Genomic DNA, 144,179 nt, shown 5'->3' with positions numbered 1-144,179 from the left:
GAGGTTTAAAGTAAGGCTGCAGTGCAATTTGAGTGACTAGCTCCACCCCTCACTGCAAGAAGCCTCTTGTAGTTAAAGGGCCCTTATTTGATTTAGCAGCTTTTGGTTCCAACAGCATTGAGGGTGTGGGGCTATGACTCTGTTTTGGTTTCTGTATTTCAGCGCTTAGAGTCTGAGGATGATGATAAGAACAATGTCCTCAGGTTAAGGAGGTGGTGAGAAGATGGCTTCTTCATGTGTTGCTCTTCTCCTACTCCATCTCCTCTTTGGAATACATGGTCTTATTCCCCAAATGTGAGGATGTGATCCAGGGCTGTGAAAGAAAATTGATCAGTATCAATCTTCCCTTGCTGAGTACAGTTGCAGGACTTTGGGTGTACATGTAAACTATACTCTCAGTTTAAGCATGGCCATGTCAAGACCCAACAGACTTGACCACAACACCATATGAACTGAATATATGGTCTAGAACAGGCTTCCTCAACCTCTGCCCTCCAGATGTTTTTGGCCTACAACTCCCATGATCCCTAGCTAGCAGGACCAGTGGTCAGGGATGATGGGAATTGTAATCTCAAAACATCTGGAGGGCCATGGTTGAGGAAGCCTGGTTTAGAAGTTGTATCAAACCCTGAGTCACCAGTTGTGCTGTTGGACTAGAACTCCCATTTACCCCAAGCAACTTAGCCAGGGCTTTTTTTGCAGCTGGAACTCAGTTCCAGCACCTCTCAGGTGGGTGCCATTGCCATTCTAAGAGAACAAGGTTCATGGTGAGTTACACCACCTCTTTTCTAGAAAAAAACAGCACTGAGCTTAGCCAATTGTGAGATATGATGGGGACTCAACCTGGCCTACAGCATCCTCAGAATTTTCTGCCATGCAACAATATTTCATGCCAAATACGTTGGGTGGGTTGATGTGGACAATGTTCCTTGGAGGTACAAAATTTGAGAACATTGCCTTAAGGTTGGTGGTGGTTCAAGGCTTAAACAATCATAACAAGTGATGAAGCTGGCTTGTGAGGATCATTGCTCAAATGCTGCCTTTCTCAACTGGGTGCCAATTTCCATCAGACCCAGCCAATGCCGATGACACCAAACAGAGAACAGCTGCTGTCACGGCATCTTAACTAAGAGATAAGCTCCCCTCACTTTTTATTTTTATTTTTTTGCCATTACATATTGATGGTGGAAGTGACACAGAAGTGAAAACTTCGACAATTAAGAAACTTGCTCATCGAAGTAACATCTTGACTTCAGATAGTAAAATAAAAAGATACACATCGAGATCACTGATGTTTGACTGCATTGCAGTCTGCTTAGGTAGACGATCTAATCTCTGTGTTTTGTTGACCTCGTGATCTTTCACCCCAGCAGAATGTCTGTGCTCCATTTTGCAAATGTAAACATTATTAGTGCACATATGAAGACCACCTCAGCTGTACAATAGAAGATAAATAAATCCAGGAGATCTTATCAAGCTCCAGACCGAATGAGTTGCATATGGTGCGATCAACCAAATTGTGACGAAAGGAAAAGCAAATTCTTGTGGTGGAGGAAAGTGGAGAAAACAAAGAAAGGGGTGGATCACACCAGAGTAGGTTGAGAGATGGTTCTTCTAATTTAGTTTTAGTGAAATGTGAAGTACAATAAATTTTCAGGTGTCAAAATCTCTTCAACTTCTCTGTGAATAAAATGAATGCCCATTTGTTGTAACATGATTCTTTTTTTTTGGTATCAACCCTTCAATTTCCAATATTCAGCCTATGTCATTACTTATGAAGCCAATATGGACCAGATCACACATGCACAAGTGGGGTGCATCAGTAGGCTTTGGGAGAACCCTGAGGTTTGAAGTGTGCAAAAAACAGATTTAGGAGAAAGCCCTAAGCCCTCCCCCTAAAAAACCCTAGCCTAATGAGGTCTGAAAGTGCTCATGGAATGTTCACTGCCTATTGGGACCGGGCACCATCTTAGATTTCCTACAACACAATGCCTGATGTCTGGCTCTTGCACCTGATAAGTTTGTTAGTGCAGGTTGAATTGCTACAGACTGTCTAGCAAAGGCCCACTTGCCCTATCTCCCAGTCAGCAGTCCTGACACTCAGAGGTCATCAAGGACAACTGAGTGAAGGTTTCGGAACCCATGGTTGAGGGTAATTGTTTGTGGTTCATCCACAGATTGGTAACAATATGGAGGGAAATGAGGACACAAAACCTCTTCCTTCCATTGAAATGGGTGGGAAAACTAGTCATTTCCAGTTGTTATTGGGCTCACCAGGCCCTGATGGCATGGCCAATGGTCAACGATGGTGGGAGCTGTAGCCATGAACATATGGGGGCCACAGGTTCCCCACACTATGACTTCTGGATTTTTAGCATGCCCTTGAGAAGCACTTGAACACTACAGCTTGCTGCATGGATCTCCTTCGTTGTGCTTCTAACTGTTTTCCAAATCCTGAAACCAATAGCAGGTAGACCAGAGGGAGGAAAACTGTGGCCTTCCACTGTGGCCTTCTACCATTTCTATCACCCCCTGATCACTGGCCATGCTGTCTGGGGTAATTAGAGTTGGAGCCCAACAACATCCCAAGGGCCATAAGTCTCCAGAGGGAGATTTAGGGGAGTGCGAACGGTTTCTGTCACACTGGGTGCAGAGCCTCAGCGGGGCCACAGGGGACACCACCCCTATGATGTAGAATGGAAGGCAAGCGGTTGGTGAGTGCCAACTTTTAGCATCACACAAGGCACTGCTGAAATTTGAGACCCCAATATCTGCCACTGCTAGTGCCCCACCCCTGTCAGAGTTAAAAATCTGTACAGGAACAGGAAAAGAAAGAAAAATGCTATTCATTCTTCCCCACGTTGTGGAATAGACAGTTATAGTGTAACTTCAAAAGGATGCCAGCTAGGGAAGTGAATTCCAAAATTTTCATGTAGTCATATGTCATTAGATTTACTGCCAAATCTTCAACGTGAAGGATTCTTGTTCTTTCTTTCTTTCTTTCTTTCTTTCTTTCTTTCTTTCTTTCTTTCTTTCTTTCATTTCAACCCAACTTCCTTTTTTATAAAAAAAACCCAAAACACCCAAAAAACAACAGTCATTCAAAAAGTCTCAGTGAAAGCCTGAGCCAGGTTATGTGATGATGATTACATCCTGCATATTCAGGATGGTAGATTTGGGAACTCGGCCAGTTATGCCCACACTGTTAATTGAAAACTATTTCAAGAAGGAAACTACTCTCTTGTTTGGAAATGAGAGAGAGGGAATGTTTTCAGAAGTCATGTCTTAAATAAACTACTTACAAGAAAATGACTGTACCATTCCACGAGTTTTTAGCGATAGGAGGGGTATGTTTAAGATACACTGACATAAAAAATAAATCAGCTTTGACTTCAGTTATTAAGTGCTAAAAGTAGCATTCACTGATAGGGGGGGAGAAGAAGGCTGGGTTTTCTGCTTTTAAATGATAAATATGTATGAAAAAGAAGTGTCACCATGGAAACCAAAGTCTTGCCAGAGTTTTTCAGGCAGGCAAGTGTTATAATGGAAACTTGCAACCATTGTAAAAACAAATAGCTGGAGACTAAAAGGGGAGCTGGCACTTTACTTTTGCCCTATTTCGTAGTTGCAAGCTCTCTTCATTGCTCTCATCTTCCAGTCAAAAGTGAAGAGTTTTAATTTTTAAAGGTTTTTTTTTTTTAAAAAAGAAGTTTTTCTGTTCTTTTCTTCGGAGCAAAGATTCTACCTGTAATCCTGTAACTGCTTCTGTGGAAGTAAGCACCCATGCATTCAGTGGCGCTGATTTCTGACTATACTTTTATAAGATTACACTGTTAAAAGTTTTTAAAGCGTCTTTAGCAAAAAAATCTGCCCCCCTCTGTGTTACGCCATTGGATGGAAGAGCTATGTATCTGCTCCTTGACCACAAGAAGATATTTGAACTAGGCCATGGTTTCTTCTCTTTCCAAGAAATAGCAGCAGCAGGAGGAGGAGGAGGACAAAGAAAAGAAAGATGTATGAGTCACTTGTGAATGTGGAAAACTAAGGCTTAGGCATTGCTTTGCTGTTAAACTGTTTGCCCTTTTTACTTTTCCTCCTCTGAAAACCTCCAGAAGCACAGATGTAACTTGTAAATAATTTTGGCTTGGTAAGCGCTCCTTCTTGCCAACAGTTTACATATTGTTTTGATTAGAGAGCCAAACATGGTACCAAATATGCAGACGCATTTCAGTTCCCGATGACAGCTTGCAGATGACTTGCAGGGTTGGCTGCTAAAGGCAATTGTTCTCGTTCAATATTCCTATGTATTTATGCCAAGATTTCTCTGTAAACAAAGCAATTGAGCTTATGTTATCATATCGCTACCGGGAAAGCCATTTGAGAAGCTCGGCGGGAACATAAACCTAGATGACTTTGGAAACCACGTAAATAGGCCAATATTATAAAACCAACGGTCATGAGATAAAATCAAGTAGAAACCAGGGGTCTTTCCAAACTGGCGTTTGGGCTGCTTTTGTCTGCTTAAGTCCCTGGTCCGAGATATTATATTTAAAGAAATGTGGTGAGATTGAAACTTGAAACCGGGGCAACTGTGGATGGGGAGTGAAGCGAGAGAAAACTCGATTGAATGGCACCTTCAGTTTTCCAGCTGCTCTCATATTTTCAAAGCCTTGTTCTTGGAACAGTTTCCCAGTTGCGAATTATTATTTATTAAAATCATTTTTATTATGGGATTTTACACCCCGTTTGTACGTTGAGATATATTTGTTTCAGTACAATTGGCTTTCTTGTTTGGTTGTTATCGACTGCCAGACATTGTGCAAAGGGGTGCTTATTACAGAGTGCATTGCCTTGGAGGACAAATCTGTGTTTCCAGTACTTTTCTGCCACAATGATAGCAGCCCATCCAGAGGCTAAATAACTGTGCCGGCTGCCAGCACTTTCACAGCTCCCCCCCCCTTTCCTTTTTGCAGCGTTGTTCTGTTCAACGAGGCTCTCGTGATGCAAATATTGTTCCTAAATATCTGCTGGCACATGTCACAAGACAATATTTCAATGTTAATAGGGAGCGGGGATGGGGACGGGGGGAAGCAGTAGCGCCTGGAGACTGTGCTTGGTGCCCCTCCTTCCCCCTCTCCATTCTGCACTCGCATCTGAGCCAGTTTCTCTTACTCAATTCAGTGTAATTGCTGCAACCCTAAACATCCGTATTGCACAGTAGCTCCCACCGAACTCAGAGGGACGACCTACTTAGGACTGATGGATTCCACCAGAACGCAGAAAAAGTAAAGGACCTGCTTCTTAATGTTGCAATAGAGTTTTAGAGGTGTCCTCTAGCATCCTAGAATGCTAGCCTCTCGTGAAATGGACATGCAAAAAGAAAAGAAAAGAAAAGAAAAACTCAGAAGGGCCATAGCTCAGTGGCAGAGCACATGCCCCAGATTCATTCTCTCGCATCTCCAGCTAAGGCTGGAGAGCCAATGGCAAGTCAGTGCGCACCATACTGAACAAGGTGGACCAATGGGGTGCTAGGGCCTAGCACTACAAAGATCAGCCCAATGCCTCTGTCTTAAAAGCAGCTTTGGATAGGCTTTGCTTGGAAAACCATCACATGCATATTTTTCAATATACATAAATAAATGAAAACAGTCATTCAGGCAGCCGACTTCACAAATCTTTCAACGGGTTTTTCTCCCCACAACAATATTCAAAACATCACATTTCTATTCCAGGTGAATGCCGTTGCATATTCCTTACCTCAGCTGACAATATGAACGTTCCGTTTGTTAACATGTGGGTTTCTGGTCCTTGTGGGTGTGAAGATGTGCTTGAAAATCCGACGGAAATCACAGAAGCCAGGGAGGGTGGCTGAATCAAAGTTTGAGGGTTTCAATCCCTTGAGCCGTTCTTTGCCACTTCCCCTATGACTAGGAAAATCAGAACAAAGTAGGCTGGATGCAAACACTACAGAACGATTGTGCAATACAAGAGAAAGTGCTCAGTTCTGCCCAACTTTTATAATGTAAATAGGTCACACCATAAACTTTTATTTTATTTTACCTGCAACAGAATTTGGGCATAACAGCTGAGCACTGGAGATCTGTGGCATAATTAAAGTAATAATTTATTTTTGAAATGCATAGGTTGAGTGGGCATTTTTGATTCACAAAACCTAGCAAACAAGCAGGCAACATCAACACCTCCGGGCCCTTCTCATGGTTTTAGTTGCTGTATATTCTTGTGCTCAGGAAAGAGCCACTTGAGGAAGCCTTATAGGACTACTTGGAGTCAAATTTAAATGAAACCCTTCAATATACTCTTTCCATTTCCTGTTCCCCCCCAAAAAGGGGGAGAAATAAAGGAAATCCTAATAATACACTAAACCTTTTCTTCCAAAAGAAGTCAGAAAGGGTTCATTCTTGCAATTATGGGATCTAAGTCTATGTTGGATCCTTGGTGTCTTCTGAGGAGTGTCACACTTCCTTATCTCCCAACAGCAAGGTATTTTTACTATATTGTTTTTGTCTGGTCAAAACGTTCACTCTTTGGAAAGCCAGGGTGAAAGCTCAAACTTCTGTGTCGAAGTCTACCCATTGTGTATTAAAATATCCAAGATGATTCATTCAGTCAACCCAACATCTACTCATCAGCAGGAGAACGGGCTAAGAAGGCATTATATCTTTCTCTAGCATAACAGCTAAGGTGAGGAATTCCAATCTAAAAGCTAAAATTGTTCCTTTGAGTAAAATAATTAAAGGAGCGTGGCCAAAAGAAAGCTGTTACGAGAGAGACCTCTAGTGGCAAAAGTTGTGTGTGACTAAAAGGGTGAAATTTCCCCCCCTCACTGTTGATCCTCCACTAGTACAGTTGAAACTTTTGTTATTAGAGGATGAGTGTGTTGTTCTCCTTGCCTTTTCAATGCGGACACTAAAGGAATGCAGGTATTAAACTTTGTAAATAGCCAAATCAATGATCAATGCTATAGTAAAAAATATTTCATTGCATTATCCCAATCCTACATTTATCAAGTATTCAGTAAGCTATGATTAAGTAGAAGAAGAGGGAATGTTGCGAGGAGTCTCTAAAAGAAAAGAAAATATGCATTCTGTCAAACTTACACAATTCTGAAAATTCAGCATTATACTTAAAGGCCAGAGATATGCAGTATTCCAATGTACCAAAGTATACAGAGTTAATTCAGTTTGGCTTTGGCAAGCTTACAGGATGTATGACAAGGTATTATTATTGTTAGTAGTAGTAGTACCCCACCCATCTAACTGGGTTGCCCCAGCCACTCTGGGAGGCTTCCAACAAATAAAAAAGCATAATAAAACATCAAACATTAAAAACTTCCCAATACAGGGCTGCCTTCAGTTGTCTTCTTAGAGTTATACAGTTCAGCTGCTTTATATCTGATGTTCCACAGGGTGGGTGCCACTACCAAGAAGGTCCCTCTGCCTGACAGATTAATCCTCCAACACATCTCTGTTACTTACCCACACCATTAACAGAATGTCCATACATCAATTGCATGTAGAAGTTGGCAGGTTCAAGCCCTGCCATCTTGAGGTAGGGCAGAGACTGGCCTATCTGAAAATCCGGAGAGCCACTGCCAGTTAGTGTAGGAAAACTGAACTAGGTAGATGAATTGTCTGACTCTATCTCAGGGCCAGCCCAAAGCATTCTGGCACCTGAGGCGAACCACAAAATGGTGACCCCCTCCCCACCAGGGAAGAAGGAGTGAGTGGAGAACTACATCAGGAGTAAAGGGGGAGGGGAATAATGATCTGCATCTGGATCTGCTGCTCCTGTGACTCTTGCTACCTGAGGCAGTCACCTCACCTTGCCTCATGGGTGGGCCGGCCCTGCTCTGTATAAGGCAGCTTGCTGTGTTCCTATCTGCCACCTGAAGCCACCATCTCATTCTGCCTATTGGTAGGGCTGGCTAGGGATGAAGCAGAAGTTCTATTCAATTCACATTTAAATAAAAATCTACCTAATTTGAATTTTGCACAGGCTGTGTACAAAAATGCATAGGGTGGAAATAATGGGAAGCAACAATAACTGGTCCTTTAAAAATAAATAAATTTCACCATCTAGATGGCACTGGATGCACATGGATCAAAGGACCAGAAGGAAAGGATAGGCTGGCTTTGAAAGAAAATATTCAGCTTAGAAGAAGGCTTGGGAAATGGATCTCTGAACACCTGTATCCACTTTAACCTGTCCATATACCGAGCTGCGCGCTACAAAACACACACATAAAATGAAGAATTCAAACTATATTGGGGTCATCAAAGTGATACCTTTTGGCCCCAGTATCCCCACCAATACTCCCTATGGATGTGCCTGGAGACAGACAGGTCGTACATTCATAGCAATGACTAGAGGAGGAATGACCACTGGGAGGAGCGTAGAGAGAAGAAACGCCATGATGCATCTGCAGTAGCACAACTGGGCGCCTTCATCTGCCCCAGCTACAACATGTCTCTCCCCTACCAGTCTCTGCATCCACAGCAGGTGCTGCAGCCTTCCAACAGTTTGGCTTGCCCCTCAAAGGCGCATTTCTCCATTGCTTCCCAAGACAGATAGATGCCAACAACTCCCTACGACACTCACTCAAGTTCTCAGTAAACATCCCCTCACAAATTTCATAATTCTTGAGAGAATTCCTGCTTAGTTCCTGTTTACACTGACTTCATCTCTTCTTTATTGAACTGTGCTCCTTAAACAAGCCCACATTTCATTGGATGCCAGGATTGGCCACCTATGCTGCCTTATAAGATTATGGCAGCAGCTTCTGTAGCTGACTTTTTTCATTAACACGTAAGCTGATACCAGGGTAACATGCCTGTTGGATAATATCTCTCTTTTTGTTCTTTTAGATGTTGAAGCCATTTTGTCTCATGCCACGACCACGCCACCAGCAGCCATTTTATGTCAGGCATTCACAGCACTTTATCAAAGTTCCAAATCTGCCCACTGGCCCAAAAGCTTTGGCCTCTGAACTGTGTTCTCATTAGCTGTGAGGATAACTTGGACATCATTTGTCCTCTAGAAGGCTCCAAGATACTGAGTTAGGACTACTAGCAGAAGCTTCTACCACCTCTGAGAGAGGAGGAGGGAAGGAACGTTGTAGCATTTGCCAAAGCTCTCCTATTATTTTCTTAACATTGAAGCCGCTGGTTTGGTTTTTCTCTGGAAGAAGGAGGAAGGCCTTTCTATTCACCAAGAACTTTGAGATAACTCATTGTACTCTGCTCCTCTCAGTTTTTAAATCTTAGTTGTAACTGTGTGTTTGAACCAGCCTGGGCCTGTGGTCTTCATCAGAGGCCTTTATCTGTGGCCCAAGGAAGGTATGGAGGGTGTCCACACAAGAACGGACTTTGTCAGTGGTGGTCCCCATCTGCAGAAGGCTCTTCCCATCTCTGTCAGCTTTTAGGTGTCAAGACCTTTGTTTAAGCACTGTTGTCTCCTATGGTGGTGCCCATCTTTTAGTGAGGTGGGAAGGACTTGGTCCTTATTAGCATGCTCCTGGATCATAGAATCATAGAATTGTAGTTGGATGACCAGGGGCCATCTTGCCCTACCCTCTGCAATGCAGGAATCTCAGCTAAAGCGTCCATGACAGATGGCCACCCAACCTCTGCTTAAAAACCTCCAAGGAATGAGAGTCCACCACCTCTTCTGGGAGTCTGTTCCACTGCCAAACAGCTCTTACTGTCAGAAAGTTTTTCCTGTTAGTCAGAATCTCATTTCTTGTAACTTGAAGCCATTTTATGTAGTTTGCATGGTTAATTGCTTTCTTTTTTATGGTTGTAAATTGCTTTATTTTGGGCAAGTTCCTTTGAGAATTTTGTTGTAAAAAATGACTGATAAATGAACTGAAATGAAATGCAGGGTCACAGTGAGTTTTTGTTTCCTTGTTTGATTTATTTAGATCTATACGTCATAAAATTTTATGTGTGAAGCAGAACCTGTGCAGGATCAGATTCTTCTGCTTAAGAAGTGAAAGGATCTGATCCTGCATGGTGCTAGTGGGTTCTCCTTCATGAGGAGCGTCACTCGTGTGCAGGGAAGCCACTCGAGAAGGAGGAGCAGCCAGTACTGCACAGGGTCAGATCCTGCCACTTGACAGCTCTTAAGTAGGAGGATCTAATCCTGTGCAGTGCTGAGCACCCCCAAACTTTCAAAGGGGTTTTAAAGGGTTGTTGAAGCCTTTTAAAAATACCTTTGTTCTGGCCCAAAATGTTTCAGGGATGAATTGCATAGGGTGAATTGCCACGATATGGGTGACCCACAGATCAAAGACCACAAGGCAGATTTGGGGGGGTGTCTGTGCACAGCCCAATAAATACCTCACAAGCAGATAAGTATGGATGATGGAGGAGCGCTCAGTAAAGGCTGGTCAGACAGCCCAACTTTAGGGGGCTGAGGTGTCTCCAATCCCCTCAATATTTGTTTGAATGGGGTCCAGACCCCTCAATATTGGGAGAAGGCTGCACCGGCCTGTGCGGGGATGGGAGATGTGTGTGACATCACACGGTGCATGTGTGACATCACACACACGCAATACACGCCAAGCCACCTCAATCTTGGGAGCAACCTGGTGCCTCGGAGGCTGGTTATAATCTAACTTTCATGTGAGCTTTGTACAAGCAAATAATTTGTTAAAAAACACTATTTTTAGGTACCACTCAAACATGCACGCTAATATTCCTTTGACTTTAGAGTGCAGGTTGGGTGGAGGGGGTAAAAGAAGAAATTGAGGATATTGTGGCATCCTGCTTTTGGAATACCTTTCCCAGGGAGGCTCACCTGGCACCAGGTTTGAGGTCTTTTCAGTACCAGGTGTTTCCTCAACCCAGTCATTTTAGAGCTTCTTGCTTTGAGTAAGACCTGCAACGAAATGTTGCAGCAGGAAGGGGTGTTTTTCAGGATTCCAGCCACTTCATGCCTTGCCCTCCCATTCCATTTTCTGTTTCCTTCCGTGGCCCTGAGCACATTTTGTCCTCATGGACCCACCTGGTGTCCGGTAAGGTTTGTACTTTTGTACATCTCGGAACTTCCCCCAGCTCCTTATGCATGGATGGCACCATTTTGGTTATAGAAGCGACAGCAGTCACACCCTGGACATTGGAAATTGAGGGAATAGTGTTGTTTCAGCTGCTGCCCTGCTGTGTTTTTACTGCGTTACTGTGTTGATTTTTTCCCCTTTAATGTTTGTTTTAACTTGTGAGCTGCTCTGGGAACCTCTTGAGCTGAAGAAGCAGGATATAAATCATAAAGAACAGGAAAAGAGATTTTCTGCATATGAAATCAGGTGTGTTTTATGGCAGGGGGAACTAAGAAACTGAGAAGCTGGATTCCGAAAAAGGAATCTTTCCTTTCCTGATATTTTTCTTTACTTCTAGTGGTTTTGGACTGTCATCGGTATGCGCCAAACCAACACCTCTGGATGCGTTTATATTGGAAAAAAGGGGGAAATGCCTAGAAAGTCAGACCAAGGTCACTTTGACACTGGAGCACTGTGGTGCTGATGAGGCACGGATGTTCTGCAATCAGAGGGAAGCACAATTAAAACAGTTGTTCCACACAACCCTGTTTTCCCAGATCTATACAACAAAATGTGTCCAGAGGAGAGGGCAAAATATGGTCTGAAGCTCAACATAAAAAAACCTAAGTTCATGGCCACTGGTCCCATCACCTCCTGGCAAATAGAAGGGGAAGAAATTGAGGCAGTGAGATATTTTACTTTCTTGGGCTGCATGATCACTGCAGACGGTGACAGCAGTCACAAAATTTAAAGATGCCTGCTTCTTGGGAGAAAAGCGATGACAAACCTAGACAGCATCTTAAAAAGTAGAGACATCACCTTGCCAACAAAGGTCCTTATAGTTAAAGCTATGGTTTTCCCAGCAGTGCTGTATGGAAGTGAGAGCTGGACCATAAAGAAGGCTGGTTGCCGAAGAATTGATGCTTTTGAATTATGGTGCTGGAGGAGACTCTTGAGAGTCCCATGGACTGCAAGAAGATCAAACGTATCCATTCTGAAGGAAATCAGCCCTGAGTGCTCACTGGAAAGACAGATCGTGAAGCTGAGGCTCCAATACTTTGGCCACCTCTTGAGAAGAGAAGACTCCCTGGAAAAGACCCTGATGTTGGGAAAGATGGAGGGCACAAGGAGAAGGGGATGACAGAGGACAAGATGGTTGGACAGTGTTCTCGAAGCTACCAACATGAGTTTGACCAAACTGCGGGAGGCAGTGGAAGACAGGAGTGCCTGGCGTGCTCTGGTCCATAGGGTCATGAAGAGTCGGACACGACTAAACGACTAGACAACAACAACTGTCAAGATCCTGAAATATGTTTATTCTGAAGTAGATCCTTCAGCAAAAAATATATTGCTTCTCCTGGCTGCCAGTCCTATCAGCTAGTTGGCTTCTCCTCTCTAGTTCAATATGGTTCAAGAGGCTCCTATTTCTTCCGATAGTGAAGTTGGCCGCCTAATTGAGCATTTTCTCATCTGGGCTTACCTTATGCTGTTGTCGTTGCTTAGGAAAAATCCATGCCAAACTTCTGAGCATCGGAATTTCCCCAGCGGACTCCTTAAAGATGAACTTACGCTCAGCCAAAACCCTTATTGAGCAAAGATTAGCGGACATTGAAAATCAACACAACCTCGCCAGGGGTGGGGGTGTCTGCTCCCCCAGGTATCACGGAATAACCCCACCACTTGGCCTTCCATCATACATGTCATCTCTTTCATCAGTACCACACCGACTTGCATTTATTCGGGCAAGGTTCAATGTCCTTCCATCGAACCAGCTGAGCCACAGATTTTCCAAGGGTTTGGTGTCTCCGCTATGCGTGTGTGACGGGGAAACTGTTGAATCTCTTTCACATATAATGTTCAACTGTCCCCTACATAGCATAGCCAGGACTAAATTCCTGGGTCCTGCTTTACTGCGCTTGGTTGGCAGGCCTGTTGAGTCACACGCCGCACTGCTTTTGCAGGATACAGATCCTTCTGTAACTCTGCAGGTGGCGAGATTCCTGAATGCGGTTATCTCACACTCAAAAACCACCAGAAAACAACAACAACATCAAAACTAATCGGACTGTTATGATGAGAGTGCATGTCGGATTTCGTCTTCAGTTTTCCTTTTTCTGTGATCCGTCCCTTGGAGCTCTCCTGGCCCCAAGCTGTCATTTGGCTCTGCTCAATGACCCACCCTTGCATCGTGGTGTTCACCTTCTGTTGTCGGATATATCGGTTTTTATGTCTCTGTGTTTTTATGTTTGTACATATTTTATGGGCTAATAGCCGTAAATAAATTAAAGTAATGTTGTCGTTGCAAACCCACAATATTGTATTTGCACACTTGCTGTGCTTCAGGAAAACAAAACAGAAGCACAACTTACCTGCTGCATTGTTCTGAACAGGGTCGCATATATCTACTGGAATGGCAATAAATTGCTTATTACACTTGCTGGTACTGATCCTTTAATTGTGGCTACATCCTGTCAGAAGTACTGGGATTCACATTAGCTGGGATAACTTGTTCTATTAGTTCTTGAGTGGGATTTAGGATGCATACTTACATGGGAGTAAGTCCTATTGAAGTCAGCTAACAGGTGAGTAAACATGAATGGGATTGCACTGTTAGACACAACTATAGTGATGACTCTTCTGCCACGACATAATTTTTTATTTTTTAAAGATGGATTCTTTCCCCTTTCTCGGGCCTGCCGATCTTTGTGACCACAGGCTCTGTCCAAAGACAACAGCCTTTTGGACTGCACCAATGGATGGCTAACCAGGCAAGGCGTGGAGCTTTTATTACTTAAGGCCAAGAGGAAATACACATCCTTCAGAAACAGTCCCAGGTGGAACTGAGCAAGAGAGAGCTGAGTAGAAATCCACACATGCTTTCAGAAATAATAATCTGTCTATTCAAAAGCAATAAACTACCAAACAGCATACAAAGAATGAAAAACATAAAAGGAACATCACAAAAGGCATAAATGAAAAAAGACTCATTCAAAAGGAAGTCACTGACTTAACCCTGCAAGAAAGGTATTATTTTTTCAAAAGATTTACCTGCCGATGTGGAAGTCAATCTTAACCTATTACGATGATGTAGCTGTTTATTGACCTCAGTCTGTCTAGCAACTTTCTTTAAAACTGGATGGGGGGGGGAGTTGCAGGGTTATGTAAAAGAAAGGTGGCTACATGAAAAATCCTTGAATACAAAATCTCAGTACATAAAAATAAAATTTCAGATGCTAAAAAAGGGAGATGGGAATTGCAGAGCATTACCATACAGGAACAGGCATTTTCAGTAGTGGCTTCTCTCTGTGGAATGTTGTCCCCAGGGAGACTTTTTGTAGTAAAAAATGACTAATAAATGAAATTAACAACAACTTTAGGGTCTCAGCAAGTTCGGTGTTCCTGTTTTATTATTTATTGAGTTTATATACTGCCCTATACCCGGAGGTCTCAGGGTGGTTCACAGAAAAGATCAACATAAAAACCACAATATATATAATCAAAATAAAAACAACAACCCAATAACACCCCCCCCCCAATTGTCACATTTAAAAGGGCATAGGATGTCAATCAGATCAACCAAAGGCCTGGTCAAAAAGGAACGTTTTTCCAGGCGCCTAAAGGTGTATAATGATTTTTTTTATATTAAAAAATGTGCTTATTTTGTTTTTATACTCATTTGTTGTAAACTGCCCAAAAAACCTCACGTTTCAGGCGACCGGTAAATGCCAAAACTAAATAAACCCTGTTTTTATTTTCAGTCAGAAATTTGCTGTTGGTTTGGGAGTGGATAGAAATGGCTCACTAAAATGCTTTAACTATTTCTCTTTTGTCCAATCCATTTTGTTACTGTTGTTTCTGCTAATTTGCGAATAGTTCACTAAGTCCATCCATGTGGGCCTGGTGCTTCTTTCAGCACTGCTGTCCCTGAGCCAGCTCTCTCTGCCTGCCGTCTGGGAAGCCTGAGACCACTGGGTGAGCGGCCATTTTGCGGCTCCATCAAGCACACTTCGCCCAGTGCCTCCTGATAATGCCAACATCTGTATTGGCTATATGCTGACATCTCTGAGAACAAAGTCAATTCGGAAAGAGGGCCTTTATTTCTGGAAAGGAAGTTTATAAAAATAAATAAATCTGAATGCTGTAAACAAAACAATAAAATGCTCATTTCATCCTGACGAGACCGAAGACTTGTGAAACAACTCTCATAAAATCATCCCAAAGGTGGAGGGAGGGGGGAAGTTGGTGGAACTGGGGTGGGTGGGTGAGGAAGTTCCAAAAAAATAGCAAGCATTTTTGCCTTGGCTAGTTCTTAATGACATTATATTTCAGTAACAGAAAAAGCTGCCAATTAAAACATGGGATGTATGTTTAGATGAGAAAAGAGAAACTGGAATGCTGAGGAAAACAAAGGTGTGATAAGTGTTGGCTGCAAAAGAAAAATCTCTCACCACAGCAGGTCCCGTGAATTCTATCAGCTAATGCTGTCATCTTAAAGGTTTATGAGGCAAGCTAATCCAGAATGAGTTTCTGAGGATGCTATTTTCTGACTTTTGGGGGTTATTAATAATCATTACATTTTAAGTGACAGAAAATTGAACATCCACAATTCGTTGTTAGTGCCTTTCACTTGAATTGACCTTCTCATATGTTTGGACAGTAAGTGGGAAATCTATTTATTACACAGTCAGGTTATTTTTAATTACTTTTTAGTTTTTAAAACTATAAGTAAAGCTCCTTAAAAACTGAAAGTTTGAGTATTTTTTAAAGCACATATTAACTTGTGCTATTCTCTTCAACATATCCAACAACTGGCCCATTTATTTGTGCATTTTCATTTCGCAAAAAATAATTGTATCCATTTCAACCACTTTTTCCAACAGAGGAACATTTTTCTCCATTATTGTATAGATCTTACAATTTACTGAAGCTATTTTGGCCTCGGTATATGCAGAGGCAGAGCAAAATTCGGCTCTGCAGATTTCTTATTTTAGAAAAAAAAGCTATTGGACCTGAGCAGTTTCAGACAGGTTCATACACATTGCAACCAACATTATGAAAGCCTTTTTATTTTATTATTCCAGCGCATCATTTTCACGCGATGTACTGTTCACATTCAGTAAAATGGCTCACCAAAATGGCTCTGCAGATTTTCACCTCCCAAAGACGAGGTGAATCTCCCAGATAAAAAACCCTGGTGATGGAATGGCGACAATAATCCAATCCATATGTTGAGTTGCTGCACACAATGAGCTTTAAAAAGTTGCCTCTTAAAAGAGGCAGTGGTTCAATCACTCTTGAAAAGCCAACCTTCGACTCCTTAGTTTGTGACAATGACTGCTCAGTCACAAATATTCTTCATCAGGAGATTCATTTTATATGATGTAAGAAGCAGGTCTTTGGTGTGGTGGCATTTCCTCCCATTATTTTATTTAGGCAGAGATGCTTACCCAAATCCATACCTGTATTGGAAATGGAATTTTATATATGTTATATTGTTAATCCTTTTAATGATATTTCATGGGAGTGGTTCAACAGTGAAATGACATGAATAAATATTTTCATTTTTAAAGGTTACAGCTGCTTTATGGAACAATTCAAAGAAGTCTACACAGCAAATGGCTCAACGTGGTAAGTCTACTAATTCCTGGTAAAAAATACAACCCATTTTTACCCCAACCTTCAACATGTTCCCACAGAAGCTTACAAAAAAATGAAAACATGTTAAAAATAAAAAACAATTGCCTGGTAAAACGGAGGGAGGCAGAACCTCCAAATGAACAAAGGCCAGATTGTCAGGACTGAAATATCTTCAAATGATGTCAAGAGATGGAGATGACTTTCTGGTAGCCAGTGAATGCCTGAACATGCCGATTATCTTGCTTGCTTAGGGGAAGTAGGAAAAAAATGGCAAAATTTATTATCATAAATCAAACTAAAATGGCTTTATGGCAGTGTTACAAAATGGAGAAGGTGTTCAGTTCACTACAAGGAACAGCGCAGGATGAAGTGGCTGTAGGTAAGGATGTTCTGAACAGGAGAAGGAAGTGGGAGACATAAGACACAATAATGTGATGAGGAAGGAGAAATTCCTTTAATAATTCCAGGGTGTGGTGATGACCTAAAGGTGCACAGTTGGACACAGAGGGTTTGGGGGGCTGTTTGTGAAGGCTAGTTGTTTCATGGGGTGATGGGGACTCCCTTACAATTAGATAGAGTTGGGACAATCTGTGAGAGGAATCTTTTGAGCCCTGAAAAATCTTGTTCCCTGGGTCCAGTGATGGCTGGTGCCCACTGGTACTGTTAGGGTTGAAGGCAGTCAGTGAATCGAGAGCCAGTGAAAGAACCAACTCCTTATTGGTTTTAAGTAAGGCGGCAGGCAGGCAGGGACTGACTGATGGCAGACTGAGGTTGGTGAGTGAGTTCCCCATTCATCCTCATGGACCATCCTCCACTCAAGTTTTCATTTAAGGTAAGCAAAGCTTTCACAGAGAGCTCCTGAGGCAGGACTGTTTCCCTTGAGTTTCTAGGTTCCCCCATAATAGAAATGAGTTGCTTTTTGGTAACGTTGGCTTGTGCTTCCTGCAAAAGTTATGACTAGTCTGGGAGTACGATAAATATAATTTAGAGACAGGGGAATTGGGGAAGGAAGCAAGGATGGGAGTCTAGCTAAAGTTGGAGGTGTCCAGCTCCCATGGAGATCAACAAGGTTGGACCATCTTCAAAAAGATGAGTGTAGAGCTGTCTAGTGAATGTCTGATCCACAGGACTAGACTGAAGTGTGGAACAGCCTAAGTGGGGAAGACTGTGGACTGAGAGATTCCCAATGAGAGGAAAGGGACTTCCAGATTGAAATCTTGACATGCAATGGAATTTCCTCTGCTCCTCCTCCCTCCCATGCAATTTCATCACCCCCACAATCTGCTATGGGGGTTTCCCCCAGTCATCCAGAGCAGATTTAGGAGGGCACATGCGGAAGCAGAGGGAGGCAAAGTTGTATTGTACGAACAGAAGTCGCTGTGCTCACACAATGGCTGTGGTGGATTCAATCCTAGGTGCACATTAGCAGACTGACTCCTCACAAGTACACAAGGCACTACTATTGGGCTACAGCTCTGCCCATATCACTTGTAAGAGGGCCAGTTTCTGTGGCCAGTTTTTGTGAAAAATAATACTAATCATCTAGCCCACATGAAGACAATAGTAGCACCTAAGAATACAAAAGCAGGTCATTTTTTTCTACAGAAAAAAACAAAACACAGCACTGGAAGATCTAAGTTGTGTTAAAGTCTGTACAGTGAGATAACACAACTATTTGTTGAGTAGAAATGTTTAGCAACGTTACTAGGAATTTTGCTCTAGGATATTGATCATGCTTGCACTATTGTACAAAAATACACCAGATCTTCCCCCATCGTCTCCCCACCACCACCACTAAAGAGGTTATTAAACATATTTAAGATACTCATGAACTGTTTTGGCAGATACTTATCGATGCATTTTAAACCTTTTGTTAGCTATAGTCTTCAGTCATTTTAGTACATTGAGAAGTAATCTTCAAGTCTGCCAGTCCCATTTTTGCATTACAAATCATTTGTAGTTTTATAACTGTCATTTCCAAGGACATCTGGAAAAGATGGATTTATGAAAGGTTACTGTGCATTCTAAGGAGGCCGGGAATTAGCATGACTTTGTAAAGGTTCTTGTAAATTGAGCAGCAGCTATAACTGGCAATAAGCTGTTTTCTGCTCTAGTCAAGTATCTTTATTTAAATATTAAGGGAGAGGTATGACCCCTGCCCTCAAAGATCACTGTGATACAGCAATAGCGCAATCTATTAACTGTCAATGAAGTACTATGGCCCCGGATCTCTCAAGATACCTATTTGTGGACACTGCTATAATAATCCTTCCATTAGGCATCCCCACGGCAAATAACCTTGGCTTTAACAGAGTCAGTTTAAAATTCCTTGGAGTAAAATTAAGCGAATATCTGGGTTTTGTCAGTTTAGGATGGACTGCCCGTATTAGCGTTGTTCTGTAAATTATAAGTAGCTGCCATTTTAACAGAAGCATTTCAGACATGCCCATAGGTAAATACGAAATGCAGAGGGGCTAAAAAGCCAACGCGTTGCTTTGTGTCATTTAAGCACATTTAATTATTTGCTTCCTTCTGTATATATTTCATTGCTTTTCTTGAAGGAAAACTTGGGGTCGCTAAGAATTAAACCTTGGAAATTAAAAAAAAAAGATAGAAAAGAATAATCCCCCATTGATACACAGATAATATTAAAAAAGCAGTTGTTTTTTTAAAAAGTTACCTAAATAGTTCACTCGCAATTAGATAGGCAGTGTTGAAAAGCAGAGGAGCATTCTAGTTTTGCTGCGTTTTGAGTAAATTCTTTTAAAAGCAGATATAGAGACAGAAAGAGATTTGGAACTGTATGATGTCTCCTCAGTGATATTAGTCAAGTTCTGTTCTGCTATTTTCCCAGTTTGCCGCAGTTTAGCTTTTAGAGTAAGGGCCCCTCTAGACTTTTTTTATTGTCCATTCATCATGATTTGTGCTAATGATGCAATCAGGTTATTTATACGTGACCTTTCAATACCATTTGTGCCTGCAATCATTTTGAGGCAGTTCTAGTGCTTCAACTGCAATTGGTTCATGTCCAGCAGTTTACTGCTAAAACATTGTAACTTTTCAATACTGCAAACATTCCCATTCTTTCCCTTCTCTTTTTCCTCCTCGTTTTAAGGCACTATTGTGGAAGAGCACCTTGGCAATGTGTTAAAATGCTTGCGGCATAGCTGCTCCCACATACTTCCTGTTGGTGCCAGATATTGGCATTCCTATGGGTTTTTGTATGTGGAAAACGAAACCCTGGGGAAGCAACTCAAAGCAACAGGTAAAGTGAAGTGACATGTGGATGATCCAGAATAAATCCACTTCAAATGCACTATTAATGCATTGATAATATGTCGCTGCACACACATGCAATGAGACAGTAGCCTGTAAATCAGGGTAAAGGTAAAGGTAAAGGGATCCCTGACTGTTGGGTCCAGTTGCGGACAACTCATCTCGCTTTATTGGCCGAGGGAGCCAGCGTACAGCTTCCGGGTCATGTGGCCAGCATGACTAAGCTTCATCTGGCAAACCAGAGATGTGCACGGAAACGCCTTTTACCTTCCCGCCAGAGCGGAACCTATTTATCTACTTGCACTTTTGATGTGCTTTTGAACTGCTAGGTTGGCAGAAGCAGGGACAGAGCAACAGGAGCTCACCCCGTTGCGGAGATTCTAACTGCTGACCTTCTGATCGGCAAGCCCTAGGCTCTGTGGTTTAGACCACAGAGCTACCCGCGTACCTGTAAATCAGGTTACAGTCCCGCAATGAGACCAAGCTAAAGGGACAACGCCCCCCCTCAGCTTCCAAAACTTACAGTATATCTGCTCTCTGTCAGGTTGCATTTCTTAGTGCGTAAAGTATTGATCTGATGTGAAGATATCTTTCCTGTTCTGGTTGATTCAGGAGGGTTCTGGAAGCTTCTCTGTGTGAAAGAAACAAGCAGGAGGTTCATGATATTTGGGTTATTTCTTCAGAGAAGCTGAGTACAGCTGGCTTAAACTGGTTCTGTTATCTCTTTCAGTCAAGGTCATGCTGACTATAAAAGCAGGGCCACTTTCTCTATCTCTTTTCCTTCTGGTGTGGTGTTCTGTACATAGTGTTATTATAAGTTATTGTAAGTTTAAGTTAAGTCTGCTGCAACTGGATTTCTTATGGACAGTGCCAATCCTGAATGTATTGGATTTGTGACCATTATGCTCATTTGCCTTCAGTAGCAGTAAAGCTCTGCTGGATGAAATACAATCACCTTTGGTCTATTTTTTGGAATCCTGCAACGTGTTTAAGTTTTTACTCTGCTAACTATACATTGGAATCTGCTCTGGATCAATATTGAGTAGAATTCAATGGCACTCACATGATCCTGCACCCAAGACCTGTCATATAAATGTATGCTACTTGCTAGTGAACAACAGCCGGGGATAGATTCCCAAAGCCATCCACTTGACCGCTTTTGGCCTGATCCAGCAAATCATTTTACTTGCTCAAATTAAATAACCCAAATTTCTGAAATATCATTTTTTCACTCAAATCCCCACTTTTCCAGTGTCTCCTCCTCATTCATCACTGAAGTTGGCTTGTTTCAAGCAAACCATAGTGCACATTAAGCACCGTTGGATACATTCAGATGACATGGCAAAAATGGAAGCATGTGCTTCTGATCTTCTCCAAATAGCCACACTGGAGGAAGATGGGGCAGCACATGAGCCCAACATAGCTTAGGGTTTCTTCCTAGTTGTGATAAGCCATGGTTTGTAATGCAGACCTGAATTGGCATTGCACAAATCACATCTAGACGGTGTTTCACATATGGAAGTCTGCTTCTACCAGCAGATCCCCAATGGTTTGTGCATGCCAACGATAAAGATTTTTAGGCAGAGATTGCTAATTTCCCTAAATATTATGTTTAATTTTTGTCTATTTTAAAAGGGAGCCTCATGTGCCTAAATCAAGGACACCATAGAGCACGAGGGATTTTTAGAGATCTCACCAGAAATCAGAGCTGCAGAGGGTGGTGCAGTCTTGGGTGCAGGCAGAAGGAAGTGATGCAGCGATGGTGCCATGGGGATAGGTGCTTCAGAGGTGGAGGCAGTGGTATGGGCAGTGCGGCAGAGCAGAGCAGGACCTTCTGTTCCTCGCCATCCCTGGGTGAGGCTTAACAATGGCTTTTCCTTAAAAATGATCGTCCGTTATCACTTTATGATACAATCCAGCATGGGATTTCAGTGGATTTCTGCTGTCCTACTGAATCATAATTTTGTGGTGCCATATTTAAAAAATAAATAAAAATGGCCCAGGGACTTAGCCGCTCTGCACATCACATTTTTAAAGTGAAGCAAATTATATAACTGCAGTTCTCTAGCAAACGTTTGTAATCATTGAGAGACTGTAGCTGTATATGTATTTACCTCAGATTAAGCCCCAGGCAGCAGAGTGGGGTTTACCTCTGAGGAAACATGCATGGGATTGAATGGTAGGTGTCAGTTAATAGGTATAATGGTGCTCAGTATGGCTGGCATCAAAATACAGTGGTGCCTTGGGTTACAAACAACCCGGGTTACAAACACTTTGGGTTACAGACTCCGCTAACCCAGAAGTAGTACCTCAGGTTAAGAACTTTACCTCAGGATGAGAACAGAAATCATGCGGCGGCAGTGGGAGGCCACATTAGCTCAAGTGGTACCTTAGGTTAAGAATGGTTTCAGGTTAAGAACAGACCTCCGGAATGAATTAAGTTCGTAACCAGAGGTACCACTGTACCTGGTATATATCCATGGCTGAACCATTTCGAATGCCAATTTATGGACATAGTATCTAGCAAGGGCATGAAGAGGATACCAAGCTCCTAACATTCTGATGCTGTAAGTGTTAAACTGGTATTCTTAGATTATATGAATATAGTAATATTGTATTTTAGAGCTTTGTTCTGATGGTCAGCAAAAGCCTTCCAAATGTGGAAATATATGTTCATGACAGATATATCGGCAAACAGGGGAGGGATGCTAAGTCTTCCAGGAACTTTTACGAATGGCATTTTTGAGACTATGATTCAGTAGACATTGTTCCATATGGCCCGTTTCAGTGCTGACACATTTAGGACCATGGCAAGAGACAAATAGACATATGAAGTTGCAAGAACACACGTTTCATTTTCTGAAAAACAAATGCCTGGAAATGCAGTGAATGTGTTTGCTCCATGTCCACCGATTTCACTTAGAATGAATGCCGAGGGGGTCACATGTGTCATCTCAAGTGTTAACAGCAGCTGTGGGGCAGGAGATTCCAACCAGGAGCAAAGGGTCTCAGAAGGCGTTCACCGTTTCCGCTCCTGCTCTGGTTCTGATGAAAAATATTCTCTTCTTCTGGTGGCTATTGCCTCCAGAGAGCAAAGACACTTATGGGAATGTGCCTTCCAGGACTGATAGCTCCCATGGGTCCATATGCATGTACAATTTTTGTTGGGACTATAGCGGTCCTTCCCATGTGCTGTGGTTCCAACATGCTGTGGACTCAGATGACACCCTCCACTGAAGTTATTAATACTGGGGGGATGACGACAATTATTGTATTTCAAGTAACTCATTTAGCATCACATCTACTTTGGTCCTAGGACTGTACGTACATTACAATGGTGTACAACGAGAATAATGGTGTGAGGAGATGCCAGGGCAGTGGCATACCAGACACACTTAAGAGCTTCTCATTCTGCTCCAAGAGAGAGTGAGATGTGCTTGAAAGTGTGGCAAGGCCACAGTCTGGAGAAAAGGGATGCACAGTCGCCAGTAAGATAGACATGCTAACAGCTACCATTTCTGAGACCAATTCCAGGGAGGAGGAGCTTAGAATAAAAGGAGCAGAGATGTGGAAGAGATGCCAGTGAGATAGAAGTTCTCAGGTGGGGAAGCATAAATATGGTGGATAGTGAAGACAAAAGAGGGAAGGGTTGGACAGGGGGACAAGGCCAAGGGGAATGAACAAGCACCTCCCCAAAGTAGCCGCAAAAGGTGAGAGAGGTGAAAGGAAGGACTGAGGGGTGAGAGAAACTACCTGAGCAGGAAAGCTGGTTTCACCGGGGACACAGCACACAGATCTATGTGCAGTGCTGGGTATTTACTGTAAAGCTGTGTCATAGAAGGGATCCCATGATGATAAGTGCTCTAATGTCAGTCTGAGTAAGAGGCCTACCAGGAGTCAATGAAGGTAAAGGACTTCTTGGTGTTCCAAGGATCCTTGGGATGTGGGGAGGAAGGTTTGGAGAAGTTCACAGAGGCTATATGTGAGATGGTGATCACAAGCTCTGCTTCCCTGTTCACACACTCAGACCAACTTGTGAAAGGACCTCCACACTCACAAATGGAGTGTGTATAGACTCTTTCTGAATGATCAGGGATGGCATTTTTTTGCACAAACCAAGCCTAAGCACCTACAGTGTGTACACATGTAACTCTTTCACCATGGGGTTCATGAACACAAGGGACACAACCTCAGTCCCTTGGCCACTTGTTGATTGCTCCACAGTGTCACGCATGCATATTCTTCTGTCTTCACCCTTGGAATGACTTCCCCCTAAGAAAATGTGTTTGTTTAGTTAAAAGCATGCCTATACCACTTAATATTTCAAAAATCTTACCAGCACAGACGCTAGATTAGCAATGATCTGAGGACCCTGAGAGAGGTCCCTGCTGAGGCATAAGTATTTATGTGTGTTGCAATGTAAAATTTATAGAATGGGTGACTGTGCTACCCTATATAGGGTCTGTCACCCTACTCTCACTGGGTCAAATTTCTTGGGTTTCTGGAGCTTCTAACCCCTGTCCCCAGGCTACATAAACTGAAAGGAGGGAAGCAGATGTTGCTATTATCCTGCCCCCCGGTCCTTGTTCTTTTTATCCCTTGTTCTGGACAGGTGTGCTGTATGTTTATAAAGGTTTGCAGTGGGTGCCAAGAATAACATCGCAGGACATTCTGCATTTGAATTAATAATGTCAGCTGAGTAAAATATTCCCCTTAAATTTCAGACATAAATTAATATCTTCATATTATCTTAATAATGACACACCAGTGTCACATATGACCTCAATAAGAACAATTGTCATTTTTAATGAAATCTGGAAGAAAAAGCTAGTTCTTGTACAATATGAGAAATGTTCCTATCTCCTACAGTATATGCCCTCCCCATGAATCTATAATGCTCACCATACAATTGTTTTTCAGCACTTTCTCTCACTCTAACCTAGCCTCTTATTCAATTATAATGCTCGAATGAGTCACATGCAATATTTCCAGTCCACTTTTCCTGGCTCATGAAACTTTTTAACGAAATGTTAGCATTTGCAGACACCAGATGTTTTGACATAAGGAGAAGCAATATGCAAATTTTAATCCATGCTAGGAACAATAGCCTGCAGGCACCATTTTTTTATTACATGAATCATATACTTAACCACAATGTGGTGGATTATATCAGAATCATTGCCATCCTGAGCATTCTACACTTGTCTTGTAGTTGCCAATTAATGAAAGTGATATATATTTAAGTTGATGGGTATCAGTGATTTAACCGAGACCACTTGGCACTTAACTACCAGAGCATCCCTGATTAAATTTGTGGTCCTGACACTGATTAGTATCAAAACTTCACAGGTGTGTCTCTAATCGGCATTGACTGTCAATACACAAGATGCTGACATCAAATTTGATTGTAAGCGCTTTTGTAATATCACTGTCTCTAATCAGGTAGGCAGCATGCAATGTTTTCTTAATTTGAATATTGCGATTCAATTTCTCCATGCTGTATATAACCCTTAACGGCTCCCTTCTACCAGGTGCTGAGCATTCTTTGGATTAAAATGCACTAAGCCCTTTGCAGATTCAGATCCCTAGTGTGTTACCACACACGAGAGTCACATTTCCTTTTCTAGTTCATCAAATTCAAAATTAACTGCAAGAGTGCTAATTAGCCTCCACTGTTTGCAACACAATAATTAAAAGAGTTATAATTAAACAATTCCAAAGCAAATAAATCTGATGTATGACTAATGGTCTCTAAAATAATAAAAAAACGCTGTGTTTTAAAATGTGCACCACCAAAACTACAAAACTTTGCTAAATTGTATTCATATTTAATCACAGTGCGCCATTCTATGATATATATACTTAAGCTAACACATGCATTCCAAGAATGGAAGTGCTCTTAGTACCAGGAGTTTTAAACGTTAACAAGCAAATCCTTACTAAAGTTCATTAAACATGGGTATCTTCCAAGTGCCAAAATGTTGTCTAATTATCGGCTTTCTGAAATGTTTTACATCCTAAAGTACCATATTGTTTATCCTAGATTGTCTGGGGAACATCTAGTATATTAAAAAGGGTTTCCAGTACTTCTTTGTGAATTAACTGATAGCATCTTGCCTGCTAGCAATTCCGCAACATTTTAAAAATGTTTCCCATAAATCAAAGCCTTAGCAGCAGGAATAAACAGAAGGGAGGAGATCGTATTAAATGTATAATGGGAAGCTACTGGATCATGATGCCTTATAATGGATGCAGTGTTTAGCTGTTGTTCGACTTTGTCTCTGCTGGGTACCCTCTCAGATGTGCTTAGCTGGTGTTATTATATTGTCTCGCTGGATGTGATGCTTATTGTCAGTCTGAACAAAACAACTTCATGTGGGCTCTACAAAGACCTATTTTACTTTTGCTTGAGAATTGTATACCTATAATAAATATAAATACCAGCCCATATTAAAAGTAGTTTTAATAAAGATTGCATAAAGGTACGAAATAAAGCACCTTCTGTCGCATACTTAGAAAACAAGAGATTTGTATTAACAGGAGAAAATAGCAATTACTATAAAAATGACTCTACAGTCTCATAATAGCAATGTAAATGTCTTAACTGATCTAAAAGACTTAACATAATTTTAAATTACAATAATTTTACATTCTCCGTTTTTATATACAACCCTATTACAGCCAAATGTATTATAATAACAATGTTCTTATTAAGATTAAGTGGCTGAATTATTCTCAGCCCTTTATAGTATAAAGCAACAGCATTTCTAGCTCTTAAAAAAAAGGTTTCACTTTTAGCATTTGATATCTACAATGTCGGCCATAAAACACTCTAGGGTTCGGGATTTTTGTTGTTGTTGTTCAATGAGGACCTGTGTCCATTTCACAAATTAGACAAGACAGCAATATTTCAGTTCCTCATTTTGCATAACGATGAGTTTACTGGTCCATGTATTCTGGAAGAACAAGATAATTCTCGAATGTCTGTTATTAGCTTGTGGGGTGGGGAGCTAACCAGCCCTTCTGCTCCAATGAATATTTCAGTTCCTAAGGCCTCCACCATATGAACAGTACATACCTATTACTAAGACTTGATTAAAGCTGTATTGGAAGCCTCTCGGACATATTTCTCATAAACTACACTTGTAGCATACACTCAAATATTAATCTGGTCTGCTTTCCTTTCCCATTCCGGGGAATGTTGCGTGAACTAAGACAGGAAGTTCCATCTCCTTTCTATAAAGAGCTCTATATGAGATCTCCCAGGGTTTGATCTTGCCAGGTGCTGAGTGTCAGTAAAATAACAAAGGCCTGTAGCCAAAGGCACTATGCAGATACTTAACACAATTTGCACAGCAATTATTTTTGAGATTGGTGCAAAACCTGAGTGTGACCAAGCATACTAGAGATTTCAACCTGCGCTGGGCTGCTGTCCATTCAAATGGCAGGCATATAATCCGACAGTTGGGAGATTTGTCTGCTCGTGTTATATAATGGAATTGCTTTTTAAAAAAAATAAATAAAAATTCAAAACGAACATTTGAAACACTTATGCATGGGTACTGCAATGTCTTTTTCAGAGAAGTAAGGAGATTCAGTATCTCCTAAAATCCAGAGTTCAAAGGAACGACCAAGCATGACCATAGAAGCTGAATGAGAAAACCATGTAGAACATTCATATTTAATTTCTTTATCTCCATTAAGGACTTGTCCACCGATGTCTTTAAAATAATGTGATTTCTATGAAAGGCCAATCTGAAATACTCTCTCACTTTCCACTTCTGAAACATCACTTAACTTTTCTAAGTGCAAAGTTGGGGGCGGATGAGTGCCAGCTTATTTCCTGATTATTAGTATTTGATATAGAATTATTCTATTTATTCAGTTCAACAACCCACACTATTCTTCATGATCCCTCTAGATATGAAAATGATGTGAGTAACCCATGCCCTCTTACTGCTAAACCTCTATTATTTCATTAATCTATATGTACCATTACAAGAATATTACCACCTTAACACATATAGTTACCCTAATAATCCGCTGCGATTCCAAGGTCACCTTTTGGATGGTAAATCTAGATTGATAAAATATCACCAGAAAGTTAAACCCCACATCCGTCTGTACTGTAGTTTTAGCATAAAACGTTGGCAAGGGGAACAAGCTATATCATAGTACAGCAAAGTAAACAAGCTACACTTCTTAAATATTACTTAGCTGTAATTATTATGGTTGAAAATAATATTATAATCTAATGATTACTGACTCCAATGAGTATAAAGTTGTGCACTAAGCTCGCTGTTTTTCGCATTGTTCACAGTTCAACCCTATTCATGTCTACTCAGAAGCAGGACAATGAATTCAGTAAGATTTCCCCCAGGTAACTGTTCATAGAACTTCAGTCTTAATTGTGTATGATATGTAACATCATAATTGCAGGAATTATGCATCTTTTCTAGTCTATTTGACCGACATACTTTATCGATTCCTTTCTCTGATCAATAATGTGAAAATACTTGAATTTTTCAGGTAACAGATTTCCATAAACTGCAAAACAATGTTTTAAGCATTGCTATTTCGTTTTTTTTAAAAAAATAAACAAATTCTTCAACATTCCTGCTGCATTAATGGACAAACAACATCTCAGATAGAGAGATAGAAAGTCTATCTAACTTGTATTAACTAACTCTCCAGTTGGATAATATTCCCATTCTCCAGAGTTTTAGAACCAGTATCAATATGTTTAAAAATCACCAAATATTAGGACTGAGCACATAAGGAGCTTTCCCTCAAATTGTGGGGATGGGGAAGATTTAGGGGCAAAAAAAAAGGAGGTGAAAGTGATTTTTCTTTTCTTTTCTTGCCACTACTTTCAGCTTCATGGCAGTGGGTCTTCCCAGGATGCTAGCGGCCAATTTACTCTCACAATGTTCCTGAAACAATGTTACCTTTTCACAAAGAATTGTTTTATGAGGAATTGGGGTTAAGAAATGCCTCCTTAAAAACCCCCAAACCACTTCATGCTATGTGATAACTGTGTCAGTTTGGGGGGCATTGTGAGGGGGACAGAATGGTGGCCGGAAAATAGGTGACTGCCAAGAAATCACAGTAAGTTTCATCCTCATCTCCCCAAAACAGTTGAAAAGTCCATCTCCCCGGCCTGTGAAATTGGCAACCATCTCAATTCAGCCCTGATAAACACATTATCTAAGGTGTCTCATTCACTGTGGGAAAGGTGAGTGATATTGGTTATTTAGCACAGGCCTAAGATGTAGGGCAGGGAGGATGTAGGGCAGGGACGTGGGTGGCGCTGTGGGTAAAAGCCTCAGCGCCTAGGGCTTGCCGATCAAAAGGTCAGCGGTTCGAATCCCCGCAGCGGGGTGCGCTCCCGTTGTTCGTTCCCAGCGCCTGCCAACCTAGCAGTTCGAAAGCACTCCCGGGTGCAAGTAGATAAATAGGGACCGCTTACTAGCGGGAAGGTAAACGGCGTTTCCGTGTGCAGCTCTGGCTCGCCAGAGCAGCGATGTCACGCTGGCCATGTGACCCGGAAGTGTCTGCGGACAGCGCTGGCCCCCGGCCTCTTGAGTGAGATGGGCACACAACCCTAGAGTCTGTCAAGACTGGCCCGTACGGGCAGAGGTACCTTTACCTTTTAGGATGTAGGGCAGTGACAGAGACTCCGGTGCTTAAACCACGTGCCTCTCAGTTTCAGGCCTAGCTTGGTTAGCTACTGTAGACCCAGAGTATTCTCAGCTCCTTTGGGAGAGCAGTGCTGGCCAGTTTATATGGTCTAGGAGCAGACTGGACTGAAAACTACCGCTCCAAGGTCGGCTCCTGAATGCCCGCCCCCAGGCCACCATGGATTGGCTGAAATTCAAACCAGGTCTGGCGGGGATCCGTGTTGCTCCACAGCAGCCAGGAATAGAGCTAATGGGAAGGTGGTGGTGCTCTGGTCGGTCCCAGAGTCATTGCAACAGGATCCAACCACCGTCCACCCTTGAACCGGGGAAGCAGCCATTCTCAGCTCCTTTGGGATGACAGATTCTGTTATAAACAGTAGTAGTCTAGCTTTTTGCCTTTGATTGGTCAACAGAACAGTACCGTCTGCTTGCTGAACTTCAGGTTGTGGCTTCACCATCTCTTACTTCAGGCTCCCAAATTGTTATACCCATCTCCAAATCTTGAGTCATGTATGGCTGCCTTTGGGCCCAACACAGCCCCGACAGCAGTCCACTGGTTTTTTGGGGATACAACCAGTGCTTTTTTTTCAGGGGGTATTCAAGGGTTTGCAAAACCAGCACCTCTTTTTGTCTTTGTTAAAAAGTGTGGCACTTACTGTAACAACTTCCTGGTGAATACCGGCACCTATTTGTCTAGAAAAAAACACTGGGTACAATATTGGTGTATAATTGCAAGGAAACACATCTGCAGCATTATTAGTAAATAAATATGAATCAGTGGATTGGATCCAGACTGGGTCACACTGAGAGCAGATCCATTGAAATCAATAAAACTGAAGTTAGTCTTGTCTTAATGGGGCCCTACAAATTTCAGTGGCATGACCAAGTCTAGATCTTATCCATTGCAAAATGTCAGCTTTGAAATATCAGTGTTACTGTGATCACTTCCAACCAAAGATATGCTTTTCACCATCACTTCTTTCCAGGGGGAACTCACAGGAACTCAGTTCTCGCACCTCTCAGGTGGGTTCTGGCATGTCTCAGGTGCCATTCTAAGAGAACAAGGGAGGTGACTTCCGGAACCTCTTTTTCTATAAAAATAGCACTGCTTTTCACTCTATTGCTCATCTGTGTTGTATGCACACACCTAAACTATATATTCCCAGGGAGGTTCTCTCAACAACAGCTGACTCCTTTCTTTTTCCAGTTGAGCTGAGCAACAACATAAATATGTTTCATAATTTTCTTAGCACCAACAAGTCAAAACAAAACAAAACAGCAGCACCCTAACTATGCAGTCTTTTCCGTGCTATACATCATCTCCATCATCTGAACTGAAGCTACTTCTTCTGCTGCTTCCTTTGGACACAGCAGGAGACACAGAGGATAACAGTGGATCTGTCCCAAATGGTGATATTGTATCGTCCAGCAATATGTCATCCAACCTCTGCTCTTTCAAAGCGGCACTAAAAGACAAATCTGTAAAGTGCGAGAGTGGATCCGAAAAGGCTGCAGAGGCATCACCAAGGTCAGAGTGTTGCTCGTGGACCACAGCAAGATGTTGAGAATAGTCTACTGAATTCTCTTCTTGATAGACCTGCTGTTTCATGACATGGGATGCTAAGTCCACCGTGCTGATTGTAGGCATGATTGGCAGGCCATGAGCTCGTGCTTGTATTTCTAGTTCCTGTGGTTTAAGACAATAATATTTAGAACATCACTGTAAAAGGTGAGTTGATTTTGTTTCCGTAAACCAGAAAGGGGAAACTGTGGCCTACCAGATGTCATTGGACTCAAACTCCCATCAGCCCCAGTCAACATGGCCAATGGTCAGGGATTATTAGAAGTGTACTCCAACAATATTTGGAATGTCACAGAGGTTTCCATCCCTGTTGTAGTCTGAGATGTGGTAATGAGGGAATTGAAAGCTACATCTGAAATAATTCTGAAATCTATTTTGACAGTATGTTTAAAATGTGCAATATTCATACTGCTGACAAACATTGTACAGCATGTTGTTTTTTAGTAGCATAACAGTGATGTTCACACATCATACTAAACCAGACTTCCACAACCTGATGCCCTACGGGTGTTTTGAACTAAACCCACCATCATCCTTGACCACTGGACATGTTTGCTGGGGCTGATAGAAGCTTGAGTCCTATATCATCTGGCAGCTACCAGGTAGGGCAAAATTGCACTAGAACACAGTAGGTTGTGAAGCTGGCTTGTTTAATGAGCCAGAGTTTGCTTAAAACCACAAACTCTGCTTCTTGCATAATGGCAATCCAGGATACTGTGGAAGTGAAACTACACACTGACAAAATCCTTCTTCTGCCCTTCTTTGAGGACAGGGGAACACACAAGGCTGTTCAGGCTTGTAAATGTTACACTGAACTATGGTTAGCATGATAGGGGCATGTGGACATTATGATTAACTATGGTTTGTCATGATGGTAATGAACCTGGGAGAACTAGAAGGAGGATATTGGAAAACCTTGGGTTTTTTTTGCTAAGCACTGTTTAGTGTTATGTCCAAATTTCAACAAACTGTGGTTAGTGTTAACTGTAGCTTACAGAAATTAGCCTACTACAAACCATGGCTTATTAGTTAATGCATTTCAATAAACCATATTTAGTTTAACTACAGTTCAGACATAAAGCTAACATATAATTAATTGGAAATGGAAGTAAAATGTTCTGATCTCCTCCTCATAGTCGTGGCAGAGGAGAAAAGGGAAACAGTGGGTGCAGAATCCTAAGACTCGTTCTCATTATGACAAGTCAGAGTTTATTGATATGTTTGAAAACTGGTAATATCATGGGCATTTTCAAAGCATAAAAGAGTATATTGAAGACTTCAGTGTTTAATTTTTATTTTCAAGGAACCAAGTTGTTGAAAGGAGTACCATGGCTACGAACAATGGACATCTATTTACATTGCGGCTCAATCCACCCAAAGTTAAGCATTTTTAAATTCCATTATTTCAGTGAGAAAATTACAATGTAATCATAGATATTTAACCATCTACTATGACCCGTTAAACTCAGCAGGGCTTACTAATATGTCTACTCAGAGGTAAGTCGCATAGAGTTCCGTGGGCTTACTCCAAGGTGTGAGTACAAGATTGTAACCTTTAATTTCTCATTTAAATCAATGGCTCCTAAGAATGACTAATTGTGACTGGATCAACGGTTGGATGCATGATCCAGCCAAACCTAAGCCCTTTGGAATCGCCTTGATTTTAATGGGAGAGTTAAGCATATGCTTAATCTCCCCCACTGAAATCAGCAGCTTAATTTTCGATGGATTGTGCCCTGCATTAAGTACTTAGAAGTGATGAGAAAATCCTGCCAGCGTTTCTACTTGCTAATTATCTACCAAAATTCAGGAATGCTATCTAGAAGCACACCAGATACCTTACCCAATTAAATATGTTATAAATCATGTGCGCTCTGCTACAGAAAGCTGCGGAAAGATGATGTGTGCCTTAATTTAACGTGGCACAACATACCCCAAGGTAACACAATGTCACGGGCATTTTTCAAAGTGCTATGCAATATCCTGGAGTCTTGAGTGTTCAAATACTATTTTCAACAAACAAATGAAATAAGGAGTGGTTTTTCCCCCTCCCCACCTTCAATACTGTGGATTTTACCTAGGTCCGATATACACGAAGGGCAGAATGTCCTTACAGTCTTCCCCTCTAAACCACAGCAATATACACCGTTGTGCGGCTAGCCCTACAAGTACTGCTGCACAAATTAAATACTGCAATCAGTAAGATTTTTCAGCATTGTTCTGTTAAAGCACTGTGGATGATTGGGAAGATACTGCAAGACACAATTTGATGATGGAGAAGCGGGGAGGGGGGAGAAAGGAAACTCGACCCCAACGGGTCCATCCCGCTACAAACCTGAATTCGAAGCAAAAGCCTCCTATTGGCCTGTTCTAATTTCTTCTGTCTATGCTCTAATTCTCTGCCTCTTTGTTGTTCTTTTTGTAACCACTTGATATACTCCACCGATGCTTTTAAAATAGTTCCTTTGTTCCAGCGCATATCACTGCAGAAAGTGGAGATAACCTTTTCACAATTGTGCATGTCAGCAAAATTCATAAGAACGTACAAAATCTTTTACATTAATATGAAATAATGATTTACATGACCATTATTCACTCTTAGATATTATTGCTTCTGAATGGAAATTTTAATAGAATAGTTAAGAAGCCCTTATATAGTAAAATTAATCCCAGAATGAAAATAAGTGTCAAAAGAAAGTAATAAAGTGACTTTTTGTGTGTGGAAGAGCTAAATGCAATATCATGATTCTACCATTACAGTTTTTATATTTTTAGTGAAAATTGCTTTTATTATTAACTCCAAGATTAAAATCTATGTGCAGTATTTCTACATTAATGAACTAGGAAACATACATTACTGAGAGTTTAAGCCTAAATTTTTAAAGATCATTTCAAATATACTTCTCTTTTTTCCTGACTTTCTAATGAGGATGCTTTTATGCTTATTGGAATAATAATAAAAAAGGCTCAGTTTTGATCCCTACTGCTGATGATACACAGAAACCATAGTTTAGCAACTATTATGTCATATTACAAAACCTGTGTGATTAATGCAAACTAAAACAAACTTCTCAATATACCGTATGAACACCTATTGCCTTGTATTGCATTGCACATTCATGCTGAAGCAGTTTAAGAGGAGTTACCAACAACTGCAATTGTACAACTGCAATCACACAGAGTTGCATGCATCAAGGTGTATATTTGAAGTGGTGACATAAGGAAAGACAGACACTTTGTAGAGTTGAGAGGGCACCTTGCCCAGATCATGTCTCATAGGGTGTCACAGAAGCTATGTTAGTTTCTGCCAGCTTATACACTTTCACAACTGTACAGATCTTTAGGACCAAGGTGCCAATATAATTGGTCCTGAGTAATGAGCTGCTTCTTCTTACAAGGAAGTTTGGCAAAACAATGCAAATAAACAGTGTGGTCATTCCCTCAAAACATCTGGGTTGAATCAACAAGTATAGGGATTTTCATATGAGGGCCAGTGAAGCCAAACTGGGTATACTGGCTTAAGCTGTGATCTATACCCTAGCGACCTGGAATTTCTGTCTTTCTGGAAGTTTCATGTTTTTATCAGTCCATCCCCTCCTCTCCCAATCTCAGTGATTCAAATAGAGCCAATGTCAAGTTTAGTTAGGTCTGGATTGCAACAAAGAGAAGCCAACCAGGTGATATCCAACTACCGTAAGTCATACATAGAATAAAACCACTAAGATAAAGGTGCTTAATTTATATAGGTCTGTAAATGATGTTGCATTTAGCTCTTCCACACACAAAAAGTCACTTTATTACTTTTTTTTTGACACTTATTTTCATTCTGGAATTAATTTTTACTATATAAGGGCTTCTTAACTATTCTATTAATAGTGGGTTTACTCTGCATATGACTTAGTTGGCTATCACCCATTGTAATTTACCGTATTTTTTGCTCTATAAGACTCACTTTTTCCCTCCTAAAAAGTAAGGGGAATAGTGTGTGCGTCTTATGGAGCGAATGCAGGCTGCACAGCTATCCCAGAAGCCAGAACAGCAAGAGGGATTGCTGCTTTCACTGCGCAGCGATCCCTCTTGCTGTTCTGGCTTCTGAGATTCAGAATATTTTTTTTCTTGTTTTCCTCCTCCAAAAACTAGGTGCGTCTTGTGGTCTGGTGCATCTTATAGAGTGAAAAATACGATATATGCTATGTTGTACACTATGCTGCATTACTATTCAGGGAATCTTTTCCGGGATTTATATGAACAGCGGTAGTTAACAGCGCTGTGGGGTTGCCTTACTTGCCTGTCCTCCCTCTGGCTGAGTAGCCGCTGCATACAAGGACAGAGAGAGGCAAGGTTGGTGCACCGTAATATATATATATATATATATATATATATATATATATATATATATATATATATATATGGCCTATGACTGCACTAAGTTTATCGCTGGTGAGTTCATTCAACGCAGCTTGTCACATCAACCATATACTTATGTTAGTCTCACATAGCTTTGTATTGTTATAAAAATCCTTAATTTAATCAAATATTTCTTAGCTCTTGGAAGGGGGAAATGTGTCAAAGAGATATTCCACCCCAACATCGTGTGGAGCTGTATGCGCAAGAAAATGAAAGGCATAATGTTTGTATAAATAAGCAGCTACATGATTGCATCACAATCATAATACCGCATACCATTTAGGCTTAGTGGAGTGGCATTAGAACTCCAAAGATGAAAGCATAGGCAGTAAATAATAAACTGAGCAGTTAATTCTAATGCCGCTTTAGGCTTTTAAAATCATGCTATTTACAGCGGTGTTTTGCCAAACCCCCTCTTGTAGGAAGCAGAGGTTTACAGCTCACTCGGTCCCAGTTGTGAAGTGCACAGGAAGGCATTTGCAATTGGGGGGGGCCTTCAATCAGGGTTCCCCTTATCTTTTTTTCTGAACTAAAAAGCCCCAGAGAATTTTGGTTGTACTTTTGGACACTTTTTCCAGTTCTACGATGTCCTTTTTCTGATATGACAACCAGAACTGCACTCAGTATTCTAAGTATGTGATTGCACTATGGACTTTTAAAAGGTGTTATGATATTGGCGTTTTTGAAAAATCAATCCTTTTCTAAATTTTCCCTAATGTAGAATGCTTCTTTATCATAGCTGCCACAAACTGGGCCAATGCTTTCATTGGATTATCCACCATGACCCCAAGATCTCCTTCCTTGTCAATCACCTTCACCATGCAAGGTTAAGGGGTGGCAGAAGGATGACACACAGCTCACTTTATAATTAACTTAAAATGAACTGCAGTTGGTATTTATTGCTGATTCATCCAGTTTGGAAAGTTCCTTTTGGAACTCTTTATATTCCCCTTTTGTTTTTACCACTCTGAATAATTTGGTGTCATCACCAAAACACGCACCTGATGGCTCACTCCAAATCATTTATGAATTACTAAACCATCACCCATCCCAATACAGATCACTGGGTAAAGGTAAAAGGGTAAAGGACCCCTGGATGGTTAAGTCCAGCCAAAGGCAACTATGGGGTTGCGGCGCTCATTTCACTTTCAGGCCGAGGGAGCCGCCGTTTGTCCACAGACAGCTTTTCAGGTCATGTGGACAGCATGACTAAACCGCTTCTGGCGCAACGGAACACTGTGACGGAAGCCAGAGTGCACAGGAACACCGTTTACCTTCCTGACACAGCGGTACCTATTTATCTACTTGCACTGGTGTGCTTTTGAACTGCTAGGTTGGCAGGAGCTGGGACAGAGCAACGGGAGCTCACCCCGTCACAGGGATTCGAACTGCTGACCTTCTGATCGGCAAGCCCAAGAGGCTCAGTGGTTTAGACCACAGCGCCACCCACGCCCCCAGTTCTTCCATTTGTCTGCTGTCTATTTATTCCTACTCTTCCTGTTTCTCCTTGTCTAGTTATTTTCATCATTTTAACTTCAACTCTTTCTGCCAACATGTTCAAATTCAAATAAAAGAAATGGGGCAACCATCCAATAAAGTCCCCCCCCCCAAGTTAAAAACAGGTCCTTTGGTAATCCTATTTACCACAATAATTTTAAGAAGATTTCTCAGCTTTTTGGGGGGAGGTGTGTGAAGCCCATGAAACCATAAAGCATTTTTGTTATTGCCAAGCAGAGAGGAGCAGCACAGGTTTTTCACTGCAATGCGCTCTATGTGGGGCTGCCTTTGAAAGTGACCCGGAAACTACAACTAATACAGAATACGGCAGCTAGACTGGTGACTGGGAGTGGCCGCCAAGACCACATAACACCAATCTTGAAAGACCTACATTGGCTCCCAGTACGTTTCCAAGCACAATTCAAAGTGTTGGTGCTGTCCTTTAAAGCCCTAAATGGCCTCGGCTCAGTATACCTGAAGGAGCATCTCCACCCCCATCTTTCAGCCCAGACACTGAGGTTCAGCTCCGAGGGCCTTCTGGCGGTTCCCTCACTGCGAGAAGTGAGGTTACAGGGGAACCAGGCAGAGGGCTTTCTCAGTAGTGGAACGCCCTCCCATCAGATGTCAAGGAAATAAACAACTACCTGACTTAAACTCTGTTTAGGGAAGTTTTTAATGTTTGCTCTTTTATTGTGTTTTTAATATTCTGTTGTAAGCCGCCCAGAGTGGCTGGGAAAACCCTGCCAGATGGGTGGGGTATAAATGAATTATTATTATTATTATTATTATTATTATTATTATTATTAATTTCACTTCAGCTAAACAGCAAATCTAGTTGGAGAACTGATTTAGTATGGGGAAGTGGCCAGCATATAAAAGGTTAAGTAGAACTCCTTCCCCAACCCCAACATTTCTTCCCTCAGTTGTGAGAATATGTGACTGTTTTACCTGTTTTTGGAGGAGCAGGTTTTGAATTGTTAAAAAAAAAAATTCTTCTATTTTTAATTGCATTGGAAGGAAGGCTGAGATAGAAATTTAGTAAATAAATAAAAATATTTGCAAAAGCAAATATTTGTTCCATTGTATTGCACATTCTTTTGACTTGTCAAGACAGTATCAGACATCATAGAGCCAGGGCTTTTTTTGAACTGGAGCTCACTTCCAGCACCTTTCAGGTGGACACCATTTCCATAATAAGAGAACAAGGGAGGCAGTCATGATGAGTTCTGGTTCTCTCTCTCTCTCTCTCTCTCTCTCTCTCTCTCTCTATTGTTGTTGTTTAGTCGTTTAGTCGTGTCCGACTCTTCGTGACCCCATGGACCAGAGAACGCCAGGCACCTCTGTCCTCCACTGCCTCCCGCAGTTTGGTCAAACTATATACAGCCCTGCATAGCATATATACATGTCTGATCCTGGGGATTCTGCCCAAAATGCTATGTATTGCATGTGAACCTGAAGAATTATGTAGGGAAAGGGGAGGTGGATCTGAATTAATCAAATATCAACAATTCCGCAGACGTCTGCTGGGAGAACAATGATGTGAAACCAAACTGTCCAAGTTAACCTTGACATCTAGCAAATCTATTTCATCTTCAGCCCCTTTCATTATATTTAAGCAGTAGAAACAATGACAGAAATGACAGCCGAACTCACGGATCATTAGACTTTGGGATAAGTGTACCAAGCTCCTTGATCCGGTAATTAATGTTGTACCGTCTTCTTCTTTCAACTATGAAAACAAGAGATTGTAATAATAGCAGCATGTAACAGAACGGATGTAATTCATCAGCAGGCAGTGAAATGCTGGGCCTCTTTCGAAATATCACAACGCCACCCTCTTTGTAACATCTGAAAATACTCAATCCGTGAGGTGCTAGTTCAACCACACTGGAGCCAGGAGGTTCAGTCAAGAGGTTACTGCTTGCTCTCAGACTACAATTGTGGCATCGAATGTCACCCATACACCCAGCCTCCACATCTGGGCACTCTCAGCCTAGGTAAAGGTAAAGGGACCCCTGACCATTAGGTCCAGTCGTGGCCGACTCTGGGGTTGCGGTGCTCATCTCACTTTACTGGCCGAGGCAGCCGGGTCATGTGGCCAGCATGACTAAGCCGCTTCTGGCGAATCAGAGCAGCGCATGGAAACGCTGTTTATCTTCCCGCCGGGGCGGTACCTATTTATCTATTTGCACTTTGACTTGCTTTCAAACTGCTAGGTTGGCAGGAGCAGGGACTGAGCAATGGGAGCTTACCCTGTTGTTGGGATTCAAACCGCCGACCTTCTGATCGGCAAGTCCTAGGCTCTGTGGTTTAACCCACAGCGCCACCCAGCCTAGATCGAATTACTAATTAAGACAGCAAGTTAGATATTTTGACTCCTCTTCCTAGACCACGCCCTCAAAAAGTGGGAGGCCTTGGCTTGGTTTCCCAAGCATCCATCTCTGGCAAGACAGGCCCAAAGGATTTCCCCTCCTGGCCTACCCAACTGCAGAAATTATTATTATTAACGCTATATATTCATCCCGCAAAGGTTCCCTCAGGTTGAGGGGCACTGTTCTCAGAAACTGAACCATTCCTGTTGAGTTATGACGAACTCAACCAAATCAATGAAAAGGAGATTGAAGTAACTCTCTGACCCAGACAGTTGCAAGGAAGGAAAGAATGACACAATAGGTGAAAAGCCAATGTGACCAGTGGCCAAGCACACATCTATATCTTATATCTATACTCAAGAACCACTGCCCTAGCCAGCTATAGTCTGCAGTTGCATCTGCCCTGGTTTTGCTAACTGAGAGTCAAATTACATGTGTCATTTGGGCATAAAAGTGGGGTAGAAATGAACAAACAATAATAATAATAATAATAATAATATGGCATTAGTCATATAGCTCTGCTTTTAAGTGCAAGGTTCTTTTGCTTTCTAACAAACAGCCAGGGCGGGAGAGAAAATCCAGGAATGGCAGATGGCGTTCCCTTCTGGCTTTGATCAAGATCAAAGCCAGTTAATCTGCAAGCCTGGCTTGGGCCAGCTTCATCAACATCCCTGGGCTCAAAAGGCCTCTCTCAGTCCTGCCAGTTGAGAACCTTGCAGCTGGAAATGCAAGTGATTGAACTTTGGACATTTTGCATGCAACACATAGCTACCACCACCCTTCAGTAGGCAAGGCTATGGTTTCTCCCATAGGTAAACATGCTATTTCAGTGCAGGCAAAACATTAAATATGTAAGACAACATTCTGGGTGTCAGGAATGAGGCTGATCTCCCTTTACGCACGTGCATTTTTGTACTGTGTCTGCTTTGCACATAAAGGAACCCAAGTACAGTGGTACCTCAGGTTGAGTACTTAATTCGTTCCGGAGGTCTGTACTTAACCTTAAACTGTTCTTAACCTGAAGCACCACTTTAGCTAATGGGGCCTCCTGCTGCTGCTGCGCCGCCGGAGCACGATTTCTGTTCTCATCCTGAAGCAAAGTTCTTAACTTGAGGTAATATTTCTGGGTTAGCAGAGTCTGTAACCTGAAGTGTATGTAACCTGAAGCGTATGTAACCCAAGGTACCACTGTATATCCTTCAGCATTAGCAGGTACTTCCCCACCCTGTACAACCTACAGACAACAGTTCATGTAAATATACTCACTGAGATTATGGTTATCCTTTTTTTGCCTCTCCTTTGCCATTGCTCGAGTATCTGTTTCTGACAGAAAGCAAAAACTGTTTAAACAGTCATTGGGTCACAATTCCAGAAATTGCTCTGCGTAACAACAGGACCTTTTAATTGCGCAACTTTTTCAGGCGAGCCTTCAAGCAATTTTATGTACTCCCTGATTTACCGAAGATGATTGTACCACTTCCTGCAGTTTGTCAGTTGCTGTTTACAGCATGTGTTGCCGTTCTATGTGTGCCAGGGATTATTATTTTTTTATAGCCATCATGCATTTTTAATTTTTAGAAACTGAAAAAGAAGATCATGGCATTTAGCAATTTTCTAATTTTCTGTACTTTACCATGGGGAGGGTAAGCACCCAGAGTGATTTTGAGTTTCCCTTCCCATCATGCAAGAAATAATCAGATTTCTTAAATAGTCATATTGGGGAAGGGGGAGAGGAAACCCCCCTCTTTGTTCCTTTTGCATTGCACTGATAACACTGTACACAGTTGTTAGCATTCTTTGGATTAAATGAATGTAACTTTTAAAGTTGTTAATCCATTAATACGGATTTTCCATGAATAGATGTATTGTGAACCTTTAAGAGAGTCATTTGTGGCAACTTGGAACAAATTTTAATGGACGGTAACTTATTTATACCATCGATCAGAAGCCCAAATGTGCCCGAATCTGCTATGTTTCCTACAGTAATTAGGTTTATTAGCAGCGCTATATCCAGAAAGATCGCTGCTTTGAAGCTTACCCAGCTAGACAGAACTAAGAAATAACTCATCTTTGGGAACATTCTGTCCTGAGGAAGCAGGACAAGACCTTTGCAAGGCCTGACCAAGGCCTTGCAAAATCAATGAGGAAATGTAAAGTTCAGGGCAGTTTGGAAAAACAAAATTAAAGTATTAACTTGTTTTGCTCCAGCTTTATCCCTCAAAACATGCATTTCAAAGGGCTTATTTATCTACTTGCACTTTGACGTGCTTTCGAACTGCTAGGTTGGCAGGAGCAGGGACCGAGCAACGGGAGCTCACCCCGTTGCGGGGATTCGAACCACCGACCTTCTGATCGGCAAGCCCTAGGCTCTGTGGTTTAATGTGGTTTATTAGTAGCAGCTAATTAATCCTTTATAGGTCAACATCTGAAAATGAATCAAATAAGTCAAAACATCAAGGGCATATGATATTTAATAGTACATGTATTCTGCAAAAATTGCTCTTATAGATTATTGGACCCAACTATAGATTATTAGACAGTCATTCAAAACCAAGGGGAGATAATGCGGTGTCTTCCAGATGTGGCTGGATTGCACCCCCCATCAGCCCCAGCCAGTATGGCCAATGGTGGGGGATGATGGAAATAACATCTGGTGGGTACCCAACTCACCCCCCCTCTAAAGTATGGAGGAAGTGGTCAAAACTAGTGCAGAGCCAAAGGTGGGTGGCAAACTGTGTGTGCATAACTGAGGGAACATTGAAGGAGCCAAAAGTTGCTGCAGGGCATCTTCCAGTGGCTGCTGGCTGACCGATGACATTTCTCCAAGAGTCTTAGCTAGCTTTCAGCCAGAGTTCACCAAAGCGCAGTTCTGGCACCTCTCAGGTGGGCACCATTGTGGACCAGCACTCCCCCTACCCGCTTCTTGCTTTTACTCACTTCTGAGAAGCCCAAAACAAACGTTTCAAGTCAAAACAGAAGCTGGCCAGTGTCTACACTTTTGTATATATAGACATGACTCCAGCTAACTCCTAGCTGTGATTGGTCAAGCTACAGGACAATGCCAATTCATATTTCCTTTTCTTCAATCTGCCTTCCGTGTAGCAGCGGTGGGCTTTAAGCTTTCCAGCCAGGCCTCTACATGTGTGCATTTAATGATCTCCTTCTACCGGTCCACAATAGAAAATGTCCTTTCATACTGCATCATGGTGTGGTACGCTGGTTTGACATCAACTGATAGGAAGTGTCTACAGTGGGTGGTGAATACAGCACAAGATATTGTGGGCTGTCCCATGAATCCGCTGGATGACATCACGGAAGAACGTTGCCTCAGGAGAGTGAGGAAAATTCTCAGGGATGATTCACACCCTGGCCGGCACTTTCTTGATCTCCTGCCCTTGGGCAGAAGATATAGAAGCATGATTAGTCGCACCAACAGGGTAAAGAGCAGCTTCTATCCGTGGGCTGTTAGGCTGCTGAATGAAAAGATAACAACAGGGCAACTGACTTTCGGGTTTGGTGTGCGTGCGTCAGTAAACGAGGGGAATTAAGACTAAGAGAGCTGAGTGAGGGTTGCTCGTGTAATCTCACTGTATACAAGTTGTACAAGTGACAATAAAGTATTTCAATTTCAGTTTGCACGAGACCCTTTCTGAGCTGCCCTAGCCAAACACCTGAATCTAAGATAACAGGGGAGTGGGGGCACATTTATTTGACCTGCACCAGAACCAGGGGCAACCCCCAAACTAGCTAAGGAGACAGCTTGCCATAGGTTTTAGCACTCCTGCGGGGGTGTGGGGGTGTGAACGCAGCTGTTGTCAAGCTGGCATCTGTTCAGGGCTGCCCCGAGTCACCTGATGACTTACTATAACAGCTTCCTGGTGAGTTCTGACACCTATTTCTCTTGAATAAAAGCACTGGCTAGGATCATGCAGAATGGACTTCTGTGGGGTGGGAGAAAGGCTGGTACTGTTATTTTCAAAATGATAAGCCTGTGCCAACATCTCAGCGTTATATTACCTGTGATTTCCCTTTTAACAGGCAAATTAGATGGGCAGGATGCATTCGTGAGGCCCATATTAGCAGCTGGCATTCCTTGGTCACTGTTGTATATATCCAAAATGCTACTTGAAAGCTGTGGGGGAAATAAAGGGATAGGGAGAGAGAGAGAGAGAGAGAGAGAGAGAGAGAGAGAGAGAGAGAGAGTCAGAAAAGTTAGGGGTGAGTGAATCAGAATAAATTCATGGTTTGTAAGGTGAAAGGCATATGCAGACACTTAAGAACAAAATTCCTTTTCAGATGCGTATTCATGTCTTAATCGCAGCGGGAGGTAGAAAATATGCATCTAAAGGCAGACTTTGCCCTTATCTTGTATAAAACAAAATTAAATGTTAAGGGTCAAAGACTGCCATTGTTCCATATTCAGAAACTTGAGTGAGGCTGATGTGCGTTTCATATGCAGAATGATGCCTGGTTATGGCCCCTGATGTCCGATTTTGAATTAATGCCATAGCATATTTTCCAATAACAGGATTACTGCAACTACACTTCGCATATGAGTTAAGTTGAAAGGGAGAATAACCTTGCTGGTCTTACCTGAGACCTGAGCGGATTTGTAACTATCTCCCTGAACTCAAAATTCATTTCTCAGTTTGTTGATACTTTGCGGAAAGGAAGAGGCACTGTGGTACAAAACTCCTTAAAATGGGTTTGGGGGCCATGTTGTGGACAACTGCCTTAAAATGGTACTGTGCTAGATGAGAAAAATCATTCTGCACCTGCGATATATGCCTAGATGTTAGCACTGTTGTTCATTAATTTCTTATGTGTAATGAGAAATATGCAAAAAAAAGGTGAATTTGCTTTATAATAATAAATTTTATTTATACCCCGCCCTCCCCAGCCAAGACCGGGTTCAGGGCGGCTAACACCTGATATAAAAAAAAATTGATTGAAATACAACTTACAAACAAGATTAAAACACAACATTAAAACATTAAAATACAGCCTCATTTCAATGGAAACTCAAATCAAAAACTTTTTTGGGGATGAAAACGTCTAGTCTTCACCAAGGCTAACTTTCCAGACTGGTCCTACATGGGCCAGAAAAAAGCCAGGGAAGTCCCCAAACAGAAGTTCCATCACAGGAGGAGAAAGGAAAAAAGAAGAGGGGAAGGGAATCAAATTGATTCCAAGCCGAAGGCAAGGTGGAACAACAGGCCCTGCGGAAAGAAATCAGATCCTGCACTGCCCTGGTCTCATGAGACAGAGCGTTCCACCAGGCTGGAGCCAGAGTTGAAAAGGCCCTGGCTCTGGTTGAGGCTAATCTGACTTTCTTAGGGCCCGGGACCTCTAGGGTGTTGCTATTTATGGACCTTAAGGTCCTCCGTGGGGCATACCAGGAGGGCGGTCCCGTAGGTACGAGCCGTGAAGGGCTTTAAAGGTCAAAACCAGCACCTTAAATCTGACCCTGTACTCCACCGGGAGCCAGTGCAGCTGGAAAAGCACTGGGTGAATATGCTCCCATGGCAGAGACCCCGTGAGGAGCCTCATAAAAATACAAAATGTGAGCACAAAATATGTAACAGAAGCAAGACCAAGAACAAAAACAAGCCAATAACCCTAGATAACCAAACATCTAGAACCAGACATTTCCTTGGCTACATATCCAACAGTAACTGAAGATGTGAAGAACTTTCATTGTGCAATATCTTCTCCTATCAAAACTGGAGCACGGCACCTAATTTCAAAGACGTGCTTTGGCCATAACTTTTCTCTATTTTGCGATAATGAGCACAGAAACAAGGAGGCAGATCTCACAGACGTGGCCCAAATGGAAAGGAAAAAAGCAGGCGTGTGAGAAGAACATAGCAAGAACAACTTCCTTCAGGAAAGGAAATAGTGGAAATCTATTGAAGTGGTCTTTAAGAACCCAAACGTATTTGAGCAGTGTCATTATTCTAATGCTTCATCCTGGCTCCAGTCAAACAGACGATTTCTCTTTCCTTTCAAGATCTTTTTTAGTATTTCTACTTTATATTCGAAAGTTTATTTTATTTCTATACTGGTGGGCTTCTCCATGACCCGATAAGAGCATCAAGAACAAATGAAACCCAGTTAGACTTGCTGTGGCCTAATGATTATTGACTTATGATGTGGAAGCCTTCATTTTCACTGGGGGCACTAGTGTTATAGAAAGTACTCTTTGCTGAAATATGAGCGGTCTCATCTGTACTGGCATACCACTGGTTCCCTTGAAGAGGCACTTGCTCCCACATCTTTTCAACCTGACTATCCTGCTTTAATTGTTGTGTTGTTTTAATGCACATTTCAATTATGTACATGTATATTTTAATTCTCCTGTAATTGGTTTTTATGTCAGGAGCTTGTCCTACACTCGAGTAGGACCCTGGCAGAGACACATGCCCGACTAGCATGTTCTCTCCCTCCTGGTCTATCGTTCGGGAGCTTCAAAAGCTTTCTTCAGCCCGAACATCACACCGACCGATGCCAACAGACACCAGCACACTTAGGGATCCACAGAGTCTTCGCAGCTTACATAACAGACCTCAGCAACTCAGCATTTTGGCTAATCAACTTTATTTACATATAAACACACACGGAGCACTGCAGCATGGCTCCCTCTCTCTCTAGCATCAGATAGCAGAGAGAAAGAACAAAGGACAATAGTCCCACTTCACGGAACACAGTAACACAAACATCCTGTCTCTGTCACTCCCCACTCTGTGGAGTCAAAACATACATTGTCATGTGACAGACAACAATCCCATGACTGCAATCACGGTGCAGAAATTCTAACAGTAATATGTTGAGAAGCCTATTTTAGCATTAAGAGGTGTGTAAATGTTAATTATTATAACAACCTTGCACGAGATACACAGGAGTCACACAACTGTTGCACGCCACCTGTATGTAACAGTATCACAGTACTGTAACTCTACCCTCTTTTTCTGTCAGTTGCTTGCTCCATATAAACACAAAGATATGGGCAACTGGCAGTTCTTCCCAACTATTCTTACTAATGGGATGTAGAATAAAAGTCTTTAGCTATCGCCGAACTGAAGCAACTACCACTGCTTAAACTGTAACCAGCAAGTGCCAATTGGAAGCCTTGTGTGTCTTTATCCTGTCACTTCCAGAAAATTCTCATATCTTTTTATGTCTTCATAGAGATAGGTTTTAAAGAATGTTCAGAATTCTTATTCAAGAGCAAGCTGTGTTTAATATGTAGGATTTGAAAGCTAAGCACATTTCCAGCTTAACCACCTTTATTTTATTCCTGAGTAGTAAGACAAAATGTATTCTTCTCATCATAATTTTCATATATATATATATATATATATATATATATATATATATATATTCTAGTTCTGTCGCCTTTCCGATCATCCTTTAACTGAATGGTGACAATTAAATTGACATGCACATTGTAGACTACACTGGCTTGCTATTTGCTTGAAACTGAAGTATCTACAGGATCCTTAATTGAAGATCTTAACAAAATAGATGATTCGTAGTTATTTAGATTGCTTCCTCAATGTCCTCTGAGATGAATAAGCATCACCTACAAGTCTTTATACAAGCGAATCCTACCAGGTTTTGTTGGGGGGCGGGAATAGGAAATTACAGATATTAATAAAATTTTGTGGGTTTTTTGTGAATGAATAAAGAATATACCCAAAACATTTAAGCAGCTCAAATATTTAATCCCCTTTCCACATGCATAGTGAGCATGTAAAATGAGGAGCAGGGCTGTATGCATCAGCTCTAATGTCCATGTGGTCACAGAACATCTGAAAGAGGACTCTATGTGCACACCTATAGGCAGGCGGGCTCCTTTTTGAGACGCCATCACGCAGAGTGGAGCTGGCAGATTCAATTACATTTACTCTTTGGCTATGTAAGTGCAGAGGAATGAGTAGACATAATGAGCTCTTAGTCAAGCTGCTGTGTGTCAAGTTTCAGTTTAGTTAATCTCTTCCTCTAACCATGGAATCTCCTAGCATAGTAAAAGTGCATCTCTTTTTTTTCCTCGTGGGACTCGAAGGGAGCTTCCAAACCGTCACTATTTTCACATCTGCCAAAGGGACTGGCCAGGTCTTCCAGACCTAGGAATCTCAATTTTCAAAACACATGCCTTCTTATTAGGGATGGAGGAGCAATTTAAAGCAGAATCTATTAAATTTGCACTTCTGAAACAATGTGCAAACTGAAACACAGCTATCCTTTCAAATTTGCATTTATCTGAATTTTGCAATGCAGTTCTCCAACTGTTTTCCAAAAAGGGGGGGGTTGGGCATAAAAATGAAAATGGCAATGAACATGGCACAAAAAGGCAATGTATTAGGTAGATTTGTTTACAAAAATGCAAACAGCATATAAGAATATGCTTGTTGGGAGAAATTCACACTAAAATGCTGGTGAGATGTCATGAGGATTTTTGAACTGCAAATTGCTGCAGAATGTGGAGAACTGATGTTAAGATTGGAAACATGAGAAACTGAGAGGTCCAAAACTGACAGATCCTACTTCTTATACAACTACTTGGTGGGGAGTCAAATTGCATCAGCACATAACTTGTAGATGCACCATCTTCTGCATTCTTACTTCTCATATTCCAAAGCTGATCTCATCCTCCGGAATATGAAAGGGTTCTGGGGCTGAGCTCTGGTGATCACCATCTCAAACCAAGCCCAGCTGTAGAAAATTCTTTGTGTCAGTTCTAATCAGGCAGTCACTGTGGCAAGCCCACATCCTATTTATTTTAGGCCTTTAAAACAAAAAAAAGCAACACATACATATTGTCTGTTTTTAAAATGCAAAATAATAATAATAATAAGGAAAACCAGCTTCCTGGTTTGCATCAGAAAGGACCGACATCTGTGAAAAAGATGATATGCAAGCAAAGGGGCAGCAACTGAAAAAGATATATGAACTTAGAACACAGAACATGGGATGCATCAGACCACTGGTCCATCTCGTAGTATTGTCAACATTGACTGGTAGTAGTACCAGACAGGAATCTTTTACAGGAAACTACCTGTTGGTAGTTTCACCACCCTCAGAAAGTCAGGTGGGGCGTTGGCACAGGGAGTGCATTCTCTGCAGTAGCCCCTAAGCTGGGAAATTTCCTCCCTACAGAGGTGTTTGATATCTCCTGTCGTTTTTGTTGTATGATGAAGATGCACCACTTGACCCTGGCCTTTGACACCTGAGATGTACATTTCAGAAGACTTGCCCATCTTCATTGACTGTGATTTTTAAATCCAATTTTAATGTTGTATTTTTAAACGGCTGCAACCGCATGATGCAGGATTGGTAAAAATATCTGCTATTATTAACAACAACAACCATATCTGAGCTCCAGATCTTAGACATAAAAGTGTAGCTACTTTTCTTGATGCGGTATTATTCCTGAACCACTGCTAGAGTATGAGTTCCCCGTGCCATTCAAAAGGCAGATTAAAATAAGGAAAAAGACAAACAGATCAAGGATTCTTATTATGCAATCAAAATTCCACCTCTCTTACTTTAAGGATCAAAGCTAATATAAACTCAAGAATGTCACCATCTTCTAATTCGCCAAAGGCAGATCAGGGCACAAACTGAGTCAAGCAAACCTCCGTCCAACCAAAACCAGCATGACAGATAACAAAAATATGCTCCACAACATGATAGTCAAGTACTCTGAACCGCTGAAGACCAGAATATATTTATACAGCATGCACATGCCAACAAATACATTTAGAGAAACAGTACCTTTCAATTCAATGCATTTTGCGCTCTTCACTGTCTCAGTCACTATAGGCCAATATGCATCTGTCTCTGTCTTCATGCAACCAAATTGTAAATCATTTCACTCAGTGATGAGAACTGCACTAAATGATTAACGCAGCAAATGGTTAACTAGTCCCTGTTAGATGGTACAACTGCACTGAAGTATAACTGAAGCACCAGTAAGGGAAACAAAATGCATTTACCCAGGGTAGGCTCTGTGAAAAGATTACTACAAAACCTTAATCATCACATAATAGTGTCTTAACGTTTCATTTGAATGAAATATGGAGCTTCTCTAAACTTTAATTATGTCGATTAAGCCAAAGTAGCTGGAGATTATGATAAGAACGTTGTTAACAATGATCTTTTTATCCAAAGCTCGAGGTGTTGTGCAAGTTTCTGCATCTATCTATTTGGTTTACTTATGTATTTATTCTAACTCATCTAATGGGGGACAATGAGTTTCTGCATCTTCACTAGGATAGTGGTTAACACATCTAGGGAGGGTAGATCTTGCCTCTGATATGCCCTGGTTATACCCAGACTGCAGTGTTGGGCTGCCTTTAAAGGTGATTCAGAAGCTTCAGTTGCTGCCTGCATGCTTGTGAGGGCAAGACACCCAGACTGTGTTACTCCAATATTGTATCAGTTACAATGGTTGCCTATGCACTTCCTAGTTAAGTGCTGGTTTTGACTTTTTAAAACCTGGAAATGCTACTTGGTGGCTCCAGTCAAAGCAGCCTGCCCAGGCTTTGAGATTAGCCACAGAGGCACAGCTCACAGACGCAGCAGTGAGCATGATTAGGTTGGTTGGAACATGAGACAGGGCCTATTTGGTGGTGACTCGATGCCTAAGGAATTCCCTCTTCTGAAATATACATTTGGCCTCATCCCTATATCCTCTCTGAGAGGATGTGAGCCTGGATAGCTCACTCAGGCGAGCACAAGACTCTTTATCCCAAGGTTGTGGGCTTGATCCCCAAGTTGGGTGAAAGATTCCTGCATTGCAGGGGGTTGGAATAGATGACCCTTGTGGTCCCTCCCAACTCTATGATCCTATTATTCTAAATGGGCCCTAAATACACCCCCCAAAAAATCTGCCTTTGGTTAGGAAATTGTTTTCGGTTAAACAAACAAACAATGCAATGTTAAGAGCACTCTTCTCGCCTTCCAGTTAATATGGTTCACCATGGTCAAAATCGAACACAGATCCTCTTAATACATGAATTCTCAGAGCCCAATGCTCAATCAATTATTTAAGTGAACCGAAAGTATGCTCCTTGACTGACTTGGTTAGGTAACAATTGCCCAAAAGAAGAATGTATTAAAAATCTTCAATTTAAACATCAACCATATTGATTCATTTTAAACATCGCCACCACTGAGTTAATAAAGTTTAGGAGCTGCACTATTTTCATCTGTCAAGTGGATAGCTGAAATTAGAAGCATGTTCTCATTCATTTCCTAAATTAACTAAAATACAATTTGTTCAATGTTTGTTTCATTTTCTTATCATTTGCTTTTTGGGTTTATTCAGTATAAGTAGCCAGCACGGATTGCTTTAATCTTTGAAGTTGGCAGATGAACTAGAAAATATGCATTGCTTTTTGTCCTGTTAATGCACACTCATCTTTTGCTACTGCTGCCACTACTCACACAATGATATCAAAGCTATCAAAAGATATTTCCTCTTCAAACTCAAAGGGGAAGCAGAGCTGTTTCTACCTTGCCATTTGGTCTAGCATTTCAAAACTGCTCACAAACAGAAGGACTGAAAGACCATATGTAATGGTTAGCTTCAAGCATCACAAAGGACCTTGAGGATACCTAATTCTGAACTCTTAATTCTCTGTGGCTTAACTGCCCATCTGTGACGTATTTTACCTACACTTGCCTTTGTAAACTGCTGAACTTGATGATGCAGTAAACACATGAGTGAGACAGATAGTATCTGGCGACCAGAGCCCTATTCAAGTGTTCTCCCTCTAGGGATGGGCAATTTCTCTCAGTTTCCCATTTTTCTAAAATTTGAGGGAGTTTTTAAGTCATTATGAAAATTCAGCACCATTTTAGTGCAATTTTCATTTTTGTACGCAATTTTATCCATATCTCTGCAAAACAATTTTCCATAATGTAAAGCATGTTCATATCTTATTTTCCCTGATATACGTATTTCTAGGCATTCATTAACCCAAGTAAGTGCATCTTTGTACAAACTGCTTGGCTTAATTTTGCACAGTATTGCAAAATCCGGAGAAGTGGAAATTTCAGTTTGCCTGCATCAGAATAAAATAAGTAGGTCTGCCTTTAGGTCCATACTGAATTGAATTTATCCCCTTCCCTATAGTTTCATCCACTCAATTATCATCCTGTGAGGTATCATCCACATCAGTGTCACCACTCCAGAGCCCTCCACACATTGAGGGCTGAATTTCTGAAGTAGGGAACCTTTTCTACTCTTGTAGGCTCCCCATTCATTTTAGGACCCTGGAAGATCAGACTTCTAAACCTTATGGAGCGCCTAACTTTGTAGAAAAGGCTATCTGCTGTTGAAGTTTAGACCTCAAAACATAAATGGCTGCAGGATTGATAACCATCACTTGGTTAGCATGACACAGTAAGCCAAACCCCAAGACTGCAGAAATGTCTGGGATCCTAGAGAAGAGTCTGCAGTCACTTTGCTCCACCCTGGCCCTTTTTAGTACCGTCCTGAGCGAAGCCATATTTGGCTTAATGTATTGTCTGAATCTAGGTTTGTGGTTAAGCTAGTCAGTGAAACATTAAGCCAAACCTTGGTTTAGCTCAGCATGTGCAAAATCAAAAAGGATCAGGAGCAAAGTGACTGCAAGCTTTATCCCCAGAGTTTGCACATTCGCGTGAGCCTGACTAAGCCATAGTTTGGTTTACCATGTTGTGCAAACCAGACCAGTGACTTGTTGAAGGGCGTGTAGCCGGGGCCCATCCTTCCCACTGTCCCCCTTGCACATGATGGGGGAATCCTGAAGAGGATTCAGGAGGACACTGAACAAACTAGATGGGCTAACACCACTGCCATGTTTTCATGATCTGGAAAAGCCCATAATAGACTAAGTCAGGAGCTGCTTAGTGACCACCATGTGGTTCATTTCTCCCCATTGGAATCAGACTGGAGTATATAATGATGACATGGCATCTCAGTGCTAAGCTATCAATGACAAGTGTATACCAATCTCATTTCCAGCAGAAGACACCTTTCTTGAAAGCAGGACTGACCTTTTCCTTATAGGATGGCAACAACTTCCCATCAGCCATTTTTTCAAAGTCTCTCTTCAAGCAGTTGCACTTTGTGTCAGATTTTTTGCTGTTTCCAAAGTAGGAGATCAAGAGCCCCTTCCCATCAAACAATACAAGGAAACCTAACATTGCCCCTTTCCTTATGGAATGGATTTCCTCCCCCAAGAGAAAATAAGTAGAGGTATTCCACTACAATGGTCCCCCCATTTGGGAAGAGTCTTCTTCCCAATTTCAACAATGGAAACAACTTTTTAAAGGAGATGGTTCAGCACTCAAATTGGTACCCATCTCTTTGGGGGCAGCAAAAGAAATGCCCACCCGACGTATGGCATAACATGCCATTTCAGACCGCAGTGCACACTGAACGTGTGGCACATGTTGTGAGAAACGTCTTCTTCCCTTTTAAAAGATTAACAAATCCCCTTTCCTCTCTTTTTTTCGCCTTTCTTTTAAAGTACAGTGTGAATTGGTTAGGCCCATCACATTTCTATTTATAAGTGACTGGCAGCTCTAGAATAAAATCTGAGCACTTGAGCAAGGAATGCTTCCCTTTACAGCTTTCACCTACCTTTCAAAGGCTGAACGCTCAACAGGAAGGAAGGGAACAGCCTTCCTTTCGTTCCTACTAAATTACCATGGAATACACTTCAACGGCATATATTCACCAGCCTCTTCAGATGGCATTTATAGAGGAGATAAGGAAATGGGCCGATCCAAGGACAAATGTGTAACACACAGTCTTCAGTGGCGTTTGCAAGGGCTGGGAACAATATGCACCACTCACACACATAATTAACAAAACTCTCTTCACCGACAGTAGACCACATGAAGCCCCTCACACCGGTAAACACCACAGAGCAGGACATCTTGTCGCTTGGCAGACATAGATCTGGGTTTTATGAAATCTGAGAGTAGGTCTAGTTTTGGAACACAAAAATAGTTGCAGAATGTTATGTACACAGAGGTGGCTGGTTAGTACCTGGACCCATATTAACATTTTCAAAGCTGGTTTGTGGTATAGACATTGGCCATATACATACATTCCCTCCATGTGTAGGGATAACTCACAGAGGGCGGAGTAGTGGTTTGTCCAGACCCTGCAAAATGGCCCCAGGGTATCAGCGGTTGTTTGAATGCTGGCACTGCAAGCAGGGTTCCTGATCACATGGAGTGCCTACAATGAAGTATACTTCCTGATATTTAGGAGCCCCCTTTGCAGACTTTCCCTGGACAATATAGTGGCACATGATATTGAGGGTGGTGCCAGGAGGCACAGCTCCATGCCATACGCCCCACATTATTATCATCATTTAAATTTATTAGTTGCTTTTTTGCCACCGCAACTCAAAGCAGCTTACAATACTTTAAACAAACACGTACATACATTAAAACTAGCAATACCTCAAGGACTGCCTCTTCCCAGATGAACCTACCCAGACCCTGAGATCACCTTCTGAGGCCCTCCTTCATGTGTCTCCTCCTCAAGAGGTTTGGAGGGTGGCAACATGAGAATGGGTCTTCTCTGCAATGGCTCCCCGTCTGCGGAACGCTCACCCCAGGGAAGTTTGCCTGGCGCCTTCATTATACACCTTTAGGCACCAAGCAAAAACCTTCCTTTTTAACCAGACCTTTGGTTGATTAAATTGACATCCTATGCCCTTTTAAAATGTGGGTGTTTTTTTTGGGGGGGCTATTGGGTTGTTGTTTTTATTTTGATTATTTTGTGGTTTTATATCTTGATTTTATTCTGTGAACCGCCCTGAGACCCCCAGGTATAGGGCAGTATATAAATTCAATCAATTTGTTGGGTCTCTGGACCATAATAAAGATTGCTGATGTAAATTCAACCAACCAACCAACCAACCAACCAATCAATCAAAATAGAAGCATCCCAACAACACAAAAAGCCATGGACTAAGGTGAAAATGTTGCTCTGCAGTGCTGGCAGATGACGAAACAACCAGCACATCATCGTAAAGTGCGTGGCGCACTGTGTCTCTATGAGCTGCTCCATTCTGTCCTGTCTCTGCGCAATTGGGTCCGCTAAATGCTCAGAACATTGTGAAGCTTGCTTTGGAAACTGGCATGAATTTAAATGCCATCTCCAATACAGTATCTTATATTAATTGCAACCATGTTCGTAGCAATTCATGAGAGGGGAGTTGGGACTGCCACAAATGAAGTCCAAAGTGCAAAATAGTTCCTTAGCAGTGATCAGTCCAGTATGTATGCAGCCCTCCTTGCAAGAGTCTCCTGAGCTATGGAGAGGCACATCTGATTCTATTCCATAGTCAGTCCTCCCTGCTCCTCTGTCCGAATTTCACAAGCTCCTTTTGGCAGGGTTTGCCAGCCAAGCCTAACCCCCTTTGTTCTTTAGGCAGAGTTTCTAAGCTGAAGGGAAACGTCTCATATTTATTTTGATCTGCACAGTAGGAAGGAATATTGATGGCTACCCGTTTTCACAGTAGTACGTTGCTTGCTTGTCGCGGCCATTTCTCTTTGTGCAAATCTTGTGAGCGGAACCTGGAAATGCAATGCTGAGCCTCAAATATCAAGGTGACCTTTGAGTCTTCCTTGGACTTTTAAGTACATCTAGTGTAAAATGTGCCAACAAAGACTTTTGCCTTGCTGTTGTCTTGTGCAGCCTTTTCCAGTTACCCAAGATAAGGCGCTGTTAATATTTAGTCTGGTCCTTTCCCAGCAAAGATGTACTCAGCTTTGAAGATCGTGGTAATCACTGACGAGAAACTGCTCATACAAATAGCACTAACTAGGGTGCAATTAGAAACCTGAGCCTGGGAGATCAGAACTGCAGGATCTCTATAAATGTGGGGGCAGCCGGGAGGGGGGGAGGAAATTGTGGTATCAGTTTCATTGTTTATGAATTTTAATAATTTGCATGCAATTGATGGCATGAATTTTATAATTTGATCAGCTGGTTTCTTGAGCACATTTCATATGTTTTTGTGAATCAGCTTGGGAAAGTGGAGATGGTGGGGTTGGGGTTGAAAGGCAGCCTATAAATTTTAATAATAACACAATAAATAAAATGGTTAACTTAAAGGTATACAAAGGGATCTGTTCCATTCTTTTTGATGCTCAGTGACAATAGGTTCAACATTTTTTTTGAATGTTTGAAACTATTACTTAAGTAGAGAAACACAGCTTATTTTGGCCTTACAACATTTTTCCATGTTTGAGGCAAATGTTAAATCAGTTGCTGAATATCAGGTTTGTTAGGCATTTATTACTTCTGGTATGTTCTTAAAAAGCATCTGAGCTTACTGAGTGTTAAAACATTTGATTATAAATTGTCAAGGAAATCAAGATATATAATCAGTGCATTGTAAGAAGGGAAACTTGAGTTCTTATCAGCAGAGATAGCCTATAACACAGATATATATACACTTTTGTAACAAGATAGCATTCTATTGCTCATTCCACCATCCTGAAATTTGTCAGTGGAAAGGATAATTTTCTCAGATAGTTTTATGCAAGAGAGGAAGCCAGAGAACAAATATCACCTTTGTGCAACAATGAATTACAGTTCTCAGTTGTATTCTTCATTAATTTTTTTTTAAAGGGAAGTGTCAATTACTTACAGTGCTTTGCAAGAGAAGCGGTGTTTCCGAGCAACCTATCCCTTCATCCTTAAAACTAGATTCCATGTTGATTATGTCATCGATAACGTCCTCCATCTAATAAAAGAAGTTGTCAATGAATGCAAGAGGATGGTGAACAGAGGAACTTATTCTACAAATATTCACTTTTTTTAAAAAAAAGAACAAACACTAATCCTTTGATAAAAGAATTCTCTTTGTGATCAGAATCACTTTCAGAAGAGGCATACAAATGAAATGATGATGATAGCCAATACTGTTTGGCTGAATAGCATCATAACAGCATCTCATTTATAAATTGACCTATGATTAAGCTAGGATCACCTGTTTGTGACTAATTCAGTGGGGGAACGACAGCAAATAAGGAACAAAATAGTGCTGAAGATGAGCATGCAGGAGAAAGGATAACTGTGAATAAAAGTATCCTCACATTCAAAGCATTTTGGAAATATTTATGTCCTTCCAAAATTAATACTTTGGGACCAATCCCCCCCCCCAAATGAGAGCCCTACAATTGAAGCAAACTCATACTGGGGGAAGGTAAATTTTCAATGGCAATGCAAGTCACATAAATGAGGAAGGCAACATATACATAGGACTTTAAATTCACAGTCTGAAAAGATTCCAAGATTGAGAAAGGGGTGGTTTCTAGTAGCAGCCCAGAATGTAGCTATGCATGCAGAATATGAGCTCTATTTGGTATTTATATGCATATATCATGTAAAAACTCTGCAGTCCTTATTTACTGGAACAAGGGGCTGCTATAAAATCCTATAGTTTGTAATTAACAATGGTAGGTTTGAATCCAAACTTAGGTCTTAGTTTGTCATAAAAGTGGGTCTGTAGCCTTATTGGAGGCTATTCAAACTGCCTGCACAGTCAGTTTTGGGTTTGGGAAACCCATTCCTTCAGATCTGCTCTAAGCATGACTAAATCTGGCTCCAACCTGTGCAAATTTGGGAGGTTTTCTTTAGTCCTGAGACTTGATGTTGAATTAATCACCCCTTAACACATCAGAGAGCAAACATCTCTTTAAGCAATGCTTACGTGATTATAAAAGGACCGTTGACAATGGTGCAAATCCACAGTGATGACATGGAATTTCATGCATAAGCCTCCAGATCTCACTCAACAAATGTAGTTTAACTCAGGCATATTTAGGTGTAGCAATGCTGAATAAATGGGAGACCTTTCCCCCATCTTGTAAGCTCCATCTAATTTGGCAAACCAACGTTCAAGAGGCCTTAGACTATTTCACAGCTCTATGACATACCGCATTTTCTTGTTCTCCTCCAAGACTTAATAACTTGGTCACTGGACTCCCAGGAGTGCTGATGTTGGTCGGAGGCATAGGCCCACTCCTTAATATGGGCATAGCTGCTGAAGAATGGATTGAATGGGAATGAGATGACAGGCTTTGGCTAGACAGCTTCGCATCCAGCGTTAGGTACTGCTTCACTTGATGCCTCTGAGTTTGCTGAACGTGATACCTAGATGGATTGTCCAAGTGGGTCTGGACCTATGGAAGAAAAGAAAACGATGAAGTACAATTTCTCTTAGATTAGGCTCGAGGAACTTTAATAATACAGTTGTGAGCAACTAAATTGCAAGTCATGGAAACTGGCTGACACTGTGACCTACAAGCTATACAAGATCTATGTCCGCTAAGTTATACAGAAGCATGGTAGTTTAACTGGACAATGCTACTTCCATAAGCAAACAGAGAACCCCAGCCTTCAAGAAATCCATTCAATCTTCTCTGCTCCCCAAATTAATTATACAGTTAATTCTCCAGCCACAGAAACAATCATCTCAGGAAAGAATGCAATTTCAAGAACGCAGAGTAACCTCAGCATACCTTTGAACATTGTTTTTACACCAAGTTTGAGTTGAAGCCCATGCCTAATGTGTACAAAGATCACTGCATAATCTGCCAATAGAGACTTCCATTAGATACAAACTACATCATTGCTCTTCATTAGTAAAATGAGAAACAGCACCCAAACTAGCACTTATTTTCAATAGCTCACCTGATAGTAAGAGCAATCTGTCAGATGAGGCATTTTTAAGTTCGGCACTATCAAATAATCCAAAAACAATGCAGTAGATTATCCCTGACCAACCTCAAGCAATGTGGTATTCTCGATGCTCCTGTTAAGGACTGATAAAGCTTTCAAGCAGCCAGAGAGACCTCATAAATTAAGTGGTCATGCCCAAATCAGCTAATTGTGTCAGAGCAGGCCATCCTTTGATTGTGCTGATTGACAGCCACTACTTCAAACAACTCCCATCTCAGATCCTTGCCACATTCCTACAATTTACCCACTACAGGGATACTGAGTACACAAATATGTACTGTCACATTCACCCTCTGGCTTTCTTGCAATATTATAGTATGACTAATGACAAATTTCATCTAATAGGTTTTCTTCAAATGACCCTTAAGACTTAAAAAACAGTGTTACAGCTCTCGTTTTGTTTTCTTTCCACTTAAACTATCACAGTTCAAAACATGTGTGCTTATATTCCACAAATTTTGTAAAAGGCAAAAGATTTATACGATCTTAAAAGAATTGCATAAGAGTATACATTTTTATACACATCATAATGTTTTGGAATTAATTGCAGCGTACAATTCTACTTCCATTCTAAATTAGCCAAAAGTTATTTCAACCAAATTAATTTTCAAGGAAATTTGATTCAAAGGATCAGTCTCAGGCACCCATTGCTGTCACCACAGTACATTATTTATGTACCTTGTCCATCTTGCTATTCTTACTTTCAGTCATTACCAAACATTATAATTTATAAACAAGGTTAACCTAATCTTGTCTGAAATGCCTTTAGTGAGTCTTCCCAAGTCCATTATCCCCTAATCTTTATTCCATGAATCCTCCACAGCAAAAATAAAAGTATGTCCACTTATGGCATAGAAAACAAGTTTGCAAGCCTTATCTAAGATTCCACTGTTTCTCAATCAAACCAAAATTGACACTGGTCTCAACCCAACCAGTCCTATACATGTATACCCATAAGTAAGCCCCACTGAATTCAGAGGGATTTACTTGCAGGAAAGTGTATATAGGACTGCAGCCTTGACTTCCCTTCTCTTTTAGTAGGACAGCTAAGTTGGCATTTGAACTTAATTAAGTACTTAACTTTGCATGGTCATGTCATTACTGAAACTGGGCCATAATTTGAATCCAAGCCTTTAGCTCTCAAGCACAACAGTTTATCTATCCATCTGAACTACCTCAGATCAATGAAACCAAAACTGTATGCATTTATCAAAACTGAAGAAAACACTCACATGTGATGGGGTGTGTGGGTGTGTGTAACATTCTACAGTGAAACTCAGATCCAGACCATTATGATCTCTTTATTTTTCAGAGCCACCACATGCGGTTCAGAGATCACAGCTAAATGTCAGAAACATGTGCAACCAATCCTCTGCATGTTTGCACATTCACTGTCTCAAATGGAGACTCCCTCCCTAGTCAGTGTGCAGCTTTAATCTTTGCCTTTTGGGTACTATATTTGTCTTGACGTAACAGACAAATTACTGTAAAACTTTTGCAACATCTCCTGCCTGCATGTTTTCAGTTTCAAATTTTCTGTAGGTCTCTCGCACTGTTAGGACTTTTCCTCCTTTACATAAACAAAAAGAACTACAAATGTGTTAATAAACATAAGAATAGGAATCTTTGCTAAAAAGCTGGCAATTTGTACAATGAAGACATCACATTTCAAACTAAGGGAAAGCAGCACACATCTGACAAGCAGCTAACCTCTTCAAAACATTTGGTTGATCTGTTCCTGCTTGTTACAAGCAGCACAGCAACTAAATATAAAATATGGGAAGTTTTTAACATCATCTGGCTCACCAGAACTAAGAGCTATGTATGCTTTGCAACAAGGATGAGAAACTTGTGTACCGCCCATCATCCTTGGCCATTGTTCGTACTGGCTGGGGCTAATGGAAGAGTCCAGCAAAATCTGGAAAGCCACATGTTGTCCATCTGTGTGGTACAATGATAAACTACAGTGGTACCTCAGGTTACAGACGCTTCAGGTTGCAGACTCCACTAACCCAGAAATAGTACCTGAGGTTAAGAACTTTGCTTCAGGATGAGAATAGGAATTGCGTGGCAGCAGCGGGAGGCCCCATTAGCTAAAGTGGTACCTCAGGTTAAGAACAGTTTCAGGTTAAGAACGGACCTCCAGAACGAGGTCCTGAGGTACCACTGTAATTGCATTCAACAGCAACATTTGATTTCCCACAATATGTGACTTTGAGGCTTGTGCAGGACCAGGCCGGAGTTGGACTTTTTCATTCCAAGTAGGCATGAAAGGAACTGTGAGAAGTGCATGTACAGACTTTGCCGCTTGTGGGAAGCACAAATTCTGAATGTGGACCTTAAGGATCTTCCAGGCACTTACATAATGAAAGTCATGCAGGAACAAGCTAAAGCACCACCCAGTCTATCATCCTGGCCAACCAGATGCCTCTGGGGAGCCTGTAAGACATATACACAACAACACTTTCCTCCCTTGAGATTCCCAGCAGCTGGTATTCAGAGGCCTACTGCCTGCAGCCGCAAAAGTAATACATGTGGTTAGGAGACACTGATAGACTTATCCTCCAATATTTTGCCTCATCCTCTTTTAATGCCATCCAAATTCATGGCCATCACTAGATGGCTTAGCTAACTTATGACCAAGTAGCCATTCTTGCATAATGCTGGTGATGTGGGGAATTGCTAGGTGACCAATTCAGAACCAAATTCACTCTGAATGGAGGCAGGCACTGACACTGCTGGGCCTTTTCTGACTTTTAGTATCTATTGGTTTAAATTACTACAATGGTACCTCAGTTTTTGAACGTAATCTGTTTGGGAAGTCCATTTGAGTTCTAAAACGTTCAAAGACCGAAAACTGAAAGTGGAAGCCTCAAAATGGAAGCCTCAATACAGAAAACTCAAAACAGAAGCTGCTTTTCCTGTTTGACTTCTGAGGTGCATTCAAAAACCAAGGCATTTACTCCCGGGTTTTTGGCGTTCAAGTTCTGAAATGTTCGACTACAGAGGTGTTCGAAAACCGAGGTACCACTGTATTCTGTTTATGTGTATGTGGTTTTATTATTGTGTTTTTAATGCCAACTCTGTAGAATCATAGAATCACAGAATTGTAGAGTTGGAAGGGACCCTGAAGGTCATCTAGTGCAATGCAGGAATTTGCATTGTACACCTTTCATTGTATGAAAATATGTTAAATAAGTAAAACCTAAAGGAGGTGGTAATGAAACCTTCTCAACCTAAAGAGAATAGATAGTTCTCTCTTGCATACCCTCCAATATTTCGCCAATGAAAACAGGGACGTCCCATTCCATAATGATAATTTTACTACTAATTTCACACATCTTACTAGGTTACCCCAGCCACTCTGGGCAGCTTCCAACTTATATAACAACATAATAAAACATTAAACATTTTTTTTAAAAATCCCTACACAGCATAGCCTTCAGACAGCTTGGGGGTCAGAGAACTCCAACATTTCTCCAACAAAAATAGGGACATCCTAAGGAAAAATGGGACATTCTGGGATCTAATCAGAAACTGGGATGGCTTCTCTAAATCTGGGACGTCCCTGGAAAATAGAGACACTTTGAGGATTTGCTCTTCTGAGGAACTTACACCAAATGTTAGGAGATGCTGCTTACAGCACCATATCAACTCACGTGATCAGCCTATAAATTTTATAGCTGATTTTTTTATATATAAAAAACCCGTAATACTTTCTTTTCTCAAATCTTTACTCTGAAGATAGAACTTCCTTTATATTCATCTCAATGAAGAGCAATTACCGAAGAACACATCTTGTCCTGAAGAAAAGTTACTATGTGAAGAAGCTTTGAAGTTAAAACAAAACACTCATGTGACATTAAATATAGTCTTTTACATTCAATTTAACCTTTTGACATCATACTCTTCAACAAATTTTGAACAAAGGGAAGCAGATTCAAGCAATAACTATTTTCATGGTTCCCCCCCCACACCACCCCTTTTTACTGCATAGGCCACTCAAAATGTATTATTGAGCTGTCTATTTTAATACCAACATCCTAAAAATAGTCTGCATCTGTAAATGTGTGTGTATGTGTAAGAGAGAGACACGCAGAAAGAGAGAGATTCTTTATCTATCATAGCTGTCAGGCATTATTAAACCTTCGTCTATTATAGCTCAAGCAAGGAGAGCTATCTTTAGATGTCAAAATCCGTACAGTGCTGCTGTAAGACCAATAAGCCAGCACAAAAAGCCAGGGTAATGATGAAATAGATAAAGCATTGGACTTGGACAGGGCAACCTGGGTTCAAATTCTGCTTGGGCTAACTAGATGGCCTTGGGCCAGCTACTGTTTCTAAGCCTAACCCATTCATTTTTGCATTGCACTTGCCTTCAATCATACCCCAGAAAGGAGAAAACAAAATTAAGGAGCATTCAGCTATGATTTACTCAGAGTAGACCCACTGAAATTAAGGGACCAAACTTAGTCACATTTACTCTGAATAAAACTTAGCTGAATGCCACACTTAATGCATCAGTGTGAACAGCACATAATTAAACTGCATGCCCACAATGTCACAAAGGCAGCACAAAACAGTCAACATTACAGTGGTATCCTAAAAGTCTGAGAAAATGAAAAGATATACAGTGGTACCTCAGGTTACATACGCTTCAGGTTACAGACTTCGCTAACCCAGAAATAGTAGCTTGGGTTAAGAACTTTGCTTCAGGATGAGAACAGAAATCGTGTGGCGGCAGCGGGAGGCCCCATTATCTAAAGTGGTGCTTCAGGTTAAGAACAGACCTCCGGAACGAATTAAGTACGTAACCAGAGGTACCACTGTACAGGAAGCTCCAATGGTTGTTTTTTGAGATATCTGCTATTAGATCAAAATATGGCCTCTTGTTTAGCCATAGCTGGTTCCAAACCCTCAATATGGTAACCCTGGACAAAATGGTATTCTAAGCTTTTAGTGAATTTCAAACATAGCTGAGAACTTGCTAACTGTAACTGCTAGCTTATGCATTAAAAGGAATTGCTAAAGTAACGATCCCCTATCTTGTTCAGATGAGCTTGCCTCTACAAGGCACAAGAATCCCTTGAAAGTCAAGGCCATTCCATTGCATCCTGACTTTCTACCTGCCCATTGGTGAATCACAGTGACGTGGATCGTAGACATGAAATCTTACACATATTCCTAGCACACCTGTTGAGTTGTACCAAAGTGTATAGCCAGAAGGCAAGAAACGTGTCATGTAGATGCTGATCTATATGGTGATGGCAATGTATACACCGACTCAATACATTTAGGAATAATGGGTAAGGCAAACTGTAGGTTGCATATCAGAGGACTAATTGGATAGAAGACAATTTATAGGAGACTAATGGAAGATTTGAGAGCCAGAGAAGGGCCACGACTGAGGAGATCCAAGTTCAGTTACCCCCATTCAGCCTCCTCACTTGGTAAAAGGTAAAGGGACCCCTGACCATTAGGTCCAGTCGTGGCCAACTCTGGGGTTGCGGCGCTCATCTTGCTTTATTGGCCGAGGGAGCCTGTGTACAGCTTCCGGGTCATGTGGCTAGCATGACTAAGCTGCTTCTGGCAAACCAGAGCAGCACACGGAAACGCTGTTTACCTTCCCGCTGGAGTGGTACCTATTTATCTATTTGCACTTTGACGTGCTTTCGAACTGCTAGGTTGGCAGGAGCAGAGACCAAGCAACGGGAGCTCACCCCGCAGCGGGGATTCGAACCGCCGACCTTCTGATCGGCAAGTCCTAGGCTCTGTGGTTTAACCCACAGCACCACCAACCACAATATCTCAAGCTAATCTAGCTCATAGGGTTGCTGTGCAAATAAAATGGGAGGAGGAGAACCATGAATTGTTCTCCTCCACTTCCCTGAAGGAAGTGCAGGATGAAAATGTAATAAACAACAATTACCAGAAAGCTGTTCTTAAATATGTACTCACTGGTATAAACAATCTGATAGCTTGTAATTTCCATGTAGGCCTCCCTGATAGAGATAAAGATCATTACAGTGATAACTTGCATGGGGCCACATGGAAGATGGAAATGCCCTCATAAGGCAAGCAATAAGATTCTGTGCCTTATACTAACTACATTATAATGAGGCAACGAGGAGATCAGATTTATGGTAAAGAGATGGGTTGAATGACACAGCAGTTGTTTCCCTTCGGCTGGAAAACCCCCACAAAATTAACACACAGCAAAACACTAAGAAAGGGATCTTGATGTTAAAAATACATATTTGAAATTGCGGCTTCCCACAAATCCCACTAAACTACAAGCCAGCTAACTGAAAAAATGAAAAGAATCAGTTGGTTTATTTTCAGGCGTTTTTTTTAAAAAAAAAAATTCTAAAGTTTCATTTCTGCTTCAAATCACTTCATTCTATAAAGCAGCAACAAAAGAGCAATTTGAAAGCAGAACTTTTATCTGAAGTGACTCAAAGCAACGTGAAAAACAATAAAAACCTCAAGCACACTAACTTCACAAAGATCAATGTCCATAATACCATTAGGCCTCTTTGGGGATGAAGGTTTGTGGATTACAGCCCTATATTTAGTAGATGCCTACACTACTCGACAAACTTGTAGCAGTTTTAATTGCCACAGCTTCCTTCAAATAATCTTTGAAATTGTAGCCTGGTGACACTGCTACAACTATTCTGTTCAAAGCCCCCAAACTACAATTCCAAGGGGTCCACTGTGAAGAGTGGATGATATCAAACTTGGAAGTCTACAGCTTGGGATATTCCTCCTTTTGCAGATATTAAAGCAAGTATGCATTATTTATCTTCCTTTGAAGCAGGAGTCCTAATCTAGATATTTTCTTCTTTAAGGTTTGCAGGAGTGTGTATTGTATAATCCATTGACAACCAACCATGCTTAGTGAGCATGGAATATGGGTTGACTATTGGGGTAGGAGACATAAATAGAATGAATTACCTTGAAAGAAGACATAGCTGGCTGAACATGAGAAATCAGTGCTGCAACATTTTGTTTCAGGTCCCACTTGTTTACATTACAATCACTTTATATCTCATACTTCCATCTGAAGTATTTTGGCCTGGAAGATTTTATAGACAGCAGAGAGGACAATATTCCTATGGCACATAATAGCACAACTACCATGGGGCAGAACAATAGCCCTCCAAGTCAACCTTCTAGAAAGGTCATGCAGAAAGGAGTAGAAAAGTTCTCCATCCCATATGATACCTTGGTTAATAGTATCAGAAGCTACCAAAACATCTCAGAGAATCTGCAGGGCCACATTATGCCTCTCCTTGTCCCATGGTAGATTACCCACCAGGATCTCCAAGGCAATTTGGGTACCAAACCCAGACCTGAAGTGAGACTGAAATGGATGCTGATCATCAGTATTTCCTACACCCTCAGCTCACTTAGCCACACAGCTGCCAGTTGCACAGGTGGTGAGAGAGCCTGAATGTGGAAGCCTTGTTCCATGCCTTCATCCTTTTGCTGAGCCAGAGCATGGATATATGTAACTACAGTGGTACATCAGGTTACAGACGCTTCAGGTTACAGATGCTTCAGGTTACAGACTCCGCTAACCCAGAAATAGTACCTCAGGTTAAGAACTTTGCTTCAGGATGAGAACAGAAATCACACAGCGGTGGCGCGGTGGCAGTGGGAGGCCCCATTAACTAAAGTGGTGCTTCAGGTTAAGAACTGTTTCAGGTTAAGAACGGACCTCCAGAACGAATTAAGTTCTTAACCTGAGGTACCACTGTACAGTACCACTAACATGTCATAAATGTTCTAACATTTCTTTCCATTTGGATTTTTTACTTTCTATACCACAGGTGCTAAAGATTCCTTGTCTGGTAAGCTAGCCACAATCTTAAAGCAATGGGAAGGTTTGTGTTAGTTGCCTTTGCCTGAACATGCAAAAGATTAAAGTGTGGATAGGGCAAGAGCTCATATGCAAGTCCCACCCCCAATGTCCCCAGCTGTTCTTCAAATCTTTGGTCAATTAGCATGAAGAGAGTTTTTCACCTGAACATTTCATGAGGGGATGCACAAGAACTTGCATGTAATGTCAAGATCAATTATCTATCTCAGATTAAAGCTTGAAACATAGGGCAAATGCATTTATGCACTTCTTAAAATGGGGGGGGGGCAGAATTAGTATTCTGAGAACATCTACCTTTGTAGTTAACAAAATATCACGAAACTAGCATTATATCATGGAATAAATGCCCAAGCAAAAACAGAAAACGACATTTTTCGAAGAAACTATTTGGATATAAATTTTGATCTATGTCCATAGTTCACCATACGCTAGAAAAGTGAAGATGCAATTCTATGCACAGTGACCTGGGAGTAAGCCCCACCGAACTTAATTGAATTTACTCTGAGGAGATCTTTACAGGACTACACTGTGCATAGGAAGAGGAAACCCTTATTATAAACAAAAATGCCAGAAACAGCAACGCAAATAAAAAAAAAATAGATCCTAAAATAAGCTAAGTATAAATTCCACAGAATTTACCAACCTTATACGAAACCAGCGTTCATGAAAGATACACACGTTTATGAGTAATCATTAAAGATATATACACATCCTTTGCCAACGTGGTGCCCTCCAACTGTTTTGGACTACAACTCTCACCAATCCAAGCCAGCACTCCAAGAGCAGCAGCGGCACTCAAAGGTTTTACTACATCATTTCTCAAAAAAGAGGCAACAGAATGCCAAGGCTTTTTGTATTTCTTAAAGTGGACTTGCATAAACTGATTTTGTTCATGCCACTTAACTGACAGCCAGAAGCCACGATACCTCAGCAACTGGGTTACCTACCCGCATTTATTGGATTTGAGCAATTTAAATAATCGCCCCTGTAAAACAGCACCACCTCGCAGACTCCTGTTGCCAGAATGAAAGCAGCTTGCTAATGACAAGTGAGCAAGGAACAGGGCATTAAATATTTGACAATGAATAATGTATGGCTAATTAGTTTGTGTAAATCTGGAGAGAGAAGAAAAGGAGAAGTAGCAGACGGAGGTAACTTCCTGAACTCTGGCTGGAATTTTGGATAAAGAAGAAGAAGTGACACAGCACTTTCAAGGGGAGGAAACTTCTCCAGTTACCAACAGAAGAAAGGATGGTGAATTAACCCCAAATGTAAAGGCATGAATGCACATGTTATTGCTTTTATTTATTTGTCCGTTCACTGTGTATTGATTTATTTTCACACAACTGCAGCATTTGATTCGCAAATCCTTTGCAATCCCTTTCTTCCACTTTCCCCCTTTATCCCATCCATTCATATGCAACCACAGCCCAGCACATGCCCACACATAAAGGCATTTTTTAATCGCCCAGTTACATTATTTGTTTGGTAACTGTACATTGTAGAAGAAGGGACCAAAACTTTTAATCTGATCTATGCTGAATTATAGAGGGACGCGGATGGCGCTGTGGGTTAAACCACAGAACCTAGGGCTTGCCGATCAGAAGGTCAGCGGTTCGAATCCCCGCGATGGGGTGAGCTCCCGTTGCTCGGTCCCTGCTCCTGCCAACCTAGCAGTTCGAAAACACGTCAAAGTGCAAGTAGATAAATAGGTACCACTCTGGCGGGAAGGTAAACGACGTTTCCGTGCGATGCTCTGGTTCGCCAGAAGCGGCTTAGTCATGCTGGCCAAATGAGCTGTACGCCGGCTCCCTCGGCCAATAAAGTGAGATGAGCGCCGCAACCCCAGAGTCGGTCACAACTGGATCTAATGGTCAGGGGTCCCTTTGCCTTTTTTATGCTGAATTATGCTTTTGAATTATGGTGCTGGAGGAGACTCTTGAGAGTCCCATGGACTGCAAGAAGATCAAACTTATCCATTCTTAAGGAAATCAGCCCTGGGTGCTCACTGGAAGGACAGACCCTGAAGCTGAGACTCCAATACTTTGGCCACCTCATGAGAAGAGACGACTCCCTGGAAAAGACCCTGATGTTGGGAAAGATGGAGGGCACAAGGAGAAGGGGATGATAGAGGATGAGATGGTTGGACAGTGTTCTTGAAGCTACGAACGTGAGTTTGACCAAACTGCGGGAGGCAGTGGAAGACAGGAGTGCCTGGTGTGCTCTGGTCCATGGGGTCACGAAGAGTCGGACACGACTAAACGACTAAACAAACAACAACAATGCTGAATTAACTTCCTGTGTATAAGAATGAAAAAATAGATCTATTGCATATTACCAGCACAATTCAGTTAGGGCTCATGCACACACTTTCCCCTGGGAGAACCTGCAGTTTAGCGCTGGATTGGAACAAATGGCAATCGGGTTTTCTCCAGATTACCGTTTGTTCTGATTTAGTGCTAAAAAGTGGGTTTTCTAAGGAAAAGCAGCCGGGCAAAGGCAAAGCCACTCGAAAGCATTGGACAAGTGGAAAATGACTTGGACTCATGCTTGCTACACATGGTGCAAGCGGAAGTGCAGACGAGCCTTCAGTTTATCTAAACCAGTGTTACCCAAACTTGGGTCTCCAGCTGTTTTTGGACTACAACTCCCATTATCCCTAGCTAGCAAGGCCAGCAGTCAGGGATGATGGGAATTGTAGTCCAAAAACATCTGGAGACCCAAGTTTGGTATCTAAACCAAGGGTGGGGAACAGATGTTGTTTATAACCTACCCTTCACCAGAAAATCTCAGGGCAGGTCACAGCAATATAAAATGCAGCATAGGAAACAATTTAAAACAAATTACAACCACAACTGGTGTGTAGCTCACACTAGTGTCTAAAGCATCTGAAATACTGTCTCCTTTTGGATGTTAAGAACAGCCAGGGAGGACCCTCTTGGTGGAAGTTTGAAGTTTCCAAGTCTTCTTCCAGGGCAACCGAGCATAGAGTGCATGCATATTATTCGATTATATTACATAAGTTGCTTTGAGATTACTTTTCATTTTAAAAAGCAGCTACTAAGTGCCTAATAATAATAATAATAATAATAATAATAATAATAATAATATCAAATGTCCGTAAAGTCAGCATACAAGCTATACACTGAAGATGCAATACTATGGGGACATAATTTTACAACTTAGACTCAGCGGGGGGACAGTCCACTGTCCCTCAGACCTTGTGGGGGCCGGACTATATTTTGGGGGGAAAAATGAATGAATTCCTATGCCCCACAAATAACCCCAGAGATGCATTTTAAATAAAAGCACACATCTACTCATGTAAAAACACCAGGCAGGGCCCACAAATAACCCAGAGATGCATTTTAAATAAAAGGACACATTCTACTCATGTAAAAAAAATGCTGATTCCCGGACCATCCGTGGGGCAGATTTAGAAGGTGGTTGGGCCAGATCCGGCCCCCAGGCCTTAGTTTGCCTACCCATGACTTAGAGGCTGCCACAAAGAATACTCTTTTCATAGTCACCCTCCCAAAAAACATATGAGGATGGTAGAACTACCAAGAGCAGCAGGAGTCAGCAACACTCAGCACATCGGCTAGGACATGCTACATAGGCATGACTAAGGTTCCAACTAGTTCCCTCTCAGCTCTGGAAGGAACCACATCCAAAGAGCGGGGGGGGGGGAGTTTCTTCTAAAGACTAGGCATGTTTGTTAAAGACACAGACCAAACACACTGCATCTGCTACCAAGGATTTTACCTCTGCCTATGGGCAGTAGGCCTGCCAACTTGAATAAGACATTGGGGAGGGCTGGTAAGCCACATTCCACATAATTGATCACAAGACGTAGTGCACATGCACAGCAATTGAATGGCAATGCTCATCAATTTTAGGAGGGGCCTAAAAGGATGTAAGAAATGCTATTTTAACTGCTCTCATGGGGGAAAATAATTCCCTACCAGATGAAAGCAAGATTTAACAGGGAAGAAGGTTCCCAGATACAATGCTGACCTAGGTTCAAAGAGATGTGGGTTCAAGTTCTCACTCTGGCACAAAATTTACCAGTTCACTGTACTCAAGTCATCAGGTCTCTTTTATACTAACGGAGGATAAAATAAGATCATCCTTATACCACCCTGCGGTCCTTGGAATAAGTCTGAGATACAAATATAGATAGATGAGTAATGCATAGTACTCTGTTCTGATCACAAGAACTTAAAATATGGTACAAAGTGATATGTCCCAAAAGATAAAAGAAATTTCACTACTATGAACTTCAACATTTCCATTGTTACTTGAAGTTCTGCCTCTCCTGTGTTAGAAACTGAAATTTCACATGTGACAAATTAACATTTCAGTCTCCAGGCTACCTAAACTTAACTTACATTTTCAATTCCTGCAGCACGACTTTCATGTTAACGACTGAAGTTTCATTTTCACTTCCAAAGGTTCTGCTCACATTGCTGTAGACATTATTTTTCTTCCCCTTCACAAAAAACCATTTTAGTGCTGTTGATTTGACATTTGTGTTTGACAAGAGAGCGAATAGATTGAGATGAACTCTCACACCAAAACACTTCGCCTTTTGCCTGAAGAAAGCCTTCATAACCTCAAACAAAAAGAATAGAGTAAATGGAAAATGGTTGAGCCACTTTAGGTTTGTAACTGGCATGATCATATCTCCTAGAAAATCTTTCCTGATCACCATTTTGAAAAGGAAGTTAGCAAGGAGGAATAGGAAGTTACCATCCTTCACAGTTGTTATATTTCATTGATTTCTAAGCATGCAAAACTGTGACTTGCTGTTGAATGTACTGCAAAAGACAAAAATGCATATCGACAGATAAACTAGAGATTCCTCAGAAATTCCTCCATTTGAATTTATCCTGAGATTTTAGGATTTTAAATTACAGTTGTTATTTATTGAACTGTGCCAAAGGATTAAAAATCCAATAATAATCCACTTTTTATTTTCAGGCTTTGTGCACATGCAGTTTCTCACTGCTTTCAGTTCCTCCTGTTCAGTTGCATCTTTTAATTTTGTCCTGTGTGCAGATGTACTTTTGTGCATCGATAAAACCCTTCGAGGAAAACACAAACTTCATCCAGTGCTGCGCATGGTTGCATCAAGAGGTTCATTTTGGGAAGGGTTTCACCAGTGTGCGGAAACACTTGAGCACAAAGGTAACTTTGAAGGAGGAAATAGATGTGAATGAATTGTTGTTGTTGTTGTTGTTTAGTCGTTTAGTCGTGTCCGACTCTACGTGACCCCATGGACCAGAGCATGCCAGGCACTTCTGTCTTCCACTGCCTCCCGCAGTTTGGTCAGACTCATGTTTGTAGCTTCGAAGACACTATCCAACCATCTCGTCCTCTGTCGTCCCCTTCTCCTTGTGCCCTCCATCTTTCCCAACATCAGGGTCTTTTCCAGGGACTCTTCTCTTCTCATGAGGTGGCCAAAGTATTGGAGCCTCAGCTTCACGATCTGGCCTTCCAGTGAGCACTCAGGGCTGATTTCCTTAAGAATGGATAGGTTTGATCTTCTTGCAATCCGTGGGACTCTCAAGAGTCTCCTCCAGCACCAAAATTCAAAAGCATCAATTCTTCGGCGATCAGTCTTCTTTATGGTCCAGCTCTCACTTCCATACATCACTACTGGGAAAACCATAGCTTTTACTATATGGACCTTTGTTGGCAAGGTGATGTCTCTACTTTTTAAGATGCTGTCTAGGTTTGTTATTGCTTTCCTCCCATGAAGCAGACGTCTCTTAATTTCATGGCTGCTGTCACCATCTGCAGTGATCATGGAGCCCAAGAAAGTAAAACCTCTCACTGCCTCCATTTCTTCTCCTTCTATTTGTCAGGAGGTGATGTGACCAGTGGCCATGATCTTCGTTTTTTTGATGTTGAGCTTCAGACCATATTTTGCGCTCTCCCTTTCACCCTCAATAAAAGGTTCTTTAATTCCTCCTCACTTTCTGCCATCAAGGTTGTGTCATCTGCATATCTGAGGTTGTTGATATTGTGAATGAATGGAGGACCTAAAAATTTCAAAATTCTGCATTTTGAATCAGAAGAAAGGCATCTTAGAATATGGACCAAGGCAACTTACAAAACAACAGTGTAATGTAAGTTGGAAATCTATTAATCTCTTGTAAAAAGTAACTCAATTAAATTAATATCTTGTGTTCAGGTCATAGCGGACCCTGGTCGTGCAGGTAGCTTAAATGACAGACTGAATGTGTAAGAAAATAATCAAAGCACAGTTTATGAGCAGAATTTAGCAAAGAGCGAGTGGACACATGTAAAGCGTGTTCTCCTTCACGGAGAGCACGTGTTGCGGTGGGGGCCGCCAGGACACTCCAAAGTTGGGGGCGGGCTAATTGACCGTTGGCCACTGATGCGATTGGGGCTTCCCTTGTTGTTGGGAAGAAGTTAATGTTGCCATTTGTTGATTGACAGCCAGAAATGCTAAAACTTCTTGCACGAGGCTAGGGCTTCCTCTTTTCGCCCATGCATCGGATTGCCCGTCCCTCCCTAGAATAGGGTTGTTCGCTTTGACCTTGCTATGCCTGTCATGGGGTCGTCTGCTTTGGGGCAGGGGCCCGGTAGGAATTTTGTCCATCTGGCTGATTGGCTGGGGCCATTTGGTTTTTGCCTACTGCGTAGCAAATCGTCACAACTTGTAAGGTTCGTGGTTAGGCATTGGTTTATGGTTTGGTTGGTTGAGGGGCATGGATTGGCTGTGCCTGCCCCTCTAATGCTGCTGCTGCAAGGGATTCCGTTAAAGGAATTGGGGGCTAACTATTGCTTGTCCACTCTGTCAAGGGGGCTGGGCCATAGCAATGAGCTCCTGGTTGCATTTGGGGAGGGCTGAGGGCAGGTTCCCTGCTCCGACGCTACCCCCAAGTGTATTCCCCTATTCTGACTTTCGCATCGTGCGGAATGTCAGTCTGTCCCCCATGGTGGGGGCAGATAGTCGCAACCAATGCCTAAGCAACCACTCACAAATTTGTATTTTAATAAAGTTGTGGCCAAAATTATGCCAAAAATCTTAAACAAAAATTCTGTGTAATGTGTGAGTTATTGGGGTGGCCCTGGGGACCTCGACACGCAACTGCCACGTCAACTAAATCATGCGAATTGGCAGCATTCAAGTAATTTGATGTCCATTCATCATAAAAGAGAACATTATAATGGTATCAGAAATATAGCATATTCGCAAGCACTGATAGTTCCTGGTTGATACTGCAAATCCTATACTCCGCCATTCTGTTGACATTTCTGTGTGCCATCAGAAATCCCTCCCATTTGTGAGATGGTTCAGGTGTTTGAAGGTACCTCTCTCAACAAAGCAGTGCCATATCCTCACTTGCAGCTTCCCATTCTTCTGGTTTTAGTTTTGTGCCTGAGAGCTCCTTTTATTAAAGACATGCATACGTATCTTCTCTCGCATCACTGTGTATAGCAGGGACTGAGCACCTGTCGTCCTCCAGAGGTGGTTGGACTGCAACTCCCATCATCTCTGATCATTAGCAATGCTGGTTGGTGGGGATATTATTTATACCCCGCTCATCTGGCTGAGTTTCCCCAGCCACTCTGGGCGGCTACCAATCAAGTGTTAAAATCAGTACAGCACTAAATATTAAAAACTTCCCTAAACAGGGCTGCCTTCAGATGTCTTTTAAAGATAGGATAGCTGCTTATTTCCTTCACATCTGAAGGGAGGGTGTTCCACAGGGTGGGCGCCACTACCAGGAAGGCCCTCTGTCTGGTTCCCTGTAACCTCACTTCTCGCAATGAGGGAACCACCAGAAGGCCCTCGGCGCTGGATCTCAGTGTCTGGGCTGAACGATGGGGGTGGAGACGCTCCTTCAGGTATACAGGACCGAGGCCGTTTAGTGCTTTAAAGGTCACCACCTGATGGGAACTGCCATCAGCTCAGAGGCGAGAGGTGGAAGAGCAGTTGTGTTACAGGGAGCCTCCAAAGATTGTGCAAAGCAGCTCTTCCACCGGTGAGGAGGGAAGCCACGCCTCCAGTGGGGAAGGGATGCAGGCCTTGGAGGATGCTAAAGAGAGCCGCAACACCGAGCCTGAGCAAAGTGAGGGGGAGGCAGGTACCCCTTTGCCCATGCCCTCTCTGCGCGGTCAGTTTAAGCATAGAGAGCGGAGGCGTAGGATGGGGGTCAAAAGACTGCTATGCTGGGGAAAGTTTAAGGACCACCCACTCCCAGATTCTGCTAGCAACTGAGCAGACATGGAATTGAGACGCTCTGCTCTGTAAAGGTTTTGGACAGATAATAAATCCTTGAAAAGACCAGTGGGAGTCTTGCCTGTTCGCTCTTGAGCAACCACGCCGGCACACATAACAGCGTACAACATTAGGAGGCCAGTAGTTACCCTGTCTCTCGTATACAATAGACTTCATGCCCCTGTGATTTAAAAAAATGTAGAGATTAACCTGTTTAAGGCTCAAACTTTTAGGTTGTTAGGGATTATATTTGCACAAAAGTTCAGATTTCTATTTGTTATGGGAGTACCCTAACAATTTTGACAGTCCTGTCGGTTGTTCTATGTGGTTCCATCATCATCATCATATGTAAAGGATGACATCTGATGGGGATGACAAATGTAAACAGATGCAGGAGACATTTTGCTGAGTTTCTATGAGTTTAGCTAAAAGAGAGAGGAGAGCATATCCCTTGCCCTTTGCCTTTTTACTGATAAAACATGATGATTTTACCCATAGCTAGAGCTGTCTCGCCTGCTCATGTTTATGCAAAATAGGAAATTTTGGAGGAGGAGGAAGAAGAAGAAGTAGTAGGAGAAGAAACGAACACAGTAACATCAGAAGAAAATATCAAAGGGCCTGTCACAACATCTTAAGGCTTTTATCAAAGTAGTGAGGGAATACATTAAAGCAACAATATATGTAGCTTACATGTGACAAGACTACCAACTCAGCCATATGTTTGATGAACATAGGTGGGTACAGGATTAACATGCGTGCTTTGTTTGTGAGCCAGGCTCCAGCTGTCGGCTTACAACTGAGGGGGGAGAAAACTGGCAAAAAGTTTGAAAGATAAAGTTTTCAACCAATGTACTTCGTTTTCTACAATTTTACAGCAGTCAGACAGAGAGAATGTATTACAACAAGCCCCTCACGGCTTTCATCTTCCAAACACAAGCTCTGTTTGAAGTTTAAATGCCACCTTTAAAAAAGATTTGTATTCAGAACATTGTGCAAGAGCATGCGTAAAGGTAAAGGTAAAGGGACCCCTGACCATTAGGTCCAGTCATGGCCGACTCTGGGGTAGCGACGCTCATCTTGCTTTATTGGCCGAGGGAGCCGGTGTACAGCTTCCAAGTCATGTGGCCAGCATGACTAAGCCACTTCTGGCGGTACCTATTTATCTACTTGCACTTTGACGTGCATTTGAACTGCTAGGTTGGCAGGAGCAGGGACTGAGCAACGGGAGCTCACCCCATCGCGGGGATTTGAACCACCGACCTTCTGATTGGGAAGTCCTAGGCTCTGTGGTTTAACCCACAGCGCCACTCGCATCCCTAAGAGCATGCGTAGATAAGCACCAAAGTTTTTTCTAAAGCAATACCTAATTTGATATGCAAGACCCTGTGGAATGGGCAGGGTTTCGACTCTCCTCAGTTTGGTTTTGGGGTTGTTGTTTTTTAAAGAGGACTTGGTCTATCAACAATGTGGTAGGGGCTTCCAGTGAAGGGCAGATCGTATTTCTAAAATGGCTGATGGACTGTCTTTTTGTCACATTTTTGGGAACTAGTGAATGTAAAGGATTGCCAAGCTCCAAGAATGGTGAGCACATGTGTGTCATTTAAAACAAGGAAAGAGAGCACTCAGAGGCAGGGGCACAGCAGGGGTGGGGGGCTTCCGGGGTAATAGCCCCAGGTGCATGGGGGGGCGCACTGGCAGAGTAGCTTGAGGGGGATGCAAGAGGCATGTGCCTTTATGATCAGTCTGTTGTGCCTTCCTATTGAAAAAGTGCATGACTGCCCTTCCTCAGTTTCTTCTGATGTTGTCTCGCCACTCATGGTCACCAGCACAATTCACATTGTGAGCTACCGCAGAAGGATTGTTTCCTAATAAAAACAACAAAAATTGTGTAAGGTTCTTCCCCACTCTTTTCTCTCTCCTTTTTTTGGTATATTTAAGTACTTAGGGAGCCTCACAAACAGATCAGCTGCTATCTCACAAGTGGCCATCTTTCAACAAAGGACAAAATATATGCCAGATCACAGTGAGTTAAGAAAGAGAGCAACAAACAGAGAAAAGGTTTGACTCATTAATTATCTCCTGCTACACACACTTGAAGTACTGACAGGAAGTCCTATTTTTAAACACATTTGTGCAGAGACCCAGCAGAGACCATGACAGCCTTTTCAACAGACGTATGCATTCACATCTTACTACCACTTATGGAATAATGTCACCATTTGTATTGATCAGTCAACAGTCTTTTGAAAAAAAGAAAGCAAAATAAAGCCATGGTATACACTGGCACCAATAATTTAGACTTACTTTTTTAAAAAAAGAAAGTAATTGTATACAGGCTACCTTAGCCATTATGATGGAAAGAACGAAATCATCATAAGGCAATGCAGTGAATTAACCCATCTATATTATCTCTGTCTTTGCCATCAGGACCACAGTAGTTCAACTGTTGGAGCTAACATCTACCATTCAGAAAGCCTAAACATCAGTTGAGGATAAAGGCTTACCTCATTTACCTGGGATTCAGCCTCACTCAGTTTGATAGAACTGACTCTGTGAATAGGGACAGTAGAGAAATTCCCATTTAAAGGCGAACCTATCTAATCCACACTCTCTGAAAGCAACACATGAATAAAAAAAAGCCATCCTTCAAAAGTTGCACTTTTCTGAATTTTGCAATGCAATTCTCCAGTACAAATAAATGCACTTTACACTAGCACAGTTTTTCACATGGGACACTTCGTGTACAGAACGGTTGGGCTGCACAAAACAACAAGCTCCCCTTTTCATAACACTTTGCTTTATTTAAATTAAGAGAATACAAAATATAGAAGAAAAAGTCTGCATTTTTTCCCTGTGGGGGGTGGGGTGGGGAGGTTACATAGAAATAATTTTTTACAATAAATAACTAAGTCATATTAAGTCCACCAAATAACAAAATTATAAAAGCAACAGAAAGCATCATTGCTATTGCGAACATACATACTTTCACACAAACACTTGTACCTGTGTAGAGACAGCTTGAACCTGTGTTCGGTGCAACGTGTGAACAAGTCTTTTGAGGTTCCAGGAGGCCTGCCTTCCTGGCTTTTGACCAACAGCACTGCAATGCCAGCCTTACCCAAACCCACTTACTCCATGCAGCTATATGCAATTCATTCCGAGTCATATTATGTGATGAAAGGCAAATTGCCATTTCCTTCAGCAGCTGTACTCGTAACCTTTTCAGCCATATATTTTAAGGCCAAAGGAACAGCAAAAGATAACATTAGCACTGGGTTTAATTCCATGATTCAGGGGTGGGATAGAAGAACATATAGCAGTAACGTTCTGACGTGTGTGGAGGCCTGAGGGACCTGCTCCCAGGTAAATAAGTATAGGGTAGCAGCATCAATCCTTTGCCAACATCCCAAAAAGCAGGGCTTCTTTTCAGCTGGAACTCAATTACGGCACCTCTCAGGTGGGCGCCATTGCCATTCTAAGAGAACAAGGGTCCAAGGTGAGTTCCAACACCTCTTTTCCTAGAAAAACAGCACTTCCTAAAATGGTTCTTCTCATTAGTAGTCAATACATTGCCTTGCAGTTGTAGTTAGACTCCAACTCCCATCATCCCTGATCTGCTGGCTGGGTCTGATGGGAGATGGAGTCCAACAACAGCTGGAGGTAATGTAAAAAGCTAAAGGTAAAGGACCCCTGGATGGTTACGTCCAGTCAAAGGCAGCTATGGGGTGGCTTTCAGGCCGAGGGAGCTGTCGTTTGTCCACAGATAGCTTTCTGAATCATGTGGACAGCATGACTAAACTGCTTCTGTTGCAACATAACACCGTGACAGAAACTAGAGTGCACAGAAACACCGTTTACCTTCCCGCCACAGTGGTACCTATTTATCTACTTGTACTGGTGTGCTTTCAAACTGCTAGGTTGGCGGAAGCCGGGACAAAGCAATGGGAGCTCACTCCGTCGCGGAGATTTGAACCACCAACCTTCCGATCGGGAAGCCCAAGAGACTCAGTGGTTTAGACCACAGCGCCACCCCCGTCTGCAGCTGGAGGACACCTCATTGGCTATTCCTGTTCTACATGATGGCATGGCTCACCAACAGGCAGCAAGACCATCCAAAGAGCAGGACATTAGTAAGACAACTACTATAAAAAATGGGTCTTAAGCCAAAATCGCTGGTGTAGTTTCTGTGTGTGGGTAGAAAAGTGGGGGGAGAACTGTGACCCCCCCGCCTCCTCCAAGCTCCTACTGGAGCAAAATGATTGCTATGAAGAAGTGCGGAAATCCTGTCCCCTTCTCCCTTCATCGGTCAGTACATGCAATGGAGGCGAACGGTGCAAGACACTGCTGTGTCCTGGCCAGCCAATAATGCCTCTGCTCATTAACCTCAAACAATGGAAAGCAGGAACAGATTTACTCTGCCCTGGGCAGTTGGGGGGAAATGCTACCTGCCCATTTCCCTTTGTTTCATGCATTAGAAATAAGAATTGGAACATAACATGAAAAAGCATCCTGCTGGAAACAATATCTAACCCAACATCTTGTATCCCACAGTGGCCAGTCTGATGCCAATGAGAAGCCCTGAAAATTGGACATGACAGCAGCTGGACTCTCCTGTTGTCATTCTTCACTACTGGTATTGAGAGACATGGTGCCTTTGATAACTGGAGATACTGAATTATTTTTTAAAGAAAAGAAAGAAGAACATTGAAGGCAAGGACCAGAAAGATCCTGGAGGTGCAGAGGTCCAACAAGTCCATGCATAGCTATGGTCCTGATCCGCTACCCAGTTCTATGATTTTTGGTGCCTGTACAACAGACTAGGTTCAGAAATGTTTCCTCATATATTCTAAATAGCTGTTTGGGTAGGACCTATACGTCACCCTGGTGGCTTTCAGATGTTTTCGACTACAACTTTCATGAGCTGCAGTTAGCACAGCTCTCCTAGCTGGGACTGCCGAGAGTTTTAATCCCAAAACTTCTGCAGGGTATACCAGGTTAGGGGAGTTTTCTACATGCCATAAGCACACAATATTTTGTGTACTGCTTCTAGCCACATCTTGTGACAGCATTCTATGTTCATTCAAGTTTTTCAAGCATCACATTTTAATTTTACTGAATACCGCCATTGTTTTCATGTTACAAGCAGCAAGTGAACAGGGGCGTTGACCTCCTAACCTTCCTACCCGGCACATCTTTTTCACAGTTATTTGAACAGATTTTGTTCTATAACTTTAGGTCTGTGCTATTTTATATATGATAAACTTGAAGCAGAGAGCTGTACTTGCTTGTGTGGTCACTTGGAAAAGCCTTTGTAAGGCATAAACATGTCTTTTAGAATCAAGTCCATTGATGTTTCAAATCCAATTACAGCGACATGATTTTTTTTTTTTTAAAAATGCAATGTTTCACATTATGAAATCAATGGTATTAGCATTAAAGATGCTCTCCAAGACTTAAAGCCCAATGATAAGGCTCTCATGTAAACGGAAGAGTTGAAACAATATTCGGGCATGCAGTAAAGGAATTGTTCTGAGTCCTCTTTGAGACAGATGGCAGGACATTTCTTCTGTTAATTCTAAGAATTAAATTTAAAAGAATTAAGTTTTATCACGAAGAATGAAATTAGCATTATTAAATAAAACAGGAACTCTGCAGTTTGGAATTATCCCACAGAAAGGCTTTTTAAAAAGAACTTAAATATGACTCTTTTTGGCTCCTCCAAATGTTCTTGCTTGCTATTTCATGTTTAATTTAACCCTTTGAGCATTTTTGCAGACTACATCACAAATAAGCATTGTGGAAATCAAATAGACAGATAAGTTTTATTAATTCGACTTGGGTAGCGGGTAGGAATATAGCAACCTAGTATCACATTATTAAATATGAAGATAAAGCAGGATTTCTGTTGTTGTTCATAATTTGGTTGCAAATTATTTCAGGGAGTATCTGACATGAAAATGCAAGAAGCTTCTGAATCGGCTAAGGGGTATCTGAGAGCATGTGAGTTAGGAACTCTATATTCCTAGACCAGTGGGGTCCAGAGTAGTTTATCCCAGGGGAAATGAAGACATTTAGGCTGTAACTCCCTACTTGAGATGCTGAGAAAGCAAAGCATCTTTCGAAAGCCTGACATTCAAACGTGAAACTCATCCTAGGTTGAATGGGAGATAAGGTTGCCTCACCAATTTTCACTCCATTGTGAACATTTTGGTCCTCATCTCTCTGCTGTCCCGTGATACCTGCTGAATGCAACTTGCAGAAGGAGGCACAACATAGTTTGCTTCGTCTGATGTTTTCACCCCTATTGTCACGATGCCACCCACATTTAGAGTAGCACTGTCCAGTCTGATCCCACTATACATTGGAGCCCATGGGTGTTTATTGTCTTTTCAAGACTTGTTGTCTTATCAAGACTGTTGAAACTAGGGATGGACAAGTTATCAATGAACACATCACAGAAGCTCGGTCAGCTAATAATCCATTAACCAATGAATGTAACAATACCCCCAAAAATCTCTATTATAATGTAAAGCATGTATAATGTATACCCTCCAACACCTTTTAGGGAACAACTGTGACCCCATCTTCCCAGACGCCATCTTTCCACTTTTCCTTCAAAATAGCAGCCATTTTGGCCACTGTGATCTCATGTGATTTTGCATCACAATTTCCCTCTGAGAAAGTGTTTTTCTGGGGCAGGGCACCCCCAAAAATGGAATGGGCCTTTTTTTGCCCCCAGGACATTTGTGGGTATGATATTGTATCCGACTTACTCCAGGTAGACACATTGAAATAAATGAAAATGACAAACCGAAGTTACTTCAGTGGGTCTATTAAGAATATGCCTTAGTTGGGTTGCAACTCAAGAAACAGAGGGCTTTTGTACGAGGTTGTGCACTCAAGTCGATCAATAGGCTTCAGCATGCTCAACTCTGCATAGGATCAGACCACAACTTTCACTTGTGCTGTCATGGGCCATTTTGTCAGTGTTTGAAAAGGGAAAAGTTTCTGACCTCCTTTTTACTCCTTTGCCTAGTCCTCGGACCTTAGTCGGCACAGAAGAGTCTTTGAGGAAAGTATTCTTGCAGAGTATTGCTGCTTTTATTCTTAAAAAGTCTTCTTCTCCAACCATGACCGGCAGCTTTTACACACACCAAACGCAACCAGTTTTCTACCATCCCACCAACCCACACCAAACACTAACACTGACCACTCTATATATACAGGTACAATTTGGTGAAAGGTTGCGTGAGTCATTGTAGGCCGCTGACTCATGCTGACTTAGTTCTTTTAGCATTAAAGAAACAGCGGCCAATTTTTAGCCATGACACATTCCTCCAGGGAACACACCCTTTACTAAATGTCATCTTTGGCCACTGCTTCATGACACTGCTACCCTGTTTGTGGGGTACCAGTTCTTCACATGCCATAACCTTATACAGGGTAATTTTACAGTGTTATCATCTGGGATGGTGTGGAACCTGTCCCCCTCCATTTTTCAGGCCATAAGCTGTAATACTTTGGGAGTGCTATATCTCTAGCCACCATGCTGGTTCTAAAGTAAAAAGGTAAAGGTAAAGGACCCATGGACGGTTAAGTCCAGTCAAAAGTGACTATGGGGTTGCGGCGCTCATCACTCTTTCAGAGCTGGCGTTTGTCCACAGACAGCTTTCTGGGTCATGTGGCCAGCATGACTAAACCACTTCCGGTGCAACAGAACACCATGATGGAAACCAGAGCACACGGAAATGCTGTTTACCTTCCTGCCACAGCAGTGCCTATTTGTTTACTTGCACTGGCATACTTTCGAACTGCTAGGTTGGCAGGAGCTGGGACAGAGCAACAAGAGCTCAACCCGTCATGGGGATTCGAACCGCTAACCTTCTGGTCGGTAAGCCCAAGAGGCTCAGTGGTTTAGACTACCGCACCACCCACATCCCTATACAGTTTTATACAGTGGCTGGCTCAGTGTGACCTCTTCAAGAAATCTGATTCAGTATACCTGAGTGTGATAGCCAATGTGTTACCAAAAAAAATAATAATAGCAACCCCCCAAATAATAAAATAACCAGTCATTTGTGTCACACAACTTCAACTGGTGTTCTAATATCACACACTGTGTGCATATATACACTTGTTTTTCATGATCTATGTAGAAGCTGGTGTAGTAAACTGCATTGTTTCACAAAATGATTCTCTCCGCCTAGCCATTAATCTTTTAAACATCTCGGCCATATACCATCTTATGCAGTACAAATGTAACAGTCATCTAAAGAAAATGGATTAACCGTTACATGTAGTTAAGAAAGCTTTGCGAAATGTATACTCTGAAATTACTAATTTGAAGTGAAAATAAATCTTATGCTTTAACAAAGATCAGCTGTGTAGGTCTAGAAATAAATATGTTGAGCTCTATACCATAATTGCTCAGGGACATAAAATTTCACTACGCTATATTTAGAACTTGCTTTAAATAGAGTTCCAGCCCAAAGATTATAGAATGAAAATAATTAAGAGGATGGCTGTAGTGTAATTTGTACAGAACAAAGGAAAAGAGGGAGAGTGAATCTTAACCATCTAAATCGAGAAACCAGAAGTTCTATTTATTATCCTTTTATCTGAGTTAAGTGGTAGCATTTCAGATTTCCCAAAATTAACATTACAACCTGACAGTGGATTGCAATCTGGTGAATGATTTTATTCCGATTTCTATCTCTAAATTATTTCTCCAAATCTGACAATGTCCAAGTTACATGGTGTGCATATAAAGATACTTTATTCTCTTATGCTCTTTTAGGATTCTTGGATCCCGGTCTTCCTAATCTTTGTATTTTTCCTCAGTGAATTATATACATGCTATATACATGAATGGACCAAATGCTTCGTTTGGCCCAAACACTTGGACTTGTGGGAAAGAACATGGAGACCTGATTGTTTTTCTAAAGAGAGGTCACAGAAACAGGACGTTATGTTCGGGATTGAGAAAAGACTTCCATATTAGAATGTGATAGGCGAGGCAGACCCATTATGCACTAGGTTCTGAGCAGGTGGGCCACTTTTGCTTACCAAGATGAAGAAGGGGAGGGGAGACATGGTGCAAATGTACTGTCAGAATCAATAATGATCCAACTGCCAGGAAACTGGTGTAGTGTTTCTGCCCCTTTGAAAGGGGACACATAAGAAAGGCAACTGATTTGTTGGTGGCAAATATCTGTTGATGGCAGTGATAGACAAGTCTAGCATGAACTGTGATATATTGTCAGGCTTCAGGGAATCGGCTCCCCCCCCCCCCCCCGCCCTTGGCAGTAGATAAACAGAACAAAGGAAAATGAGTCTTCTTACCAGTTAGAAACTTTAATGATTACAGCGAGAGAACAAAGAATCCATTTCCTAGGAATGGCGGTGCTCCCAATTAAGGGCTCCACCCACTTCCTCCCTAGTCACCCATGTCACTACTGCTTCCTGTAATCTGAGCTCGTAATCTCTGTGCTTTCTTTTCCACCACCTTATCAGCTCCTCTTCTTGGGAGAGGAGAGGAATGCTTTCCAGAGACAGTGAATCTGTTAACTCTCGCTCTCCCACTGCTTCTTCTCCTAGCTGTTCCCCATCCAGTATTTCCCAGCTTCTGCCTTCTGAACTATGTCCCTCTGCAAACCACTGTTCCAAATCTATACTGCTCCTGGGAAGATTCAGGATCCTGATCAGGATCAAGGGGAGGGGGAGGCTCCCACAATTCCTCCTCAGCGCAGCCCTCCTCAGCACGGTCCCTGACATATATGGGGGAGAGGGGACAACAACCCATATCTGATAAAAGCAGAAGACAGACTTGAGCAGAATAATCCAGTTGCAGTAGAAAAGAGAATCTGAATCTGGAAAAACTTTCTAACAGTAAGAGCTGTTCAATGGTGGGACGGGCTCCTTCTGGAGGTTGTGGACTCTCCTTCCTTGAAAGTTTTTAAGCAGAGGTTGAACTAGATGGCCCGTTGGTTTTTCCCCCCAACTCTGCAATTCTATGATTAGACACTGAGAGCCATTGCAAATTTCAGCTTGGTATCTTTAGTGACAAGCACTGTTTCAACACCGAAAGGCAAATGTGCAATGTTGACTTTTCCTTTTCACACGCTATCACAGTTTCCGTAATTAAAATGTCTTAAATATTGTCACATCAGAGGTAAAAGAGACGAGAGGGAGGGAAACGTTGTGTATGTGGTGCAAGATCCAGAAATGTTAAAATGTCAGTGGTGTCCTCAGGATACTTTAACAAGCTGGAGTAAGCGAGAAGGGAGGGTCACTATTTTTATGCTTAATTAAAAACAAATTTAATTTTAGAAAATATAAAAAAATCTCCATGACTTGCTTAACCCTGATTAGTTAGGGTGCACCGCAGTAGCGATGGATTTACAATGGTTTAATTGTAATTCAAGATCTCTGGGCAGCTGGCACTGAAAATAGCATGTTAACCAATCAGCCCCTGTATCAAAGCAAATGCTGTACATTTCATTATGGCTTGAGCATGTGCATGTAAATTAATTACTGCTTTCTTAATTAGAGATTCAATTAGAGACTTCCTAATCCCAGAACCAGCATTTACTCTGTGTTACAAGACTGTGAGCTGAGGAGCCCCACCTTAGTACAGCTACTCTTGAGTTTATCAGTAACCACACTATTTCCGACTGGTGCTGAGCACTGGTTTCAAATTCTCAACCCATGTATTCACAGCAGAAGCATGCATTTCCACTGACTTCACATATGATGGGGTGCCATTTTTCCTACATGGAAACTATAAAGCAGGGTTGGGGAGAAGTCGAGCAGAGGGCTAGAGCAGATATAATTCCCACCATTCTGACAGCTGGCCATTCTGACGAGAGCTGAGTGATGGATGTTCAACAACATATGGAAGGCTGCAGGCTCCGCAACCCTGGTCTCAAAAACCCACTGCCAGTAGTAAAAGTATGTGTGTGAAGTGTCAGGAGCTCAGTCTACACTTGAGTAGGACCCTGGCAGAGACACATGCCTGACTGGCATGTTCTCTCCCTCCTGGTCGATCGTTCGGGAGCTTCAAAAGCCTTCTTCAGCCCGAACATCACAGCGACCAATGCCAACAGACAGCAGCACACTTAGGAATCAGCAGAGTCTTCGCAGTTGCGTGACAGACCTCAGCAACTCAGCATTTTGGCTAATCTACTTTATTTACATATAAGCACACACAGAGCACTGCAACATGGCTCCCTCGCCCATTAAAGACTGCCAATGTGAATACTCTCAACAAAATCATGAGAAAGTTTCCCCCCTCACAACGTTCCCCCTTCCCCAAGAAAAAAAGAGGCATTTCCTAAACATTCTCCACCATTTTTCGTGGCAACCACCATTCCCCCCCCCCCGCAACATCCCATAACAATGAATTGTAGGGGGTGCAAAATGGTGGCCAGGCTGACAACACAGAGAGGGGGAAAGAGAGGGCTATTCTGCTGCCACTGCTACCTGTAAGCCCACCCCTAAGAAACCATTGGTGAATTTCTCTTCTCCCTGAAGAATATTGGACAAAGCAGTTCCCATCTGCTTAGGGCAGGGAATTTTGGAGAGGTCATTGTATTTCAGGTCCAACAACAGCATAGGTGAACCCATTGTCATCTTCCTCAACCGAAACCATCACAAGAAAGTCTCAATGAAATACAGATATACTATAGATTGTATATATATATAGACCAAACATATTTGGGAAGTTTCCCTTTCGCTGAATAATGCATAAAGTAGAAGAATGGCTGATAAAGATGATGGACTATGTCAAATTGGTGAAAGTGACTGGGGAAATCAGATATCAAGAGGACAATAAGTTTAATAAAGAATGGGGAAATTTTTAAAGTTACCTCAAAAAACACTGTAAACAATTGAAAACATTGGCAGGATTTTAAAAACACTTGCAATGAAGCGAGAATTATGTTAAAAATTGAGGTTTAAGAAAATATGGGAAATATGATACGATGCAGTTTGAAAAGAATATTTGGGGAAACCACGGAAGGGGATTCAGAGAATCCTAGTTGTAAAACGCTTATGATTTGTGTCTGATGAAAAATATTAAAAGTTAAAATGAATAATGCACAAAGCAAATCTCAGTCACCATCTCCCAGCTTAACCTACTGCACAGGAAGGGCCCTAACTTGGGCCCCACAAGTGGGTGCCCAGTGCGCACACACACACTGTGTCGTGATGTGATGACATCACACATCATGACATCATGACATCACATGCGACGGTGCAGCATTCACGCTCCAGCACCATGGTGGTGACTGGACCAGGGCCTGCACCTCTGCTGCAGTGGCTTGAGGTGGAGGTGCAGGACACGGCACTGGAACGCAAGAGGTAAGGCAGTGGCTGCGGTGCGTGGCAGGTGGCAGCAGCCATAGAGGTGGCAGGCAGCAGCGGCGCACGGCATGTGGCATGCAGAGGCAGTGGGCAGAATCAGTGGGGTGGGGGAGACTGGGTACCCACAGGCACTCACAACAACAAAATTGTGGGAGCCTGGGAGATGATGGTGCTCACAGTCTTCTTGTGAGGATAAAATGGGAAGAAGGAGAACCATACGTGCCGCCTTGAACGCCTTGGAATAATGGTAGTGCATAAATGTAGCAAATAAATAAATATCCATCTGGAAATAATAACATTCACCCCACCCCCCAGGAATAAACAGCATCCCATAAAGTGGAGAGGGGAACCTCCAACCCATGGACTGACTTTGACCATCCAAACTCTTGACACTCTCGCAAGGCCTCCCTGAGTGCTTTTGCTTGGCTGAAACATGCCCATGAACTGCAATCATGCCCCTTAGTTACCAGAGGAAGAGAAGGCAAGAGTCACCTCACTTGTCCTTCCCCAATTGCCTCTGGCCCCACCTTGGAAGTTTGCCCACAATACAACACAACCCTGAATTCCCCCACCTATCCCTGCCATATCTAAGTAATAAATAATAATAATAATAATAATAATAATAATAATAATATTTTTTTATTTATACCCCGCCCTTCCTGCTTCAGAAAACCGGGCTCAGGGTGGCTAACAGCAAATTTAAAACACTTAATTGATGCAACAAAAAACAGCATAAATACAGTATAAACCATGAATAACAATAAATTCAGAATTCAATTTAGGGGGGAAATCCATCCAGTAAACATTAGATGATCACCAGGGCTAGCTGGCTAAATTAGTCCTATTTGGGCCAGCGAGGAGACCAGGGAAGAATTAGCTGTGGGATCCCAGAGCGGGTAATCTTCATAAAAAGGGGAGGGGGAGGGAAGGAAGGGGAATAAACAATCAGGCTAAGTTCTTCATGCAGACACCAAACAGGAGAGCGAGTGTGGTAAGAAAGGGACTCCCTGACCTTGCAGAAAAATCATTGGGGGTGGGGGGTGGGGTTCAGAACAATCATGTCTCCTTGGCCAAATCCTGGGAAAAGGTGGGCAAGAGTCACTCATGCATGCTGCCCTCAAGCTGACCAGTTGGGTCAGGGTAGCAACTATCATAGCTAAGCTGGTTCAGTTGGTAGAGCATCTCAGGGCTGTGGGTTTGAGCCCCATGTTGGGCAAAAGATTGCTGCATCGCAGGGGGCTGGACTCGATGACCCTTGTGATTCCTCCCAATTCTACCATTTTATGCTGGGAGATAAGGAATGTTGATTCCATCCTGCACTTCCAGAGTGAGGAGAGGGGGAATTAACCTCAAAGGAAGCTTTCTCGGAGGTTAATTCTACACGCACACACACACACAGAGAGAGAGAGAGAGAGAGAGAGAGAGAGAGAGAGATTCATTGTGTCGGGAAGGAATAAAAAGAGATCTGTCCCTTCATTCCCCTTCTTTTCCGGCGCTCAATTGAAGTATAACTAAAGTGTGTTTTAAAAGAGGCCTCGGCATCTTAACAAGAGGTCAGTAGACATAAGTGGTGAGCACTTTTTTAAAAAAGTATCAAATAAAGTTGTTTCATTTTATCTTAAAACTATCACAGTTAGTTACTGAAGCCTGCCACCCTAAACTCCCTTACAAGGAAGTATAATCCCTTCTGTGTAAGCTTACATAGGATTGCATTGCTGAAATCTAGGGACTTAAATATTAAATACAACATATTCTGAAGGAATGCCAACCTGAAAAAAGTTGTGTGTTGCTTGGTTTATTTTTAAACGGTGACAATAATGATGAAATAGCTTTATTCAATTCATTAAAAAAAAAGGGATATTTATCAGTGTTATTGCTTTAGATGTGAAAAATGCTCAGATACGTACTGGCAGGCTGCCTCCAAAAGTAATAGCATAATAATATTCAAGATACCTGACAAAATTAATACAGGATGAGATGACTCTTTCATCACAGCAGGAAAACTCAAAGGGGGGAAAAAACCACTGTCCTGAATATGGATCAAGGTTTTGTGCATTTAAAAGGGCAAGCCAGTCAGGTACATGGTGATGCAGAAATGTTTATCTTAGACTGAGATTAAGACGTGCTGTCTGAGTACGCAGCAGCCCTTAAAATGCAATGATGTCCTTGGAATTCTGAATAATTTTCATAATCAAAGACATATACCATCCCGCACTGCAAGATAAACTTCCTACATTACATTTAGAAGACATGAACGTACCTCTGCATTATAGCATGTCTAAAATCCTCTTAACACATATGGGTCATATTCCAGACCCTCCAAGTGTCCCTATTTTTCAAGGGCAGTCCCAAATTTACAGAAGCCATCCCGGTTTCTGATTTGATCCCAGAATGTCCCACTTTTCCTTAGTTTGAACCTGATTTCATCGGAGAAATGTTGGAGGGTACGGAGTTATGCCACCCTTGAGCCAAGGAGATAAGTAACTATACACCCCTCTGAAGACATCTGAAAGCACACCTGTATATGAAAGCTTTTTAAAATTTAATGCTTTATTACATTTTTATATATGTTGGAAACTGTTCAGAGTGGCTGGGGCAACCCAATTAGAAGGGTGGGGTATAAATAATAGAATTATTATTATTATTAGGAGTATTTAGGGCATCCCTATTTTCATCAGGGGAAATGTTGGAGGATATGATATTCCAGTCCTCTCCTTACAATCTGTTGAGCATGCAGAAAGGAGTCCTTGAATAGATATTTCAGTGTCTGGAACATAAGAAACTTGTATGCACAGCCCTGTAGAGGAGAAGCATGGGTGGTACTACATACAGAAAGCGCAGGCAGGTATCCCCTAGCAGAGAACTGTCAGTATCCTGTAATGTCTACATGCTCATCGAGCCCCTCCTGCATGCAAAAATATGCCCAACGTGTATTTGCCTTCAAGGAGAATGCTGAGAAACCAGAGTCTTTTTTGGAGAGAGCAGTACTCTTCACCATTTATATCTGAATAAGATTTCAAGCGTTAGGATGAGATGCAGGGCCACTCCTGCAACACACAGTAGTTATAAAAAACTAAGAGCCCAACACGATGCTAAACGTGTTGTTAGGACATTAGCTAGTGTTTAGGTAGATAGATATAGATAGATAGATGATAGATAATAGATAGAGATGATAAATGATAGATAGATATAGATGATAGATAAATATAGATATATATGATAGATAGCTAGATAGAGATAGATGATAGATAGATGGATATAGATAGCTGATAGATAGATGACAGATTAGGTAGATAGATAGAGATAGAGCCATTGCAAGGGCCCCAATTTTTATCAGGATCATAGCATGCAGGGAAGGGAGGTTTAACCCTTTCCCTGCTCACCATGATCCCAATGAAAATCCTCCCCTTGCTGCTGTTAGCCCTTCTTTGTGAGGGAGAAATTGTCATTTGAGTAATGTAGGGGGGAGGGTTAAGCCTCCTACCTCCATACAATACAATACTGATGGAAATAAGTCCCATTGATGGGCTTCCTAATGAGGTGTTTAGCATCGCAACTAGTTTGGCTGTAAAGTGTATATAACAAAAGAAGAAAGCAAAAAAACCCAGCATGGATACAGGTGAGTAACAGAGAAGTCTAGTCGTAAAGTCAGAGGAACTATTTGCAAGATGCCAGCTTCAGCTGCTGTCAATTATTTTCCCCTTCTAACAAAGATATAAGTCTTCAGTCTTTTTGTTATGCACACCATAACATATGAATGCAAAATCATTCAACTAAAAATTGAGGATGAATTTCAGAAAGAATCATGCAACGGAAGGGATTTAGAGTAAACAAAAAGGCATTTCAAACTGTTCAATAGCCCTTCTCATTAAAAGCCACATATTTGGAGAAGGAGAAAAGATGGGGGGTTTTGGTGTTTTTTTTAAAGTATGACACCTGCCCATAGGTGGCATGCCATAGCGCAGCTCCTTTGATGTGCAGTGCTTCTCAAATGGGAGAAATCGCTGATATGTATTGCAATATTTAAAGCTTAATTCACAGCTCATAAGTGACAATATTGAAATCAACTGTTGAATGCTGCAACTGGAAATTTAAGAAGCCCAGCTGTTCTAACTTCTGGCCACCCTTGTCTTTGAATGTGACCACTGCACATTCTTCAAAGATTTGGTTACTTTCATGCATCAGAAGTAAGTTATTAATGTCATATTAATAGTGCAATCCTATGAATGTCAGCTCATTACTCATGAGTCTCATTGAGTTCAATGGGACTGCATTACATGGGAAAGTTTCAATGCTTCCCTCTGAAAATGAGCTTTCCATGCCAGTTTTTCTGGTGCAGGTTTTGAGATTCTTTTCATTCCAAACAATAAATTTCAGACAAGGAGCTGCAGCAATTTTCAAAGAAGAAAAAACATTTATGCATATGATCATTCGCTATAATTTGATTTATCCAAACAAAGGGGGAGATCAACCAAAATATTTGAGTTGCCAGAAACTAGCAAAAGAGAAAGAAAAGTGTGTTAATGGCTGATTCACACATATGCACATTTTATTCGATTTCATGATGACTGCCAGCTGAAATGTGTGAACTAGAAAATTATTGTGCTTGAGATAATATATGCAGCGATGGGGAAGTTCTATCACATTATATGCATAAGTCATCATCATGTTGCAGTCATCAATTGATAAGCTTGCATGTGACAACTAGCCATAAGTTGCAGAAACTTACAGTGATATAAGACTGAGTGTTTAGATCAGGAAAGGGATGTTATGACTGCATGTTGTGTAAACCATTTAGAGAGCGAAAGTAATATTATACATAAACAGATCAGATAAAGGAAATTGTGTATTTTTTCATTCAATGAATATAATTAAATGTACTAACGGCAAGCTCCTAGTTAATTATTAATGTTTCTGGTTCTATGCAAAATTATACATTGTAGTGTGTAACATAATGCAGCAGGAAAGTAATGTAAAGATGCTTTTAAAAAAATAAATAAAAAATAGTATTTTATAGCTTATTCCACATCATTTTACATCATTCACATGGTACTATTGTCTAGAGACAAAAGCTGTGCTGGTAGCTATTTCACAGAAAGCCTTATCCAAAGTTTATTGCAATCGACTGAAGTTTCATTGACCTGATTCCTAAGATCTTTGAATTACGTCATCCAATCATTGAACTAAGGCTGATTCTTAAACATTTCACAATATATATTCTGCAACTGTTTCACATGCGATACATCGAGTTTTATACTTCCCGCTTCTGTAAATCCAATGAAAAGGCTACTTTGATTAGAATGTATATTTACGAATAGATCCCTTCCATTTTCTACTCTGTAATAATAGCATTTATACACGTCAGACAAGCAAATGCATTTTAGCATCACATATGAAAATTTCCTAAGCCTGCTCTTGAACGAACAATGTTTTGCTGTGCATGCATTATAAACAATCATATTTCTTCTTTAAAAAGTCCAGTTTATGGTACAGTCCTGATAATGACAGCATGCCTCATAAACTAGGGAAACCAAAATATAACGTCACACAGATGTTGGTTTTCCCCAGCTCCCCAAGCTATTCAGTAACTGATCAAAATTGATCAATATTTAGCCAAGAAACTGGAACAAAATAACCTTTTGAATGACATTCACAGAGCTTTATAAAGTTAACAGTACACATTATATACTCATCCAAAACGAATACTAAGAAGTCTGCCCTAGCTTTCCAATCTCCCTTGCCTTTTCTTCATCCAAAGTTATCCCACATCATTAGCGATGGTGGTAAATGGTGGCCACAGCAGTACCTTCCGAAGCCAGAAAAGATTTTCTTTTCCTGCAAATATTTAAGCATTTTCTATTTCTAGTTGGGCGAAAAAACAAAACCAAACAAAATCCAGTGGGGGGGGGGGAATGGAACCACCCGTAATCACATTTATGGAGCAAATCAGCCCTTTTAGGGACCGATAAATGCTTCCAACAATAAACGGCCATTATTGGCAAATAAATAGTGACTTGCACCTGTGACACATGGCGTCCAGCATTCAGCCTCATTCATTATATTGGAAGGCGCACTTTCTATCTCTTCCTCTCTATCCCTGATGCTATAATAAGACAGCTTTAATTGGAGCTATACATACCTGCCCATACCAACTGTATTCCAGCATTGTGACTTGTAGGGAAAGCCAAACCTTAGAAAACTCGGAAAAGTTTGTGAATACCCACTGTTTCATTAAGTGCAAAGCTAATGCCTTGCACCGCTCCTTTCCCTTTCAAGCGAGTGTGCGCCAGTCCACAACTTTTTTTTTTACTTTTTTTTTACTGAGCCACCAGTACTGCTACAATCCCAGCTTTGTTGAAGTGTTGTACTCTTGCAGCTAAAACCTGTTGATAATGAACCTGAACCCATTATTTTGAGTCAATGAATTGAAAGAAATAGGGCAAAGAATGAAAGCCACAGGGCCAATTACCAGCATTCTTTGATGTATTACTTGCTAGCACACACCAAATCACTTTGTGTCTTTGTCTTGATCCTCTCTGTTATTCATTAATTATTCTGGAAGGGTTAGAGTTCAGATAGCTAATTGCGCAGACAGTCTTTCTTGGTGGGGATTCTCCCTACGCTGACACTTTTCCCAACTGTGCCCAACCACCTTGTATTATGCCAATTAATCCAATTCTTGGCATTTTTGTACAACCTTCCAGGCTCTTTTTAAAGTTATGCCTAAAATGTTTTCTCACTCCCCAGTCAGAAGGCGAAGCTGCTTGAAGAACTGACTAGATAATCAAGACTTGAAGGAGCTACCTGGTTCTCTCTTTTTTTGCTACAACAACCAACCTACTGCTCTGGAATTTGTTGACTGAGTCATATTTTCCCACATTCGCCAGCCATAGACTTCCCACTGCAGTCCTCACTAATCTATAACATGCATTCTTGTACTGTACAATAAATATACAGGTGATAAAATCAGGCGACGGGAGGGCAAGGAAGTATGGCTTTTCTCAATGCAGGTTCTCGCAGAAATAACATTTTATGACATTCAAACTATTACACAATCAATGTAGAGTGGTGGTCTCTGAGGCCAACGACCAGCTTATGAGATATAACAGAGCAGAGAATGGCCTACATAGTAAAGCTTGTTTTCAAAACATTCTTAAACACAACTTTTGTATTTTGGACATATTGCCTGTCCAAAAGAACAATTCAATAATTATAGGAATCTTTCATAATCTGTAGAACACCTAAGAGCATAAGGGAGTTGTCAAATGTTTGTTTATAGATTTTTTTATTTTATTTTATTTGCCATGAGAATCTAAATAAGCCTGGGACCATACTTTCTCCCAGCATGAACATACTCCATCATAGAAGGTTGTTAGTAAAAATTTTGATGGACTTGTGTTATTTCACACATACATCCAGTACCACTCAGGCTCCATCTTCAGGTGGAAGTGTGAGCAAGCTGTTGCATTTTAGATTCTCCTGTTGGCTAGGCTAATACAAAATCTGTAAGCTCTCAAACTAACAAAATATCCCATTCCAAAGTCAGTTACAGAAATTGCAATGTCATCAAACCTAACAGGGCAACAAACAGTTGACGTGATTACAAGATTACAAACATTTCTACATCTTGCCCTTTCTACGGCTTAAATGCTACCCGCCGGAAAGGATGAGAATAATGTCTGACACAACTGCATTTTTATTTGGGCATGTGCATTATTCAAGGAATTATTCTACGATACTACAGCCATCTTTTATACACGAAACAGAAGATAATGCATTATGTGGAGCAGGAAAGGTAAGACTTTGGGGGCAACCCACCAACCATACAGTCTTCCTGGTAGGGGAGAAAATTGATTCAGATCCCATTTAAAGCCAAATCTATCAGATTCACACTGTCCAAAACAATATGAAAACGGAAATGCAGCCATTCTTCAAAATTTGCACTTATCTGAATTTTGCACTGTGATTCTCCAAGCCGCCAAGGTTTACAAAAATGCATGTGTTAGGGGAAATATGCATAATGATGAGTGAGAATAACATACAAAAATGTGTTGCATTGATGCATATTAAGGGGATGGCTTTTCCATTTGTCTTGCCCCACCCTTCAGCCCTAGAAACCTTCATCAGGTGGAGCTGCTGTCAGAAGAAGTGGGAAGTGCTGGCCATCAGAGGTGACTGGTTCTACCTACCTTGCCCTATTCTCCAGCTCTATGAGCCTTCATAAGAGAGTTGCTTAATGGATGTTTTGACTTGACCTATTGCTAAGCTGGGAGTTGCTTTTGGGTCTTCTTTCTGCCATGGTAACCTCACCTCTAGACTACCGTAACGCAATCTAGGCAGGGCTACCCTTGTAGACTGTTTAGAAGCTGCACTTGGTACACGCTGCTGTTGGGTTTCTGAGCGGCACATGAAGTCAGTGTCATATCACACCTATTTGCCATGAGTTGTACTGGCACTAATTTGCTACTGAGCCCTATTTACAGCAGCAATGTTGATTTGTATGGTTTAAAAACTTGATGGGACACTTAATACAGGCCAGCTAAAGCACTGAAATCTGCAAGCAGACAGGTATCAATGCATGTCACCCACTGTGCTTCTTAAAAAATGAAAACATTCACTGGGAAATGCTGATTGATCTTGACCGTTGTGAATGCCACTGAAGAGTTAGCATAATACTTAACTTTAATGTACCGTCTTGACAATTGTATCTGTTTCTTTGCTAATCAGTCTGCTCCATGAACCAATTTTCCCACGATCTCCAAATCAGTATCTTCTCCCCCCAAAAAATGCTGTGTGTGTGTGTTTGTTTGTGCACGTGTGTTTTCACCACTGTCTTGATTTTAAAGTGGAAATAATGAAAATTCAGGAGTTAAATATTAATATTTAATTCCTATGTTGTGCTCTTTTTTTTAACCAATTACAATTTGAACTTCACCTAACTGAAAAAGACTGCAGACTTCACTCAATTAGCAGTAATAGGATTAAAAACATAGCTTTGGAACTGAAGATTTAAATAGGGGAAAAAATCTTGGCAAATATACACTGCATATGCCAAATTAATCTCAAAATAAATATGCAGTCTTGGATAAAATAAGTGGAATGTGGAATTTTAGCTCTCTCTCTCTCTTCATCCCCACTTCTTTCCCAACACACACACACACACTTTCTAGTATTTGACTTTCTTGAGATTTTTGCTTTATGAATTGTGACTGACCCAGAATATCAGTTCTTTTCCCTTTGACTATAGCACTCTCCTTAATATGAGCAGTCATTCACAACAGGCTTCCCTCTGAAGGAATGCTTCGTTGTATTTTCTTCTGGGTACCCCATAGTTCTAAATATGGATACTTATTGCACTGACATCTGTGAGGCTTTAAGGGAGCAAAGTATGTTTGGCAGAAGATGTCAGATTAGCCTAAGTGATGGATCTTACCTTACTTCTTTTGTCATGATATGACCCACACAATCAGATCACTGCACAATAAACATTCAATTCTTTTCTTTGTGTACTTGTGTACATTCCTCACATCTTCCTTCAAGATTGCACTGCTGTCATGGAAATACAGTATTTTCTGAGCTCTCCAAGCACAATATTTTGAACCTGGGAAAATGTGATACTTTCCCCCTCCCTCCATTTAACACGACAAAGGTGAACCTGTGGCTCCTCAGATGACAATATCCAACCTTCCCATGCTGGGCAGGGCTGAGAGCAACTGGAGTCAAACATCTAGACAGACACAGGGTCTCCTTCCCTGAAAATACATTTGTTGTTATTGGGCAGAACCGACTTGTGTGGTTCAGGCTTCTCATATGGTCCTGGGCTTTTAAGAAAGCACCCCACACACCACTTAGGCACTGCAGTTTTAGAAAAATCCAAGCAACGGATGTCACAAGTTATAGCTTGGTGATAGAACAGGTATGGCAAACCTTTAGCTTTCTAGATGTTGCTGAACTACAACTCCCATCAGCCCAAGCAAGGATGACCAATGGCCATGGATGAAGGAGGTTGTAGCAACATGTGGCGCACCAAAGGTTCCACACATTTGGCAGTAGAACATCTCCTTTGCAAGCAGAAGGTCCCAAATTCAATTGCTGGCATATCCTGGTATCATGAAGACACCACCGTTTTTTACTACTTTCATTTCAAGGAAACCCAACCCAAGGTATGTGTTGGCATCCCTGAAATCTCTCACTGCTTAGTTTTTTAAACTTCCAGACTCCAAAAACCCACTCTTTAAAGGTTGACATTTTTGTGGTCAACTAAATTGAAGAAGTAACATGAGTCAACAGTGTGATGCAGCAGCAAAAGTAAAGCTAACACTATTCCAGGCTGAATCAACAGAAGTATAGTGTCCAGATCAAGGGAAGTAATAGTACCACTCTATTCTGCCTTAGTCAGACCACACCTGGAATACTGTGTCCAGCTCTGGGCATCACAATTTAAGAAGGATATTGACAAGTTGGAACGTGTGCAGAGGTGGGCAACCAAGATGATCAAGGGTCTGGAAATGAAGCCTTATGAGGAGCGCTTGAAGGAGCTGAGTATGTTTAGCCTGGAGAAGAGGAGACTGAGAGGAGATATGATAGCCATCTTCAAATATCTTAAGGGCTGTCACATGGAAGACGGAGCATGCTTGTTTTCTCCTGCTCTTGACTCAAGGCAATGGCTTCAAGTTACAAGAAAGTAGATTCCAACTAAATATTCGGAAAAACTTTTTGACAGTCAGAGCTGTTTGGCAGTGGAACAGACTCCCACAAGAGGTGGTGGACTGTCCTTCCTTGGAGGTTTTTAAGCAGAGGTTAGATGGCCATCTGTCATGGATGCTTTAGCTGAGATTCCTGCATTGCAGGGGGTTGGACTAGATGATTCTTGGGCACCTTCCAACTCTAAGATTCTGTTCTTCTATTATTCTTTTAAGTAGGCAAAGCTCAATATGCTTCACTCAGCATTTTTGTGTGTGAATGTTTTTAACTTGGCTTGATTCTGATTCAAGGGAGAATATTGCTAGAGATACCCTGATGCCTGCTATTGATATGCTTGTGTTAATACCTCAATATTTTTGCAAGGCTAGGTAGATATTTTGGGTTCTTTTTAAAAAAAAAAAACATGTACCATTACTACTGAACAACAGAGACTCCTTGAAGGGAACTTACAAAACAAAGGTCTAAGATTAATTGGTATTGATGCTCAGTTTCTAGAAACAAGCTTGATATTTGACAACAGGCTGAGATAGGTGGTGTAATTATTGCCCTCTGTCACTTTGCTAAGATAGTGAGCCTAAGAAAGCTTTTCAGTTACTAAATTGAAAATGCAGTGGGTAGATAAAAGCTAACATGCTAATTAATTGTGTGGGAAGAATACATTTAATGTAAATATTTTTCGTCTCCATGGTTGACATGCCACTTCTTGCATTAAAGCATTCATTATGCACATGTAGTTGCCTGAATTTTCAAATTTAGTTCAAAATAAAAGAAAACTCAACGAAAGCTCAATTTACTAGTACCTTGTACAAGTGACCACCTCTCTGAATTATTTCCTAAACCTGTAAAATCACTACCTACTTATTGCGTAATTAAGATAATTAGGTTGGGAGCAAGTTGAACTTTTTTGGACCAATTTCTGAGAAGTGATGCACTGTTTTGCATTGTTAGCAAGATATGGAAAAATTAGTTGCACAGGGGCTAGAAAAAGCTCCACTCCATATTTCTATATGCAAACCAGAGTTTCAAACATCTATTGGTTTAATTGGTAGGCCACTTAAATAAAATGTTTGTTTTCTAATCTGTAAGATTCTTGAACATGCTGGTGATTTTTTAGAAGAGCTAAGAATTTTTCACAAACAATTTTTGTGTTACTATAAAGTTTGCAGTGGGCTCCATTTTATAACTTCGTTTTTGTTTTGTTTTTTAATCAATCTTTCATTATTGCTAAAGCAGTATTGCTAGGATTTTTAGAAATGAAAGAGATTTATAATGTTATAATACCATGGTGTAATAACATTATTGCAGTACGGTGTAATAGCAGTACAGTGGTACCTCGGGTTACATATGCTTCAGGTTACATATGCTTTAGGTTACAGACTCCGCTAACCCAAAAATTGTGCTTCAGGTTAAGAACTTTGCTTCAGGATGAAAACAGAAATCGTGCTCTGGCGGCGCGGCAGCAGCAAGAGGCCCCATTAGCTAAAGTGGTGCTTCAGGTTAAGAACAGTTTCAGGTTAAGAACCTTCAGAACGAATTAAGTACTTAACCCGAGGTACCACTGTATGCTTCTTTTTCAATGCAAAAGAAAAGGTGGAATTGTGTTTTAGCAATAATTAAAAGACTGATTAAAAAATGAAAATGGGGTCATAGTATGGTACCCACAATAGTTATAGCTATAACGTGTGCTAAGCTACAGGTAACTCCACTCAAAATAGGTATGTTCTGCCCAAAGATGTGGACAAAACATAGTGAGATGTACATACAGAAAAAGTGCAATACTCTCAATAGTGTAGCAATGCTGCATATAAATTACAACAGAAGAACAAGGACTGAGTAGGATGTGGAGTAGAGAAGTTGAAAAATTCTGGTGGAAATGGGAGAGGAAAGTGCAAATATTTGTTTATTCCTCCCGTGTCCAGAACAAACATCAGCTCAGCAACTGTGATCACCATCGCTGTTCCACACCCCCTTTCAGTCCATGAATTGATTACGTCTCCCACCCCTTGTTTCCTTAGCACTGAAATGAATGAGGAGGAATAACTTAACAACGTGGTAACTAAACATAACATAATTAATTTATGTAATTAATTACGTTGATTAATTAAGTAAATTGCATAAGTTACATAGCTTGACCATTGCCTGGTGGAAGATGAACTACAGTGAAACAGAAGCAGCACTGCATAGGACACATACAAGGTAGAATGGAAGACGGTGCCAACTGTTGGGATAGCGCAGTTAGTAGAGAATGAGACTCTTAATCTCAGGTTTGTGGGTTCAAGGCCCACATTGGGCAAATGATTGGACTAGATTTTTCGTCTTTCAGTAGTCTTAGTCATGCTTGACTCTCCATGACCCCATGAACCAGAGCATTTCTTCTCAAAGCTTCTCCTTTTGTCCATGGAGTGTTCATGGTTTCCCCAGCCGCTCTGTGCAGCTCCCAATAGAATATTAAAGGTAAAGGGACCCCTGACCATTAGGTCCAGTCGTGACCGACTCTGGGGTTGTGGCGCTCATCTCGCTTTATTGGCCGAGGGAGCCGGCGTACAGCTTCCAGGTCATGTGGCCAGCATGACTAAGCCGCTTCTGGAGAACCAGAGCAGTGCACAGAAATGCTGTTTACCTTCCCGCCGGAGCGGTACCTATTTATCTACTTGCACTTTGACATGCTTTTGAAATGCTAGGTGGGCAGGAGCTAGGACAGAGCAACGGGAGCTCACCCTGTCGCAGGGATTCAAACCGCCGACCTTCTGATGGCAAGTCCTAGGCTCTGTGGTTTAACCCACAGCGCCAATACAATTCTATAATTCCTACATTCCTAATGAGGAGACCCCCCTCTGGAATCAGACACGTTTCTGGAAGAGAAGAAAGTAACAAGAGCAATGGCAGCTCCAACCACCCTTAAAAGGGATTTTATCTTCACCCTGACAGCCGGTTAATAAATGAAGCAAGCCAAAGTCTCAGTGATTTGCCCAAAGCCATATTAAAATCAGAGGAATCCTGGCCAAGAGTCTTAGCAATAGGAAATTCACTTCCTGCTCATCCTTTTCAAGCGGCAGAGCAGGAATCACCAATGAGAACCGTCGCTGTGGATCAGACACAGCAAATGCGAACAGCGGGACGCACACGTTGATATGTGGCACTTTTTGCGGTCGGTCGACCCAAACAGGAACGCAACAGAGGAATTGTTGCCATTCTTTATGAAGCTTAGGGGACTTGCGGTTCTTAAAAACTGCATTCCTCTATTAATCCGAAAGCCAGCTCTTATACAAGCAGCCCAATGCATGCCTCCGAACACTGCTTCATTTGTTATCTGCTCCCTGACCTGAGAAGAACACCTTCTCGGCAAAAGCAACTCTAATTTGGCACCTTGCATCACTTCTGGGGGCCTTTCAAAGCAGCTGCATTTTAAGTCTAATTAGAAAACGGTGCACAGGATTAATTTAGAGGGTTCTTTTATATATATTTACAGGCTGACAAGACCGCGAAGAGCTCAAATCCATGTTTGCACCCAGCCCACTAAAGGGGTTCACATTCTTGCGAGTTCTGCATCCTTGGGACAGGGTTTAATTAGTATTACCACCAAACAGGTTGCTTGGGAGTTGTAGAAAAGCAGGAAAGTATTACGAGTCAACCTGGTGGGAAAATGGAACACTGCAGAACTGAAGATCATAGGAATATATATGCTGATAGGTGTGCTTTTTTATTATTATTTAAATAAGATTTTTTTTAAAAAAAATAAAGTAGAATAGCAAAAGTTGGGGGGGGGGGCACGACCAGAAGCATTCCAGGAGGGCTGCCCTCGGCACAGAGACATTTTAATGCTTTTTGCAAATCAGACTTGGTTTGAAGTCAGCAACAGGAGGACCAACCACTGTCTGTGTGATTGCTTTCTCCTCTATTATGCCCAGGTCCATCTTGTGAAATCCTCTTCCCCCTTGCATCAGCATACAGAACTCTATCACAGATTCAAATAATAGAAATAATTATTCAGGGGATTCTAATAATAAAGAATTTATTTCCCCAAATTCAGAGAGAGGAGATATTATATATACACACACACACATAATCAAGGACAATTCTAACATCCAAAAGGGTCAAATCACAATGAAACGGTATCATTGTGGCAAAGCCTTTTATTCCTTTCCGTCCTTAATAAATGGGAAGTGGGGGACTCTCCCACTCACTTCGGCAGATGCTAATTGAAGCTGAACATCTCCTGCTTGAGAGAGAGAGAGAGAGAGAGAGAGAGAGAGAGAGAGAGAGAGAGAGAGAATTTTGCTTCAAAGGAGATTAAACTCAGGAACAAAGTGAGAGTTTCTTTTTCTTATAATAAAGGCTTTTGGATAGTCATTAAATCTGAATTACAGGTTTAACAAACACTTGCATAAGAATCATTAATATCATCCTTCAGGATGTCACGTAATTACTAATGCTGTTCATTTCAGATGTCAGCTCTTTTCAAAATTCAATTATCACACCCTCTTCCATAAAGTTGCAGCCTTGCCACTTCACAAGCGTATCTCCTTCTCGGGCTGTTTCTACTCGACTGTGTTTTAGAACTGGCACATAGCTCGGGTGTAAGGCTGCTTGACACGTCTCCATTAGAGTTCGCACAATGAAATAGTTAGTCAGAGGGTGACACTCCTTTGGCCTGTCAATAAGAGGATCCACACCTTTCCCCCTCCATCCTCCACCATCCTGGCTGGGCTCCTATTGCTGACTTGCATGTAGGGCAGAAATTCCACTGTTGAAACTTTCCCCAGCCTGGAGATACAGCAATAGGAAACACCACACCTGTTGAGTAGTTTTCATACCTGCCATTCAGCTTTTAATAGCGTAGAATAGGGATGGGGAATCTTCCGGTGTTGTTGGGCTCCCATCAGCACCAGCCAACGTGGCCAATGATCAGGGATGATGGCCACTGTAGTCTAGCAACATCTGCCACAGGTTCCCCATATTTGGGACAGAGTTTCTGAAAGGGAGAAGAGAGGTGGCAATGGGAACAAGACAAGGAAATCCATTTGGGTTTTCAGAGCACAAGAGGAGAGAGTTGTTTGAAGGAGCAGGCAAGCGTCCTGCTCCTTCAAGAGCTTCATGTCATGACATGCATGGAATCCATGTGTCCTCTCACTTTACTTCAGCATCTTGTTCAAAAGGTGGAGCTATATGTGTCCCTGAACAGGTGTATCTCTATCTTTGAGTGAGACACAAGAGTACTACGAAAGAAAACACACCTTTCACATTTCCACTCCTATCATGTCCAAAGCCACCTAAAATTAACCTTAAGAACATAAGCTTTGATCTCCATCCATCACCACACCGACAGTCCTTACACTCACCCCTCCAGTTTTTTCTCCCCACCCTGTGCCTGAACTGTTCCTGTTTTGCCATTAAAATGTGGGCATCTGGTTATATGTGGTGGGGTGCAAGATTATCTCTGCTATATATTTTGGAAAGCAGTTTATCTGATCCCTATGCATTTGGGCACCTCCTAAGATGTTGTAACCAAATTCTGCATGATGGTTCATGAGATCAAGGAGCTCTATGTTTGGATACCGTTGGACATTTGGAATCAAGATGAGGGAATGACCCTTTCAAAACTGCACTTTTTGTGGAAGGGGGGGCTGCTAGTATTGTATAATCTGAAGGCAGCCCTGTTTGGGGAAGCTTTTAATACTGAATGAATCATTGCTTTTTAATATTCTGCTGGAAGCCGCCCAGAGTGGCTGGGGAAACCCGGCCAGATGGGTGGGGTATAAATAATATGTTGTTGTTGTTGTTGTTGTTGTTGTTGTTGTTGTTGTTGTTGTTGTTAGATATAGGTAGGTATTAGATATAGGTAGGTAGCTGTGTTGGTTTGCCGTAGTCGAAACAAAATAAAAAAAATCCTTCCAGTAGCACCTTAGAGACCAACTAAGTTTGATATTGGTATGACCTTTCATGTGCATGCACACTTCTTCAGATAATAATAATAATAATAATAATAATAATAATAATAATAATAGATATTTCTCTCAGGGGAGGGTTAAAGAGTTGTATGTTTCTTTATGTTGTCATATTAAAATAAAACTTTTTTTAAAAAAAAAGTAGGATGGCCATTTATGTATCACCAGAAAAGAACTAAAATTAGCACATGCTCATTCAACTGTACAAATGCAAATTTAGGGAAGGGGAATACTATAAAAATACAATGCAACACACCATCATGTGATGGAGTAAGGCCACATCACCAGTGTGCCTGCTCAGTCAACTTTAAAACCATTGTTCTCCCTTCCTTATGGTGTTAAAAAAAATCCTTAAATGGAACACAAGCTAGATCTAGACACATCAAAAAGGCATTTCAGAAAAAGGCGTTTTAAACCTCATAGCAGGGGATCACATGGGCAGAAGGCAGGACTCCACAGTGCCATCTGGTGTCACAGTATTATAATGCATGTGAAAATGCGTTCTTTGCTAATGTAGCTGAGTCCTTAGATTGGACAGCTCCTTAAAAAAGAAGTAGGTGATGACCCTTAAAAAACCCAAGAAAGTCCCTGCAGGGCCAAACCAAAGAGACCTTCCATCATCTGCTGCCCAGGTGTCCCTGGAGTCTCAGAAGCAAAGAAAAGGCCCCTTCTGATCCTTGATTGCAGGAGCCATCATGCAGGCTAAAACATTAATCATATTTAAAATATAGTAACCATCAAACCAACAACCACAGCACAGCATGTAATTCAACAGAAGCAGGAATGTGGCTGGTGGTCTTATGAACCTTCAGGTGCCAGGTTGACCGGGCGTTGGAGTGTGGAAACTGGATAGTGGAGTTTCATGGATGAAGGCATGGGTGGAAGTCTCAGCAGAATCCACTCATTTGTCCATTTCTCTCGTGGATTTCTTTCCTTCTTTATGGTCCCCCAAAAGGGATGGACGGCGATACTTCTACAGGGTCTTATTTTGGTCTACATGAAGTCACACTGCATTGAGTACACCTGGCTCAGATTGCCACAGAGGTGTAGCAAGGTGAGATGTGGCTGATGATCATCTTCCAAAGCAACTACTCTATTCCAAACTTAAAAATGGAAAGCATAATGCTGGTGGTCAACAAAAGAGGTTTAAAGACTGTGTCAAGGCAAATCTTTAAAAATGTAGTATAAACACCGACAACTGGGAAACACTGGCCTGTGGGCGCTCCAGTTGGAGAACAGCCTTTACCAAAGGTGTCATGGACTTTGAAGACACTCAAACTTGGGACGCAAGGGAGAAACATGCTAAGAGGAAGGCACGCTTGGCAAATCCACACCGTGATCAACTCCCACCCGGAAACCAATGTCCCCACTGTGGAAGGACGTGTGGGTCCAGAATTGGCCTCCACAGTCACTTACGGACTCATTGTTAAAACTGTGTTTATGGAAGACAATCTTACTCAGCTCCGAGTGATCGCCAAAGAAGAAGTCATTGTGCGGATGAAGCTGTTGGTTTTCCTTCCCGGGGAGGGAGATTGGCAGGACCTGATGGGGCAACACTGAGGCAGGTCCCAGGTATTCCTCCCAATTAAAGGCGGATTGCATGAAAACAAAGAAAGCTGGCACACTGTACTAATGTGAACTGGCCTACTCTTAGGTCTTATTAGGAGCCATCTCAATCAGCATTTCTTCCTGTTGATTGATAGGAAGAGGAATGTGTGGCAGGAGCAGATCATTACGGCACATTAACTCAGATAGGAGACAAATGCCCACAGGGCCTTGAAAGACGATGAGGAACAAATAAAAACTCTGTTTGGCGGACGGTGGAGGTGGGGAGATAAAAATTCTTCATTTCCCCAGGCTAGAGTGGAGGAAAGTGAAACAAATGGCACACAGAAGGTGCCAAATCAGAAAAAAGGAAGCAGCAAGCCAGGTCGAGGACGCTCATTAGCAGTCAACAATACTTCCAATATATTGATAACCTTATTCATATTTTCAGATCCTAAACAACTCTCTGCTTCTTCTCCTTCCTGCTACCAAATAGAGTCTAAAAACACCAACCAAAAGGGAAAAGAAGCCCATTGCTTTGTCTAACCTCATTGAATTTTATATTTATATTCAGGTATACCCTGAGTAAAAGTTAGCTGAATACTGTTTGTGTGTTATTTTTGTACACTGCTTTGGAGTAAACAACAGATGAGCCTGGATAGCTCAGTTGGTTAGACCATGGTGCTGATGAGCAGGGCATAAGCAAACTTATTTTTAGATGTGACCTATATTTTGTAAGGAAGGACTCAAATGTATCAGCAGAAAAAGATCTGGCCACTGTTTTAAAAAAAGTGGGGGTTGAGGGCATTGACTAGGGCCAAACGGCCTCTTCTTGGGGGTTCGTTATCTTTCTGTTTCAGAGAAATTCCTCTCAGCTGAAGAGGTAGTACTGTTAGAACATTTAACATAGTTCTATTCCCCCCCCCCCGTTCCACTCTGAGCACAGTTGGGGAACTTTAAAAAAAAATCACTGTAAAAAGACACACAGACACAGACACACACACAAATAATGCAGACACAACTAATTTAATTTCTACAGTGTCAGTCTGTTACAGTGAGAGAACGGTTTCCATAAATAGAAAGCTAAATTAACGTTATGGTCGCAACAGTGCACCCACAAGGCCACACAATCCCTAATGTGCCACTAAAAATAAAATAAAAAAGATGAGAAGAAACAGTTGGCATTCAGTTAACAATCATGTTTGGAGGCTTGTGGCGGACTTTGTTATTCCAAGGGAAGCCAGGTCCAAGTCTCTTGGGATTATGTACAAAGGCAGGGGAAAAAAGTGGACATTTCTGAAACTCAAAGGTGACTGCTGGGTTAATAAAACAGCCTGTTTTCTGTTCACCCACTCTTCCTCACAGTGTGCAGGTACATTAAAATACGTCAAAAGGAAAACCATTTGCTGTGGAGAAATAATTCAGCTAAAAGTCAAAATTTCCAGCTGGTGCATCGCTTTAGAGAAAGCGTGTGTGTGTGTGTGTGCTCTCGCGCGCACACACACACACACACACACACACACACACACACATTTACAAAGTGACCTGCACATCTCATCGGATGAAAGTTGATCTCCTCATTAAAGTAGAAACAAACATTCAACATAGGAACAACTGCCAGGTGCAAAAAATAATATACTACACTGGATATCAAAAGCCTACATTTCCCCGTCCCTGTTGCCTATCATCACTGCAGCTGACTCCAAATGTGAGGAACCTCTTGAAAGCATAATGAAGGCAAAGCTGTCTCTAGCCATTTGCTAAAGCAGTTTTGTTGCTGTTAGCCATCTAGAATTGCAAGTGCATTGTTGTCCCATAATAGGGGGAAAGTGCCTCCGTTTCTTGTTAACAATCCGCTTGCTATGGAGTCTATTAAGACACACAGAAGTTTGAGTTTGGCATGAAACATCATCTTAATTAAGGGCTGATCTACCTCGTACATACCACATACAGAGTCCTGTACACATGGTGGTTGTAACATGTACGGCAGCACGCTTTGTGTCCCTCTCTCAAGTTGTACGGAGAGAAGCAATTCGTACTGTGAGCTTCTTTGCACAACACGGCTTCTGGAAGGAGCAGAGGTCCTCAGTCAGCCTCTACATTGGGAATGGAGAAAGGGCTGGACTACAACTTCCATTACCCTGACCACTGGCCATGGTTCCTAGGGTTGATGGGAGCCAGAGTTCATATATATATATACTCAGAAGGAGGAAATCCTGCTGTGTTCGGTGGGTCTTCCATCCCAAGTAAATGTGCATAGCACTCCAGCCTTAAAGACACAACATTCCCATTGAGGAACAGGACTATCCCAAGCAAGTAAGGCTTAGAATTATGGGTTTCATGATTCACATGAAACATTAATATAATATCATAGTTGGCTGATGATTTGCTACCAGGCCAGGCTCAAAATTATTGATTCACTAAGCCAAACACAACTTGGGCCCAACATACCTTCATACTTCATGTTCCTTTATACTCCACCTCAGTCACTGAGATCCTCTGATGGGGCCTTTCTGGTAGGTTCCCATGCCCCTGAGATTTGGTTGAGGACCAAGTCTTTGGTGTGGCAGGCCCTGCCCAGTGAAACTCCCTACCTGAAAAGGTCCACAGGAAGCATCCCTGCCTCCTTTCAGACGTCCCTTGAAAACTGTACTACAAGATGTGACTGGAATGTTTGGTGAATGGTCACAGAAATCGAACAGCGATAAATATTCAAGCATACAATAGGCATCGGAAATTCATGAAATGCTCACAGCTGGGTACAGAGATGAAGCCGTAATTTGAAAGACAGTGTATGAGTGGCAGGCCGTTGAGCAAAACAGCAGCAAATGTCAACGGAGTTCGTGAGTTATTGATGCAGGATCGGCATTTGTCCATCTGAATGATGGTAGAAGAATTGCATATTCCACGTGAAATTGTTGCTGAGGTTACTGAGTTGTCCCACCCTCCATATTCTCCCAATCTTGCCCCACCAGATTTATTTCTTTTCCCAAAACTGAAATCTGCACTGAAAGGGTACAGATTTTCCAACTTTTCACACATCTAAGCTGCTGTGACAGGGGATCTGAAAGCAGTACGAAAAGAGGACTTCTCCAGAGGTTTCCAACAGTTCTATGAACGTTGTCAATGGTGCATTGTATCAGAGGGGGCCTACTTTGAAGGCCTGTAAGGTTGTATGTTTGAATATTTATCGCTGTCCAATTTCTGTGACCATTCACCAAATTTTCCAGTCACACCTTGTATTTAGATACCCCCTCACTATATGGTTTTTTTTTTCTTTTTAACCAGCTGTTTCATTAATGTTTTAAATTATGTTTTTTAGATATAGTGATTTATTTTGTTGTTGTAAGCCACCTTGATATATTTTATGAACGTACATATCATACATATTCAAATAAATAAATAAAATACGCTGACATGTTCACACTGTGTTGCATTTGGACTTTGCTGGAAGTTGAAAGCGACTGGATTCTATTATGAACATGTGGATCTCATCTGAAGAGCAAAAAAAGGGTTGCAAGCAGGTAAGGAAAAGTTAGTGAAAATTGCTCCCTCCCCTTTCAATAAGTGGAAGCATCCCAGGAGTATAATTCCATTCACAGGATCTCAGAATCCAACCATTGTCTCTGAACTCAAATTGAATTGGATAGTCTCCTCTCTTGTTGGGTCTAGCAAGCAACATATATGATAACCTTACCTATTTTCCCAGTCTAGGTTTCCCAACAGGTGGATAGCAGAGCAAAATGGATGGATTATCCTACTAATTAGCTTTGAATATTAGAACAACAGTAACCCACGAATAAATTCCTTATGATGGTCATTGACCACAACAATGAAGACTTTATTTGAATCTATGAATAAATGCATTTGAAGGAATAAAAATATTAATAAAAATAATAGTTGAGAATATCCAAGATTAGATCTTTAAATAAAAAATATAATACCCCAACAATAAATACAAGTTTAGATGTGTGCAACACGCATTACTCAAGAATCTAATGAGGATTTTATATTCTACAATGCTAGAGCTTTTCTTTAGTTTCTTCTGTCTTTCCATAAGATCATAACCCCTTTCCCCATTATGCAAATACATAACTAAGACCCTTTGAAGAATGCATTTTATGAGCCTGTTAGACAATAATGGCTTTTAAGTAGCTGTTATGAGTGAGTTTGTCAATACTTATCAAGGCACATTTAAAAACAATTTATTCAGACATTATGCTGATGAAGATTATTATTTGAGACTTAGGATAGGTGAGGTTACTAACCCACTCTCAGTTATTTCTAAGACAGCTTTGTCAAAGTATTTCCCATTAGTTTTTAAAAAAATACAACCAATAAAAGCCAGGCTATTGAGCAATACTAATAATGCAATGAAAAAATAGTTGTGTGATGTTTCTTGTGCACAAAATCACTCTAAATTCCGGTTACAAATTTCTGGGCTACAGCCTTGGAATGGCAATTGAGGTTTTGTGAGGTTCCGGACGTTACTGACTTCACTGGAGAGCCATCAATAAGAAAATGGTTTCCATTTTTATATACAAGGTCCTGAGTTCACCTATCAAAGCAATCTCCTATTCAGAACTCTGATGTGTAACATCTCTAGTTGATGGAGACAGATTTCTGTAGTCAGCTTTAAAGAGTTTCTTTTCAACAAAGGAACAAGCTGAGCAGAGTAGCCAATAATGCATAATGGACGGCAACAGAGGACACAGATTTAAATTACGCGATTATTAGGCCATAAACACACCATACATTTAAAGCACATGACTTCCCACAAAGAATTCTGGGAACTGTAGTTTGCTAGTTTGTTACTGTGGTGAGTGAACTACAGCTCCCAGGGTTTGTGTGCTAAGGTGGGCGTGCTATGAATTAGAGACAAGAAGGGCCAAATAAGAGAGGAAGGATTGCCCTTAAGATAAGACATCTGGACCTGGGAGGGGAATTTGGCTTGAGTTTGGTAGAAATGGCAACTGAGAGAGCTTTTCTAATAATATATATTGAAAAACGGAAGGTGGATTAGGATAGTAGAGCTGCGCTTGAAAAAGAACAGACAAATCCATGAAAGCTATAGATGAGTAAGTTCCACCTACACTGCCAGATGCAATATGTCTCTCAATACCAGTTGCTGTGAATCACAAGTAGGGAGAGTGTTGTTGCATATAGAGATCTGGTTGGCCACTGTAGATGCAAGACTCCTGAACTGAGAAGGGGATTGAAGTTAGGGAGCTAAGACAGCATCGCTTTCTGTTCCGCCCTCCTTTCATCACATGCAGCACTGCTTCCGTTCTGCTGCAGTTAGTCTTCTGTTCCAATGTTGTTGGCCTCACTATCTTAACTTACGATATTTATGTAATTTGTAATGCCTAATAAAGGTTTGGCAAAGTAAGTAAGTAAGTAAGTAAGTAAGTAAGTAAGTAAGTAGTTAATTATTCCACTCCATTCATTTCAGTGCCAAGGAAACACAATGAAAATGGAATGAAATGTCATCAGTTATCAGGGCTCGCCCAAGACATTTTGGCTCCTGAGGTGAATCAACAAATAGGCGCCTATCCCTCTCAGTTAGGGAAGGTGTAAGTGAAGATGTACATCAGGAACAAGGGAGGAAGCAAGATCCACATTGTGATCTGCTGCCCCAGTGGACCCTGCCACCCAAGGCGGTCACCTCACTTTGCCTCCTGTAATTAACAGGACCGGCCCAACCATATCACTTGAGGACTGAAAGCAGCAACAGCAGTGGATACTGATTTTATTTGCTGGATTAATATTAATAATAATAATAATTTTTTATTTATATCCCACCCTCCCCGGCCAAAGCCGGGCTCAGAGCGGCTAGCAACAAGTAAAAAAGCACAGTGTACATAAAATCACACAGTCAATTAATTAAAATACATTCTAGAATCAATTCAGAATCAAATTAATGGCAGCCATTGGGCTAGAGTTCTATGAGGATTACAGAAGGAGAGATGGGGTCAGACTGTGCCTTGGCCAAAGGCCTGGTGGAACAGCTCTGTCTTGCAGGCCCTGCAGAAAGATGTCAAGTCCCACAGGGCCCTAGTCTCTTGTGACAGAGTGTTCCACCAGATTGCGGCCACAGCTGAAAAAGCCCTGGCTCTGGTCGAGGCCAGCCTAACCTCCTTGTGGCCTGGTATCTCCAAGATGTTTTTATTTGAAGACCGTAAGTTCCTCTGTGGGACATACCAGGAAAGGCGGTCCTATAGGTACGAGGGTCCTAGGCTGTATAGGGCTTTAAAGGTTAAAACCAGCACCTTAAACCTGATCCTGTCCTCTACCGGGAGCCAGTGCAGCTGGTATAGCACTGGGTGAATGTGATCCTGTGGCGAGGACCCCGTAAGGAGTTTCGCTGCAGCATTCTGCACCCACTGGAGTTTCTGGGTCAGTCTCAAGGGCAGCCCCACGTAATTTCTCTTCTGGACATGTGTAATGGTTATATGGGGTTGCTCGTGCGTAAGTTGCCGCCACTCCTGGCTAGGTTGCCTGGTTAAACCTTTTCCTGGCTGGACAGCCCTTCACTTCGTGGCTGTTTCAGTCGCTAGCAGAATCCATCAGTGGGCGTTTCTTGAACTTCTTCCAGCAAAGAAGTTCTTTGACGCCAAGTCTACGCCTACTTTCCCTGCGCGGAAGTCTTCTGCGCAGGGTGGGTGTGGGTAGCGGAGGACCTGTGCTCTCCCCTCTGGTCTCCGGCGAAGAATCCTGGAGCCCCTTCACCGATTCCCCCATCCACCCCCCTTTATCCCTGGTGTTACGCTGATTTCCTTCCCCAGCCGATGAGTTCCCTCTCTCCCTGCTGGTCTCTTCTCTGGCATCGCTTGGGAGCCTTGCCTCCACTTCTGGCTCCGATGTCAGTTCCCTGACATGTTTCCATTTTTGTCAACATTCTCCAACATCCCAAGTTAGAGCAAATGACCCTGAGGTCCCTCCCTTGGAATAAAATGAGATACAAATAGAAAACATGAGACTTCAGCAGATTCTTCAAGTTCTGCCCCTCCGCCCTCCATTATATCTGCATACAAACAGCTATATTGTTCTGGACGTACACAGTCGCCATTCTTGCAGTCACAGAAATGCCTCCTTTTGGTTCTTCTCCCCAACCTACAAGGCAGTCGAAGGTAACTATTAAGAGAGAATCTATTTATTTATTTCCCAGGAATATCAGCTAATAAAAGCACCTCGGTCCACAAACATTATTTTTGTGCAGGCTTAGTTCAGCCAAGTGGATTTCTTCATTTGGTTGCCCTCTGTGTCGACTTTGTGCCTGCCAAGGATTAGCCTGGAGCAAATTTTGACAGCAATAAGATATCCACCCATAAAATCAAGTGTGCAGCCGGCACACTTTAATTTAAATAGCACTAAGTTTTGTATATATATGCGCACGAACAGAAACAATTCAGAAATATTCAGCTTAAAACAGAATATTATTCTCGGTGGTTTATTTCTAGAAAAAATTGTGCTGGTACTATATACCGCTGAGTGCCACCAGAAAAAAGCACTGGTCTTCCCTATCGCCCAGGCTTGTTGTGAGGACACACTGAGTAAATTAAATCATAAAGCGGCAGCAGCAAAGAAAGGGCACATCAGTTCTAACCTGGCTGGCAGCAGTCCTCTGCTAAGCACAAGTCTCTGGGATTTTCTCCTTTCACATATCCTGCCAACTCTTTTTCCTCGTAGCACTGACAGGAACATTAGGAAGCCAAGGACGGAAAGGTTTTGCCATCACTCCCTGAAGCCGTCTGCCAAATGTGACAGATCTTCCCCTAGATGTGAAGAAGAATGAGAGCTGGAAGAAGGTATTTCATAGGTACGGTTGCTAACTTCTTCTATTAACAGGGCTCTCGTGCGGCTGTATGACCAGCACAAGTTCTCACTTTTGTTGGGGTGGGGATATTGCAAATGCTTGGATTTCTGCCCGCTGCACAATTCTTAAATGCGAACTGTACAGTGGTACCTCGGGTTAAATACTTAATTCGTTCCGGAGGTCCGTTCTTAACCTGAAACTGTTCTTAACCTGAAGCACCACTTTAGCTAATGGGGCTTTCTGCTGCCGCCGCACCGCCGGAGCACGATTTCTGTTCTCATCCTGAAACAAAGTTCTTAACCCAAGGTACTATTTCTGGGTTAACGGAGTCTGTAACCTGAAGCGTATGTAACCTGAGGTACCACTGTATAACAGTGGCAATCCCAAAAATGAAAAATAGGATAGCGGGCAATATCTAATTTTAGATCTGATGATAGATGTTATTCAAAAGGAGGATGTGACTGGACAGTACACTGGTGTCTTCCTCTCTTGTGGCAAAGAGAGGGAGAGAGAGAGAGAGAGAGAGAGAGAGAGAGCAGGAAAGTCAGATGTTTCTGCTCAGCTCTTATTTTACATAAAAAACTTTAATTGCTTTATTTTAGACATTTCAGACAACCGCATGCAAGTCAATGGAGCACAGCGCTTTTGCACTAGATACCTGGGAAAAGGTACAAGGAAATAATTTGATACTGCTCTTTGACGAACTGGATGTTTCGTATGGGGGAATTTTTCGGTTGAAAACCTCGACTTCAGCAACCTGCAACATGGACTGAACTCAAATTTTTAGACAAATAGAGCTACACAACCCTATCACATATATTGTCTCCCAAACAAGGCCCACTGAGTTGGTAAGAGCATGCAGCTGATAACGCCAAGGTTGCAGGTTTGATTCCCATATGGGACAGCTGCATATTCTTGCATTGCTGGGGGTCGGACTAGATGACCCTCAGGTTCCCTTCCAACTCTACAGTTCTATGATTCTAGTAATCCTGGGATAAGTGTGTGGAGGATTGCAGCCTAATTTTTTTGCATGGAAGACTGGGCTTTGTTTCAGGAACAACAGCTGACTCACTAGTGTCCAGTCACAGCTGCAGTAAAATCTTGGCTTTCTCTGCTGAGTTTACATTTAAACCTATTATGAGTGATGCTTAACATCACTTGGGATGAAGGAGTAGGGGAGATGCTCATCAGATTCATAGATGACAAGAAGCTGACTAGGTTAGATAGTATTATAAAAGACAGAAGTGGGAATTAAGGCCATATTGGCAGGTTGGAGACCTGGATCAAAAGTAATGAATTCTGCATCACAGTGGGGAGAATTAGATGTACAAACATAGGATGGATGGGTATCTGCCTTGATAGCAATGTATGTCATAAAGATCTAGACATTCGGGGGGCCCACCAGGGGGCGCGTTGGAAGATGGCCGACAATAACATCTCTCTGACCCACATGAGGTAGTTTAGGGGCTGCTATGGGAAGTAGGCAGCCTTCCCTCCCCACCAGGATGTGGTGGGGTGCTGCCTGGCCAGAGGTGTTCACAATGCACCCCCTGATCCGAGAGATGGGGGTGCAGAACACTTGGCACGAGCCCTCGGTGAGGTCAGCTCTTCCTGACACCGATTCCGATTAGCGCGTGCTGGTTGCTTCAGCCCGGAATTATAATTGGAAACAGATGATTGGAAATGAAGCTGAAGCACATATATCAAGCAAAGCTCGACAGATAAGGCTGCTGAATAATGGATCTCTGCGATTGAAAGCGACGGATGGATAAGTAAATCTTTTGATATGTCATCACCAAGAGACTGTATGTTTGGAACGAAGGGGGAGTGGAGGAAAAACTCTTTTTTTTTTCTTTATATGATGTGACAAAAATAACCCTCCACTCCAGAAAGAAACAAGATCGTTGCGTCTTTTTTAAGAAGCATAAGCAGAAGTTTAAGACTGTGTGGGAGGTGGAAAATAAGATCGGTGGACGCTGAGGAATTTTTATGACGCAGTAAAAAAATGGCGTCTCGCCATGACAGGCTGCCGGAGAAAAGAAAAGAGAGATGGGGGAGGAGAATCAGGAATGCTGGAAAGAGAAGGAGTACGAAACTGAAGTTTGATCTGACAGAGCCCCTTGATCTATTTGATTTATTCGGCTAGCCTGGAAAAATAAAAGACAATGAAGATTAATTTTGTTTATGGAGGTGTGGAACAGGGCTGTCCTGGACTAATCCCACACAGAGAAACCAGTTTTCAGTCTGCTTATGAGAATCATCAGAGATCGCAAAGAAAGGAATGTATGACAACAACAAGATGAAGAAAATATATAAAGAACTATCTGGACTGAACTGGATAGGACTGATTAATTAATGCAGTAAAATAAGTGAAGTCTGGACTTAGCCGGAATTTTGGACTCGTGTGGAGCTTGATATATGGGTACCCCCCAAAAAATTTAAAATTTGGCTGTATAATTTGGAACTAATGTGATTTGAACAATATGATGTGATTGGCCTGTTAATAAAAATTATTTTTTTTAAAAAAATAAAGATCTAGACATTCTAGTAGACCACAGGCTGTACATGAGTTACACTGGTGTCAGAAGCAAAGAGGCGGGAGCCACTGCCTCAACAGACAAAGGCAAAGTTTGGAGTAGAGTTTTGCAGTGTCGTGTGACCAAGAAGTAAAGCAAGCAAGACGCAGTCAAAGCAACATTTGGGAGCAATATTTTATTTCTGTTTGAATCCAAGACTTTAGTTCCGGGGGGAAACAAAACCCTTTTGGGGTGTTGATGCTGTGAACCCCTCCATCACTGGCTCAGATTGTATATATGTAAAAATAAACCATTCACCATAAAGATAAAGGTAAAGTTAAAGGACCCCTGGACGGTTAAGTCCAGTCAAAGGCAACTATGGTGTTGCGGCATTCATCTCACTTTCAGGCTGAGGGAGCCGGTGTTTGTCCACAGACAGCTTTCCGGGTCATGTGGCCAGCAGGACTAAACCGCTTCTGGTGCAACAGGACACCGTGACGGAAACCAGAGCGCATGGAAACACTGTTTACCTTCCTGCCACACCTATTTATCTACTTGTACTGGTGTGCTTTCAAACTGCAGGAGCTAGGACAGAACAACAGGAGTTCACCCCATCGCACAGATTCGAACCACTGACCTTCCAATTGGCAAGCCCAAGAGGCTCAGCCCAAGAGGCCACAGCCTCCGCTATGACAATCCAAAAGGAAACACAACCCCTGGGAAAGCCCCTGGAACCCCCAAAATTTCACACCACTCAGAGATTGGGGTGACTTGGCAACAATACACATGTTTGTATCATTCATAAGTGATGTGATACACAGGTGTATTTGTTCCTGAATACAAAACAAATGTCAAGGAGTCACTCGTTAGAAATGGAATGAAAGGAAGAGGATATAAAAAAATTGAAAGTATATATGCTATATAGATAGGCTCAATGGATTAAATAGCAAGCTAATAAAATGGGTGCCCAACTGGATAAAAGCAGGAAAGAAAGAAAGGTTATGTAGTACTGTTGTGGTGTTAAAAGTGTTAAATTTAGATATATTATGATGGATAGAAAATCGTGACAGTGAGTCTCAAAAGCCTGAAGAATGGTTCCGCGTGACAAAGTAATGTTAAGCCCCATCATTTTTGGTCTTTTAAAAGCAGACTTAGTGGAGCACTAGAATAGATATGATACAGTAGGTCAAGATCCTGCACTGGCAGGGGATGCACAGAATGACCTACCGGGTCTTTCTCCCCCTCTAACATTTCATCATTCTATGAAGTTCTAAGCCAAATACTTTTATCACTTTTTGTCTATGTGAGCAGCTGAGCTTCGTGTCACTAGAAGCGAAGGGGTGAAAAATGATTGTGGCTGAACAGTTACCAAAAAAATAATAAAATCAGAAGTAGCCTGTTCTGGTTTGAAACAAAATTTGCTCTTTTATAATTATAAATGCACTCCCAAATAGCACGGCTGAAATAATGAACTGAAAAATGAACACGGAGGACAATGGTGAGGAAAGAGAGATAGAAGGGAAATGCTGGGCAAAGCAGGTGTCGAAGGGAATGAAGGTTTGAAATTGCACAATAGATGAATATGGACAGACATGAAAAAAGAGATAGGTGTGCCACAAGTATTATGAGGAAGAGACTTGGTACCTCATGGAGAAAGCTGTTAAGTTGTGGGTGAACATATCAGACGACACAGCACTTCTTCAAACAGCTCTTGTTTATTCACAGACCAGAACAGAACTGAACTGAAGGGTTCAGCCAGCCTGCTTATATAGAGCTCCACTACAACGCAACTGTAACCATTTTCTGTAACTATCCAATCACTGAACGTCACTTTCAATCCCCTATTTGCATATGTGGACCTGAGTGAAAACTATCTACAGTATCCCCCTGCTGGCCCAGGGTGAGAACTTCAGTACATAACAAAAGCCAAGGCAGTTAGGACCTGGAAGAACCCACAAAGGTCTCAAATCCACCTGAAGTGCCTTTGGCTCGTGGATGTTTCCATCTGAGGCTCCTTACAACCCAATCCAAACACATACTAAACCCTACTTTGAACCCCAATTCTCCCCTTTACCAGCCAGGCCTCAAGAACAAAGGTGGCAGCAGATGCAATGAGAAGCCCAGCATCAGCATGAGATCTCCTCAAGAGAAGATCCAGCTACAAAGAATGATCCAGAAGATGACCAGGAAGAGGAGGAGATGGCATTGAGTTTATAAACGAGAAGGTGGCAGTGAGGATTTGTGTAAAACATACATTAAAACTGTCAATAAGTTAGAAGTTAATTGCAAATTGCTTAACATCGGTCCTGTCATACTGAAAGATCAACTCCTTACAAGTGAGGAAGAGAGATTGTAAAATACCAACTTCCGGGTTAGCGCCATCGCCTAATGACGGATTCCCTCCGAGCTCTGGAGGGAATCGGCTCAGCAGGGGTCGGGTCCTGCCGCGGCGGCGATGCGGGGACCCTCAGAAACCACAGGCGCTGCAGCCTGTGGACCTGGTGACTCGGCGGGCACCATTTGCGCCCCCCGACCTGCGGAGGAGCCTTTTTAAAGGCTCCGGAACGGGGGACGGAGAGCGGTGCGGTGCTGTGAGTCGACTGCTTCCCCTGCTGAGTGAAGCCGCATGCCATGGACGGAGAGCGCTGACTTCTTTCTCTGAACATTTGGATTAAAAGTAACAATCTGTGAGTAATACGGAAACTGGACTTAAAAGGGAAATTTGGGGGGGGGGGGGAATTAGGCACGACCGGGTAAGGTGTAAAGAGGAAGTCTGCCTACCCGCCTTGTAAACATCGTAAAGCAAGGATTTTATAACTAAGGTTGTGAGAATACCTTTCTTTTTTGTGGATAAAAGCAATTAACTCCACGTTTTGGCAATTTAAGTGATTGTGCTGGAGGATAAGAGCTAACATTGAGAACGTAATTCACCCCTCCCCCAAGACCCGGGAGCGATCGCTGAGAGAGCCTGCGGAAGTGACATAAAGACTTTGACAGCTGTCAAACTAGCTGTCAAAGTTGGGGGGAAAGGAGAACTTTGTTTCTGTTGTCTTTGCTGGTTATATTCGTTACAATTTGGTAACAAATTGTTAAAAATAAGAAGAAAAGGCTAACTTGACTTTTGGGTTGGAACTGGAAGATACTAAGAAACTAGAATCCCTCTAGAGGGGGTTTAGGACATTACAAAAATGGCTGTAAGTGGAAAAATACTGGCTGAACTGGAGAGGACTTTTTTTCTCTTGGGAAAGTTGCAGGAACAGAGTGATGTTTTGGCTACAAATGTTACAATACTGAATGGATCAGTAAATAAAGTTGCTGAGCCTGGGAGGGACTTGACTCAAGTTTGTGCAGCTGAACAGGAAAGTTTTGCAGTTGACTTAAAATTTTTTGCAGCTGAACAAGAAAAGAAATTTGAGAAATCTGAGAATGTGATGAAAGAGGAACATGATGATTTGAAGGGAAAAGAAGGAGGAGCTATAAAGCCACAGATGATTGAGGAGAGCCAGAGGCCGGTTAAGATGGATATAAAGGAAAATAAGATCAGGATGATGAAAATTTGGTTTGAATTGGAGAATGGAGAATGGAGAGATCTTCCTAGGTGGAGATCTGAAGACCTATGGAATACAAACCTGGCTAAAGTGGAAACTGGAGCTTTTGGGACATTTGGACTTAAGAGAAGTAAGAAACAAGATTTTGGCTCCATTTTTAAATATGGAGGCCTGGCTGGAAGAAACATGGACCTTATTGGGACAGATCTCCGAGATTTGGAGTTTAATATAAAGGACTATCAAAAAAACCAGCAGAGAGGAATTGAGAGAGAATTAAGAGCCTCGGACGTGAGGTCGCCAGGCTGACTGCAGATGGACTGATGGACTTTTGTTGGGGTTCGAAACCGGGAAAGGGGGTGGTGGGGCTTTGGGAATCCAAAGGGTGTACAATTATATTCTGTTTCATTTAATTTTGTTTTGCCACTAACATAAAAATGGGGATTTCGGGGAAGGGAATTGGGGCCGACCTTAGAAAAAGACTTTTAAGAATAAGTATTGACGTATAAAGATTGAGGTTTATAAGTTAAAATTGGTTAACTAAAATGATGGGGCGAACCTTAGAAAAAGATTTTTAAGAATAAGTATTGATGTATAAAATTTGAGGTTTATAAGTTAAAATTGGTTAACTAAAATGAATTAGAGAAAATAAGGTAAAGTTTGGGGACAAGAACTTGCTGAGCTAAAAATTGGAATTGGAATACAAGAAGGGGAGGTGTGGGGAAGTCAAGGAAATTGGTCATTGACAGTAAGAAATGTAAATTTTATGTGTTTTTAATTGTTTTTTCTTATGTTTTTTCTTTATTTTTTGAAAATTCCAATAAATATTTTTTTAAAAAGAAAAGAAAAAAAAGAAAAAGAGAGAGATTGTAAAATACCAGTTCCCCAGATCAAAGTGGTCAAATGGGCATGTGATGGGATGGTGAGCTGCTTGTGCGTAAAATCCTAGTCCCTCAGAGTTTGGCTAAGTCCACAAACCTCTGTCTGTGACGGAGCTCCTTAAGCATGGCTCCATCAGTCGCTCGTTGAATCGGACAGTGGGCGTTTACGGAACTTCTTCCAGCATAAAAGCTCCTTAACGGAAACACGTCTTCTGGACTCTCGGCGTGACAGTTTCCGGCGAGGAGTGGGTGTCCCTATAGGAGGTCCTGAAACCTCCCCACTGTTCTCGCTTGAAGTGTCTCTGAGCCCTCCCTCCGACTCACTTTCCCTTGGAACTCCACTTCTCCCCCTGCTGGTTCCCTCCTCAGCTGAATGGTCTCTCTCACCCTCCGTGAGCCCTTTCACCTCCTGCGCCTCAGATGGCAGTTCCCTGACAGGGCATATATGCTTAGCCTCCTTATTCATGCACTTTGAAATCAGTAGTGTTCATTATACTGTGTTTCATTCCTCCCTCGTTCCATCACGCCTGTGGGTTTGTCCTTTTTGTGGTTGTCATGCCAATGCTGGGTGATAAATTGTGGCCTACAGAAAGGACCAGGCCTCCATGTGTTCCCTCAGTCATACTTCCAACAAGCATGCCATGTAAAACCGAGTCAACTTCTCATCCAGCTAATTCACAGGTAGAAATCCAGCAGCTATTCGTAAGTAAAACTTCCCCATTCCCCCCACAGAGCTACAATTCTCAGAATGATTTAACAATCAATCCTTCTTCCCAGGGAAATCTGGGAGCTGTTGTTCTGTGAGGGCAACAGGGGTTTCCAGACACCTCTCAGCACCCTTAAAAAGCTACAGCTCCTCCCATAATACTATGGGGATGGCAGAATCAGCCCTGCATCTCTCTATCCCTTTCCATTTAACTTTCCTGTCTTCTTTCAATCCTTCCATATCATGCTACCTCACAGGGCTGTCGCAACTTACGCAAACTCTTCAAAGTGTGGCTTCACAATTCTGCTGGTTATCAGTGCCAAGCAAAGAATTATGGAGCAGACCCTCAAGTCAGGGTGGGGAGTCAGCCATATTGGAATTGGCATCATTGCCTGACATGGAATGGTGGTTTCAGCATGGCAGGAACCTCTTGACTAGTGCAACCCCAAACTGCAAAACTGGCTCTGATGGCGCCAATATCATCTAGATGACCTTAACTCTTAAGTTCCTGGGTAAGAGAATTAATGTAGCCTTTCCAAAGGCAGGTCATCACAGTGGGATTCCCAGGTCTACATACTAACTCATTTTGCAAGCCGGCAGAGCCTTGAAAATGAAAATAATACTTGGCATCCATTAAAAGAGGTTGGAAACCGCTGAATGAAGTTTCCGTTTCCAATTATGCTAATGAATTTGATAGGGAACCTGTGAATTGTCTGTCGAAGTTTCCCCATCATCACCTCCCCCACAACCTAGCTTGGGTGTCCATGTGCCAATAATAAATCAGGCCTTTTGATTTGAAAAGTGTTGTTTTAATTTCAGAGGCAATTGTACCTGCTGAGATTTAAACTTCCCACCCATTGACCGAAAAGCTCCAGAGCCAATAATTAACTGTGGTACTAGCAATTATCATCTTTGCAAACCACTAGGGGGCAAGATCATCACACTCAGCTCTTTAATTCGAGTAGAACAGTTTTTCAGGCCTCTGGAAGAATTTTTGCAGAAAGAATCTACCTTCTTTTTAATACAATTACACAGGCACTGCAGAAGTTCAGCAATTACTGGTGCATATTCCAAACCAGTGTCTCTGCAAATATTATTGAAACAAAGCCACTTCAGTTCTAAGACCATCTCAAAAGAGAAGAAATAAATCCAATCTATTCTTAAAAATAAATAAATCACACAGCACAAAGCCAGAACCAAAATTCCCACATATTACAGTGTTAATATTTACACTGGTGGAAACAGGACAGAAGCAGTCCTTTAAAGACCCACTTTCTGCTATTGACCATTCTCTATTATTTATTTCTATTTTTGGCCGTAGAGAGGGTTAAAAAAAATAAACATGCAGATAACATTAGTATAGACCGTGAACTTACCAGATAACGGCTTATTCAAATGATCAGCAAATGTATTCCTTTTTTTAAGTAGGCAAATTTTGTTTTGTCAACAAAGAGGGTGCTAGAAACCCGCCACAGAAGATATTGGCTGCTTGCTTTGAATCTATATGTGAAATTTAGAGATGCCTGCAAAACTTGTTCTTCTGAGGCCTGGTACACGTTCTGAGGGCTCATAATGCCTGGACCTCAATGCAATTCCACACACAGACACACCTTCATTCCCATTGACCATCCAATCACCCCAAGTCACTTCTCTCCATCCATTTGAACTCTGCTTCCTTTTTAAAAAAAAATTATCTGGTTTTACAAATATGTTCACGTTCAAAATCAACACCCACCCACCCCCGGGGAAAAAATTACACAAGATTCTTCCAAATCTCTAGACTCCCCTCCCATCCATGGGTTCTTTAGTTAACTTTTTCAACTGTTTTTTATAAATCCCTGTAGTTTTTCAGTTCTCCATTGCGTCCAAAGTCTATGTAACATTTGTTGTTGTTGTTTAGTCATTTAGTCATGTCCGACTCCTCGTGACCCCATGGACCAGAGCATGCCAGGCACTCCTGTCTTCCACTGCCTCCCGCAGTTTGGTCAAACTCACGTTAGTAGCTTTGAGAACACTGTCCAGCCATCTTGTCCTCTGTCATCCTCTTCTCCTTGTGCCCTCCATCTTTCCTAGCATCAGGGTCTTCTCCAGGGAGTCTTCTCTTCTCATGAGGTGGCCAAGAGTTATTTAAGACCTGCTAAAGAGTTCAAATATTTACAGTGGTCTCTCAAGTATAATATAAATTTCCCCCATTCTTTATTGAAGTTTTGATCTTCCTGGTTTCTGATTTTCCCAGTCATTTTTGCCAACTCTGCATAGTCCTACAGCTTATTTTGCCATTCCACTCTGGTAGGGACCTTGTCATCTTTCCAACTCTGGGAGACCAGCATCCTTGCAGCTGTCGTTGCATACACAAACAGTCTTTTCTATTCCTTCGGTATCTCTGCACCTACAATTCCTAACAAAAAAGGCTTCTGGTTTTTTAACAAACGTTTCAACATTTCCCACCCCACCTCCTAATATATCATCTCCCAGAAGTCCTTTATTACTTTACAGTTCCACCACATATGATAAAAGATGCCTTCCTTTTCTTTACATTTCCAGCAGATGAACTCTGCTTATTTTGTTTTTTGTTGGTGTGGCCAACAGTGGCAAGCAACCACACAAGAAGACAAGGAGAGACCACTTTCTTTCCCCTGCCTGGCACTTGCAAGCTGTACTGCCCTTGGGAGATGCAACGTCAGAATACCCTCCAACATTCCTCAGAATAAATTAGGGATGTCCCTCCCCAACTGACCCTCCCTGGCCCCCCATTTTGTCCCCCCCAGTGCATTTCCTATCAGAAGAAGGAGCAATGCCACCACCATTTCACCAATGGGACACAGTACACATACCCTCCACCAGACTTGAGGAATGAGATTATCGCCCCTCTTTTATTGTCCATCCCAGGTCGCCCAACCACTGCCACAGTGTCCTTTCTCTTGACAGATCAAGATGAGCAGGTGACAAGCAAAAGGTTGCAAGGTTTTCAGCTGGGGCAATCAGAATAAGATCCACTATTTGACTATTGATTCTAAACCCTAAAATGTATTTTATATAATTGAATTTTTATTTCTATTTTTTGTATACTGTATTGTTTTATTGCTATGGCCGATGGCTTACGCAAATAAAGATTCATTCATACCCTCCACCATCCTGAGAAAACCCCTTAATCCTGATGTTATTTTATTCTTTGGTAGATTTACAAAAAGAAAAGCACACACCAATCAATGAATTTTAGAAAGGAGCAAGATGCGCAAAGTATTCTTTAAAAAAAATAAAAATAAAAATCAACACTCCTTGCGCTCCATTCCCCCTTTTCCCTACTCTCAGAACTGGCACATCATGGAAGGCTGGGCTTCAGCAGCAGCAGCAGCATCTTCTGCTTCTCGCCCACTCTCCATCAGCTGCTACGAGCTGCCATGGGAGGAGGCCAGCGACAGTGACCATGGAGAGCCAACAGGATGCTTCCTCACTGCTGCCGCCACTTGAGACAAGTGCCAGCTCCTCCTCCTCCTCCCTGAGCTTGGTGGTGTCAGTGGCAGGGAAAATAAGGACATTGCATGGACAGGCGGAGTCCCCCAAAACCCTGGGCAGCCCCCGTGTGGAATAACGACTCAAGACAACAAGCTATGGGATTAAAATTGGCCACAACTTTATTATGTTTCAGATGTGGGTAGAGCTTGGCAATGACAACCTCTCAGTGTAGGGCCAAAGCCTCCCCTCAAAACAACCCCTTTAACGGGGAACCCTGGTATCGCCACCACAAAGAGAAGGGGGCCTGAGTCACCGCTGCACGCCCACCCCCAGTTTAGGGAAGATAGACTAAAGGATTCTGCCCAAGGCCTGATACCGCCAAAGTTATGACGTTTTGCTATGGGGAAGGCAAACCTGCCAATGCAGGAGAATTCCTTTCCGGCCCTTCAACAGTGACCTTGATGTAGCAGCGCCTGCAAAAGAAGTCTTAACTGAGGGTGGGTAGGGTGGGAGAAGCTCTGGAGCCAACTGACGATTCCCAGGTAAGATCCTCCCCTAATAATAATAATAATAATAATAATAATAATAATAATAATAATAATAATAATTTATTATTTATACCCCGCTCATCTGGATGGGTTTCCCCAGCCACTCTGGGCAGCTTCCAACTAAACACTAAAATACAATAACCTATTAAACATTAAAAGCTTCCCTAAACAGGGCCGCCTTCAGATGTCTTCTAAAAGTTTGGTAGTTATTTTTCTCCTTGACATCTGGTGGGAGGGCATTCCACAGGGCGGGTGCCACTACCGAGAAGGCCCTCTGCCTGGTTCCTTGTAACTTGGCCCTGTAACTATTGTGTGAGCAGGGTGGTCCCAGCCCCTACCTGTCCTGATCACTTTGGCAATGCCTCCCCAGGCAGGATTGGGCAACTGGCTGAGGTAGGCGGAGACCTCCAGGTATCCCACCTGGGGGAAGGCGAAGCCAAGCCTGTGTTAATGGTGCAGCATAGGGTCCAGGGGGCTGTGCGAGGACCACGCATAGGGCACCCCCCATTTAAGAAATAAGAAGCCAGGATGGCTTTTGTAATTCTGTGACTGTCCCTGGGAAACCAGGCCTATCAGGGTCTTACATCCTAATCTATGAAGCATGGCAGACATAACAGAGGGAGAAATTTTCATAGCTGCTTGCTGCCCTCGGCTGTGTCAGCTAGACAAGCAGCGTTTAAAGGAAATAGAGAAAGTGTTTGGGGAATTGGGGGTGGCTAGAGATGGAGAAGGAATTTGATTCAGTTCATACTTGAAGGCTAACCAACCTAATTTGCGTTTTCCTAAACAGTACACAAACTGATTCCCGGATATCCTTCAAAATTCACACTTCCCTGAATTTTGCGATGCAGTTCTCTAGCCAAGTAATATGCATTAAAAATGCATATATCGTGGGAAAGTGTGCTTAATGCTCAAGTGGCCAACCTAAATATCATTAATGCGCACACACCATACATTTAAAGTGCACACTCCCCCAAGAATCTTAGAAATTTTTACCCCTTCGGGGAACTATAATTCCCAGAACCCTTAAACCATAGTTACCAGCATTCTTGGGATGTGTGTTTCAAATGTGCTTCAAAAGCTTGGTGTTTATGCAGCCGTACGGATTGGTAATAAACCTAGCATAAGACACATATTTAAACATTGTATTTTACATTTCTTTCCTTTTTTTACAGAATAACATGCGGGGTGTCTAAAATAACGAAGTTGCAGCTAATGTTAATGCATTCCAGTGAAGTGACATTTGCTTTGCACCAACACAGGATGCGACCATGCTCATTAAAATGTGACAATCAGCCTTGATGTTGTGCCTGATTTCCTGTGATTGTACATGCTTTCGTTACAGTGAAGTCATCTCAGATTCTCTCAGTTACAACCTCTTCATGATCTAATGCGCTGCCTTTTTTATCACAGCTATAAAAAAATTCCAATTGCATTCATCAAAGGGCAGAAAAAAACAAGTATTCAACAGGAAATCACTGTTATCATTTATAAGGGCTTACTTACAAGTAAAGCTGCTGCATTCTGCAAATATCCCAGCTAATGAATCAAATGTGCCTTCTTACGTCAATTTTGAAAACTTTCATATGTCTGCATGTAGATGTTGCTTTGGATAACTGAAAACAATACAGATGTGCCTTTTCTTCTATTCTCCCACCTTTCGTTTCCTTATCAGAAAGATTGCTACTGTGCTGGCTAAAAACTGTGCATAATAACTGACGGGTTACCTAAGACATTTTTAATCTACAGTGGTTCTTAAAAGGAATACAGAGCTAAAACTGGACATTGGAAAGACAGGAACAGGGAGGATGTCAGATTAGCCCAAACTCCCAGGCCCTTATCACTGAAAGAAGAGTCTGGCAAAGGACATTCAAGGACATTGTTAGAGCTCAAACATGTAATTATATAATTTACCAGAAAAAGCAGGTGCAAAGGGTAAGATTTGGAAACCCCAATTGACATTTTGCTTTTAAGGGAGAAATTTATGCAGTTTAGGAAGGAATATACTTCATAACATATTTGCAGTTGGAAGATCAATAGTCAGAATATCTAATCAAACTTATTTTATATAATATATATATATATATATATATATATATATACTTTAAAGTATATATATATATATATATACTTTAAAAAATAAATCATATATACATAAGTATACAATTCAGTTTTCCTGACTGTATGTGACTAATTTTTACTCAGAGTAGACCTATTGAAATCAATGAACTCCAGTTAGTCATGAGCAGTGATTTCAAATATCTAACCTACTTAACAAAAAATGATGGTTCCAATAAATAATAAAATAATTACATTCATTTGCTTCATATAACCAATAATTTGTTTCATAAAGATTGTCAATTTCTTCCGTCAACCATATTCTCCATGAATACATTACCAACAACCATTCTCTGAATGTTGCCAATAAATGACCAAGAACTACAGAGAAATTAACAATCAAATTTTCACATCCTTAGTCTTGTCCATCCATTATATAATGAACAAACATCAAAATTTAACATAATCTTTACTATTTAATTATTTGTGAGGCTTTGAGACCAGTAACTTCAAACTTTTGAGGAATTCCATAACATGTTATATATATCTAAATCCACATTGCCAATACCCATGCATATACCCGATTCATTCTTCAAGGAGACATATACCATCTAAACAATCTTCTTAAATTGGGTTTCTTTCCATGATGCACTAACATAAAAATGCTTATTTGTCTCATATATTTTTGCCATGGCCTTTCTGAGATAGCTCTGAGATTTCCTTCCCAAAGCACCCTATTACAGTATCCTTTTTTAAAAAAAGATATTGCATTTTTGTATCAAACCTATATTTGTTTACCATCTGGTCATATTGCCAAAATTGTTTTGCGAAGGGTCAGCAGTGGGAGTCACCATACTCTCAAATCCCTATCTGATAAGACATCTGATCTGAAAATATTGATCCCATTCATTTATCCTCAGTTGGTATTTTGAAATCAAACTCAATTGTACAATCAAATCCTTAAATCTAACCATTGTTCTTTTCCCATTTCTGGAATCCTCTACCCATATTATTTCTGTCAAATGTATCTTTTCTAATAATCAAGACCAACGGTGAGCTATCAGAGTTTATTTTCCCCTTATATTTACCCCATGTTTTCATTCTGCATTTAAAGAGATTTTCACCTGACAGTGTCTAGCCTTAACATCTTTTATATTGTGTGACTGAGTGTGGAGAGAGTACGCATCTCTTGCAAAATATCTTTGATCACCTGACTTCCATGCTTCCAAAGGAAAAGAAGCTATATCCCATACATTTACAGGAGTTTGAAAACAATGGAATTTAGCCTCCTATCTGAGTTCAAGAGTAGTTAGAACAAATGTCAAGTCAAGCTCTACCTCTGATATAGGCGGATAAGGTACCTAATCCTTAGAAGAATGGTTCCACCTTCATAATGTATCGGCAGTTGTTGTAGCAAAAACAAAATAAAACATCTCTTCCTTCAGTCCTGTCCAATTGCTCTGCACACCAGGCCTTTTGTGTTATTTCAGTTCCTTTTTTCTTTCCTAAATTGTGAGGAGTGACTTACCCATACGTTTCCTCCTCACCTGATGTGCTCTTAAACAGCTTTAGCAATACCCCATTTTCCTTTCAAAAACTTAAATGGGATACCCAATCTATATGCAATTTAAAAGTTCCTTCTAAGAAGGATATATGGAGGAACATCCACTATTATCTCTATTTCAGACTCACATGCTAGATGCAGGGTGAACCTCAGGCCCAGGAGCCAAATACAGCCCCCAAACTATATACAGCCCCTCTTCTCAGGCCACACCACTCAATCCTATTTCATGCCCTCTTTGAATGTTTGGCAACTAGCAGCTGTGTTGGCTAAGCTATGCCTCTGTAACCAGAGGCAGTCTGCTTCTGAATACCAGTTGCTGAAAGTTTCAGGAGGAGAGAGTGTCCTTGCCCTTGCTTGTGGGCTTCTGATAGGCATCTGGTTGGCCACTGTGAGAAGGGGATGCTGAACTAGACAGGCCATTGGCCTGGTCCAGCAGGCTGTTCTTATGAATGTGTCCTTCACCTCTGACGCCTGCCTGGATGGAGGATGTAGAAGGTGGTAGAAACTGGCCTACCGTACAAAGGGAAATTTTGTTGCTTCTCCCACTTTTGCTTATGGGCCTGTCTGCCAATAGGATGTGGGCCCAGCAGCAGATCCTACTTGCTTATGAGGCAGGCTGTCAGCAATGAGTTGTGAGTGCTAGCGAAGATAAGAGTCCGGGAATCCAGCCATATTTACAAAGGTTTATTGCCTCTTTGAAGCTATTTACAGAGCAGTTCAAAAGTTCGACTTATTCATGGCGGGTAAGATGTCCTGACTGGCTTTCCTTTCGTTTTTGGCCAGCATAACCACTTCCGAAGCCCAGCCCCCCTCCTTCCTCTCTGATGAGAGGTACTTGGCCCCGGAAGTGCCTCCTCCCTCTCAGATTCATTACCTCCTGACAGCCCTTCGTCAACTTCCTCGTCCGATGAAGAGCAGCTGCTTATTAAAGGAACTTTCTCCCTGTAAGTTCCCATTCCCTCCCCCTTCTCTGGCTCCAGTTCCCCAACACAGGCTGAGGCAGTGCCTCAGGCAGTGGAACCCCATCACCAGCTCTGCGAGATCTCACTGGACTCCACCATTGTCACAGCTGCTTCGGGGGTGCCACTACACAACCCAAGTAAGGAAGGCTTCAGGAGTGGGGTGGCACCTTCCCGTTTCACCTCAGGCTGTAAATGATGCAACCTTTTTGTCTTGATTGCCCCATGGGATCCTCAGGGAAGGAAAGCCATGTTGTCAAAATCAGCTGAATGATTCTATCGTCAAGCAAGGATGCAGGACCATCATCTCCAATGGAAGTAAGACATGCATCCTCCACCAAACCATCTGGTATGGGAGAAGATAGCTGGCCAGCCTTAAATACGGCAATCTGTTTCCAATGTGGAAACAGTAATCTTTATTTGTATCCCAGCATTCTTGTTAAATATTTTTTTAATTAATTTTTCATGAATAACAGTCCAATGAAAGCCACATTAATATAATACCAAATTATAATACAATTAAAAGAGCCAATTATCCAACTCTAAATTAAACAATTTTATTTTATTTTTTAAAAGATATTTATTGAGTTTTTCCACCTTTATACATTAAAAATTCAAAAAGAAAAAACAACAAAGTTAAAAACACATAAGGTTTACAATCCTTATTTTCAATAACATATTTCCCTGACTTCCCCACACCTCCCCTTCTTATATTCCAATTCAAATTGTTAATTCAACAAGTTCTTGTCCCCAATTTTTGACCTTTTTATATTTAATTCATTTTTTTAAAAAAAAACAATTTTAACTTATAAACATCAGTATTTAAACATCAGTGCTCATTCTTAAAACTTTTTTCTAAAGTCGACCCAACTTCCCTTCCACAAATTCCCCAATTTTCATACTAATAACAAAACAAAATAAAAAAACCGATTATTATTCTGCACCCTTTGGATTCCCAACCCCCCCCCTTTCCTGGTTTCAATCCCCAACAAATGTCCATCAGTCTTAGTCTACTATCAGCCTGGAGACCTCACGTCCGAGGCCCTTAATTCTCTCTCAATTCCTCTCTGCCGGTTTTTTGGGTAGTCCTTAATATTAAACACCAGATCTCGGAGAAGCTTTATCCCGATAGAGTCCATATTTCTTCCAGCCAGACCTCCATACTTAAAAGTGGAGCCTGAATCTTGTTTCTTACTCCTTTTAAGTCCAAATGTCCCAAAAGCTCCAGCTTTCACCTTAATCAAATTTGTAATCCGTAGGTCTTCAGATCTCCACATAAGGAGATCTCTCCATTCTTCAATCTTCAATTCAAAACAGATTTTCATCATCCAGTACTTATTTTCCTTTATAGCCATCATGTCAGGCCTCTGGCTCTCCTTTGTCATCTGCAACATTACATCTCCTCCTTCCTTTTCCTCAGAAACAACATATATCTCTTTCTCCACACTCTCAAATCTTTCAAGTTTCTCTTCTTGTCTAGCTGCATGGACTTCATGAGTCAAGTCCTTATCAAATTCAATGGATTTGTTTACTGTTAAGTCCAGAGTTGCAACATTTGTAGCCAAAACATCAATTTGGCCTTGTAACGTTCCCAAGAGAAGAAACACTCTGTCCAATTTAGCTTGAATTTTTCCTCCTTCAGTCATTCTTGTAATGTCCCAAAATCCCCTCTAGAGGATTTTGGTTACTTTATCTTCCTTCCAGTTCAAATCCAATAATCAAGTTAGTTTGTATCAGTTCTTCCTTGTTTTCAACAAAATATAACCAAATTGTAGCAAATATATCCAGCAGAGATAGCAGAAACAAAGTTCTCTTTTTCCTTCTTGACAGCTAATTTGACAGCTGTCAAACTCTTCTATATCTCCTCAACAGGCTCTCTCGCGGATCACTCCCGGGTCCGGGGGGGGGGTGGCACTTCAGCTCTCAAAATTAGCTCTTATCCTCCAGTGAAATTACTTATACTGCCAAATCGTGAAATTAATGTCTTTTACCCAATAAAGAAGAAGAAATTCTCTCGACCTTAGTTAGCTAGTCCTTGCTTTAGATTATTTATAAGACGGGGAGACGGACTTCCTGTTTGCGCCTTCCCCGATCGTGCCTAATTCAAAAAAAATTTTTTTTTCTTTACAAATCCAATTTCCGTATTACTCACGGGTTGTTGCTTTTAGAGTCCAATTGTTCACAAGAAGAAGTCAGCGCTCTCCGACCATGGCATGCAGCTTCACTCCGCAGGAGAAGCAGTCGACTCTCAGCACCGCGCCACTCACCCCGTCCCCCATTCCGAAGCCTTTAAAAAGACTCCTTCGCGGGTCGGGGGGCGCAAATGGTGCCCACCAAGTCACCAGGTTCACAGGCTTCAGCGCCTGTGATTTCTGAGGGTCCCCGCGTCGCCGCAGCGGCAAGACCCGGATCCTGCGGAGCCGATTCCCTCCGGAGCTCGGAGGGAATCCGTCATTAGCTGATGGCGCTAACCCGGAAGTCCTAAATTAAACAATTTTAGATGACTTCCCATGTTCTGGTATTCAGGGAATGATGTTCTTTCATCCTGCTCCGATCCTCTTAGTTAATCCAAATACAACAGTTCCAGTCCTAATCCTTTATTTTGACAGCCACTGATACGATGCCTTTAGTATTTAACTATTCCATATCCATTAATTTGCAAGAAGAGTTTGTATTCTGTAGATTTCTGTGTGAAATGTTTGTTTTACGTTCATCATTATCTTCATGTTGTAATCCATCATCTCCAGCATTTCCCTTTTCACTTTAGAGACTGCAGTTGTCACTGCGCCAGAGCTTCACGCCATCTTGCTTATCCCGGGTCGGGGGGAGATGAGCTTTCACCCACAGATTGTCTGATACTTGCCTCTCGCTAATGCGGGTGGCAGGGGACACTGAGAGGATAGCACTGCACGTATTGGTAACTCTCCAACACAGTCACTATGAGTGGAGGTACTTCTGTTTTTTAAGATGGATCTGAATTTGGACTTAAGGGGGTCTTGCAAGGACAATTACTCTCAAATTATCCTTAAATTGCTGCCCGGACAGTCTCTGCTAGCATGGAAGCTGCTTTTCACCATGGCGGTGAGCGCCGGAAGTGTATCCCAGCATTCTTGCAACCGCAGGGTAGTATATTGCATACAGAAAGTTTTCAGGTCTCAGAGATCTAATGTTTTAGCACACTTTATTTGCTTTCAAAGAAAATGTAATCCAGTTACCTATTTTTTTGGCATTCTACAATGAAGAGAAGTTCTTCCAAAAAATCTCTGTTTGTAAGAATGAGGTGATTAAATTGATGTAATGAGTAGATTCTGCAATTCTGCATTATTATGCCAATTTGTGTGTGTGTTGAGACTGCCTCTCACTTGTGTAGGCCAGAACAGAGCCGTGTCTTGATTGTGCCTTACTATATGATGGCATATGGAAAGGTGCATTTGTAGAAGATGTGGGGCACTAATAAAATTAGGCCTTATACTCCACTGCACTCCGTATTTGAGGCATGTTTCTGCTCACACCATTGGCCTGTGGAAGGCAACTAGGGAGACTCTGCATACATGCAAAATTTCATTTATTCTTCAATCCAATCCTTGGAAACTGTCTACAGAGAGCATCCATAATGCCACAGCCATTCAATGTGTGATCTTAGAGACTAGCAAAGCAAGGCTACACCCTCTCCACAGGTGTCTGCCCCTGGAGAGAACAGAGAGGATGACAGGCTGCAAGAATTTCCAGAAACTGTAGGTCAACAAGAGGGGTTGGCTTGCCATTGATCAAAGCAATGTGCTTTGCACAGCCCGGTTTGCTTATTATCAACTTGCTTATTTAAATCATTCATTTTTATCTACCTTTTATTAAGATTTTAGAACAGAAGGTGGGACCACCTAATTTGCAACCCAATTTAAACCGACAAATTAGCATAACCAAATACAACAAAACAATAACGTAGAGCAGGAATTTTAAAAAAACCTCTGGTGTAGGTCAGAATACAGCAAAACTCCCAAAATGATCTAAAACTTAAAATACTTGGGGAAATTGTGTGATCGTCAACTGGCGGCATAAACCATGCCTCCATAGGTTGCTGGACTACAATTCCCATCATTCCTCACCCTTGGCTTTTCTGACTGGGGCTGATGGGAGCTGGAGTTCAGAAACCTCTGGAAGCCCACAGGTTCCCCATCCCTGCTCAGATTTCAGGTGGTGTGCAGCATAAAACAAATAAATAGCAGCTAAAAATATTAAAACAGATTCAAACTTACTCAAATAAAAGAAGCAAACATCTACAGTGGTGCCCCGCAAGACGAATGCCTCGCAAAACGAAAAACACGCAAGACGAAAGGGTTTTTCGGCTTTTGCGTCGCTTCGCAAGACGATTTTCCCTATGGGCTTGCTTCGCAAGACGAAATGTCTTGCGAGTTCTTGCGAGTTTGTTTCCTTTTTCTTAAAGCCGCTAAGCCGTTAATAGCCGCTAAGCCGCTAATAGCCGCTAAGCCGCTAATAGCCGTGCTTCGCAAGCCGAAAAAACCGCAAGATGAAGAGACTCGCAGAACGGATTAATTTCGTCTTGCGAGGCACCACTGTATTAAGACTTTGGGGTGAGTAAAAATGTTTTCGCTCACCCTCCTAAATGATAACAGTGTGGACTACAGGTGAACTTCTGGGCTATACATTGTCAGTTTCCTGGCCTACCCACCCCTTTCAATTGCCCTACGGCCACTAGACCACCACCAGGATTTCCCCCCATCTCCCAGAAGTGGCACACCTTGCCCCCACCAGAGGCGACCCATTAGGCACTAGAGAAAGATGTGCAACAGCTTGCGACAGAAGTTCTTGCATTTTCAACGTACCTCTCCTCGCAGAATAATTTTATACTACTTCATCCTACATTGGCAGTGCTCTGAGACAAGCTTCAAAACAGGTGTGTTCCCAATACAAAGACACCTGCAGATCAGCAGCAATTGCTATTACCGTTCTCTAGGTTGCCAGAATAGGCTTTGCTCATGCAGCAACAACTGCACATAGATAGCGGTGGTGCCGTAAAAAGCAAGAGTAAGAAATATTTTCTTGATTTATTAATGTCTTTAGCAGCTACCAAGCACAACTGAGCCTATTCCCCCCCCAAAAAAGTACTCTGCATGTTTTATTATTTACCAGGAATAATGATACTATAATTAGACTACTCTGTGGTAATCTAATTAGTACTCTGCTTATTGCCTACTACAAAATGGATTTCTTGAATGTCTGTCAGCATATTCTATGCTTTCCCTATTTGAATAATGGCATTCTCGTTGGGACCAGTAGGGTAGGGGCATTTGACCCAGAATGCTGCTTGCTCCATTTTTTAAATACCATGTTTTTGAAATGCCGAAAAATTAAAATTGTGGCAAGTTTAATTTCAAAGTTGTTTTTGGCCTCCCTTTCAAATGGCATGTGGTAATCCTGCATATCTATCATTTTATTTTATTTTCTGCACTGACGGAAAATGTTAATGAAGAGAGCCACAGTGTACCATCTCACCCAGAGCAATGGAAAACATTAAAATCACTTTGAGAAGAACTGAATAAAACTTTATTTTTATAAATATAGCCCTCGTCGGAGCTCTGTCATTCCACTGTACTTTTGAAATAAGGGCACATGGAAAAATATGGCAGAGAGCCTTTGAGATAGCTAACTAAAGCTACAAAATGAGCACTGCACTGTATTTCCAAGGAACACAGTTCAAAAGTTGTACGATTACTACTAAGGTTGTTTTATTCTTTACCACATTTGGAACAGGAAGTCTGTGTTGTTCTTGAAGAATTCTGAAAAGCAATGTCACAGTCTGATGACCTCTTCTCCTCATTAAAACGTTCCCAAAGACAGCTCTCTGCATGATGTTTTGTAGCTTCAGCAGCCATGAACTAATTTGTACCTCTTATTTTGATCATGCACACTGGTGAAAGCACCAAACAATATTTTTCTTTAAACACAGAGAGGCCTTTCAACAGCTCAGCACGCAATTTCTACCCTCTTTTTAATCTTGGAGCACCTATTTATTTGCTCTTTTCACCACTAAATCTTCTTTGCTCCTTTCTGCCCCCTGTAAAGTCGCTAGTTAAAAATCTTCTCTGTGTGTGTGTGTATGTGTGTGTTTTCCCCCCTTCATAGGCTTAAGCCATTAGAGGGTTATTGCCATAAAAAGGGAAGGGAAAGAATTAGAGATATCAGAATTTGCATTAGTAAATTTCAATCCAATTAAACTAAAATAATATTTATTTAGGAGCTACCTTTCTGGAACGCGTATCCGTTCTGTAAAGCTGATGGGGCAAAAAGCAGAATAGGTACCCAGTGACGTGACTGATTTGTTCTGAATACTGGATGTTTCAAGATGGTGCTGATAGATAATTAGCATTCATCTGGTTGATTTGTTTATTTTGCATTCCTTCACTCTTTCTGATAGATTCATTATGCAAGCCATCTCCTTCTCCCATCTCAGGCTTTCAGGGCTATGCAAATTGCAAACAAGTCCTGTCAGGGCCTTTGGAGCAGATGGCTTGGAAAGGCAGTCTACGTTGGCTGACACTGAGAGTAACATCTCAAGTTATCAATATTGAACAGATGCCGAGCAAAGCGATTTACATGCTTCATTTCTAATTGTTTAAAAAATGAATTCTATGGAATTAGACCTTCAATAGTAGTTTCTTATGGAACCCCTCTCCCAATACAAATGTATCTGGAACCTTAGATCTTCATCAGAAGTCATTCTCTGGGCCCCTCCTTTGAGGAAGACCTGGAAGAGAGAGCCCTTTCAGTTGTGGCTCTCTGCTTGTGGAGTGCTCTCCCCAGTAAGGTCCACTGGGTACCTCCCCTGACATCTTTTTGATGCCCAGTCAAAGCTTACCTTCTCTCCCACCCCACCAGTCTTTCGATAGACTTTATAGATCACTTTATACCCTAACATGGTCACAAAACAGTTTATGCATCAATCAATAAAACAATCATCCATTCTTCAAAAAAGTGTTTGAAGCTGAGGAACACAAAACAAAGTCTGACAAATAGGAACAGATCTATAGAAACATCACAATCCACTGATCCAGAGCAGGCCAATCAAGTCTGAGTGAAAAGAAATGTCAAATTGCCAAAGTGTGCTAATTGAAGAGGTGTCTCTCAGAGAAGAGTGTTCCACAATCAAGACACAACCACAGAGAAGACCCTATCCCACATCAGGTGACAGTGCAACAGACCCCTCTGACAACCTCACAATCGAGGCTGGCTGGTATGGGAAGAGATGCTCCATCAGCTACCTAGACTCCAGGACATTCAGGGCTTTGTACATTAATTCCAACTTGGGCCTGCTAACATACAGGTAGCCAGTGAAGATCCCACAGCGCAGGTATTATGGCTGCCACTCAGCTAGGCTATCCTGGTCCAGGAATGACCACAGGTGGCTGGAAATGTAAGGAAAAAGAAGAAACCTTTTACCACATGTGGTGGACGTGCCTCAAGGTAAAAGACTTATGGGAAAGGATCTATAATGAACTGAAAAAAATGTTGAAAAACACATTTATTAAGAAACCAGAAGCCTTTTTACTTGGTATAGTGGGGGAAGAAATCCCCAAAAAGGATGTTACTTTTTTCTGTATGCCGCAACAGCTGCGAGAATATTATTAGTGAAGAATTGGAAGAAACAAGATTTACCAACTATAGAAGAATGGCAGATGAAGATGGACTGTATGGAACTTGCCAAACTGACTGGGAGACTCCAAGACCAGAGAGAAGAGACGGTGGAAGAAGTCTGGAAGAAGTTTAAAGAATATTTGAAAAAATGTTAATATTTAAATCTTAGAATAGCTTTGGAAGTGGATATAGGCTGTAGGGTTAGAAGATAGTGTATTTTAAAATAGTATTATCTGTAAGTGATAAAATGTGAAGATTTTTATGGTAAAAGTAAGTGTGATAAGAAAAAGGGTGAAAAAGTATGATATATGAAACTGCTAAAGATGAGGTAAAATGAAAATCAGATAGGGGGGACTTGAGGAAGTTCACCTAACAATATTTAGAAAAAATAAGGATAAGACAAGAATTTGTTTGTATTGTTTGTATTTCTGTTTGTATTATTTGTGTTATAAAATGAATACTTTTTTTGGGGAAAAAACCAAAAACACCCAAAGGAATGACCACAGGTGTGTCAGTTGGAGCTGGTGAAAGCCACACCTTGCAATTGAGATCACCAATGACAAAGATGAATTGAACAGCACCACTAAACTATGTACCTGCTCTGTCAGAGGGAGGACAACTTCACAGACTGGTCACCAATTTCCCGGAGCCAGAGCTGTTTTTGGACTACAATTCCCATCATCCCTGACCACTGGTCCTGCTAGCTAGGGATGATGGGAGTTGTAGTCCAAAAACAGCTGGAGACCCAAGCTTGGGAAACACTGTTCTAGACTATGACCCAGAGTTCACCAGTCCCTTAACCACTCTGAAAGGCTCTGCTGGACATCTTGTGGATAACATGGAGATGGAGAAGCAGTTTCTCATCACCATTATCAGTGCCACATGGAAGGCATGACTGTGTGCTATAACATATATTACGCCAGCTTCACTATGAGATTTGTACCACTTACATGCCATCCATTGTCCAACCCACTTCACCATCTGAAGCTCACTGAAAAACCAGGGTGCATTTTTGGAGTGGGGAAATCTTGTTGACGGTCCTTTCCATTCCACCACAGCACAGCGAGACCAGAACCTCAATGGGAACACTAGACATACCAACTGTAAAATCACCCAAAGCATTCAGGAATCCCCATAACACCCCCACCATAGAACCCCAACCAGCCTGCTTGTTAGCAAAACCAGGTTAAAGCTGTGACCAGAAACATGCGCTGAACCAATGAAATGCTAACTATGCAACCCCTGGTTATCATCAAGGCCATAAAGTCCTGAACTGGGCCCCCAAACTAAACCTTATTGCAGATACTGAAGCAACTCAGTGTCAGCATCGAGGGGGGCCTACTTGAATAAAATATCGGGTGGCGCAGGTAAGTTCTGCCCCACGTTAATTGATCACATGACACGTTGCATGCACACACATTGAATGGCAATGCACATCAACTTTAGGGGGCTGGGCCCCCTCAAATATTTTATTGGAGGGCTGAAGGGACCTCAGTCCCTAGGATTTGGCTCCTATGTCAGCATCACTTCTGAGCCTGCCTTAACCAGCTCTAGCAAGGAAGCTGTTGGGCAGCAAGGTGGATGGTACACCAAGTGGACCCCTGTTCTCTATGATCCAACATCAGGTGCAGACCCTTCTGGTGGAATTTCTGTACAAGCCCTGCCCTAGGAGACTAGGACTTTAAAGGTCAACATAAGCATATAATGTAAATAAATACAGTAAATGGACAAAAGTACAAAGATTCACAAAATGTTTAGGGGTATTGCCTACCACTGCGTACCCCTAGAAAAAAGCACTGAACCTGGATGTAATTAAGGCATGGATAACTGCACCCAACTTGAGTTTTCTTTAATAGTCTATACAGTAGTAACTTGGTTCTCAAACGCCTTGGTACTCAAACAACTTGGAACCCAAACACTGCAAACCCAGAAGTAAGTGTTCCGGTTTGTGAACTTTTTTCGGAAGCCAAACATGCTCCGTTTTGAGTGCCACACTTCCATTTTGAGTCTGTCTGTTTTCGCTATTTATTTTGCGTTTTTGTTTTTGTGGCTCTTTTTTTTGTTTTTGTGACTGTGTGGAACCCTGTTCAGCTACTGATTGATTGATTGTGTGACTGCAGTACATTGTTTATTGCTTTCATTTTATGGATCAATGGTTTCGTCAGATAGTAAAATTCATGTTAAATTGCTGTTTTAGGGTTTGTTTTTAAAAGTCTGGAACAGATTAATCTGTTTTGCATTACTTTCTATGGGAAAGGGCGCCTTGGTTCTGGAACACTTTGGTTTTGGAACAGACTTCTGGAATGGATTAAGTTTGGAATGGATTAAGGTACCACTGAAGAATTGTGTGGTGGGTTTCTCCCTCCTTAATAATCAAGGTCAATATGGGGAGAGAGATTCTATACACTCAGGGGCGGTTCCAGGTTTGAGGGGGCCCTGAGTAAAGTGTTCTCTGATCAGCCTCTTCTTTCCTACCTGTGGTTTCTGATGGGCTTTGCCTAGCTGTGGTAGTGATTCTACTTTCTACAGCAATGATAGGTCAGGGGCATTGTGAGAAATTTTAAGGGTAGCAAGATCCAGCCGCCTGGCACTGTTCAAAGGGTCAGGTCAAAAAGAAATATTAAGAACCCTGACCAAAGAACTGTGGCAAGAGAAACTGATGGACTATGTGGAATTGGCGAAGTTGACACATAAACTACGTGATAAGGACAACTGTGACTTTAAAGAAGAATGGGAACCTTTTACAAAGTACTTAAAGAAACAACAAAATGAATTGGACTCCTTGGCAGGTTTTGAATAAACATACACAAACTTTTTATTGGTAACATATAGATAGATAAATTAAGGATCTTTACAATTTTATGTTATGCAGAGAATAACATGTGCTGAAAAACCAGAGAGAGGAGCTGAGGGAAGTCTGGGGGAGTGGGAGAGTGGGGTTTTTTTCTTGGGGAGGCGGGAGGGAAAGATGGGGGGGAATGAGGATGATGTATTTTTGAAGAATTGCTATGTTGAAATTCCTAATAAAAATATTCAAAAACAACAACAAGAAGAAGAACAACTCTGGAAGAAAAGGAAAAGGAAAATAAAATGTACAATTTAATTTACTCCCCCCCCCAAAAAAGAATTTTTTTTCTCCGTTCAAATAAATTGTATTAGTATTTTCCACACAACAACAACAACACAAAAGATATCTAAAAATAATAATACGCAACACACAAAAATCAACATTCAAAAACTAAAGAAAGCAACAACAAAAACCAGAAAAAACAAATCCATATATTACAAGTTAATATTATAAACACTAAAACAACAAGACATTGACTTCCACCAATCCCGCAGCACCTCCTTTATCTCTCATTGTGTCTTCCTGTTTTCTTTATAATCTCTAGCCTAACATCTAGATATAAATCCCTCTTTCATATCCTTTCACTTCACAAGGTTATTCCAGACTCAGCCAGATTTCTGTCCTCGAACCTTGACTTTTGAGGTATTCATTTAGGCACACCCATTCTTTTTTACTTCACTTTTTGGTTTCTGTCTTATTATGTCTGTCAATTTGGCTAATTCTAAGTATTCTGAAAGAAATTTTAAGAGCGGGCATCAGCAGAGAACCGGAGCTCAGGCGTCTCCCCGGAATGCCAGATGATAACAGTTGTTCTGCGTATGCAAACTTGGGTGGCTTTGAGAATGGTTACAGGAGAGGGTTACGCCTCCAGATGTTGTTGGACTCCCATCAGCCCCCAGACATCATGGCCAGTCAGGGATGACTGAACAATATCTGGAGGACCAGAATTTCTACCTCATCAGGGCAATCATTTTGCTAGCGGGAAAGAATAGCCTCTTCTATCAGGACGGTTTGTTTTCAGGCACCAAGCAAACTGGTACACAGAAAAGAAAATGGAAATAAGCAGGGGGAAGAGTGGGTGGGGGGGACATTTTCAGAAACTGATGCCTCTCCTGTGGCTCTTTCTCCACTAGATGTCCTTAGCGTTTCACGCATCAGCTTCAAATATAGTAACTGAATATTCACAAGGGTACGGACCTTTTTTGAAGTGTGTGATATTAACAGATCATGACTGATGGCTTGCCCTACAGAGTTCATTTTATCTGGAAGATTGAGAGAGAGAGAGGCACAAAATGAGCACAATAATTTAACCCACTGCTTGGTTAAGATATATAGGGGTATACCAATTTAGGAAGCTATTAAAGTCGTGTATGCTTTCTTCTTTGGAAACATTTAAGCAATCAAGGCATTCAAACAATCTGGACCAGGGGGAATCCTTACAGGGGGGAAACATATTTGATATATATAGATATTATACTAACCAAGAATTCCTCCCCACCCTCAACCTAACTGTATTGCTTTCAAATCCTATTTTATAGTTATACAAACCATTTGCAGTAATCCCAGTTTAACAGCAGGGCTTTTGTTTGAGTTTTACTAGATCATAAAGAGGGAGGTATCACAGATATCCATTTCAGGCTTGCAAGCCTGCCCCAACCAAAGCCATCTACCAAAAAAATAAAAAAAAGGCAAGCATCTAAATCAGGCATGGCCAAACTTGGCCCTCCAGATGTTTTGGGACTACAACTCCCATCATCCCTAGCTAACAGGACCAGTGTTCAGGGATGGTGGGAATTGTAGTCCCAAAACATCTGGAGGGCCAAGTTTGGCCATGCCTGACCCTAAATAAATTAATAATAATAATAATAATAATAATAATAATAATAATAATAATAATTATTTATACCCCACCTATCTGGCTGGGTTTCCCCAGCCACTCTGGGTGACTTCCAACCGAATATTAAAAACAATACAGCATCAGACATAAATGAAACTAATGCACACTGAGGTAAATCCACCAGGACAATAACTTTTCTGTTTTGAAAGACTGCAGGTACTTTAAATGAAGCTTTAACCACACACATTCTAACTAGAGCGGAGGGCTACAAATCTCCTGTAGTCAGGAAATGCACAGAGAGAGAGAGACAGATTCCTGAAAGGCGCCAGCGAGCATCAATGTGGCCATACTGGAGCAGCATGTGTCTGATTTCTCAGAGCAGCGGGCAAAAAGTTTGCACTGCATACATGAGCAGTTCCTTTCCCAGGGGCAGACAGACAAAACACAAAGAGGATGCTTTGAATAACCTTCAGAGTCCACAGCTCCAGCACTCATCTCCGGAACAAGCGCCAACAGTTAAGGGGAAGGTTGCAACCTCCGGTGGCTTCATAGCACTTCACTGCCACCAGCGGGACTCAATGTGACAATAAAGACCACGATGCCAACAAAAACAGCAGAACAGGAGATGTGGGGGGAAGCCAAAGAAAAGAGACTGTGCTTGCTGGCAAGCAGGGTACATATTTAATATTTAACCATGCCAGAGTTGACCGGGTTATTTTGCATTGGTCCCCATCAGTGGTTTTATATATATATATATATATACTTTTTACACTGCAACAGAAGCCAACAGACTTGAACTTCTGTTTTGATTAGAAACTGGAATTCTTTTGGTGTTGTGTTATGTGGGGGGGGGGCACTTAGCTCTCTACAGTAACCTGTGAGGAAGGCCTTTGAACATGGTCTATTTTTTCACGTTACCCCTTTCTGTCATGTCACCTTTTTAAAAAAGCTTTTTTTAAAAAGTGGTAATCATACATAGGAATACACTACATGTTTATTTTTTCAAGCCCCCCAACCCCACATTTCAATGTGAATTCACAATCTTGAATGCTTTGTGGTAATATTAATTCACCTCAGCCATACATAACCTCCAGGTTCCTCACTACCACCACCAGCCTAAACTTGTGGGGGCAGGGGATCTATAGGAATTAGATTCTTCTGATCAGGGACTCTATCCAACATTGGAATGAAGCCAAGTGTTTGAACTTTAGGTTGGGAATCAGCCAGGATTTGGATTCTGCAGGTTGTCCACCCTGCTACCCAATCGTTTTCCTGCTTGACCTCACAGAGACCATCTTGGCTGTGGTGTTGAAGAGCTCAAGGACTCCACAAAGTACGTGCCAAAGAGTTCTTGCCTAGAGTGGTTCATGAGGTCATAGCCTCCATAACAACCATGGGATCATCTCAGATTATATTTGGTTCACCACATGTGGCAGGACACAGAGTTGATATTGTCTTCTGTTCTGGAATAGGAGGTAATAATCAGTAGATGGGTGAGCTGCAATTGACTCCATTGTCGCAGACAATATCATCACAGGTTTGTGGGGGACAGGTTTGACCTGTAACTTCTACCTGTAACATCTGTAGGGGTGGAGGACCAGTTTTGATTATCCGCTATTGACAGCTGATTCAACCAATGGATCCCTGGAGGTGCTAGAGAAATTTCCTATGGGTATGTCTGGCATTCCTGCTAGAGTTCTGGTCACTGCCTGGAATGTGGGGTGAGCCAGCAATATCACTCCCAAGTGTCCTTGGCCCAGACTCAGACTCATTTCAGCATCTAGTTACTCAGAGGACCTAAGGGCAATGAAGCAACAGGTCAAACAAGCTGAAGAGTAAGTGTTAGAAGACTTGTAACAAATGCAAACAAACATAGATAAGACCCATTGGAAGCAGGTCCCATTGAACGCAGTGGAATTACTTCCTTGGAAGTAGCTGCAGGAATCATAAACTACATGAAATACAGTTCCTTCAGTTGAACATTAGACAAGGATGTTGGAACTCCTATCCTGTTTTTGCCATTTCCTTAACTGGGGGACACATTTAAAATGGTTTTGGGGGAAAAGACAATTGTGGGGAGGGAGCGAAAAGGCAAACTTAATTCTCTAATGGCATAATTCTCTAATAACATAGGAGAGACATCTAGTGGTTAAAGATAAATATGTGAAATACAAGACAATAATGTGGACTATTGCCTATGAAAGCTCATATAGTAAACCATGAACGTTTCTTAAGAGCTCACAGCACTTTCTGAAGCCTTAGAGTACAGTCTGAGAATCTTAAGAACTGAAAGGAGCAACGCTGACATAGGAAGTAGGCATGCAGGGATGACGTTCCTCATACGCCTTGCTCCTCGTCACAACTATACCGGTTTACATGTGGAGAAAATTGAAAAAGGGGAGCTGGTGGCAAGGGACATCTTAGATGCCTGTCTAGGCCATATTGCAGGCCTCTAAGAGCCCTCAGGTCACAAACTCTGAGGGCTCTGAGTAGATGATTCTACTCAGCTTCCTATGTTTCTAAAAACAAAAATTTCTTATAGAGGCCCATTTAGAAATTGCATAGTGGTGAAGGCGGGGCGGGGAGAAGAGGCAAAGTCAACAGATAAGTCAAGCATCAAATAGACAAAAAGTGAACCAAAAAAATAATAAGGGGATCAATATTGTTGATCCAATGTTGATGGAGGAGTTTCAATTGATGTAGCTGAAGGATGTGTAGCAAGTTCTTGGATTGGGTTTGTGTGACTGCATGTGCCCCTCTTGGTGGCAGGGGGGCAGGGAAGGGAGCATATAAATGCCTCATTCTAAGAGCAAGTGGTTCCCA

The 144,179-nt window shown here is 41.8% G+C and overlaps 1 protein-coding gene across 3 annotated transcripts; it reads right to left on the bottom strand.

The window, feature by feature from the left end:
• Positions 1–29,639: 29,639 nt before the first annotated feature.
• TFEC (transcription factor EC) lies at positions 29,640–93,104 on the bottom strand. 3 transcript variants are annotated; one of them, XM_053407391.1, is made up of 8 exons: positions 92,918–93,103; positions 57,469–57,714; positions 56,178–56,273; positions 43,525–43,639; positions 40,774–40,824; positions 38,789–38,864; positions 33,567–33,714; positions 29,640–31,336 (listed from the first exon to the last, which is right to left on the bottom strand). In XM_053407391.1, exons 1-8 carry the CDS (start codon positions 93,008–93,010, stop codon positions 30,959–30,961), a joined length of 1,203 nt encoding a protein of 400 aa, XP_053263366.1. In that variant the 5' UTR covers positions 93,011–93,103; the 3' UTR covers positions 29,640–30,958. The 3 variants fall into 3 exon arrangements, with proteins under 3 accessions (XP_053263366.1, XP_053263365.1, XP_053263367.1); XM_053407390.1 differs by having other exon boundaries at positions 40,774–40,830; positions 92,918–93,102; XM_053407392.1 differs by lacking the exon at positions 40,774–40,824 and having other exon boundaries at positions 92,918–93,104.
• Positions 93,105–144,179: the final 51,075 nt, after the last annotated feature.

The sequence above is a fragment of the Podarcis raffonei genome, chromosome 10 (genome assembly GCF_027172205.1).
Source record: "Podarcis raffonei isolate rPodRaf1 chromosome 10, rPodRaf1.pri, whole genome shotgun sequence".
NCBI classification, from domain to species: domain Eukaryota; kingdom Metazoa; phylum Chordata; class Lepidosauria; order Squamata; family Lacertidae; genus Podarcis; species Podarcis raffonei.
The sequence above is the reverse complement of the archived record's forward strand: the minus strand, read 5'-3'. Positions and strand labels throughout refer to the sequence as shown.

Bases quoted from the DNA above. Each gene is read 5' to 3' on its own strand.
- TFEC (XM_053407390.1), bottom strand. From the start codon at position 93,010: ATGAAACAGTGGGTATTCACAAACTTTTCCGAGTTTTCTAAGGTTTGG. The intron at 56,274-57,468 runs GTATGTCATAGA...TTCTTTTATTAG, and splicing joins GAGGAGAACAAGAAAATGCG to ATGGAGGACGTTATCGATGA. The intron at 31,337-33,566 runs GTTTGTAGCGGG...CTTAAACCACAG, and splicing joins GGCTTTTGCTTCGAATTCAG to GAACTAGAAATACAAGCACG.